The sequence below is a fragment of the Magallana gigas genome, chromosome 6, assembly GCF_963853765.1.
Source record: "Magallana gigas chromosome 6, xbMagGiga1.1, whole genome shotgun sequence".
NCBI classification, from domain to species: Eukaryota; Metazoa; Mollusca; class Bivalvia; order Ostreida; family Ostreidae; genus Magallana; species Magallana gigas.
In genome coordinates this window covers 21,902,313-22,007,628 of record NC_088858.1, presented here as the reverse complement: position 1 = coordinate 22,007,628, position 105,316 = coordinate 21,902,313, and the positions used below count along the sequence as shown (strand labels likewise).

Below are 105,316 nucleotides of genomic sequence, written 5' to 3'. Positions count from 1 at the left end.
GAAACTCCACCAGGAATTAGACGACATGCAAAAAGAACACAAGACTGTACTACAGAAAGAAGAGAAAGAGTTTGAAGAAATGATTGGGAAGATCGATATAATGAATGAGATATCAAATGAATTACAAAAATCAAAGAACGTCAAAGAGTTACAGAGTTTTGTTAAAGTAATTCAGAAGCTAAAAAATCTTAGCGATGTTTCACAGTATTCTTTTCCGAAAGCCTACGAATGCAAAATAGATAAACATATGGAAAAAAAAAATTAAGAGAAGGGACGCTATCGGGTAATATAATTATCGAGGTACCAAGACTTACTTCTGTTATAGACACTGGGTTTCCTGCTAATTTAGAGAATAAAAACCGTCTGTACGGCATGGCCGTTACCGACGATAACAAAGTGTGGATGGGAGGAGAAAGCAGAGATCTGAAGTTGTTTGATTTCAATGGATACATTCACCACACCGTAAGCATTACTACCGAAGGTATGTACTTATGTATGTACAACAAACAAGTAGTGTACGTTGAAACATTAAATAGAGCAGTGAAAATGATATCTGAAAACGACACTGTGGTGACGATGTTCACTACCGGGGACTGGCAACCACGTGGCGTCGCAAGCGCGGCGTCCGGTGATCTACTGGTCTGTCTCCGTAAAGGCGACCAGAACAAAGTCGTCCGATACAGCAGTACCGGTATCGTGCTCCAGGAAATCCAGTACGACTCGCAGTGTCAACCTCTGTACAAAAAGACGAACTACATCGCTGAGAATGTCAACGAGGACATCATTGTAACTGATTGGAAGTTAAAAGCAGTCATTGCTGTCGATAGATTGGGTATATTTCGGTACTCTCACTCGGGGAAGGACAAGAACTTTAAAGCTTTGTCAGTTGTTACTGATTCTAATGGTCATGTCATCATAACAGATCGTCCTGGAAACAAGATTCACATGCTTGACAGAGACGGGCGATTCTTGGGGTACATCATTCCTGAAGGAGGAATAGAAGATCCACGCTCCGTGTGTATCCTTGGTCACGGTGAGATGATGGTGGGAGAGTGTAGGACCGGGATCGTTAAAAGAATCAAATACTTAAAAAATGATAATATATCAGTTTATTTAACAATTGTTTAATCATGTTTGTTTGATATATTTTTCATTGAAAATTTGGATTATTTTCATGCAATTGCAATTTTCTAATTTAGACTTCATTACGATGAGTTTGCAAACCTTATTTCTGAATATGATAGTTTAAGTTTCACAGAAACCAAAACAGATGATACTGATTCTATACAAATACCCGGCTTTGTAACCTATATGAAAAATAGACACAAACTCTCAAACATTAGATCAGGCGGGATAATCGTAGCTATCAAAGACAATATTGCGAAACATATAACTGTAATAGATACTGACTGTAAATTTATTATGTGGCTAAAGTTAAGCAAGGTTTTATTCAACACTGATAAAGATGTAATCCGTGTAGTTGTTTACATACCTCCAGAGGCTAGCAAATATTCATCTAATGACAGTTTTATGGAAATAGAACAAGAGCTTTTTAATTTCTCTAAAGACTCGAATTATTTTTGTTTCATGGGAGATTTTAACTCCCGAGTTGGTCGTCTTGGTGATTTTGTTGAACCTGATGATTTTTTAACAAATGTAAAACAACATAATGTTGTTACTGAAAACATTGATTGCGCTTCTTTTTTTTAATCTTTAGGAATCCCTATTTCTAGAGCTGCCATAGATACTGTATGTAATAATTTTGGTTATAAGATGTTAGACTTCTGTAAAAATAACAACTTTTTATTGCAAATGGTCGAGTTGGTAATGATATTGGTGTTGGTGCACTCACGTGCAAAAACAGTAGTACCGTATATTATGTTTTATGTAGTCTAGAGCTGTTTCAGTATCTATGTAATTTTAAAGTTCTAGTTTTGTAATTTATTTTCTGATGTACATAAGCCTATATCTTTTTCTATCAAGACAAATGTCACCGCTTCTATTGTTAATCCTTTACCTGCGAGAAACCAACCAACTGTGAAACTTTGGTCAGCAAACAAAGCAGACGTTTTCCGTGAAAAGTTAGATCACTCCACCGTCGAAAGGATCACTGACGAACTATTACATTTAAAGTCATCAAATACTGTGAATGAGGAAAATATTAAAACGGTGATGACAAAATTGTGTAAATTATTCATTAAAACGGCAGAACAATCTTTTGGGAAAAAACAAGAATAAACCATGGTTTAACTCCAAATGTAAGACAGCAAGGAAGAAATTTCATTTAGCGAAGCGTATGCACAGCCGCAATCAATCTACAGAAAATAAGGCCACCTTAAAGTTAACAAGTAAACATTATAAAACAGTTATGGACGAATCCTTAAAGAAATACAGAAAGGACTTATCAAATAAATTGCAGAATCTGTGCGTCGAATACTAGAGAATACTTGAACAATCTTAACAATTCAAATAAGACAAAAAAATGTTCTGCGGATATTGATACATTGTATAATTATTTTAAAGTATTGAATGAAAATGAAGGCGCTGAAACATGTGATAATATTATTGATCAATCGGATACGGTGAATGAATTACTTAATAGCCCTATCACTAGGGAGGAGATTGTGAATTCAATTAATAGTTTAAAAAACAACAAAGCTCCTGGCTATGACAATGTTATGAACGAACACATTAAAACTACAATGTCTAATTTTTTACCACTGTATGAAAACTTGTTCAACATTATTCTTGATACTGGTATTGTCCCAGAGGAATGGTTAATAGGCATTATTAGACCAATATATAAAAATAAGGGTGACCCATCCAATCCAGAAAATTATAGACCAATCACGTTATTAAGTTGCTTAGGGAAAGTATTTACTAATATTTTAGGAACACGCATTGAACATTTTACAGATGATATTTCACTTATTAAGGAAAGTCAGGCGGGATTTAGGAAAGGATTTTCCACACTTGACAATATTCTAGTTCTGCAGTTTTTAACACACACACTGATCAACAGTAAAAAGAAATTATTCTGTGCTTTTGTAGATTTCAAACAAGCTTTCGATACAGTATGGAGGGATGGGCTCTGGTACAAACTTCTTAAAAGTGGAATAAATGGTAAATGTTTTACATACATAAAAAACATGTACAAAGATATAAAATCAAAAATATGTATTAATGGTTTTTCATCTAATCTTTTTACTTGTAATGTCGGTGTACGACAAGGAGAAAGTTTATCTCCATTCTTGTTTTCTTTGTATATAAATGATCTAGAAGATCATTTGTTAGATAAAAACGTAACTGGACTGTCTACAATTACTGAGGGAATTGAAAAGGAACTTTTTTATATTTAAAAATGTTTATCCTGTTTTATGCAGACGAAACTGTTATTTTAGCTGAGTCTGCAAACAATTTACAGTTTGCCCTTAATAAATTCTATAGATACTGTGATACGTGGAAACTTACTGTTAATATTTGTAAAACAAAAATTGTTGTATTTTCTAAAGGTCGTCAACCCAAATATGTCTTTTCATATAATGGTTTACCTATTGAAATAGTTAAGGAATTCAATTATCTCGGTGTATTTTTTCAAGAACAGGTTCATTTTTCAAAGCAAAAAAAACGGCTATGTGAGCAAGCACAGAAATCCATGTACGGAGTTATAAGGAAGATAAGAACTTTTAATTTACCTATTGATTGTCAATTAGATTTATTTGATAAAATTGGTGTACCAGTTTTATTGTATGCATGCGAAGTTTGGGGTTATGATAATATTGAGATTATTGAACGTGTCCATTTCAAATATTTGAAACATATACTTAATCTGAAAAGTTGTACACCTAGTTACATGGTATATGGTGAAACTGGACGATTTCCTCTGTATATAACCATTTTTACTAAAATGATTACATTCTTGGCCAACATTATCAATGGCAGTGAAAACAAGTTAAGCAAAATCATATATATGTATGTACGTATTCTTTTTGATAAGGGAAAAATATCAAATCCATGGCTATGCTCTTTAAAAAATGTTTTAGATAATATAAATGCGGGCTTTCAAATTTATGGTGTGATCATGAATCGTACCATTATAACCCCAGTTGGATTAAGACAACTATTAACCAAAGGTTAAGAGATCAATTTTTACAAAAATGGCATAACGATATTCATGAATCGACTAAGGGTGTTATATATAGAATTTATAAAACAAATTTTGAATGTGAACGCTACTTACTCTTGTTACCCAGTAAATTATGAAAAATATTAGTTAAGTTTAGAACTACAAATCATCATCTTCCTGTTGAAATAGGAAGGTGGGGTATTGCTGAAAGAAGTAAACGTTATTGTAATTTGTGTTATTGTAACAAAATTGGTGATGAATTTCATGTTATATTAGAATGCAAGGGATTCAGTAAATTACGAAGTCAGTTTTTAGATACATATTTTTGTTCTTCTCCTAACACTAAAAAGTTCTATGAAATCATGTCTTCAGTCGATTATATCACATTAAGAAAATTGTGTTTCTTTATTTCAGAAATTAATCATACTGTTCGTTCACCCCACTTACTTTCATGAACTTTACAACTATATTGTATATATGTAAATATGTTTGTTCTTCTTATGTACCTCTTGTACCATTATATGGTGTTGAGTGAAATAAACTGAAACTGAACTGAAAAAAGTGCATTGGATTAAACAAAGACAATTGTTAAACCTAAATTTTGTAAAAGGTTGATGACTCTATTAAACAATTAGTACACCGATTTTTGAAATATTCACTAAATGAGTCAAATTGCATGTGTGACACTGCAATATAATGATATCTAAATTTCATATACAGATCTAGAGATCTTATACAAATGATTTTGAACTTTTGGTGTCTTCAGAAATCAAATGAGCAAAAGAAAAGAAGGTACAATGGAAAATTAAATGTGTCGAGTTTGCTGCAATTAGCATTTAATTAAGCAATTCCCTGTAACAAAAATTAGTTATTAAAACAAGCTGAAAAATGGCAGCAATGGGACTCTAGATTTAGGTGCTGATTTTTTATAATAGATAAATATGAACACATCAAGATTGCAGCAATTATTGATTTTATAGTACTGGTACTTGCTAAATTTGCATACTATAAGAAAACCAGCATTTGTGTTGCAAGGTACGTATGTTCGAGTTTATAATTGAACAATATTTGATTTCCAACGACTTTTGAGTTTAATTCTTCTTCAGGTGTAGCATATAGAAACACGTGTGTAGCGCTACCGGTTCGAAATGAATGGGATTTGTAATATCAAACTTTCTCCTTGAAGAAAAAAGCTTACTGTTGTGCATGAACGATTGTGTAGATTATTAATCAGGATGGATAGCTGTAGAGTGCATAAAAAAAGATCAATAGAAGTAACTGAGAGTTATCTTTCTTGAATAAGCTATTAATCTATTCGTCTCAATAACTAAACATAACCCATGTCGAGTTGAGTCTGATTCTGATTATGCAAGTTTTAATGTAATATGACCAATGGTGACTTATATATCGAATGGCTTCAAGACTCTTATCCAATGTGGCCCTAAACTGCATCTGTACAGGTATAGTCGAGAACAATCTACACATCTGATTATATCAGTTCGGTATCCTATACATAGTCACATTGAACTTGAATGTTAAATATATAAGGATCATGCAGTAGTTACATTGTAGCTTAAATTCTGATCTGCTTTAAAGGAAAGAAAATTTGTTCAAATGACTTACTACATCTTCAAATAGGTCAAAATAAGCAGAAAATTGCATGATTTTGACAAATAGAGTGATACATAAATGTACATATGTCAAAAAGGTTAAATTTCTATCAAAGCTGCATGATGATGCACCATCTATCTAATTTTGATAAAGATTGGACCAACGATATCGAAGATTTAGAAATAACATGTCCTCATATCGATGGAAATTCTTAGGGAATCTTTAAAGATGAAAATTTGAAAAATAGATGAACAGAAATAAAATTATCGGGCAATAGAATATTAGATGTACCATCGGCTACTTCCGTTATAGAAACTGGGTTCCCAGCTGATAAAAAGTTTAAAAACCGTCTTTATGACATGTCCGTTACCGACGATAACAAATTGTGGATGGGAGGATACAGCACAGAACTGAAGTTAATTGATCTCCTGGGACATCTCCACCACACCGTCAGCATTTCTTGTATAGGTATGTACTTACGTATGTACAACCCACAAGTAGTGTACAGTGATATTAAAGCCGTGAGAATGCTATCTGACACCAACACTGTGGTGACGATGTTCACTACCGGGGACTGGCAGCCATGTGTCGTTACAAACACCGCTTCCGGTGATCTACTGGTCCGTCTCCGTAAAGACAATCAGAACTCCTACACGGGGGAGGACATTAAAGCTTTGTCAGTCGCCATTGATTTTAATGGTCATGATTTCATAACAGATCGTCCCAGAAACAAGATTCACATGAGACGGGTGATTCCTGAGCTTCATCATTCCTGAGGGAGGGATAAAAGAACCACACTCCGTGTGTATAATTGGTTTCGTCGAGGTGATGATGGGAGAGTGCATGACCGGATTTGTTAAAAGAATCGAATACTTAAGAATTCATCAGTTTATTTATCAATTGTTTTTAAGGTATTTGGACATTAATTAACGAAAAAAACATAAACTACGATATATTAAAGCCTGTGATTTGTAACAAACAATGTTAAACCTGAATTGTTTAAAAGGTTGATAACTCTGTAAAAAATTGCTACACTGATTTTCTTAATATCTGCCTAATGAATTAAATCCCATGTATGACACAGCAACAGACACCTGGATTTATCCTTCTCACTATTTATATAGTGCCTTTTAAGAATGAGAGTACCAGCGCAACGGATGTTGACATCGGAGAAGTGTTAATATTGAGCCGGGCAGTAAAGTTATGGCTAAGACGATTGGCTAAATTAATTGCTGAAATAATGTTTATTTCAAAGTTATTACTGTTTAAATTCAATCTTGGATTGAAGAAGTACAGCAGAAAGTAAAGAAATAAGAATGGTTGAGATAAGGAGCGGTATTCTCTTTTGGGAAGTGGACAGGCATAGCCTACATCCATTTCTCTTCGAAAACCCTCATATTCTGATTTAGGCTATGCCTGTCCACTTCTCAAAAGAGAATAAGGGGACGGGTGTCATTTTTGAGACTTGGATTTATTTGCTGCGGATCGCTGTAAGTTGTAAACAAGCTGCATTTTAAACTATAAACGCCGTAAGATCCTATATATTTCTAGTGATATTTGTTAGTGCTTGGAATGAACTTTCAAATGTGACAAAGGATATGTCTCTAAGTAAAATAGCAAACTAGCTAGGTGTGTTTAGGTTAACATTGAGTTTTTCTACACATAGTTAATGAAATTGAAAAAGTAAATAATAATATCTTCAATTGTAATCTTTTCAAATGAACTTTGCATATGCAGAATGTTGGCTGGTGCTTGGAAAAAAATTATCTAGCAAGTTTACGAAATTTATCGTTAAATTAATTAATTAATTGAATTAAACAAAAATTGTTGTCGACCTGTCAGATAAAAATTTGACAATGGCTCATCTATTTTATAGTATCCTGACTTCTTAGAATTATGCACAGGCAGCTGACGTTATGTATTTTTTCTCATACTAATAGAGAGAGAGAGAGAGAGAGAGAGAGAGAGAGAGAGAGAAAGAGAGAGTGATATATCCTCTTACATGGTAGAGGGTATATATTTTTCATTATGAGAAAAACGTACAACGTCAGAATCTATGTCGATCAGCCTGAAAAGTAATGTTAACGGCTAGTATTTGATGGACATATAGAATTTATGATAAGTTTATATTATTAAGGGACACCCATTTTATCCCAATAAAGGGTACAGTGGAGGTTGATGTTAGTTTTCGAAAATAGAGAATTTAATTTGTATTCTGTTCCAGTTCACTCAAGAACAAATGCCATATTTTCTTTATGCTACAAAAAGTTCTGACAGTAAAGACTAGTAAATAATCTGCCCTTGGTGACCTTTAAATTCAGTCCCAAAAGGGAATGAAAATCAATTTTATTCCAACAATGTCCAAACAAATCATTCTAGCCCTTTTCAATTCAAGCTGATAAAAAATGACCCGGAATATATAATTCATGACGTTTGGTCTCAATTTCAACGTTGAAAAATGATCCCCGGGTCAATTTTCAATTCGAGTCAATCTTCTTCGTTACCCCAGAGATATATATGTTTGAATACTAATGTTAACATTGCCGCCTATAGGAAATGCGTAAGTGGACTTTTTCCTAACGGACGTTATATATTGAAACGTATACCCCTACCCAGTAATACACAAATTAATTACACATCGCCGCCATCTTGAATTAAGAGCTGTCACAGTGTCCTGACTTTACGATTAACACTCTCAGTATCAAAATTATTTTTCGATCTTCTCCGCTTTGTGGTCGAAGCTCAACATCTTAGTTTACGATTCTTTCTATGTTTGTAATGTTGCTTCTTATCATAACAAAAAGTCAATATTTGTTTAACCTTTATTGCTATATCACTGACAGTAATCTCCCCTTTGTTGGAAAAATCACCACAATAACAACTTATCAAATTATATAATTAGTATGAATGATAATAATATTCAAATTAAAACCATTAGAAATATATTATATTAACAAATATGCAACATTTATACTATCTGAGATTCTGGTTGATGCAAATTCAAAATGCAGTCTCAATGAGAAATGAGAAAATGACCCAAAATAATGATATCGAAAATTCAAATGCCGAGAATATGTCAAAATGTGTTTTGACTTTAGGTACACAAGATCATTTCTTATATTTGCTATCGAGTGAGCTCGGGAAAAGGGGGAATCAAACCAAACTCAAATGAGTCGAGTTAGCTTCATCTAGCATCAACAAGAAACAATTTCCTGAAACAAAGTAAATTATTGTGACAAGCAACAACTGTTAGGGGACTTTCAAAATGTTTCTGAATGGCATCAAGGGGAGACAATCAATGACACACATAGGCAAGCCCTGAAACAATTCTTTCAAGACATGAATAACAATACCCCTTCTTAATATCGTTGCAAAATGTACACATTACACACATATATAATCACATTCAACTGTTCTAGTAATACTTATATACAAGTAAGGATATATACAAACAAACAGTTATTAATGATATGGTAAAGATATTTTACACAAATATAAGACTAAAAACGGGCAAATTGGATGTTGTGCAACGTATGAAATGTATTTATGACAGTGACCTTAGAGTTTACACTCAATTTATTTTAGGCATTACTTCTTGATTTCAAACAAGAATCAAATGAATGCCTTACTTAAAATATGTAACAAATCGTGTTTAGGAATGGACTACACAGAAATTAGCACCAACTAATCAACACACAGAGGCAATCAATCGTACTTTCCTACTTTTGCTTACTAAAATACTGCAGAAAAATATCTTTACTTTAGTATGCTCTTAATATAAAGTATGTATTGCCTTGCACTTCCAATACTCTTTCTATCAAAATCTGAATAATGTGGCGAAGTTTTCAGAGAAAAAAAATGGACAACGTGCAATGTTTGAGTAAAGAACCATTATTTTCCGGCCTTACACATTCCAAAGTCATCTGAAATTTAAAAGATTGTTTTCATCCCATGTTCTAACATGTTGAAGAAACATATATTAAACTATAAAAAAAAAAATCAGCATAAATCACAAATCATGCTAAAAAAGTGACGTCAAAATCACTTTTACTTCTGTTGGTCCCTTTGAAAATAGATGGTAAGTAGTTAGCTGGGCAATAAGAATGCACAGGAACAATGCATGATTATTCATTTTCGTTGTCTGGATCTTTCAGTAACTCTAGGACACAACATGCACTTCTTCAATTTTTTTTTATCCAAGAGACTGCCTTCGAGCAAATGCTTTTTTCTGTAATGGCAGCAATTTTTGAGTTAGTTTAAGGAACATTAACACTGATAAACAACCGACTACTGATCTGATAAATGTATTAGTATTTCCAAAAGGTACTTGCAAACCATATGACGATACCATTACTGCCATGGATTTGAAAAGTTAAATTAAAAGAAGCAAAAGTATATATGGCTACAGTTAAACTCAAAGTAAGGTCAGATTACTTAAATATTTTGCTATCAAGTTATATTTGTAGTTCCAAATTGCTAGTATATTTTTAAGACGTCTACATTAGAGATGAAAATAAGAATCTGGTAATTTTTTTCATTTGGCGACGACGGCACCAAAGCTAAAAACAAACCATATTCTAAAAAGAAAATCAATGAAAACAAGCAAAAATCTGTAGGATTATGTACTAAAAATCATCACTTAGAAGGCATTTTTTCTCATATAATTAAGTCAACATAATATTTTCAAACTGAAGTAAATAAGGTTTATCTAATTTATCAAAGTATTGAAGACCGCTCCAACATACGAAGTGGTATTTAATACTAGGGTATTATTTTTTCTCTTTAAAAAAAAATACAGAATGAGGATGCATTGACTATGTGTTTCCAACATAGACATTTACTAATCAATTTGTTTCATAAAATAACGTTCAGTTCAAAGTATCGGTCTGTAGCTGTGAATCGGTATTCATACTTTACAATGAGAGCAACATGGTTTTTGTATCAGCTTATCACAGTCACTTTCCTATCACTTACGCTAACAAACACAGCGATAAAATAAAGAGTACCATAATATAAGTTCCCAAACGGGTGTGAACCCAACTAATCAAGAAATACTGTGGATTCACAATACCCTTTTACTTCCGCAGTTAAAGGAAATGATAAAATGGCGAAAGATGGCTCGTGTTTCTTTGTGGGTATTTTGTACACAAATCATGTGAGGTACGTGCAACACCATGAAATTTGTGTCATCCAAAACGGAACATAAGATTTAAACCAAATCCGGAGCTTTTTCCGGTCAATAATTGGAAGCCAATTTAGTCAATCACACAGTTAGTCACCTTAGAAATCACAATCTGTTCAAACGGCTACTTTTCGGATCTCCAAACGTTTACGACTCTGCAAATGAGCAAATAAGTACTATATGAGAAAGTAAATGAGATACTGAAAATTACTCCATCTTTACTCTGAAAAGTAAAATAGTTTAAAAGTACTTTTTATGAAACTTAAATGGATAGAAACCAATAAAAACACATGAGCAAGAAAAAGAGTTGTTAAAAATACACAACGTACAATACTCATTATTGGTTAATCACAAAGCTTGTTTTAAAGATAAAAGTCCAGCTTATATTCAGCAGTTAAGTCTGGTTTACGTCCCTAAAATGCACGAAGTAGCATATGGGTTACAACGACAGACACAAAACAGGTGTGCAAAGCATAACAGCCGGGAGAAAAGTTCTTGGAAAAGGGGAAGCCATTTTGAGTGCTGTGTGATGGGATGTCGGATTGTGCTAGAACAAGTTCCATGCAAGATCACTGTCCACCCAGGTTTAAACTCGGTAACTTTGGTATAATGGATCGGGTCTGTCAGAAACAAAAGGATAATTAACAATACATATTGTTAGTAAAAGAACAGTTAGTATTTTGAAGAAGATGGACGAAGAAGATAGCATGATGTTATGTTTAATAATTTACCATCACTATATATATATATATATATATATATATATATATATATATATATATATATATATATATATATATATATATATATATATATATATATATATATTGTTTGTAGTGATATGTACATATGTACATTGAAAAACATTATTCATCCGTCCATCTCCAACCGCAATGTTAGTAAGATAGAAATTGGTTAATCATTCCATATAAAGTTTTCTTAATGAACAATAAAAAAAAGTTTGCATTCTGACTTATAATTATATTTCAAAATACACAGTTCATGCATAATGAAACATGCAAGTTACTATTCGTGATAGATAAATATTGCACAAAAATAACAAGACCAAGCAAACGTGACCTCGGTAGTAAATAAATACTTTACAATATATTTACCGGTATATAGACAATCAATTCAAAGAAAACAGTCGAGTGTCAACTTGATTTGAAACTGGTACCCAGTGTAATTCTACCCATCTTCAATGAGAATTCAATGAGAACACATTGCAGAAGAAGCAATAGAAGCAATAGAAGTGAACTGCCACAAATAAAAAACTGAAAGGGGAATAGAATTCCATGCAAATTGTATGTAACTTTACTGCTGAATATCACGGCCAATTAAGAAAATTGCGATTTTGAAAATATATGGTTCCTCCTGCATATTTACTACTTAAAATTCAAACTTTATTAAGTTTATGTAGATACCAATATTAATAGATAGAATTATCTCAAATCTATTGATTTAATACTTTTTATCGATGATGAGGAATGATTTTAATTTTCCTCACATTAACTTATATGCTCGTACATGTATTCTTCAACTTTCTTTTTTTTAAATACTTGTGTACATGTTGCAACGTATAATTATAATTCAATTGTGCAAACGTAAAGGAATTTATGATTATTTCTTACTGCAAACTTGTATTCATTCAGAAGACAAAATTAGTTTATTTTCTTTGACATTTCCAAAAGATTTTACATTCGATCTTTCTGAACTTATACGCATCTTTTTTTTAAGATTTGTAGAAAAAAAATGTGTAACAGTTTTTAACCTAATCCAAATGTTAAAGCTTATAAGCTTTGATGTGTTTCTTTGTCTTTATTCAGAGTTCTTCTCATGGAGTTTAATAGAGTCTAAGAATGGGCATTACAATCTAGCAATCATTACTACAAACCGAGTTTTACAATGACAATTCTTTTCTTGCCATGCTTAAAAGCTTGTAAATTCTGATTTGAATTTTTAACATTATCTGAATAACGACATTTTAGATAACGAAACTCCAGAAAAGAGAAAAAATAACACCTTGTTCAAAATGAAATGTTTAGAACTTGGAACATTCAGTACAAATAGAGATTAACCTAAATCTCTTACAGTAAGTTCGATAAATACCATTTACAAACTGTCCAATTCTGAATACAAACGACAGCAATGACTTAAAATGTCAGAAAGACAAAGAGAACAAGATGTATACATTTGATAAACTATTAAGTCCAGAATGCATTTCACACGAAAATAGATAAATAGTAAGGAGTAAAAAAAAACTTGTATACAATAAGGATTAAAATATGGCAAGATTTAATAAAAAGTGTATCTTATTTTCTTCTGAAAGCTATGAGTGTAGTTTTTGACAACATTGGGTATATGCTTTTAAAAAAAAGAGAGACTGTTGGCTATTGGCACATCTAGAACTTAAATAATAACCGACCTTCATACGAACAAGCTGCAGAAAAAAATAAATCAGACACATTTAACCCAAATTACAATAAAGTTAATATCTATGCATCTAGAATCTACACACTGCTTTCTATTTCCTAAATACATCTGTCACTATAGCATTGGAAAACAAAATACTACTAATTAACGGGGAAACACAAGTGTTACTCATTTTCAGCATAGACAAAAACCTACTGAATTATTTGTAAATTTTCATATATATATATATATATATATATATATATATATATATATATATATATATATATATATATATATATATATATATATTTTACACTGACGCTCTGAAATATATTGTGTTATTTTTATATGACATTATTTCAACTGAGAAAATTATCCAAAATTAAACAGTTTTTTTTTAAGAATTAATGATCGTATATTTACAATTCATGTACATGTTACAAGGGGTCAGACATTTTTGCATTTGGCATCATATAGTCAATTGCGCTATAAATCTATGCACAAGTTATGTGCTTCTGATAAATGAACGAGCAATCAAAAAACTTAATTAGTAAAAATGAAATAAGAAAATGAATCAATAAAAATAAATACGTTCTTCGGGAAAGAGTTGTTCATGTTTAGAAAAGCAATGTAATACAGAATGCATATGGAGAAAAGAGCCATGTTAAACTTTATACTTTTTTATTTATTATGTCTAATGAAACATACTAGTATAACACGTGTTTGCTACTTTCGCTCATAGTTCCAATCTTTCAAGTACATTTATGAAATATATAATTATTCTGATTTTTATTACTAAAAACTTCATACATAAAACTGATGATTGGTGATGTTGCAGGTTATCGATAGAGATAATTTTTAAAAAATACAAGTATATAGGAAAAAAACAACAGAGGCAGTATTCATGTATGCAACAAATAAACAATGAAATTCATTTAAAATGAGTAAGCCAAAATCGAAATCAACAAAAATGAAATTAAAGACATAAAAATAAATGCATAGTATCGCACAATTTTATATCATTTCCAAACTATTATCTAATTGAATTGATTTAAAGGGACTGGTGACGAGCTGAGGTGAACATTTTCAAATATTATATTTCTTTTTTTACTCATGTCCCTACACTCTAATGTATTTTTGATGACCTGTCAAAATTTCAATATCAGTTGTCAAGTTACTACCAAGAAATGAGTTCATGTTTTCTTTTTGTAAACAAGGCCCATGCCATATGCTTTTGTTTAACTATTTCAACACACATGTACTTTAAAAATGTCTGTTTCAAGCAGATTTTTATCCACACTGCGAGCTTCTCAAGAACACAAATAACAGATACTAGTTTGTCAAATCTAATTTTGTTTTAAACCTGGTACATGTAGTTTTTTTTTATCAGCATTCAATAGGTGAACAAAAACCAAGGCCTGGGCTTATATATATATATATATATATATATATATATATATATATATATATATATATATATATATATATATATATATATAGTAAGCTCTCTATCACGCCTTTACTTGACACTGAAATTTTGGTTGATCACTTTGCATGCCTTATTAAAGCTAAAATTTAATTTAAAAATTTTCATATCAAATGGTGGATATGTCCCTTTAAAGAATAAATAAACATTTCTCTGAACAAAAAAGTACAAAAATGTTAAAAAATAAAACATAATCCGTAATAATACTTTTATAAGAAATCGTAAAAATACAACATATGTGTTACAACAAAAGGCAACCAATTAAAAAACAACACTGGGTAATTTCTTTGTCCAAATGTTAAATTGTTATCACAAAGACAATTTATTTCAATAAAATGTTAAATATGCATTTATCCTCTCTGAAAAAAAAACCTTAATTCATACATACAGGTAACACTCGATAGCTCGAAGTCCCTGGGACCAAGGAAAAACTTCGAGGTTTCAAGAGTTCGAGTGTTCAAGAGTTCGGAATTTTCCGGGTTGACCGACGGGTTTTAAAATTATTTTTACCGGATGTTATGATTAAGCCATTTATTTAGTGCTAACCTTACGCACGTGCTTATACAACGTTTTCTTTCCAGTAAAATATACAGAATTTGATGTTAATAAAACTCAATACAAACAACTATCGAATAAATTCATAATAATTTTTAATTTTATGCATTATATCAAGACCAGATTGCTCAGCACTACTGGACTGCATGCGAGACGATCGATATGTCATAAATGTGATAACTGAGTATCACCCATTGTTCCCACGGGTCCTTCGCAAGCTGCAAGAACTTTTTCGGCAATAATCATTATAATGACAATGATGCTGATAAGCATAATTTTTACAGTTTTATAATTCTAAAATTTGACCATTGCTAAATATTATCGTTTCGTCTCAAATAATTTTTCATTTTCATTACGTCTCCCAATTATCGTAAAACGGTTGGTATTAATGGTTCAGGTATCGGTATGGTCAATCATTAAACAATTACCACCTTGCATGACGAGTGTCGCCTGAATAAACAACCTGTGACACGGGTCCCGCATCTAACGCCTGGAGCCATTTAAATGACCAGGTAGGTGTTAATTAGGTATAGCGCTTCGAGATACACAGCGACTTCGAGGTATCGAGAGTAAAATACTATAGATTATGAACAACGGGACTGCAGTTTGACTTCGAGGAATCAAGGGTTTCGAGAGATCAAGAGTTCGAGAAATCAAGAGTAAATTTGCTTAGTTATATAGGGGAAAAAATCGGGACCCTAGGCTCACTTCGAGCGATCAAGAACTTCGAGCGATCGAAGTTCGAGCCATCGAGAGTTACCTGTATCTCTTTTTGTATATTTTCGTTATGTCGTAATATCCGATATTTATGATTGATGGTTCACTTAAATTTAGAATTCGTGTTACATTTTCTTGTAGCGAAAGTTATAAACGTCTCATATGTCCGTTTTTGCACCCAAATGCTATCAACCTTATTTTAATCATATGCGATGCAGTTACATTTTATAATAGCTCTTAATTTTATAAGCATATCTGGGTGAAAAGACGAATGCTCAAAATCAAAATTTCTTGAAAGATATGTAACTACAATTGATTAAAATTCCTTAAAAAGAGAGTAGATCTATTTTCATGAATAATAAACTTGTATGGTTTAATATTATGCCTCGTTTTACTTTGAAACATGTGTGAATAATGCTAAGACGTAAATATAATTGCATTGTAGATTCGCTTTTTGTGTTGCTTATAAAATCATCAAAACTCTTTCCACCACTATAGAGTGTTACGTTGTTACTCCTATAGGCCAAGTCCGCTCAAAATAAGAACTAAACAACAAATACAATGCATATTTACCCACAACATGACATTTTTTATGTCTTCAAATTAAAATGCTGTTATGCCTGTCGCATTCAAATTAAACACAATACTGAACAACGAATTTTGCCACATTGGCAAGAAATTAAGGCACATCTGTACCACAGCGCTACAGACGATTCAGCAGGCACAGGGTAGGACAAAGAAACACTGATTCACGAGTGTTTGAATGCCGAAAAGTTGCTTGCTATGGCAGGCAATAGTCTTACTTTTTTCCGTGTGCCACTGAGGAATTCCTTATATTGGTCAGATCGTAGATAGCGACTGTAACTATCACTTTTCATTAATTTAAATATATGGTCCTGAAAAAGGATAGAAGAATTCATTTACAAATCATATATCTTAGCATTTAAAAACGAAAATATTTTTAAAAAGACTTCTATAAGAAATTGTGTGTATTAAGATATAATTGTACAATCAAAATGTACTATTTCTAAGAGATAGAAATATTTGTTTCAGCATTTTTACAATTATTTGTTCTCAAACTTGGTTTATTTTTCTTAGAAGATCAATAAAGAAATAGCATCACGTGTAAAAATAAAAACATTTTGCAAGGCATGTTTCTCCTTTAATGTCATTAAAGAAATGGCAAATAATGGTCCTTAAACTCAATTAAGAAGTTAATTCACAAATAAAAGCTGCCAGTTCTACCTGAGCTTCGTCAAAAACGTATCTCGTTGGGTTAACTTCCATTCGGTTCCTGACAAGTTCTGTGATAGTTCCGTCAACGTTAACCGGATTATGCGCACCAGGTGCCAGAAATTCCCTAAAATTACCCACACTCATTACAGTCTAATCACACTTCCTGGTCAATTATGTAAATGTAATTATCTGATAATGCGTTATGCTCTCCACCATGTGAGTACAGCATTGGTGTAATTGCTACACTGGACATTTATTTTGGTGTATAACGCAAACGTAATGTTACTTCTCTAATTTTCTTCGTAGTTTTATACCATTTCTGTGATAATACATTGATAGTTGTGGCAAACAGCTGCTTTTATGTTTTTTCTCTTACTTTCTTTCACCATTTTGACTAAATTTTTTTCGAAGAAACGAAACAATTAATGTTGCCCTTACTAACCAACTCTTTTTATGATTTTCTCACATTAAATGCAGGCGTTTCCTACTAAACCTCGTAAGTTATGCTTTAAAATGTATTGACAAAGAATCAAGAATGAGTCTTTATGTCACAATCAACAAATCTTTTGAGAACAAGTTAGAATATTCTTCAACTGAATGGTAGCTACCACTATTAACAATATGCAGCACAAAAAAATAAGACCTGTGTTTACGATGATTTTCGAAGCAATTAACGTCGAAGCAATTAACGTACATAATATTTGAGGAAAAAATAAGATAGAAAGAATTTACTAAACAAATGAAATGACTGTTTTTAACCATTGATATTTAGATGACATCTCTTAAGCTCGATAACTTTTAAATATTCTCAATTAATTGGGTCATATCTATTTATTGAAAAATGTTTAGTCTATTGCTGTGTTTAATGCTTTCAATTCACAGAAAGATTCAACAATCCGATGCACCAGTCAAATTTTTAAACAGATACAACTTTTTATAGTTTTTTTAAAATTACAATTCTGTTGGACAAATATGCTGAAGCTTTGAAAAATGCATAGATAAAATAGTGAAATTTCATTTCAATTCATACATAACGTTGGAGAAACATATTAAACATCTTTACAATGACTTTAAGGATACTTTTAAACTCAGGGGACTAAGGATCCATGAACATTAAAAAATATGAATTAAAAAAGAAAAAAGACCTTTCTACTAAGAGCACTTTTTGCCATGAAATACAAAAATGAATAAGGTACAAATAAGAACAAATATCAAACATTTTACTTACGTAAATATTTCATGTACTTTACGGTGAACTTCTCTTATAGGTAACCCTTTCAATTCTTTACAAGCCAACCAAAATCTACATAAAACAATAAATTATTTCATATCTAATATAATATCCAGTATTAACATCTGTAATTGTTGTAAAAAACTGTAAAACAAATTCTCACATTTACGACAGTATGCCACAGATTGCAAAAAATATCTAAAAATCTTTACAGCATTCTTTAATGAAGATATTACATGTAACTACTTTAAAAGTTTTACAATGTACTACATTCTTTTGATTGCCTTAATCCATAAAACTGTATTAACTTACTTAAGATTTTCTCCACTAAATTCCTTGTCTAAAAATTTACTAAACTGATCCTTCCCAGCCGGATCTTGGAGTAACTCCTCTATATTAAATGCCCAACGCTTCACCCTTCGCTGTGGTATATCTCGTGGATTTCTAAATATTTTACATTGAAAATCATGTATAGGATCATATTACATTGCCATTCTTTTTCATACAACCATAATTACATGTACATGTAAATTAATCATAAAATCATATTCATGAACCTTATATACAATATTCTTTCCAGAATTTTTTTCTTCTTTCAAATTTATCAAACAGAAACACATTTTACTGCATTCAATGGTTGCAAATTGCAGTAAAGATAACATAATTGTAAGAATGCATTAGAAATGATATCAGCTAGTCTATTTTGTAATTGATTTACAGTGTGGAGGCTCACTTACAGAGTTTTCTCCTGTTCCCAGAAGTCTGTGCTATCAGATATCCAGGGATTGGAGGGGTCTGGAGCGGTTATAAAAGCGTCATACTCCGCATATTGCTCATAATACGCTAGATAACTGTTGAGAGCAAATTACAGGTATCATACATAATTTACTTTTATGATGACATACCTATCTGATCTTATTTCTGCAATATAGCTTAACGTTAAATATGAGTTAGATTTGCAAATGATAAAGCAAAACTAATTAGAAGACACAAAAATCTTTGTAGATCATTTTTATTTGCCATTTTAATAGATGAACTTTTTAGACACATTTTCTTTATCACAGGAAATGGTCGTCTTATGGAACAACAAAATGTATTTCAAATGAAATGAATACAAAATGAAGAGACAATTTGTATTGAAATATGTCCGTTTCAAGATAATTTATGAATACATGTATATCTGTAAACTCCAAGAATTAAAACCTATGAATTAATACCCAACTTAAATACATGAATTTCAGAACTGATTTACATTGACAAATTTTGAAGTCCTTTTGGGAAGAAAATACTTTCCCTACTTGTCTGAGCACTTTATATGATCAAGTACATGCATTAAGTAATACAAGTCTGAAGGCTAATGATCAATAAAAAAAATGCAAGAGAAAAGCATATAATAATTTTTGAAATTCGCCAGTCTTTTCCAAATTTAAACTCGGTAAACCATCCAGTGGCAATAAATTTGATGTGTCCATATCACTTTACTGACAAGTATCATTGACAGCATGAAACACATTGACAACCTTGTATCAATGTTTCCACAACAATTAAATCTAGACCCAATAATTTTCTGTGGTTTAGGATATGGAAAAAAAAATTGTCCAAAAAGCTAATTCATAAATTGTTTGATCCATCATCATTTCAAAAAAACAAAAACTTAAAAATAAAAATTTCAAAACCATTGCAAATAGAGAAGACTGCAAAATCTGAATGCACTATACAAATCTTTTCAACTGACCAAATCAATTCACACTTGATAACTTTGATTGATTGAAACAAAAAAGTCTGCATTTTGACAAGATAAGTGATAAAGGTGTATAGGTCTAACTAAAACTACTACTTGCAATTTTTTTTTACTACAGAACTCTATTGATTTGTTATATGTGGTGTTTGCACCTTTTACTAAGCTGAAAAATTGATACTGATCTCGCTTATGGAACATACCATATATCCGGTAATTTTCACGATGATTTAATTTTCACTTTTTTCGCAACCCCTTTTAAATCGCAAATATTGGAATACGCAGAAATTATATCCTGTATCATTTTCTATAAGAAAACTTTTTATATCACAAAAAATGACTGCCGCAAATTAAAATTGTTACAGATTTTCCCAATTTTCGCATATTTTGTGACACGCCAAAAAAAACCCCGGATATACAGTAGTCAAGTGGTTTCTCATTTTAATGTAAATGAACTTGTGAAAGCCAATTTAATTCCTTCTACAATGTATATAACAACATAAGACAATCACAATACAATGTATTCAATTCTTTATATACTATTTACTTAAATCAGCTTTACTTCAATCAGCTTAATGCAATACCATACCTTTCTGAGACCTTGGATATTTTAACTCTTCTTTTTTCTAGTTTCTTTCTTAATAAACTTATCTGAAAGTTCAAAAAAATTAAATACTTAATGTGCATTTAGTGTCAATCAAATATATCTCTTTGTGATACATGTATATGAAAAAACTTTGATTTTTTATACATATAAATCTTTTATATTCATAACAATCACTTCAAAAATAAAAGTAAATTAATGCACTTTATTTATCACTTTTAAGATATATTTATTTAGCTTATGAATCAACATAACTTTTTCTCCTTTCATTTCAATGCAATTTCAATTCAATTTACATGATTCATAATCAGTACAATCAATTCAAAATTGGCTCAAAACCATATCTACTTTTATTGTATTTGAAGACAAAAATAAAATTTTATTCTCCTTTCAATAAATGGTACTGTTTTTACTGAAATGAACTCACATCATGTCGTATATTGTCACACGGATTAAATAAATCAGACTCAGATATGCTAGGACTGAGTCTGCCCCCTGGAACAGCGTAATTTGGCTGAAAAAAAAGACATTCACATTTATCTATCAATTTACATAGAACGTACACTGTGATACTGTGATATCAATATAATTCCTGTTGGCCATATTTTCAGAAAACTTTGCGAGTAACCCTCAACCATGAACTTTAAATCCTCAAGGAATTATAAAATTATATCAATATATTTATTATTCATACAAATGAACTTATGATATTATCTCCACAAACTTGTAAAAAAAAACCCAAAGGCAATCCTAGAAAATTGGCCATCCTTGAATCTAAATGGTTCCACAGTAATACATTTCATATAAAAGCTGTTTGAGATTAAATCGTTAGTATCATACTTCAAACCTTTCAAAATTAAAAAAATTCAGAATAAGAAGGTTTTATTCAATTTACCTTTAAACATGCATATAGACTTGCAGCATAAAAAACTATAATGGTCGAAACAAGAAAATTGTAGACAGAGGAGAATTTTGAACAATATTCATTAACCAATTCCACTGGGAAAAAATGAAAGGATCGAAACATAAAGCTCTCATTTTTTGAAAGAAAAAGTGCGTGACAAATTAAACAAGAATGCTCAAGCTTTATCTCAAATTCAACATTCCAGAAAACAGCAAGAGAATTAAGATTGGCAAAATAATTAATCAACAAAAAAAAAGTGATCATGAAAATTACAAATCAACATCAAGTAAAATAATAAAGAAAAAAAAGTCCTTTCAAAATAAAATATATGAGGAAAAAGAGTTTCAAAATGTCAGATATTATTGAAATAACAGCAACATTTAAGATTTTCTCAGCAAAAAATATTTCTAAGTTTGCATTTCAACATGTTTTGATGATCTGTGCTAATATGCTGTCTTGTACATATATTTTGAATACATGTTCTTGCATCTAGCAAAATTTTGACTACATGTTCTTAAGTTCCTAAATAATAAATACCGTCATTTAAGAAATACTGTAGCAATTAAGAAAAATCAAAAAAATCAAATTGAATTTTTTTTTAACAATTTCCTCTAAAAGTGTGTTAATCTTAAAATAGTACACCTAAATATGGCACCTTTCCATGAAAAAAAGTTACAGAACTTTGCGCTTTGTAAGAGTGACCATTATGACATGTAGAAATGCTACAAATAAATGTTTATCTATACCAGAACTACTGAAGTAGTCATGCCTCAGTCTGCAGTCAGGACAGCTCGGCCGAACCATGCACTTACCATGCTACTTACGCGAGTCATCTTGGGGTGTCGATTCATTCGACACGCCTTCTTAATGTCTACCTCTGTGGTATTAACACATCCTGGCTAAAAACACAAAAAGAGGCGTAAATTTTTTTTTTATCAAATAATATCAACAAAACGCAATCATCCATTTCATTTATTTTACTAAAGCCTTGATTATACACACATTATTGCATTAGCTAGTAAATTATATGCATTTATTACACCCTCTATTAATTAACAACACCAATGGGATGTTAAAATTAAATAATAAGGTTAAAAGAAATCTGTTTGACAAAATAGAGATTTTATAAATTATAATTGTACACCCTTGAGATCATATAATCTAATTTGTTTTTTACAATTTCTATTCTTATCATGAAACTGCTTTGGTGCATTGTGCTCTTTAGTCTAAAAGCATTTTCAATTTTTTTGGAGGGGGTGGGTCTTGATTTATTGTATAAAAACCATTTCTATGTAAATTCCTGTAATGAATATACCAGCTGTATAGACCTACCACAGGCCTGTGGACATCCCAAAAAGCCCGCTCCTGGCTGTCCAACACTTTCCTTTCTAGCTTGTCTCGCTTTTTATCCACCCTGTGTGAACAAAAAAAAAATCATATTCTTTAGAAACACATACTTAATTTTTTTTGGGGTTGATCTAAAATGGTTGCGTGAAGAGTAATTCAATTTCATTGTTGAAAAAAATGGCCATATTAATCAAACATGTTTAAATAGACCATAAAATGATTTCATTCGAAATTAATTGTTGATTGTTGATAGTTGATTAATAATTGGATAAATGAACCACTATGCCGGTATCTAGCTCATAAGGACTTAATACTTTATAATCCATTTTCTGACTTCAAAATCATAGTTATAAACAGAAATTTCACAATAAACTGTATGCTAGTAACAATACAATTACCTTGGTGAGGTTATAAAAGAGAAGTATGATTGTCACAAAAATGTTTTTGAGCAAATCTTAGGGTATTTACATGTACGTACCATGTTTCTTCACAAGAAGAATGCGTTTTCGAAGTAGTTTTCCATAGCATAATGTGTATAATTATAGAATGAATTTGCTTGTTTATTTTTTTTTTCATGCAAAAATTCTAAAGAAATCAGTTGTACTAGTAATATTTGATAGACAATGTTGAGAAAGACAATTCAGCAGAAAACTGGATGATTGCAATGAACAATATATTGCAAGGTTTCTAAAAGAAAATCTTTTTTTTTTTGCAAACTGTGAAAGATTGTATACTCAGACAGTACAAATAATTTAAGTAAAAATGTCAACAAGATTTGTGAACTTCTATACCTTTGAAAAAATATAGTTTAAGGATAAGAGAGAGATCAATGCACTCTCAAAAAGCAGGCAGTAAAATAGTTTGTCTTATATCTGTAAGAATAAATCAGCACTTGGTCATTTATTTGTCTGCTGTAAATCAAACAAGATTACATTCTCCAACATGTAGTCCTATGTAAAAATAAAGATCATTTGATGAAAGGCATCCCCTTTTGCAACCCCATGATATGACAATACTATTGGGGCCCAAAGGTAATCATTCTAGGCTATTTACAACCCCTTCATATATCAGGTATCACACTTAATATTTATGGTTTAATTATTGGTTTAAAGCCCTCTTGTTTTGTTTTTCCAATAATTAAAAACAGGTCTTAGTTCTTTCATTTTTAGTTTTATTATGCATGATAAGCACTCCCAGCAAGAACTGTAAGCTAATTACAAGCTGTAGAAGGAACACAAATAGAAGTCGTGACTCAATTAAAGTCAACAAGTATACATAATATGACTAGTGAATCAAACAACATTTATGGCACTAATTTTCAAACTAATATTATTTATAAAGCAACAATGCTTCAAATAAAATATTCATAAATCCTATTCTTGGTTGCATTGTTCCCAGAAGAGTGCAAATTTGTTAAAATATACATTTGTTAACCTGTTTACTAAGTCTTCAACAGTCAAACTAATCAACTATACTGAACCATGACAGAAAGAACAGAAGACACATTCACAATTGTGCAAGACCAATTTGGCTCCATCAACCATAGACATCGGCTATCAAAATCTAAGCGTAGAGTACAAAAGACTCTCTGACCAATTGCCACCTTCATTTACTAAAACACCCACGCAAGCTTTGAGATTGCTTACTTAGCCTGTGCCTCTGCTTGCATATATATGAACTCCCATTTTCTAGAGAACATCTTCTGAAGTCTTGCCAAGTTCTCGGCCTCATAGTCTGCAAGTTCCAGTCTCTGTTTGTTTTGCATTGTTCTCTTGCATAAGTATACGGCTGCAAAAGAATCAAAAGTTAATGGAGCAGCTATTCCAACATGTCTGTCACAATTCCCAAGCATTGATTTACTTACAAAGTACATAGGCAATCAACCTAAATTTTTATTTTTCAGTCTGTACAGCTTACAGCCCTACATAGTTTCCCACATAACCAAATCACACTCAGAAGTTTATGATGGACAGAGAGGATTTAAGTGATGTTATAAAAACTTGGCATATTTCTTAAATTCATTCAAACTATTTCAATCAATGATTTACTAATATTTATATTGAAAAAGATATGTCAGCAGCTTTCAATGTCAATTTTCATTATTTATGTTTTATTGAAAAAGTAGAAATGCTTTTTCATCAAAATGTTAAGGAGAAAACTCATATATGAAATATAATGGCAGCAGCAACACTGACTATTACGACGTTATAGTCAATAGAAAAAGGTTCTCTACTTAAACATATTATATTCATAAAAACTATAATGGAAATACCCTTTATCTGACCAAAAAAACAAAACATCCTAGGCTATTCGTATGATGAAAAGAGACACAAACCATAATCTGTGTTCTCTGGTTCTCCACACCTCGATGGCCAAAAACATGGCGTCTGCAATATATAATGAAACATCATCATTCCCTTGTTTAAGGTGGCTCGATGGCAGCAGCCACTTTTAAAGCATTTTAATCTTTTTAAAAGAAGAGCTCTGTAGAAAGATACACAGTATTACCAAGAAAATTAATTTTAAAGGGGCATGGTCACGATTTTGGTCAAATTTTATTTTTCTGTATTTATTATTTACAATGCTTTAGGAATGCATTTCTAATGATCAAATGAAATTTGGATGCCAGTCGAGGAGTTTTAAGCAAGGTACAGGGCTCACAATTCTTCGTCATGTAAACAATTAATTATATTAGGTTTGTGCCCTGTTTTTACATAGGTTGAATATACCAGTAAAAAAAAATTTCAAGCTGATTTGTCTATCTTTTTATTCATTTAAAGCATAAATAAACAGTTACTAACGATTAACACATTCATTTGAGGTCTAAAACTGGAATTTTCACTTCAACATTCAAAATGTAAACAAAAGCTTTGTTTACATAGCGAAGAACTGTAAGCTCTGTAACTCGCTTATAACTCAACAAATGACAATCAAATTTTGGTTGCCTATTAAAAATGCCTTAATGAAGCATTGTAAACATTAAAATCGAAAAAATAATTTTTCGCTAAAATTGTGACCATGCCCCTTTAAAGTGAAAATATTTGGATTTTTTCTTTCCTAGATTGTAGTTTATGGCCAAATTAACATATGTCGAAGTTTGAGACAATTCTGATGGTTAATTTGTTGACCACCCAGCCTTCTTAACCTAAGAAAATCTTAAAAACTCATGAAATCATCTCCAAAACACAAAAATACAACACTCTCCCCCTTCCGGTCCCCACATTTCATCCTTTAATGGGTGTAGAAGGTCTTAGTCTAGTGCAAGAAGCAAAAGTATTCAGTTGGAAAAAATGTACAATGTGATGAGTTATTCTGCATGGTTAGCATAACATTTGGCATTAATTTTTGCAATTTGAAATTCTGATGACTGTAATTTTGACAATTTCAAAATTTTCCACATGTAGGTAAATATTAGCTAGTTTTTGATTACTTTAATTTCTGTGATTTTTTTTCCCATTAACTACCAAATACGGCCAAAATGATCACTGATCCTTAATTCCTCCAAATCATGGGTAAAGATCTGATGGTCCATATAGGTTTAGGAGTTTAAATGAGATGGGGCTATCAAAATTATTCATAGAGGCAGAAGAGACTTAGGCTTTCGGTTGATCTTGATTAGTAACTATGGACGGACAGCCATTTCTCCAGTAGTCAGAGAGACAATGTGCATGTAACAAAACTATCAATGTCTAACATTTACATGACAGGCGAGTGTAAATCAAACCCATTACTTAGGCCTGCATGAGCATGCAGACTTCATGTCGAAAGCTTTCTCTCTATTTGGTGTAATAAGCAAATAATATCCCTTTAAAGTGGCAGAGCAGATAGCCAGAGCACATAATGAGCAGGCATTGTCTTCAAAATTTGGCAACCTAGTGTGTAAGTTCAGTGTTGCATTTGATATCATTAGAGCTTTTTTTTGCACTGTGAGAGAAAGGGTTGGATACAGTCAAAAAAGTGTAATAAACTAGAGCAGAGCTCGTGGCAAAGCCACGAGTAGGTCTTCCGTTGTTGCTGCGAGTTGAAAATATATGTGATGTGGTGTCAAACGATTATAATTACTAAACTTTCAGTTCTGCTTTTGTTATAAAAACGTGTTGTGATTGAAAGCCTGCATATAAAACGTGTATTGAAAAAGAAAATAAGAAAATATTTTAGGAAAACTATTTGTCGCACACAGTTTATGTAATCGTAACAAACATTATTTAAAAAATGAGATATTTAATGGCGAGTTAAATTTTCAGAGGGTAGCAAGCATTGTTGTAAACAGTATGTACTCATGGGTCATGTCAGGAATTGTGGTTTGTTTTTTTTAAACCGAACCCGTTTACAAAACACGTAACCTTTTCTCTAAGATAATTTCTTTATTTAAATATTTCTAAATTTTTAAAAACAATGTACAATTTAGAATTGTTGCGTGCTGACAAATTTACAGACCCTGAAACGTACTACTATACCAAAAAAGCGTGCGACTTACGTGCAAGAAACGTTTCGTGTTAACCGTTTAGCGTTTCGTGTGAATCGTGAAGCGTTTCGTGTAAACCGTTTAGCGTTTCGGACAAAGCGTGCAGAGTTTCGGACAAAGCGTGTAAATCGTTTCGACCAAAGCGTGCGAGAACCATGTGAAACGTTCATCAGATTTCATTCGGAACTCTCTGACAATTTGTTTCAAAATGGCGCCCGTGTTTTACATTACATGTACTGTTTGTAATTGGCAAAACTCTTTTGTAGGTATTTACATGAAAAAAAATCTAGAGGAAATGATATACTTATCTTTTTACAAAATTGAATTTATTTTTAACAAACAAAAGAAAGGTATATGTATTAAAAGACGACTAGTTACAGAGTACATGTATATATAACGTTTTTATACGATGTTTCAGTACTGGTCCAGTCGTTTTACCGGTAACGAATATTTGCCAGTATCGAATAATTTTTAGAAAAATTACTAGTGGAAGACGAAGTTGAGGTTTTAAAAAATCCTAGCTAGGTAATTATAAAACAAAAATAAATATTCTATCAGTGCGTGAAGTTGTTTGCCACTTTGTATTTTGGAGAGGATTTATATAGGCTTTGCCTGTTGCCTAATCCATTTGATTACTCAATAAAATATGTTTAAATTAAGTTGTTTGCCATTTGCACGATTATTTACCGAATTGTTTACAAATTAAAAATGTGACCCAGATATGAGCTGCCGGAAGATCAAAGCAGAAAAAACGAAAGTGTGAAAACAGTTAAACCTAACTATGAAAATAAGTTTGTTATTGATCCCTATTTAGTGGATAATTAGTAAATATAATTCATTTAAAAAGATAATGCATCATATCAAATAATAATGGAGCTTTGAATGAAATTACGACTTCAAATAGAACCACGTGTAGTTTTCCTAGTTTCGGTTCATTGCGACAGAAGTATTATTTGGCTGAATATATTGATAGATATACGGGAAAAACAAAGGAAAATGGCAACTACTTATCATCAATTACTATTATAAAGTGTTTTTATGAAAATTCAATAGTATAAAGTAACGCAAATGAAAACTGTTCAAGTCCAGTTTTAATTTGACGGGAAAACGGTATGATAAAAATAACGATCATATTTTTTGTTTAAAAGACATATTCCCACAATTGTTTTTCCTTCTTCATTTATAAGTCCATTAACATGTACCTCTAGTATATTTTTGAAATTAATTCGCCTCAAAATATTCGGTCAGAAGTGATAAAGGGCGCTTAATTCGATACTGGGAAACGAATTCGAAACTAGGAAAATGGAGGGGGTGTTGAAATTACTTCCTTTATATTTTCGGAAGTTTGATACTACAGTTTAGAAGGACAAAGAAACGCGATTTAAACATAAAATAAAAACATTTGGAATTCCGATAATAATAGTTGCATGCACGACGAAACCGCATACTGATTCGTTACCGGTAAAATGACTGTACAATATTAAAATTCGCTATACATAAAAAATATTAAATACAATTAGCAAAACATGATTTCTGTTGGAACAAGCCTTAATCAACTTGCTAAACTTACACGAGCATGTTTTGATAAGCTTGTATTTTTTTTTATATTTAATTACATCGATAACTCTTACTAAGACCATTCGGCTTTGTATAAGCGGCACACATAACCTCGGACATCGGGTGAGACCTGCACCTGGCTGAACCTGTCAATCAAACTCTGTGTATTTGTTTTCATTGGATGGTCAAGCGTCTCTTTTTTTGTCAATAGCCAATGGAAAAATTAATGACTTCAAGGTAATCGGAATCAGTATTTGTTGAAGCACACAATTTAAATGATAGAAAATTTATTAATTATTTATGTGACAGATAGAATCTAATCTAAAGTTGTTTAAAACTCATGTGAATATTCTTTTTAAATAATCATCGAATGCCTCAACTCAGGACATTGTTTTATCGTGCTAGCACCTACCGCAAACATGTAACATGGAACTTTGATTATAATTTGATTTGATTTTTAAACTACCTTGTACGCTATCGTATACATCAATGCTTAATCAACTGTACAAGTAAAATAAATCTATCTTTTCACCTTAAACCAATGTAATAGTTGAAAACATAATAAAATATAGTTGTGTCCGTGCAAAATATGAAACATGAACGCGTGATAAGGTACATGTAGAAGATCACGCACCGACCGCGGATCACTTGTCCACTCGCGCCGGATCTCCTCAGCCATGTGCGATGGGTGATCATCATTTAAATGTTTAATATTTAGGGGTTGTTGTTGTTGTTGATTTAAAGCATTATTAGTACAGTTTATAAAATATTTTTCATTTACAAACCAACCATTAATTTATGTCTGACGATGTTTCCGATTTGGAGTAATATCGTTCATTAATATTCATTTACACTCAAATTTAATTAAATAAATACAAAATGGACAAACTTTGGTAACATAAAATTAAAACAGTTCTTGTATTTACGGCTATATTAACTCAAACACGTTCATGTGCATGGAAGTGTGCGTCTTGGTGTGCGAATCTTGTGTATTAAATAACCGCTATGTAGTGCAGCCATGGCTGAGATCCTCGGCCGTGGGCAAACGATAGATTACGTAAAGGTACAACGCAAAGACTCGCACAGCTCAGAACCCAGGAAGCTTTGAAAAGATTGCAGTATAATGACCTTACTCTATCAAATAGAAGTTCTTTATTTTAAACTTAAAACCCACAATTGATCTATGTTTATTATTGCTATAGATTGAAAATGACATTCCTTTATTAATTAACTGAACGATTTCTTAATTGACACCCAATCGTTTAATCCATAAAAAATATGTGTAATCAAAACGAAAACAATTCTTGAGTTTGCGGATAAATAAACTCATTTATGAGAGACGCAACTCTCGTGTATTAGATAACCGCTGACCGCTAGGTAGTCCAGCCGCGACAATGGTGACCGATTTTCTCGGCCGCGGGCGAGGGAGAGCTTACGTAATGGCACACACACACAGCTCTGATTCAAGGTAGATTTTAAATGCATGGAGTTAATAACTAAAATGTAATGCATAGATTTTTTTTAATTCCATATTTTGTGGCTTACTAGAAAAGAAAAACAATGATTTGTTTTCCAAATCCCGTTTTTAAGGATTGTGCATAATAAGAACTTAACAACAATGACTAAAACTCCTAAAATAAAGCACGTATTCTATAAAAAAGAATTCTTATGAATTAATGCCGTTTGTATAAACCAGCATACTTTCGGCGGTAACTTTATGCCAGTTGTACGCGCAAAGACTTTCGTTAACTTGTCAAATGAAAACATGTACATGTTAACATGTAAAGCTTTTTACACTCATATTACACAAATCTCATACAAAATAACATTGTAACGACCTTTATGAGATCCCAACAAACAACTTTTCCAGCGACAGCCATATCGAAATCCTAACCGTTTTTGAGTTATTAAGCAAACACTTTTAGGGGCCATTGGCCCTTAATTTAAGGGGTCAGCCCTTTTTTTTTGGTGTCAAATGAAAGCCCTTGATATTTTGCACAACTTTTATTCTACATGTTTTAACAAAATATTTTTCGTTTAAAAGATATAAAGGAAAACATATCTAAATTTTTGCACTTTTTTGAATCCTGTTTTTTGACCCCTACCCTCTCCTAAATAAAAAAACGTAATCTAAAAACAAAAACAGATGTGCACAACTACAATGTGTCTGTTATTCAAATTCGTTGGATTCCCATTCCCTGCTATCATAGTCTCGGAGCCTTTGTCTGGAAACAAAAGGCCCTAAAAAAATTTAAAAGGGGAATAACTCTTTAACGGAAAGGGAATTCTAAATTTTATGAATTGCTTAAGATAGTGTTTTTTAAAGTACATTGGCCCTGAAAATTTGAGCAAAAACCGTTCAGAAATGAGCAAAATATGAAGCCTCAAAGTTCGCGTCTAGGAAACAAAAAAAAAAAAGAAAAATAAGAAAAATCTTAACCCGCACAATAATAGAAAGGTCTTCCGTTGGAAACGGAAGACCTTAATAATGGGTTATATTCGGAGTATGAATTGGAATCAATGTGCAATCTGGGAAAACTGGCAAAAATCAATGGCACAACAGCTAGAATATACAATGCTCTAAGCCTTACAACAGAGGTGACCTATAAAATTGCTATACAAGATTGACAGCGAGTTATTTTTGCCATGCTTTGATCCCTAGACACGGAAGCCGCTAAATGAGGGATGTATAATAAGATGATATTGATATATTGAATAGAGGTAACGTGGATATAAATGCAGGTCCTTTACACCATAAAATGCAATCAATAGCAGGCATATAATAAAATGGCTTCCTTGTCCTTGGAGTAGGAATTCTTTATACAATAAAAGCCATTTCTTATTCTTCAACAGTGATATTGCAGGATTAGTAAGATTTCATTAAGTTTGCTTGGTAAAAAAGTTTAAACTTAAAAAAGAAATACGAAAAAAAACTTGATGCCTTGCTCCCTCACTTAAACGGCCATGGCCCATTCAGCCAATGAAAAGAGAACAGTCTATCAGGTTTTTTATACCCGCACTTTCTAAAGAAAGTTCGGGTATATTGTTGTTACCCTGTTCCGTCCGTCCGTCCGTCTGTCCGTCCGTCCGTCCGTCTGTCACGTTTTACTTTCTCAAACTGCTCTTACATCTTATAAACCAGCAAACTGAACTCTTGGAGTTTGATTTGGGGTATCATGTTGTTTTGTAAAAAGGTTTCAAAAATTCTCTGTCAGTCCTGGGGGTCAAATAATTGGTAAAAAATGACGTTTTTTCACAAAAAACCTTCTTCCTCGAACTCCTCCTACATTTTCAAAAGTTTTGGAATATGTTTTAGGGTATGCTATAGATGCGCAATAAGGTTTCGGAATTTTCAATTTTGTCCTGGGGGTCATTTAATGGCTAAAAAATGACGATTTTTTACAAAAAAACTGGTTTAAAAAACGTCATTTTTTTTAAGCAGTAGCCAAATGATCTTCTAGAATATGATTGGGGGTGTCATATTGAGGCATGATCAGGTTCCAGAATTTTTTTTTTTAATTAAGGGGATCAGTGGGCAACAAAAAATGACGTTTTTTGGCAAAAAAAATATGGTTCCCAGAACTCCTCTTACAACTTTTGGAGTAGCTACGTCATCTCTTGGGATATAATTGGGGCTGTCCTATAAATGTGCAATAAGGTTTTAAAAATTTTAATTTCATCCTGGGAGTCAAATAGTAGCAGAAAATTGACGTTTATCACTAAAAAAACAAACATTGATCCAAGAGCTCCTCTTATGATTTAATGGATAGACAATCATATCTTGGGATATGATAGGGACTGTTCTATAGATGTGCAGTAAGGTTTTCAAAATTTAAATTTCATCCAGGGAGTCAAAATGTAGCAGAATATTGACGTTTATCACTTTAAAAAAAACCATAGATCCTAGAACTCCTTTTATGATTTAATGGATAGACACATCATATCTTGGGATATGAAAGGAACTGTTCCATATAGATGTGCATTACGGTTTTGAAAAATTAAATTTAACCCTGAGGCCCATTACCTACCGGTACATACCTTTTGATGCCCTTTAAGGATCAAGAATATATATGGTTAAGGGGTGGGGATCTCAACCGTTTTCGAGATATTCGTGCACTTCCTGTTCAAGGGGGGTCATGACCACCCCCGGGGCCCATGACCTACATACCATTTGATGCCCCTTGACACAAGGAACAAGAATATATATGGTTTAAGGGTGGGGATTTCAACTGTTTTGAAGATATTAAGGGACTTGCTGTTTGAGGGCATCAGGACCACCCACAGGGCCCATGACCTACATAACATTTGATGCCCCTTGACATCAGAAACATGAATATATATGGTTTAGGGGTCATGATTATAACAGTTTCTGAGATATATGGTAATTTCAAATTCCTGGGGGGTGGGGATGACCCCAGGGGTCAGATCTAATAAACCCTATATATTGCCAGTAACAGCCAATATATGATTTATGAAAACCCTATATTATTATCTTTGTCCGTTTTCAAGTTACCATTTACAATAGAGTCTATGATTCTTCCTACAAGGTTCAATGTTAGACCCCACACCCTTTTGACACCCCCCCCCCCCTCCCCCGAAAAGTGGCTGTCTAACCCAAAATGAGAAAAATCAAACCAGGGTGCACAACTAGATTTGCAGGCCTATCGATATCATATCCTAGAGTTTTGTACAATTATGTTCAGCCATCTCTGAGAAACAAGTTCAGAGCGGGAAAGAAGAAAAAGAAGATGAAGAATATATACATGTATTAAGAACCGTACAAAAACAATAAGTCTCCAAACTTCATTCAGGAGACTTAATAATTAATAAAGATTAAATAGAGATAGGATCATCAAACATCAATAATTTAAAGATAATTGACAATTTCTGATTCTAAGGGGGTCAGGATGACCCCTTAGGGTCATGACTTACATGCCATAATGATCTGATGCGCCTGCATGACCTAAGGAGGAATAATATCTTTGGATTAAGGTGGGGATCTCAATGGTTTTTATGATATTTGATAATTTCAGGAAGAGCACTTGGGATCATGACCTACATACCATCTTAAATGCCTTGAACAAAGAAACAATAATATAATATGTACATGATATATGATTCAATTTAAGAACCCAGATATAGATCAATCATCTGTTTTGTAATACTTCCTATGTATATATACATGTACATGTATTAGTTTGTGTTTTGTTCTATACTATTCATGTTCATGACTGTAGTATGGCTTAGTCTTATTTTAAATTACATTAAAAAATTGTCAAATATATGACTTGGAACCCCCACTCCCAAACAAACTCAAATATAAACTGTTCTCTCTCCCCCCCCCCCCTTTCCTTGTCGAATAATCTATTAAAATCAAAATATAATTTGGGTGTCTAAAAACTTTTATAAACTGGTAAAAAATGTTATTCTTAAAAAAAATTACATTACACCTTGCATAATTGACAAATGATCTATTGAGATACGATCAGAGGTCATATTTCTACCTTGGGATCAATAAGTAGTATTCATTGACAAGTTAAAATTAATTAATAACAATAAATGATTCAAATTATAAATGTTTATACTCCACATTCATCCCCCCCCCCCCCCCAATCTAACCTGCTTATAAAGATTCAGTCTTCTTAATACATTCTTACATGTGTACAGTAGCAAATTTTAAATCATTTCTTGATTGCTTTTTCTCTCGTGATTCACATTAACATTTTGGAAATTGCTTAATTCAATTTTTAAGATTTATAAACAAAATGTTATATGCATCACTGCCATGTGTATTCACCTATTTGGGGCAATTGTAAAGTCTCCTAAACAAAGCAGTGACATCATTAGGCTAGGAATTACCCACATGGATCAAACACTACTGTATAACATATGAATAAGATAAAATACATTATTATTTCTAGTTCTAAAATGTCAGGGTGTTTCCAAGGGGGCATAATCTTACAATACAATTTTACGCGCAATGACACAAAGAGCAAAAATAAATTAAACGGTTTAGGGATGAGGATCTCAGATCTCAGATTAAGTTAACAAAATATACAGTGTATCATATCATTTCCTATTTCATAAAGGCGGGGGGGGATTGAGGGGGGGGGGGGGTTTAAAGACAACACCTGGGGGACATTAATTTACTTTACACCAGTTGATGCATCATAATGACTTTAGAAGATATTTTGTATTTTCCTGTTTCGTGGGGTCAGAGCAGTCCCATAAGGTCATGACCTACATAGTATTTGATGCATTATAATACATTAAGAAAGAAATACTCCTTCCTTCCTATTATTACTCATATAAAAAATATAAGTGTCTACACTTACTTACATATGTAATACACAAATTTAATAAGAAATTGTTTATACAGGGTCAATATGGGGTCAACTCAACAGTGCATGCAGTCTGACAAATGAAAAAATTAACTTTTGCAACTAAAATGACAGAAACTTTACAAATGCGATAGGATAGGTAACGATGATAAGCTTATTTAAATAATAAAAGATGATGATACATTATGCTGTCAAAGGGAGATGACATTTAGAAAGTGAAAGTAGAACTTATATACATGTGTATGTATGCTGGCAGGAATCCCATGCTGGCATCTTATTATATTGTGCTACTGCTACTACATATATTATGCTTACCTAAATTGGTCAACATCATAATGATAATCCAATTAAAACACAATAATGAATTCCTTTAGCTGATCTTAACTACCGTAATCCTTTTCTGCATACGGAAAACACAGACATGTATGTATGGGTGTTGCTAAAACGCGGAACGGAAAACGGAACGGAATGGAAAATATCATCACGTTTATCGCTTAAAAAGGGTATAGACTGGCCAGAAACGATTTACTTTGTATCTTTTATTTATATCTAATGAATGATTATCAACATGTTGCTATCTTATTAATATTCATATGAATGTCTATCAATTATAGCATTGTATTCATTCGGCTTTAGTTGAGTACGAATCGGAAAAATCAAATGTATACGAATTGTGAAACATTAACATGATTAAACGAGCAAATTAGCTATAACTTTTTACTTATTTCTCTTATATGGTATTGCTGGCATATTAGCGTAACGTACGCAGTTAGTGAAAGCGTTTTATGCGTGTTTTGAGTATTTTTATATTATTTTCAAATACGATGTACATGTATATACTTACATCAAAATTGAATTTTCGGTGTTCTAGACGATCTTTTATCATACAGACGATACAGTATCATTGAGATGGAAGAAAAAACTGTAGGACTGACGACATTAAAAAATTAAAATACAGTAAACATTAAAATACCCGGTAATTTGTGAAACTAGTAATTTGTGAAACTAGTATTTTTAGCAATGCAATTTTGTTTACGTGTGCATTACAAAGCATGCAGTTGTTTATTCCAGCAGCTATATACATATGATCCGAATAGAGAGCTCTAGACGTTGCCTGGTTTGATTTTCCGATTATATTTGGGACTATAGTCTGTCGATCCCAAAATATTCATGCAGCACATTTGGACGATTTATAATGGAAAATGTTGACATCTTTTCTCCATTTGGAAGTCACTCAGAAGACCTTGCACAATTTTTCAACACTATCATACGGGTCTGTTAAAATGCAAAACCCCGTAGACTTCTTTATTTTTAGCCGTGTATTTATACCAGCTGATAAGCTAGAGAAGACGTTTTAAAGAAAGAATAATGAGAATGTTTAATGCTTCTAAAAGAGAATCGCTTGAACCCTGAGGTATATATAAATATACAGCAAAAAGTGAATCGAGGATATTTTGGGACAGAATATAGTGGTCAATGCATGTACTGTTAATTTTGAGGAAATAAATATTCTTGAATAAATAATCTAATATTGCTAATCTTTCAAAAAAAAAAATAAAAAGGTACATAAAGTATATCGTTTTAGCATACTTAACAATCTATGAGGTAAATAACATTAGAAAAGATTTTCCGTTTTCCTTCCGTTCCGTTTTCCGTTCCGCGTTTTAGCAACACCCATGTATGTATACACGTGAACCCATCTAATGGAAGAGCTGGGTAAAACTAGTACCCGCTAATGAGACATGCAAACCTGTGTTGTGTACGTAACTTCAGACAAAGATCAGTCATTTGTAACATGCATGTATTTTTATGACCTATTCTTCAAATCCACTTGCACTATTTTATTAGGTAAATAACAGCTTTAAGGTGGTGCAGGACACCTGCATATTGTGATGTACATGTATACTTCCTATTGAGATAAACAATAAAGTATGTTGAATATTGATTAAATATTTACCCCCCAAATAATGTTACCTAACATTGAAGCGCAATGGGTTAGAGCGTTTACATGTCTGGAAGAGCATTGGGGTCCAAGGTGTATTTTTGGTAATTTACGAATTTTCATGGGGAGGGGGGGTCTGGACCCCTCACTCCCACCCCTTCTCTAAATCTGTGCACACGATGATGTTCATGTAGGCACACAGAAGCAAATCTAAAACCGGCAACCGCCACGGGGAGGGGCATAATTTAATTTTTAATTTTGTTTGTAATAATTATATAGACCATTATACTTCCTATGACATAAAATGTTAAGATTATTGATTAACTGAAAATTCACTGCAAACAGTTCTACCTCAAATTGCACATAAAGTGCTGCTCATGTCACGATGTGTATTATCATATGGGCAGGGATCTCATCCTTCAGTTATGAAAATTATAATTTTTAAATGTATTACCGGAGTTTGCATGTAGCCTTCATTTTTAATTAAACTGGTACAAAACAGTGTTATCTAGGGGCAAACACATGGTGCGGGTATTACTGTCTAATGACAGCATCTAGTTCTTCTTGCTTTATTTATTGGGTACACTGGCACTTCCTTATTTTAACTTACATCTTTGATAATAACATTTAATCAAAAGTGCTTAATTGGTAAAAATGTTTAAACTTAAAAATGAAAAAACATTGTCATTGATATTGCTTTCTGCAGGCAGCCACCTGCAAATATTTGCATTTTGATTCCAAAAAAGTCATTTTTTTTGGTGATATTAGTTTATGCAATTTGTGCACACAAAAAAACTCATTTGGTATTAATTCAATATAGTTGTTTGCAATGATTTTTTTTTTGGTGTTTGAGATCAAATGTAAAATTTTGCAAAATATGCTATCAAGTGGGAAATTCAAAGTATATGGGCATATAGATGTAAAAAGTTTATCTTTTCTGTGTATATATATATATATCAATAAACATAAATGATTGTATTAACTTTAAAAGAATTTTTCATGATTAAAATAGGAATCACTCTAAAGCAATAACAAAATAAAACTAAATAAATCATTTCTTTATCATTTTTTATTTATTTTTTTTTACCATTTTCTATCTCTGCTTTTTTATTTGTCTTACTGGAAACAATAAATATCGATCACTCTAAGATTAAATTTGGATATAAGCACTAGCTAGTATTAATCGTAAGAAAAATCATTTTGATATGCAGCATGTGAATCAGAGATTTCAGCATTTTAAAGGCAATAACACCAATTTATTGATTGAGAAATGAGAATGACAGAACAATTACAGCTTTGATGTTTGAATATAAGAAGGACAAGGCTGCTATATATATATATGCATGTCAAATGCTTTCAGGGAAATTATATAATTTTCCCCTTCATTTACGTGTATGGTTAAGAGCATGCATATGCAGCATAATATTGCATTGCTAAAATGTTGTTCTTTAATTTCTACAAAGAAAAAGCATTGGACTTTGCCGGGAATATATCAAAGCAAAACAAATATATCACTTTGCATGGTGATAGCACTTCAAGCATAAAATTTGCTTTCCAATGCAATTTAGGTTAGTCACATCAACATTCCCCCATTATCAATTTGTTCAAATGATTCCTTAGCATGAAAGAAGTTAGCTATAAATGACCAAGAGAGGAATTTTTTGTCTATTTTCCTCCCACTTTGTTGCAACGTTCCATGCATTGAATATTTTCCACTTTTCCTTCGAGACAAAATTAATTTTCAAGAAAAGAAAAACCCCTGTCGGAAAATATACTGCATAACTAAATGCGTGCAAATCTTACTGCAGTATGATACATTGAGTACAGATAATAGTATTATACAGAGATAATAAAGCTTAGAAAGCAATGATTCAGAGAGGTCATATGCAGAGTTAGGAGGTTTTTATGCATTTAGTCATGGTTACACTTACGACACTTATATAGATCGATATTAAATCTTTAAAAAAACTCAGATTTTTTTAATCTACTTTGTAAAGAATTGTGCAGATGAGCAATAACAAATAAAGCAAACTTAATCATGTTCATAAAAAAGCATTTTGTATATGGCATAATTCATATATAATTTTCTCATTTCACAGCCTTCAAGTTAACCTACAATGATGTCGTGTACTGTTTTACTGTTTGAGCAATCATTCTGCATGGAGCAGTGATTTGGAGTGGGGGGGGGGGGGGGGGGGGGGTTATAGATATAACAATTTTTTTTCTTTCACTTTCTTGCACTATATATATCCACTCAATAACAACTCAATTGAAATGTTTGACTAATATTGTAGAAATGTGAAATAAAATAATTTACTTTTACAAAGCTTTAAAATATCTTTTTCAAAGCGGATTTTTAGGTGCCTTGTAAATGCTAAGGTATATAATACGCTTTTCTTACCTGGAATCTGTAGTATGTATTATCATTCTTGACAATCAGGTAGTGGTCATCTATTGGAAAGAAGTAGCCATGGGAAGCCATTAGAGTGGCAACATGGACTGCCTCCACTGGAACCACAAAACAATAAAACAAGAATTAAGTTGAAAAGCATCAAATAATGTTAATGTACCATGTAAAAATTTCTTTTTATAAAAGCAATTCGTTGTTGGATTCAAGAGAAAATTTATTCCTTGTTCGATACATGATAGATGTTTTTCTATTTACTGTGGTTTCATTAATATTCAAGGGTCACAATTTTCGAGGATAAAGTGAAATTCACAGTTTCAAGGATACGTAAATTCGTGGCCAATGTCACCCTATCAATACAAAATATTAATAGAAATTGCACTCCAATGAACATTAAATTTCGTGGATCAACTTAACAATGAAATCCACGAAAATTGGTATTCAACGAATATTTATAAATCCACAGTATCTGGACCACTATATTGTAATCAATAAAAAGGTTTTAAGCCAGGAGTACATGGATCTAAATAAATTTCTGTGTAATATTCAAACAAATATCATTATCTGCAGTTGACATATTCTTTTAAAAGTTCTGTAATATCTAGATTCTTGGGCTGCCCCAATGAAAGATTAAATGTATATGTATGTCCTGTGTAAAAAAAACTCACAAAAAATCAAGTATTTGGAGGGAAAAAATTGGGCATGCTTAACAAGTTGAGGACATTCCTAGTAAATCTTTAAATCAATGGGCCAAATCACACAAGATTTTACACTTTAAAATTCCTTGGTTGCCTGGCTATATTAAGGAATATGAAACGTTTAATTACTACAGATTCCGACACAAACCTTGGTCATCCACATCAATGTTCTTCATAATCCATGTGATTAGATCAGCACCTGTCAATAAAGTAAACAAACTGAGTGGTCAATCGATAGGCGACTCCAATCTAATAAATCATCTCCCAGCTATCTCAGCTTCTTCTTGGTCGCCATCTGATAATGCATGAACATGTCTCAATCTGCATGCACCCAAAGGGCAAACATTGCAGAGATCATGAAAAAAACCTAATATCAGCTATGAACTGATTATATATTTATAGAATTTACGGGACAATTTTTTTTTTTTCTAATTTCAGCAACATTAGTGTATGTATAGCTACTTATTAATTTAATTTACAATCCCTGATTTCTCCCCCCCCCCCCCCCCCCTCCTGGACTTTCCAGGGTTTTCCCAACAGCTACAATTCCAAAAACCTTTTCTTGTTGATAAAAATCTACAGCTGTTTTTTTTTTCTTTTTGCAAAATGAATGCGATTGACTTCTGTAGGGTTCTAGCAGGTTCTGACTGCACCTGCACTAAGGCTACAGTTTAAACTTAAAGCATGCTACTGAGCATATATAATCCAGCTTTGTACATCACCACAATCCCGAATCCTCATGTCAAAATATGACCTTGATGACTTATGCCTTAACAAGTGCATTTTTTTGTAGAAGAAGACATCTGCTTCCTGGTAATATAGAAAACATCTTTGTGAGGGATTTTTTTTCCTCCTTCCACTATACATGTTTTTTCCCCCCTAACTTTTCATATTCTTGGTATGAATAAAAAAATACTTGGCAAGGGATCATACAACTTTCTGCTATATCATAGTGTACTCTTGCGACAGTTATCTTATATTCGAGATCAAATCAAAACAAAATCAGAGGAAAAAAATATCCTAACCACAGCACCATGAAAAATACTGCAAAACATACTTATCAGAACTTCCTGCTCCTAAATGTTTGTATTGGGAGAGGGTAGGCCTTTTTACAAGTTGGGATTTGACTTCATTATTTTTCTTCGTGCCCCTCAATTAGTTACATGTACTTAATTTAGCTTTTGATCCAATTGAAATTAGGAATGATATATTTCTTGTAGTTTTTATGAAATCTCATGTACACGCACGCAAAGCAATACATATAGTAATTCAAAACTGCAAAAGACTATATATTCTATGAATGATTTAATTAATATGTTAACTGTATAAAGATTTTATTTCTTTCTCATCAATATGTTACCCAATGTTTGTATGCGTTTATTTATTTGGTGATTTTGCAATATAGATAGCTAGAAACAAGATCAACTGCAGTTCAAAGTCTGACAAAAAATCAAATATCAAATAAATTAATATTCATCAAATACCTTGTTCCCACCCTGCAATACCTAGTAATGTACTTTGTATAGTTCTATAGACAATGAGAGAAAGTCATGAAGAGCTTCATCAAAGGAGCATAAAATTGGGAAAAGCTAGCATTCGATCATTCCATATTCAAATTTATCAAGTCTATCATACAAATCTAGAGAGAATGTATGTTTTGTAAATGTAATGATTGAAATAGATTTGCTATATCAAATAAAAGCTGCAATTAATTTTGTACAAATATTTATGTGCAAAAATATATTTTAAAAAATGAGTTTTCCTTTATACGGCTATGAAAAAACATTACTTTTTAATATTCAAACAATTCAAGGTGGTGTGAGAAACTATAATTCATGTTTTAATTTTGAAATAAAAATGAGATTACTGGTAACTATACACTGGGTATTCCTCTCTTTAAATTTATTGTCTTCAACACGGGGTATTTCTATTCAAATTTATTTTCTTCAACAATTTTCATTTTAAATTAACATCCTCTTGCAATTGGATGTAAATAAGATAAATAATGTGGTTTTATTATTAAAAATTTCTATCTTTTAGAAAAATTTTAAAACTTACATTTTAATGTTGAATATAAATTTTCACTCTATGAAATAATAAAAAGAATAAACCTTGAATATCTGTTATCTTGAAGGACATGAAAAAAACAGTTCTGCATTTGCCATCTTGTAAATATTTACAAACAGCAGAAATCTTTACACTATTAGCTATATACCCTCAACGGCCCACCTATACTGCTCGCTTGTTTCTAAAAATAGTAAGGGCAATGTGTCAAGAAATGTATAAAAAAAAATATAATGATCATGTTAAGACAAAGTACATGCAAAAGTACAACTATTTAATCACCCATTTTCATGCTAATAGGAGACTTGTGTTGATCGCGCTGATTGCTGCAATTACTGATACAGGTAGTAAACGGTGATCTGGGTCGCGCCTGCAACAGGAGAATGTTTATAGATCGGATGAGGCTGCATGACGCTAGCTACTACAGGTCTCGATTGTCTCAAGAACACAGAAAGGAAGACAGGCTGTGGAGTTTTTTTTTTCACCACAGCAACCCACGTTAATAATAATGCAGCTGCCGTTCAGAGCCAATCATGATGATCATTTCATCGATAGGGGAAGATGATTTCTATCTATGAGATAATGGTCTATTATATACAATCATGCAAGATCTAGACTCATAGAATTCAGAATATATATAATATACATGAATGTATAGTTTGATTTGTATCTCATGTACCATTAAATATGTGGTTTGTGAGAAATATACATTCATTCATTCATCTATATATCTGGTACTTTAATTATCGATAGTATATGCAGTGAATTAATTCGAAAAGAATGCTCGATCTCAATTAATATGCTCTTCTCATTAAAATCTAAGAATTAACAACTTATATTCATTTACCTTTTTTCTGATACAAGACATACATGTACTCACCTTTTTCTGAAAAAACACATGAATCTACTTATTATTTAAAATTGGCAATAAAACAGATGTTCGTAAAATTTTTGAATATTAAATTTTCTTAGTTTGCTTATGTTATTAATTGAAACGAAACAAGTTCAGTCACTGTGTTAATCATCATTGCAAGATTAGATGGTTCTTTCATTAATTATAATTGAGATCATTTAAAATACATTATCCCTTTCAATTTTCTGGCTTCATGCATTATTTGATGACAAGACACCATATGCATTAGCATATAGCCAAGGGTTATATGGCCATCATTCATTTTTTTTTAATTCATAAACTTTTAGTTAAATCAGTAATTAGGGATATTGCATTCTTGATCAAATTGCCACACCAAAACCATGCATGGCCATTAGCTGATAGCATAGTATTATACATGAATGTACCTTATACTCAATTATTCAACAATGCAATATAGTTAATTAAATAGTTCAATAATGCATTTGAATCTCTGAAATATAATGAAACTAGTACATGTATTTCAAATTAGTTTCACTGAATTATTTCTGAATTGCCACTCCATATGTATTGATTTCAGTCATCCAATGTTGATAACCATTTAATCAACATGAAAAAAAATTCTTTACTAATTTTCTTCAAATGACATATAGGAAAAATTAGTCAAATATACCAAAAGAGCACATGAAAAACACAGCTTCAATTGTACTGATTAATTAATGGGTATTCAAATTTAATTGGACAGATATTAACTAGAGGTACTGTGAGCAAGCTCACAATTGATACCCTCCCGCTAAGAAAAAAATCATAACGCCTGAATATTTGCTAGTAAAGAAAATATTGGATGAATCTATTTTCACTGTCCATTTTCTACAAATAACAACTGCTCTATTTTTAAAACTGTTAATGATAATATGAGTAAACAAACCAATTTCTATCCTATAATTCCATTTTATTTTAAGTTAACTGTTAATGCATGAGGACATTTGCATCCTTACGCTAACAACCATGACTCGAATCAAACGAAATCCATATGTCAAGCAGCCATTTATTTAAATATTTTGAATTATTGGTATACTGAGCCCGATTTTATCCGAAATTTTTTTTCCACACATTTTTTTTTAAGAAAAAAATTTCATCGGGGCAGGCCATTTTCTATGGTGGTATATCTCTGCCCCTTGTGTGCAAGTTATTTTTTCTACTAATTATGTCGACATGCAAGATAAATATGTTGAAATGCAAGATAGTTATGTCAACATGCAACATAACCATGTTGACATGCAAGAAAACTGCAATCAAATAAAAGTTATAAAAAATCTCATATATCGCCAACATGTGACATCCAAGATGCTAGAAACGAACGCTACCTATTGATGTCAACATGCAACTTATTTATATTAACACGCAATTTCTTTATGTTAACATGCAACTTCTTTATATCGACATGCAACTTATTTATGTCGACATGCAACTTAGTTATGTTAACATGCAAGATGAATATGTTGACATGCAACATATTTGTGTCGACATGCAACTAAGTCATGTTGACATACAACTTATAAGTTGCATGTCAACATATTTATCTTGCATATAACATAACTAAGTTGCATGTCAACATATTTATGTCGCATGTCTACATAAGTAAGTTGCATGATGGCATAAATAAGTTGCATGTCAACATAAATAAGTTGCATGTTGACATAAATAAGTTGCATGTCAGCATATTTATCTTGCATGTTAACATAAATAAGTTACATGTTGACATAAAAAGGTAGCATCTAGCATCTTGGATGTCACAGGTGAGCGATATTTGAGATTTTGTATAATTCTTATCTAATTGCAATTTTTTTGCATGTCAACATAATTATGTTGCATGTCAACATAATTATGTTGCATGTCAACATATTTATCTTGCATGTCAACATATTTGATAGAAAAATAACTTGCACACAAGGGGCAGAGATATGCCACCATAATTTTCAAAGAGATGGGGATGAGAATCTAAAAATAATTTTATGTTGCCTGAGACAAGCAAGCTTTGTGTCAAATTTTATCTTCTTATATTTCCATTAATACAAGACATGACACAGATAGGAATTCAGCATTTTTGAAACAATGACCTTGAACTTCCTCAATTGACCTTGGGTCAAGGTCATGACAAACCCCCAGGTTATAAGCAATCTTTATGTGAATTAAGAACTTCAATATTTGTCTATAAGAAAGATACGGACTGGACATGAATTTTGCATTTTCTGCCAGTGACATTGACCTTGCCCGAATAACCTTGGGTCAAGGTCATGACACACCATTAGGTCATGAGCAATCTTTGTGTTAAGTAAGAACTTCCAATGTTCCTCCATAAGAAAGATATGGATCGGACATGAATTCAGCATTTTTTCTGCTAGTGACCTTGACCTTGCCTGAATGACCTTGGGTTAAGGTCATGACACACCCTCAGGTCATAAGCAATCTTTGTGTGAAGTAAGAACCAATGTTTCTCCATAAGAAAAATATGGACCCGACACGATTGCACACACAGACGGACGGACGGACGGACAGACATACGGACAGACAAGGTGATTCTTATATACCCCCCCAAACTTCGTTTGCGGGGGGTATAATTACCAACATGACCAATGACAATGTTATATTATATACTTTATACTATATTTAAAATGCTTTCTAAATGAAGTTCAGAAGATAAAAGAGCTATTTTTTACAGTTGAAGCTTTATTCACATAGCAAAACTATACCCCAGCGTATAAAATATCCACCCATTGGAATGATACTGCTCAAATTTTGACAGCAATTTTTGTTTCCTGTAATTTGATTGGTCGACTTTCACTAAGTAACACTAAGGAAATCCACAATAATGATGTTAGCAGTAAATTCCTATACAATTAGTTACTACATTGATCAATTTAACATTAATTTAAAACTTAATACACTGTATTGAAAATGTTGATTTTCCCCTGTAAATTACAACTCAGTAGAATATATACATCATATAAAAACAGTTACCCCGTAGCTGTTAATGCGATGATATACTACAGTTAATTAATGCAATGATATACTGCATTTGATACTAAGACAGTAAATTATTTTTACATCGATATCAGTTTAATAAAACACTTATCTAATGGCTTTGAGCAAGATAGCTCTTAAATTAAACCCTTGACAAGAACTATGGGTATTCCCCCTTGGGTTTAATAAAAGAGTTATGCAACTCAAAGCGATTGCATATTAAAATGTATATCATTTCATGATGTTCAATGTAAATATTTATTCATTCAAAAAGAGAAAGATGATTGGGGGGGGGGGGGGGGGGTACCTACCCAGCAATAGGTAGATGTGGAAATGTATCATCAGAATACAGTCAATCTTTAGCTTGTTTTAATGGATTAAAAAACATTTTTTTTTTAAATGTAATTTGCTCTCTTAAAATATTCAAATCAATAAAATAATCAAAATGTCTATATCCCTCGTTGATTTTTAAGAGCATCAAAAGCAAATTGTAGACTGACAGATTTCAAGGAATCATTGGTGCATGAATTAATAGCTTGAATTGATCACTTTTGCATGATCATGCAAATATGCCAGGTTTTGTTTCTGTTTCTGGCCTGTGGCTGGAGCCTACACAGCTTACCTGTAAATACACTTGGCACTTTGGACATAAAACTTTTGACTGTTCTTACAGGTACCCCTGTACTCTCATCCTGCATCATCTCCACAATACGCTCCATCTGTCAAAAATTCAAGTTTTAAAAAAATTACTGAATTACTCTAAACTCATATGCAATGAAATTCATAACAATTTGGTTGATAAGAATTTGCTGACATACATCATCAAATGTATATATTTCATATTTTAAAAGTGAAGTAGCATGCTCAGATCCTTCATACGTACAGTAGTCATTGCATGTAACTATATACACCGTATCAGAAAATGTTAATATTGAGTAAAAGAATTATTGTTTTCATTAAATTTTTCATCCTATAAGATTCCCCAGGAAAAACTTATTAATGCATGTAATTTGTACCAAAACAAATTTACGCTCAAATTACGGGCCTCTATGGATCGTACCATTGGCTAAGCTGTCATTATCATCCCCACAACAAAACGAAGCATATTGATTGAGGAAGAGACATTAACACTTATTAAGATTGGAGTGTGCAGTAGCTTGTCAATCAGACCGACATTGGAGAGCTACCACAAAATCTGAAACCACAGCTTAGGAATACACATCATACTCTTTAATCCACACATTTTTTACAAGTTATTCTGAAATATTGCCCAAAGCAAAGGATATAATTTACTCTTTTTATATATAAAGTCAGTATAAACAGATTTCACAATGAAGATTTTACTTACTGTGCATACTGAATGTCAAACCTTTGGTATTTAAAATCGGGGGACATGAAAATATGTTCACAGCTAAAATTTGCTGTCTTTCAATAATCAGGTCTGACACTTGAAGTTAATTTCCTTTTCGAAATCGAGAACATTGATTAATAAGTCCAAACACAAGGATGACCTTGAACTAGATAATACTGTGGAATCATTAGATTTCGTGGTGGCTCAATTTTCGTGGAATTCGTGGGTACCTCTCATCCACGAAATAACATCCTCCACGAATTGATAAATTAGGGTAATAAAGTCATATGTACTTTTGTAGATATATTAGAATACACAAATTTACACCCACACGAACCTGTAAAATTTAAGCCATCCTCGAAAATTGGCCCCCACAAAATTTGATGATTTCACAGTATTAAAAAATAAATAAATGTATATAAGTAAACTGCTTTATGCAATTGGGGGTCATGAAAATATGTTCACAGCTAAAATGCGTTAGCTGTCTTTCAATTATCAGGTCTGACACTTGAAGTTAATTTCCTTTTCGAAATCAAGAACATTGATTAATAAGTCCAAACACAAGGATGACCTTTAACTAGCTAATATCAAAAGATAAATAAATGTATATAAGTAAAATGCTATATGCCAGTTATTTTTAATTCTGCAGCGTAGACAACATACTGCCCTGTATTATAATGAGATAAAGGATTTATCACTCGATAACTCGGAACTCTTACATACAGCAGATTTCATTCAACTGTACTTGTAGACAACATTATATCAAACTCATATCTAGAAATCCTGATAGTATATCAATCTTTCTAGTTTGATTGGAATAACCTACAACACCTAAGTTTCCGCTCCCCCTACCCACCTTCTTCCAAAACAAAAGTAAGCCATATTGCACATTTCTTATTCCCTAACTGTTTTGTCTACAGTGTAGTACCAGTGAACATGTAAATAGGTGTGTGTAGTTTGTCTATAATGAGTGGACTGTATTCGAAACATCACAGAGCCATATAATGTGAGGACAGCAATATCGTTTGCACATAAAACATTCATTGTTATTTGATTTGGGCAATTGATCATCAAGGTATTATAAAACAGTTGAAAAATGTTGATAATTCCTTATTATCTCCCTTTGTAAAGGGTGTTGTCCTTAATTTTCACAACTTTCAATCCCCTATGCCTAAGGCTGCTTTGTGTTAAGTTTGGTTGACATTGGCGCAGTAGTTCTGGAGAAAATGTCAAAAATCTGAACAGTTTACAGACAGACAGATGGACAGACAAAATGTGACCAGAAAAGCTCACTTGAGCTTTCAGCTCAGGTGAGCTAAAATCTACAAGGAATTCATTTTTTTTTCTTTTGAGACTTAATTGACTAGTATAAAAATCAACTCAAATAAACTTAAGTTCTTGAAATCTACTGAGTAAGATTGGAATGCACAGTGGTTCAGATAATTCAGGTGTCAAAGTGAACAGGTTCCACTATACAGGATAGCCATCTACTGTGGGATCATTAAAATTTGTGGGGGCCAATTTCGTGAATTGCTGAAATTTTAATTTATAGGTTTGTGGGGATGTAATTTCGTGTATTTTCTTATATCTAAAATAGGAAATATGATTTAATAACCCTAAATTATTAATTCATGGAGGATATGTTAATTTGTGGCTGAGAGGTACAAAGGTAATTCCCAATAAATTCCACAAAAAATTGAGCCACAACAAAATCTAATGATTCCACAGTAAGTCTCTGCAAGCTCATTTACTTAATATGTCAGGTTGTTTCAAACCTTTAAGCAGTATCAATATATATTTCATAAACTACAACAAAACAATCATAGGAATTTTAATTTCTTAAAATCATTCACCAAGAGAGATTAACTTTCACATGCTAAATCAGCTAAACCGCTTTGTTAAATCATTTGTCCTTGAACTTGAACCACAATATAAAAAACATTTTTTTTTAATGATATTTAGCAATATGCCAGAGCCGAGTATAAGAAAAAAACAGCTCAGCACCTTTGAGCTTTGCAACTTTGAGTCAGGTGGGAAACATTTCAACACAAAATCTATCTAAATCATTTCCAGTTTCACTATGTTCCTATCAATTACGTGTGAAATATGGAAAACATATTCTCAGGAATGCTGCTTTGGTATTCCAAGCTTCCGGCACTGGGGTTCATTACTTGTTATTTTGGTGTGTGTAACATATTTATAATCTTGATGCTATTTAATCTTACTAAAGCACAGATACATTCATGCACACACATACTTTGTTCAAATCCCAGAACAGATGATAACAGTAAGCTCACACATTGACTATAGAATATTTCAAAAGGAACATTGCTTGCATTTCCCTTGTGCCCAACCTATTGTAAAAAAGATTCCATCAAAGTTAAAAGACATTACTTCCCTATAACCCACTGTTCGGCAAACGTTTCATCAATTATCAATTGATAATTCTTATAGCATAAGGCATTAATTGGTTTTTTTTTTTAACTGCCCATAATCACATAATCATATAAAACAAATCCTTCACATGCGCCCACGAGTTTTTCCTTTTTATCTCCCCCCTCAACCATTCCATAATGGTTTTCTTTCACTGTAATCCTGAACATAATAGAAACATTATGGATTTACTTGCTAAATATAAGATATTGACGTCCAAATAATAACACATTGGACTTAGACGTACAATGTATTCGCAAACTTCTTGCACATGTACATACACTTAAGGTCAAGATCTAGCTGTTAAATGAGATGTGCCTACAGGTTTATAAAATTTAATTTCATATATAAATTCTTTCAATGATGCTTCATAACAATAGCTTTGTTTGATAGTGTGCACTGGGGCTAAAAATTTTGGAAAACACAATAAAAAATAATGTTCTAAACTGTCATTTTTAATGAAATATGAAGAAAACAAGGAACAAATTTCGGAGTTTTGTCCATTTTTGACAATGGTAATAAAAGATATCTAGAATGCCAGCAGTCTCAAAAAATGGAATTAAATTAGCTCTTGACCTCCTCTTTGAAATGATTTCATATTGAATACACGTATCAGGGTTACTTTTCCCATGATTTAACATGGAATGTAAAGAAAATGTTTAATTTTCTACATAATTTCTTTTCAGCCGTAAAGTACAGGAAAAAGATTTTCTCAATCAACTATGACGTCATAATGGATCTAGCACCAAAAAGACACTCTGGAATCATTTACTAGATCTTGACCTTAAGACTTAAGTGTACTGGTACATGCCCTTGCCAAAAGCTTGCCAATTACTGACTGCAGTTATAATCACCACTTCTCCAAATGATTTCCAGAGTCTTAAAAGGACACAAAAGTCAATATTGAACAGTAATTAAATTTATATCAGATGTAAAATGCATCATGAAAAATTGGGTTATATTCTACATTAAAAAAACCCATTATTTTATTCATTTTCACACAAACAATCCATTTCAGTAATTTCAGGAATTTGTTGGTCCAGATAGCAGTGTCCATATACCAGCTATATCTGCTAAGCCCCAAATCTCAACCAAAAAAAAAAAACAACCTATAGCACTGCCTCCACTTTCCTAACAAAGAATTTCCTTTTTCTGCATTTCCATAGTACCTAAACACAAAGACATTGTTAAATTTGGTAACTTTCTTAAATAAAAAAAGATCATTAAAGACCTAAATGAATTCAGAGTGACAGCTTCTTTTTTGGTTTACAGATGTATCTCATTTTCCATTATTACATCATAATTGATTTGTTATATCTTTCACCCACATTCTATGGTCTAATTTAAAAGAATTATGTATAAAATGAAACATTTTCTTGACATTCGTACCATTTTTAAAATATCCTGATACCTTATTATATATAAATATAAAGAAGCGGGTCACAGAATTTCTTTAAAAACTGCAAATTCACAAAAATCAGCCCCAACCAATGTTAATGATTCCATGCACAGTTACTTAATGTGGGGGTTTTCACAATGTTAAACGTCTCTGTAGCTCGATCAACTAGTCATATAGTCAAATTTATTTTTTCGTTTAAAATTGACTATATATTTGTATATCTGGTTCAATTTATCTAATGGTCACTTTTCCAAGTCTTTCAGACCTAATACTAACAGTCAGAATTCACTTCCATAATTCACAGCTGAAACTTGCTGTAAAATCCCTAGTTGTCATTCCATCCCTCCAACTAATAAATGAATTGACGAATTAACCATTCTAGATTTCTCATCTCTTTTTCATATAATAATCAATTTTTGGAAACATGTTTAGCAGGTAATCAAATCTATTGACAAGACTGATATCAACAATAGCATGCAGCCTCCATTACACCAAAATCGTTATTAACATTTTTGACCTCCAGAAAGTAGGTCAAATCTAGTTGCAATATAACTATATAAACCAAGGATTTCTTCAGCTGATAGTAATTAAGTGGTAGGAATTACCATTGGGTTGATGGCAATTTTACACATCACTGATCTATTGAGCCCAAGATAGTGGTTTAATTTGAATTTAAGCTGTGGACTATATAGATTCAGTGAATAATTGTAGGAGGAAAATGTCATATGCTGCATATTGGAATGACAATTACTCTGTGCTTTGTCTAAAATCAATGCAAGCTCGTCATTTCTCTGTGGTGACTTTTCTCTTATTTAGTCAGAGTTCACCATGCAAATTACACATATACATGTATTGAATGAGTTAAATATTAAAACAGTCAAAAATTTCTTTTTGCTAAAAAAAACCTACGAGCTATCAAAAAAACCACACATGCATCAATTTGATCATTTTACTTAAAAATTACCTACTTACTACAGTAAAACACGGTTATTGCAAACACGCTTAAAATGAATTGACGCTTACAGCGAAGTGATTTTCATTCCCCAAGACTTTATAACATGTTATAAACTTGACGGATATAACGAATTACGCTTATAATGAAGTAAAATTGCCCGTTTCTGGCACTTCGCTATTAGCGTGTTTTACTGTATTTACTGAAAATAATAAAACCGAAAACAAAATGCCATACATATACATAACTGATGGTTTAATCATAAAGGTGCAATTTTTTTCTCATTCATTCCAAGTCAATGCATTACCCCTTGATAACATGCATGTTTAAATTATTTTTTGCTATTTATTTCATGTGAATTTTATAAGCCCATTGTGCTAACAGTAATAAAAGTTGTTTTTGATAGGATTGAATTTTCACGCTTTGAGAAAAAACTATTAAAAAATCAAAAATGGCCCACTCGCAGAAAAAAACCAGTAATCAACCAATACAAAAAACAACAGGCCTGTGGGCCACATCACTCACCTAACAACAGTTCCTTGTATCATTCTATATGTTTTTAAACATTTTCCTATATATTTTTAACCCCATTTTCATTGTTTTACAATAATCTCTCTTTTTCAGAAAATTGTTGCCTTTATCTTAACAATTTAGAATCCCCTTTCAATAAGGCTGCTATTAAATTATTCCAGAGAAGAAGAAAAAAGTGTGAAAAGTTTACAAACGGATGAATGAAAGGACAACAGACAACAGGCGATCAGAAAAGCTCACATAAACCTTCGGTTCAGGTGAGCTAAAAATGTGATTTGAACAATTAAACCCTAAAACCATGTTTAAAATTTTGCCCCACTGATATTATCCCAAACCTGGATATATTGTCATAATACATGTAATAATTTTAACCATAATATAACTCAAAAGTTTGTTTCGCTCTCATAGGAAGAAAAATATAGCTTGTTCTACACCTGTTCTATTGATTTTTCTGTGAAATTTTGTCAAAAAGATTACATACTTTATTTTTTCTTCATTACATTGTATTATTATACTGCACTGTGCATGCATATAGCTTCTGGAGTGAATGGTAATGAGTTCTTCATGGTAATCTGTACCACTTCAAATATCTATCACCGATTATCAATACACCTGTAAATAAGCTTCTGTATGGAGCAGAAGTATTGTCAGGATGAAATGGCCGTGGCTTTCTGTTCAAACACTGTTAGGAGCACTTAGGGCATTATGGGATTTTTAATGGCATTCGTTCAACAAATTCAATACAATGATCAATTTATTTCAGATCTTAAAATAGATCTTTTTAAGATTACAATTCAAATTTTCTGATCAAAATAGCATGATTGAATTATAAATCATTAAAATTTATGAAATAAAATCAATAGTGCATAATCCTTTTCTAAACTGCATGGGAATATTAATAGACAAATTGAGTCATTTTGAGAATCATATTAAATGTCAGGAATATGGGCCATTCTATATACATGTATTAAAAATTATCCCTGTCTATTGCAGGTCGTACTGGATTAATTAAAGATGGTGGTTTGAGGGAAGGGGGGGGGTAATTAATATGGTATAGTATAATTAATATTAACCTTAGATTGTTTTTTCAAGTTTTGACTCGATCTCCTCCTTTTCCCTACAACAATGACTTTATAGCCATTCAAAGAAAACAAATGTTAATTGAAACAATGCCCCTGTACACATACATTTAACGTACATTCCAAAGTTTATTTTTTTACCATAACAAGTGCAGCTGTAACCTTGAACATTTAGATTGATTCTGATAGATTATATTTTTTTAGTCATTGATTAGCACTCACTGACATGAACTTGATCTTGATTTATAAAATCCCATCACCTTTTATCAATGGTATATAGAGATTTTATGTACACTTGTCAGGGGTCACATCCATATCATATCATGCATAAGATTATCTTTATAATCTTTAAGATTTTCAAAAACCATGAATTTATATAAAAGTTATAAAACATCGAGATATCTGTTGTATGAACCAATTGCATGCATGATCCCCTGAAATTATATACTTCGAAATTTGATTTTATCTAATTTGTCCAAATTCATTATTTTGTACTGGAATGCAACTGGCAAAATAAAGACCCATCTAAATCAAAAATGACAGCATCAGTCTAAATTTGAAGCTCCTTTTCAGTATATATTGAAACATCATCTATGAGAGACAGCTAGATGCCAAAGAAGGGTGAAAATACATTAATACTCTAAATCTATTTCATTTTGCAAAACATGTCCAGCATTTGCAACCAAGATTATGTTGATCAGATACTATTTTTAAAATAAACACGTACAGCAAAAGACAAGTTTGCGGCAAGAAATATAGAAACTATATACACATATGTGGTATGCTCTTCTGCAAAATATTTTTGCACATAAAAAATGGTGAAGAGAATCAACAAATTGCAACACTACAAGTAATAGATATCTATAAAGTTACTGGTATAACGTTAATACAATTATCCTCGACATAAGAGAGATTGCCTTAATTTATCATTATATGATTAACTTTTCTAAATGAAGATTGACAAGAAAAAATGCATCTGGCCAGTACCATAGATAACTGCATACATGACTGTTAAATTAATGTCCTTTGGTAGTTGTAAACAGATATTATGTAAATTAAACATATCGGGTGAAAACAATTTAAATTGGATCACAGAACCCTTGCATGTGTAAAATCCAAACAACATATTGACTTATGGTAAAATCAAAGTACTGAAATAAACAAAAATGTCTCTCACAAATTAGACACCGAGGCTGTGCAATATAAGTTAAAACATGTATCAGCATGATAAACAGTCTATGAAAAAAATATTTTTCAAAAAGCATGTTTATGTTTAGTATGAAATGTTATTTCGGGTTACCTCTCTAAATAATGTTAGTTACATATATGTCACAGAAAATACCTACATTTAATACTAGTCATGTTATATTTTTGAGTTAATTTGTAATCAGGGTCTACCAGTAAACTAATAGGTCACAGAGAGTTTATTAAAATACCACAAGTACATGCAAGGCAATTGCTAATTAGTACATGTAAGATAACCTGTAGGACATGAACTATTAATACCGTGCATACGATTTATTAAAAGTCATATGAACATTGAATGTCAGATCTAGATCATTCCTAGTTCATAGTAACATTTAACATTATATAACACCATATTTTAATTATGTTATATGTGGACATCTTTTTTCCTATAGAGAAAAGGATTGATAGTCAATATTATTTATCAATATTAATTGCATTTAAGGGAAATAAATGGTTTACACTTAAGTCCTAATATTTACAATCTATGAAGAAAATAAAATGACAATGTGTTCTCCAAAATTTGGAATAGGTCTGCCTCCCCCCCCCCCCTTCCCCTTCAAAAACAAGTCTATGTGCAGAATGAATTGAAGCTGAAGTGTATAATACTATACATGTATGATATTATAATTATGGGAATAAACTACATGTACATGTATGTAGCTTGCATTCAATAGCTTGCAAAAAACACTAAAACTGAAATAAGCATCTGATAATATCCAACTGGTTTTATTTCCTAGTTATAGCGAGGAAAGGCAACAAGCTATTCTGCCAGTAACTGGGCTGTCTTCCCAACATGGCCGAGAAGAATCAGATTTCCCATTAAATTCCCAATCAATAAACTGTCGTCTTCAATAAAAGCTCACAAACATCACATAACTATCACAGAAACTAACTGCTTCACGAAAGAAGAAATGTCAGCTCCACAGATATAATTATCCCAAGCCCTAAATGGCTTGAAAATTGTAGTACATTTATTAATACACTTGTGAAATTTTTCTGATTTGAATATTTCAGTTGCCATTCTGTGCATTCTGTGCTAAATGCATACACATGCAAGTCATTATGCATTAATTTTTTCTGATAATTCTTTATTTGCATGCAATATTCCTTCAGACTTGCATGAATCAAACAATCAACTGTATAGTCAATGTTATGTAAGTCATGCATTTAGAATAAACTGCTTCTTGATTTTGTTCTTTTTTAACCAGATTTTTGATACATATGTAGTTAAGGCACCTTTCCAAGTTTCCTTTTAAACCATATTTAGCTATATAGTAACGGTAGTTTACAAAAACCCAAAAATGAACAACAATTGGTTTCCTAAGAAATAATTATAAGCAGATATTACCGTAATACTCATTAGATGTAAGTAATATTACAGAATGATTAATACAAAATAAAATATTTCTATAAATCTCTTAATTTAGAACAAAATAGATTTCTGTAGCTTTTATGAATAGCAATAAGGTAAAGTAAGCAACTGCTTGTCAACTTAAAAATCTTAATTCAATCACCTGTCTAACAAATACCTAGCTAGATTATATATATGATTTCCAAAAAAAAATATTATCATACAAACCATTACCATGATAACTATGCACAAACATAATACTGAACTCAGTCCCTCATATATCACAGTAATGTCAGATCAATATCAGAAGTCATGCAGACAAAAAAATCTTGGGAAACAGATTATATGTAAGCAGATGGGGGAAAGTCTGGCCAAAATAGATAAAATGTAAGTATACTGCTATATGTTTGTAAGTTGTTGTGATGTGAAAACCAACAACAATCAACCCCCCACCCCCCCAACCAATTTTTGTTTAATCATATGATAGTACTGAAATCTTGTTTATACAGGACCCCATATTACCTAATTAAATGAGTTTTAATTCAACAGGACAAGTCAACTACTGCAAAGAGCACTTATATTTATATATTGATTACGTTAAGTCAAAAATACTACAGCAATGCCGCATGACATAATTATGTAAGGTAATTACTTGTGACTTACTGATTAGTTATTTTGCCCTTCCAAACACAGTTATATTCAAGCCCTTTCCAATAAAAGTTTCAATATCATTGTACAATTTCTTTACATATTAACTACCGGTAAGTATGTCGACTGGTTCAACATTACAAAATATCAATGGCTTGGAAAAGAGCATCATTGCTAGCCAATTGGCTATTCCAAGACTTAAGTCATGAAGTGTCCGAAGCCAAGTGTCCGATTCGTGAATCGGACACTTGTCTAGAAGATGGGAAAAGAGAGGGGTCTAACGCCATTTTCAGTGTGAAATATTATGATATAAAACCATTCGTGATGGGGGGGGGGGGGGGGGGGGACGTGTCATCAAAAGACATATGGATAAGCCTATCATATTTATGATATTATGAGAAAGATTTAATTTAAAAGAAAGAATTCTAAATAAATTTCATTTTGCTGCTAAATAAACGAAATCAGTCATTTTTTTTATTGTGGAATCTAGAGGTTCATAGGATATGATGCAATTTCATCAATAAAACTGAGGATTACCTGGTACATACCCATAAAAAATGAAAATGTAATTCCACATTTATAATCACAAAAGTGCCATTAAAAATTCATTTCTTCAATGGTTTTGCACACTTTAGTGTATGATCATAAGCATGATTATATGACATAAAGTAGAGATTTGCATGCATGAAGAAGTGTGTAGTGGTTTTAATTGCCAAAAATGACACGATATTGGAGAACACAAAAGCATTGTTTTAAAAATATGTGAAAACAATCAATCAAAACTCATTGATCTATATAGCCTCTGTTGAATTTGAGTTTAATGCACAGTTAAGATTAATAATTGATAAAAATGTTACTAAATTTAATATCACGCTGACAACTACATCTAAAAAAGAAGAAAGAGTAAACAAACTTCATGTCCTTCTCACTGATGTTCAATCTCATAAAACATCCAAAAGTGTAAAAAATTGTTTCACACAATCTGTGTGCAAATATAAACTTTCTAATTAAACTTTTATATCCATATAACACATGAGAATTATCCCTTGTGAATTTAGATTTCTGACATTTGATTATAATATTAACTACATGTACCGTATATGAAATTACAACAGTTACAAAAGTTTGGCACTCAAGATTTCAAATTTTTGCAATTTGATTACCAGTAAATTTCTCTTACTTTATTTAAAGAATTCAGTTTTTGTCTATAATGCACTGTTTGACTGGCTTAGGGAATTATTAGTATTTAATTCTATATAGCTAGCTTGCATAGACGTTTTCCTTGCATAAGTCACGACGAGATGCACAACATGCAGCATTATTTTGCATGATGTTTTAGTTCATTTTTTTTAATATCATTTTTCACTGGACAATAGAAAATCGAGCTATAAGGAATGGATTTGACAGCTACAAACTTATTAAAAGATTGTTAATAAATATATTTGGTTAAATTGATAATGAATATATATTTGGTTCAATTTACCCTTTTTCATCAACAACTTTGCTGTTAATAAAAAGAAAATTGTCCATGGCAAACTCAGCTAGTTACCAATTAACATATCCAAGCTCATAAATTCAGTAGCTATATTGATCAAATTCATTTCATGATTAAAACCAGATGATTTTTAATGTAATTATGTATGAAATGAATGTGACGTATGTTTTAATAATCATCAATAAATAGTAGAATTCTTTTGAAAAAGGCATGCATTCAAAGAATGCTCATGATATTATTTATATAAGTAACCAATCATCCTAATTATATGTGTCTTCGGCCAACAGTGAAATGCATTGTTACCCCCACTACCCTGACCCACAAACCCCCCCCCAAAAAAAAAAATGTTTATATAAGTTCATCTGATAAATTAAGCCTGCATGATCTTAATCAAGAGCAAGCAATCTGTCATGAAGCAGCATTGATTTTTTTTTCATCAGTTTCATTATTTGGCATTATGAGGTAATCGGTTGCATCATATAAAAGTTAATTTCAAGTTAATTTTTGTGTTTCAGCCAAGTAAGAAAATATATATGTTAACATTAACATGCATGTCAAATCAAAATTACATGTACTAATAAACTGAATTGACTAATGAGGGGCAGATAAAATAACTTATTGACTTGCTTCCAAAGTTCCTAAATATAAAACACCACTGTCCAAATTACGGCCTTAAGTGTGGTGAATTCAGAATACCATAAAGATAAATATCAAGGATAAATTGATGTCATTGGGTAATTCCATTACACTAATGTACAGATAAAGGATATTTACTTTATGAGATATTTAACTTACCTGTAATTTGTTTATATAGTGTTGAAAGAAACTAGCATATACCCGATACATGCATCTTGTACACATTCTTCCAGATGTACAGGTATATCATTCATATCAGGCAGATATATAGGAATTCAAAGTTGAAATGTCACAAATGATATGTTCTTTAAAATTATATTTATATGTCTGAAATTTGCAGCAGAACCATGTCCAGTACTTGTGAGCTGATACTTCATTCCGAAAAAAAAACAATGGTTTTGGGGGTTTCTTTTAATATGTAAAATGACTTGCATTGTTAAGATATGATACCAAACAGAACAAAAAAATCAAGGCCACCAAAACAAGGTTGGCTGAGGTTGCAGTTGCCTTCCCAATAATTTTGTAAAAAAAAATGTGGGGGGGAGGGGGGTAATTGTACAAAATTTGTTAGATATACATGTTCTATAAGGAGCTGTGATTATAGTGATCTCTGCATTCAGAGGTTATTGGAAAAGGTACATTACAAAATTTATAAACTAATGGAAATACATGTATGTGTTCATAGGAGCTGAAATTAAAACGGGTCTCTGCAGTGGAAAGGGGAAGGGTGAATTATATTGTTTACAAAGACCCGTAGTGGAATATGGATACATGTGTGAGGCCCATATAGTTAACAAGGCAATAGCTAGATTAATAATTTTATAGTAACTGCATGAACAAGAATTTTTCTCTGCCTGCATGATTATGCAAAACTAGTATTGAAGAATGAACTTATTCAGCTTTGATGATTATTGGAAAATTGATGACATTTATTTTGTAACCCATCTTATTTTGTAAGAGATACATGTTACAGATTTACTATTGCTATAAAATCCTTAAAATGCACCTTGTAAAAAAAATATAATTCTTATGAATTAAAAGGCGATTTCAATTGTTCAGGTCTTAAAGATAATACTGAATGAATTCAGAAACATTTTTATTTAATAGACATGCTGCATTGCAAATATATACCCTGCCATTCATTGTCTACAAAGTCATGTACCTTTTCCGAAAGGAAAACATACCCCCTCTCTTCTCTTTTGCTTCTACAGCATTCAATCTAACCCCCATTCCCCAATGCACCCTGTAAACTTAAGGATCAAGCAGTGATTTGTCTATATAGCCCTTAGCGCCTCAATGTTGAATTCCTTCCTGAGCCTGTAAGGATAGATGAAATAATTTTCATCTGCCATATTATATATCATGTATGCGATATATGCATGAAGTATCAGCTGAACATAGTGAGTGACAAACGAGTACTATTTTAACCATAAAGACAGTCCGATCCGCCGACTACGTACACCAGATATGTTTGAATGGTACAGAGTTTTCAAGAGAAAAAAATCAACTGTACTTTTGAAACATATACATATTTCATGCTGCACTTTAATCTATATGTTTAGTGCAGTGGCAGAGAACTTACCATTCTCACAAAAGCACCACAGCACCATGGCCAGTATCACACCGACTCTTGTTTTGATTTCACTGTAGATTTCACTGTCAATCACTTTAAATCGGCTACGAAAAGAGCAGTGTTATTAAGTTTATATACTGCCCGTAATGTAATATAGTAATGTCCATAAAATGCTATTGACATTTTATGGCTAAATTGCCTTTAGCTGGGTCATTTGGGAATATAGATTTCATACTGAATTCACATGGGATGTTCGCATCAGCAACTACGTCATAAAACCAAACACTGACCAACTTATTTCCGGATAATATTTTTATCACGATAAAAATTATCATGTAGTTGTCTTTTCTTGAGCATTTTTATTCAGTAATACACACATTGAAATCGAAGTCAATTGCTCCCAAATAATAACGAATGTTTTTAGAAATAATCATGAGAAATTTTCTTTTAAAAATAAAGCCGCTAAATTCCAAAGCTGAACAAAAAATTGATTGATGTTTAAATGGCATGTGCAGCATTTGTATTCACACATGTTCAAATGATAGGGTTTTATTTCCCCCGCAATGATTAGCTTAGTTCTGCAGAATCAGTCACCCAGCCTCTCTCTCTCTCTCTCTCTCTCTCTCTCTCTCCAGATAAAATAAGAAAGAATAGTTCTAGAACGACACACCGTCTTGCCTTCAACTTACGCAGTGATAAGCGCACTATGTATGAAAGAAGGAGGAAACCCTATGCTTTATAGAATAGCCCTGTAATATATATACATCATCGCTCCAGCTATGTATTCTTTTATATTGATGATATATCAGTCAGTTGATATGAATCTGTCGGAGGATTGCAGATTATTAGGAAAAACTGAAGAGAAGAAGTAAAGCAATGTAACAAAAGACTTTGTTTTCCAACCCATCACAAATTGAAAGATTCAAGGAAAACGTTCGTCTGTGGGATTTGGCAGTAGTTAAGCAACAAGACAGAACCTTGGGATGATAAATATCTTTTCATTTTAACAGTTCTGAGTCATGTTTGTGTGCAAGCAGTTCGCTTGTTTGAAACAAAAACGGGGTTTTGTATACACAAAGCACAGGGTAAGACTGAAAATCTTTCGAGTATACGTGTGTGCGTACACAGTACATGTACTAGATAAGGTGAGAGAGAGAGAGAGAGAGAGAGAGAGAGAGAGAGAGAGAGAGAGAGATTGCCATATTTTATCAACAGGGAATTCAGAATCAGTATCCGAAACTTCACTGATCATGATGTTTCTAACGGACTGTGATCTGTATTTTGCAAAGACCAAATTCGATGATTTCCGTGGATATGGTATATGCACTGTTCATAAAAATGATAGTACATATATATATATCGCAGGTTGATGGATCCTTCGTTTAGTATCGATCAATCAGATACCACTTTTATAATTAGAAACTCTGTGAACAAGAAAGCAGTGACTATGCCGCAGTGCCAGTTACACTTCCTGACGTCAGTCTTCTACGGTTGACGTCTTGAATTTGAACATAAAGGTTACAAGCACACGTACATAGTAAAAGTTAAAAAAAATCTCTGAATCAGACCTTACGTGGTACATTGCCACATAGATATACCTATTAATAATGTAGTTCAAAACTAGCAGTAAAAATCCGTAAAAGCGTATTGGGGTTAAAAAGATATTTTTTGGTTTCTCTCGTTATTTTTGCAGTTGATAATTGATTGGTATTTCAAGACGGTTTTGCAACGACTGCGAAAATGATCAGCAATACTATGGAAAACTAATTTCTAATCCTTGCCTTGGATTTATATTAGATGTCCTCGATCCTGTGTCAAGTCATCTACCCTTCACTTAATCGTTAATACTTTACGACGGCTAGACAAGAAGAACGCCTTCTTGACAGACAACGAAAGGATAAATAAGTTATTAACCATCCGTTGGTACACTCGTACTTGATAATCACTTGTGTTTTTCCCGTACAAATCGTATTATGTAAGATATATAAATCTTAACATAAATGTCACAATGGCTAATTGAAAACCTCTTTAGGAACTTATTTTGACTCTGATATACACGTACATGAGTACCTGATATATATACGTACGCAAAATAATATTCCAGTCATGTAAATCAGGGACTGGGTGCTGGTGGGTTGGACACGTACCTCATACCTATTTGGGCTATGTCCAGTATGCCCAAATATACACGTATTCACGCTAAAACATTAGCTCTGTAACTACATGTGTATTACCATGCAGAAGTACATCCTAACCAGTCGTTGGACTTATGCAGTACCTTGAAGAACAATACACAGACCAGTGGCTGACCATTCGGAAGTGTCCACAGGTACTCGTCTGACCACCATGCAAAATATTACAGCCCCACACCGAACACTTGTATAGTTTGTTCAATATCTACATCATATTATTGCTCCAAAGACAAGTAAAGTAAGCTATACATAGTGTTTAGCCCTTGTAGGTGGTCTTTTATTCTCTCTATATGGTTGACTGGTGGAAACCCTTACCTTGTCTTGATTTTTGTCTTTGATTTTAGGACCATTCGAACACGTACCTTTTTATAGACCAGGTAGTTGGGGTTATCCTCGGGATTGATCTGACCGTTTCCAAACATAACCGAGGTCAGGGTGTTTGGCAGGGACTCAGTCCGCTGTTTGTAGAGAGGTCTGCTTGAAGTCAACGCCATTGTCGATTTTTTTGATGGACCCACAGGGCGCTTCAAATTGGACACTACTACACGCTCTCTCTAAAAAGAGAGACTCTAATTTCACATGTATATCAACAAAGAACAGCCTCTCTGAATTGCACTTGCTTGAAAAATCATTTTTCCCGATTCATCTTCAACACAGTGCTTTTTTTCCTCCGTTTGCGTATTGAGCACTCTCTCGTTTTGGACATTCACTTTATTCGATCAATAAGCTGGATGTGTTGGCTTACATATCAAGTGTACACTAACTGTAATAATACCGTAGATATTGCCAATATGATCCACACTTTGAAATCTTTTTCTGACGTCCGTGGGATATAAACCCGGGTTGATTTTTCTTCTCTTTTACAATTTTCACCAATGTGCAAATTATCAACCTGAAAAGTGGATGCCGTTTAACGCATTTCCTTCCGATTTTGTATTGAACTCACAGGATGGGAAAAATATAATGCCTATCTGTTTAAACACCATGCGATATTCCACGATCATTCAGAATACAGATATAGCTTGAATTCGCAATTTCACACTACTGACAGAGTGTTTTTTACCAATTCATTTTCTTTATAGCGTTCATCTTTTCAGATTTTTTCTTCTTGTTTCTTTATCTCTGTTTTCTTCCTCTTCTTCTCTTTTAATTGATTGATCTGGAAACAAGATATTTCAAATAGAATTCCTTGCAATTAAACTCGATTTCCATCTCCACAGAAACATAAGGCATCTTGTTCGATGCTTTATTCTAGGCTGTGTTTAAAAGTTACCATCGAACTTTTTAAATCATTTTCTCCACACCGATTCACTTCAGCAGCAGCAACTTGAAGTTCAACAAAGGCTTATCGGTCGGTAAATACATTTTCTGTTTTCAGCATTTTAAAAAACAGACACCTTTATGTACACAAGAATTTTAATTACCAGTTTTCCCGATTAAAAAAATGATTTGAATCAATTATTTCAAGCCTTGAGCAAATACATTCCGCACTCAGTGGCTGCATTGTCACATAAACTTCAGCACGGTCTTGAGGTTTCATATAGGACCACAATCAATAGGCGAGTAAAGCAATATGGTCGCATTCGATTTATTCAGACTAGAATCAGAAGAAAGTAAAAAAAAAAAGTACAAATCTTCTGTTTATCACTAGCGCGCGAGCGAGCGAGAGACCCCCTTCTATAACGTTCTGCTCCAGAGCCAGGCTTTATAGATTGACTGCTACAAGCCTTCGCGTACTAATCAAATCCTGTTTCAACAAAACAAAATACACACACGAATAAGCCTGGGCACCATATCACTGTAGACTGTATCAAAATATTTCATCACACAGTGGTCAACGAATTCATCAAGCTGCAGGCTTGAGTCGGGGTCTCGATCCACCGCATGCTCAAGTTCCTCGTACGCGCCATTTTGAATATCATAAACATATTGAATGGTTTTGCCGAGTCGATCGATACGCAGACGAGAACAACCAGGAAAACAGCGCGTAAACAGACAAGAGGAGAAGTGATGCTGCCTAGGCGAGAGAATATCATGTGGCGGCAAGTTGTTTAGATTTAATTTACAGAACAGAGGCTGCATGTGTACAAAGAGGTTGTCAGGTAATAAAAAGGATTCTACACTACAAATGACCAAACACGATCTTTATCTCGCAGACGAAGCGAGTTCACCAGTTGCTGATGTACATATCATACCTATGAACAGTCTGATGAATACCAAGTTGTTGGGTTTTTGTTTTTTTTTTTACATTTTTTTAAAAATTTGTTTAATTAATGATAATCTACCACAATGCCTCGCATCGCATCTAAAGCTTTGGTCACCCACAATACAAATATTTATGATACATATGTGTAGAAGTAAACTTGGCCAAAAGGGCGAGGAAGCTTTTATTATCATTGCATATAAATGATCAACCTTGGGCGTTCCGGATTACAATAATCCGATCCAGAGCTACTTAGTGTTGATCTTCTGTATGTAATGAAAAGATAAAACAATGATTTATCGTTTGAAAACATTGCCAATTTTGAAGGAGAAATGGATGAATATGATGCACTGGTAACAAGCGAAAGGATTAAAAACATTTCTAGAATATTTATTTTCTAAAGATAAATTGAACACTATAAATGTAACAAAGCACAGGACAGAGACTAGTAGCATATGTACATGAACTATTCTTGATATAGTTGTAATGGTACCCCCTAATCTATGCAAAAATCAAGACATCGTATTTTCCGACTCTAAAGAAACAGCGCGTATAATAAAAGTACACAGTTTTCACAATTAAATATTTAAAAGTTCTTAGTGCGAAAGATGCTTTGCATAAATTTTAAAGTTTGTCGATTTAATTTTTAATCAGTAGTCAGTTTCACTTTTCTTTTAAATCCATATCTCTATTCTTTTTTTTGCAAAATATTTTATGATTTAGATATTTTAAGTGCATGCAAAATCGGCAAATTAGACAATATCTTTCTATATTTCGTCACGCACTAAACATGATGAAATGACTGGAATCTACCAATCGTTTTATATACAACGATTTTTCATCTAATATATACAATTTTTTTATTATCTGATGAGTGCAAGAAGTTCATATATCTGGGATTCGTGCGATTATTTTAATTGAGGAGAAAAGATACAGCGATTTTTTTTTTTGGCATTTATTAGGTAAATTTTATCACTGATCATTTGCAAAATTGACATAATATAATGTGTAAACATTTACTATTCATTAATCAATCTTTCAACGAACGTGTTTATTCTTTTCAGTACAGATTGAAAAACTTTGAGTAATTTGTAAGGCTTCAAAATCAAATACATGATTGGCACTTAAGCCGTCATTGTGTAACTAATGCATGTACTCAGTAAGACTACAGCTTGTTGAATATTCTTAAGATCTGTTATGTACTAATTTACAACATGAAACAAATCATTTCCCGCAGTAAATTCTCTAGCTGTTGTAAACCTATTTGAAATTGAAGCTTCGGATGTGAAAGCTACATATACACTTGTCAAAAATGTTTTGTACCATGGAGCAATTAATTTTAATGAAATTGTGTCATGCTGCCTATAAGCTTGGAAAAATCTGGCCAGATTTTAGGAGATTTGATGCGTAGTGTCTACACCCCCACCCACTTTCAAGAATAAATTTGAGATCAGGCAAAATTTTAATGACTCGATTTAAAATTACTTGCGGACGATCTCAACAGTACTACTGCTGATATTACAAATACAGTATCGATGGGGGGAAAGTCTAATATCTACACTAATCAATCCCAGTGCTTGGTCTGGCAACCAAAGCTGGCAAGCTGCGGTCCCTCGTCGGCGCTTAGCACTGTATCATATACACGGGTTTGATTTTTTTGCATCCTCGGACTCGATTGGAATAACGATTGTGAGCTGTTTCTTGCTTTGCATGGTCATCCAGAGATTCCAAGAACATCCGGGCTCTCAGGAAGTTACATCCTGGAGAATGGTTCTACATTTAGTTACACAATGAAGTATGAAAATTTCTCAAAATTTAGGCGGGGGGGGGGGGGGGGGGGGTTGTTGGTATTGTGTAAAGAATAAACTGTAAAACAAGACTAGTATGATATTAAATTGAGTATCGCTTTTAAAGACATCGGTGAAATTAAATATATCTCTACATGACAGGTATACTTTTCGCAGAAGTCCTAAACTCGTGATGAACATCTAAATTGTCACGTACTCAAAGCGAAAAGGTTTATCTTTTTTATGTGATATAAGATATCTATATATGATGATTAATATCTGATTTATTAGTTTACTTGCAAAGGTTGACTTTTTTCATTGATGAATTCATATTTTATTTTAGAAAACCTGTATGGTACTATTATTTATTCCCATTATGTATTTAAAATAGAATATTTTGAGTAACGCATCAAAGAGAAATAAGCCAACTCGGATTGAGGCTAATATAAGAATTACTGCGCTTGTGTTATACGAGAATACTATGTGGCTATAACGTAAGTTAACAATTTCTCAATTAAAGCTTGATTTAAACTGATTTAGCACATGTTTTTGAGGTAATGTTTCGTCATAGTAGAGTAGTAATTTGACTTTTGAAACGTTTTTAAAGTAAAATAATGATTTCTTTCGGCAATATTTCAATACCAAAGATTTATGAAACAATGGATCACAAAACAAAAGATATACGAAGTTTGCATTGTCAAGTATTATCAAAAACATCAGAATTAACATGACAAATAACCATTGGATAAAGTTACAAATCTGCTTTCATTTATTTACATGAAAGAGCAAAAAGATCGTTACCCCTTTTTACAAAAATTATTTTCTTTTCAAATTTGAAAACAATTATTGTTAAATGTTATGCATTGTAGCAACCTCTAATGATACAACGTCCACTAATGATATACAGACGATACATGTAATTAAGTCAACAGAATAGTCAAACAATTTCAAACTTGCAGTGTTCATGTACCTGTAAGGTTTGAGTTTTATTGGAAACTAAAATAGACCAACTACTTGTACGTATCGATTTGAATATAAGCACTTGCACACACACACACCGGCAGACAAATTGAAGGAAATGAAAAGCGTTATTTACATTAGTTTTTAATAAGAAATAAAAAAAAAAAAACTTTTATAATATTTATGCTATAATATTTACTGTAATACGTGTCTATAATCAATTCGATCATGTGATCGTCTGCATTAGAATATACGAAGAATTTTTTTTAAAGTGTAAAGTATTTTTATCATATCGAATTAGAAAATAAAACGAAAAATTCGAGTAAAAGAATATCAATAGATATTCATGCGTTGCATTAAAACGCACAATTGATGAAAAAAATAAGCTTCTGTGCTTTCTGGTTCATGATTTTGCATGAAGATTTCAAGCACTGCAGAAAAAAACCACATAACCCCAATTAGAGTCAACCGAGCAAACATTTTTACTGTTTATATTTTATCTCTCTATAAATAACTTATCATTTGTCTTTACGAAATAAGTAAAATTGCTTAAATTATCGTTGTCGATGGGTAAAAGACAATTCTTTCATATTGATTCGTTTGACGTCAGTCCACGTGGTCAGTGCCCTCGATGATAACACGTCTCGATCTCTCAAGAGATAACTCAATTATTGCTTATCACAAAACTATAAAAAGAAGAAATTATATAATATAAACTTTATTAATAATAGGCAATTTTAAAGAACGCATAAATAAACTGCCAGATGAATTTAACACTGATCTAAAATGTCTTAAAATTTTCAAGTAAAACGTATTTTCATTGACGCAGTCTGATGACATTATACATGTATTGTTCAACACACGAATTTGAAAAAAAAACTACCCTAAAATTAGAGATATATCCTCTATTCGCCAGGAATATCCTTAACATAAAAAATCAAAGTACTGAAGAACTGACGGGAGTTGATTTTGTCGATGTTTTTCTATTTTAAAAATCAATGATATGTTATTTTGCATGACAAGTACATGTAGTTTCTAATTTGAATTACGCACATTTTTATAAATGAATTTTTGTACTTTTTCGACAAGAATGTCGAGAAACCCCCATATGAATCATGTTAAATAATATTTCAAGATAAAATTAATTCAATCAAACTATGTATCAGTAATTATAGAAATATTTCTCGAAAATTGTATGGATCCAAGCAATATTGAACTCTAGTCTCGTTCAACCAAACGCTCGGCTGACACCGTAAATCTCCGACAAGGATTTACGGAGACAGCCGAGCGTCGAGTTGAACGAGACTATATTGAACTCTGGCGCAGGAATACATACGACTACAAAAAATATTGAAATTGTTCGTACCATTTAAAATCTGACTATTTTCAAGGTATTTATAAATAAGTTTCCTTGAAAAACAATGCTTTAGCATACATTACATCGAATTTATCAATTATTTCCAAGAACTAAGGCTTGTCAGCAGCAATGATTTGTGCTGAGGTCCAAACACTGTTTCACTTTCGGTTTGTCTGAGTACTGCATAGGAGAGTTGATTAAAATCAACTCCCAAAAACCACGGTCAGTATCACTTCTTTTATCTGTCATGTCCTCAACTTTCATGAAATGTCAGCTTGTGCTGCATTTTTGCAAAAAGAGTGCCCGTTGCTATTACATATCTAACAATTAAAACTTTCGTAAGTCCAAATATTTCCTTCGCAACAACAGCTTCTGCTTGAATGAATTTGATATAAAAGTTAAGCCTGTTTTTAGCAAAACGCAACAAAGAATAGTTCCTACAGTTGTATAGTACATGCAGTTGCTTTTCAAAATCATTGTAAGCAGTTGTTGTACCCAATTTCAACCTTGTTATCAACTGCTTTAAAAGGAGCATCTATGATATAAAAAATAAAAAAATAATCTTTCGAAAATTATCACTGGTTTCAATAGAAACACTCTTTTTATTTCTTTAGTTTTTGCCCCCCTCCCCCACCAGTGTTTTTCCTTTATAATTTGTAAATTGACAATTTAGTTAATTTGATATTTAAGATGACAAACTATTAGTTACACTGATTTCCTATATAACTTTAAAGATTGCTAAGATTTATCATTTTTCTATCTTTAGTCTCTGTTACCTAGCAACAGTTGCCCTTAGCAACCAATTATACCTTCTTGCTTCTTATTACAACAATGTGTTTCACTGAATGCGGAATTTAAAAATAGAAAAGGGCCTATGTGTGCCGGTACCCTTTATACAATTTTTTTTCCTTAGAATTTATCTTGGGTTGTCTTTTCGTGTTAATTCTACTGCAGAGGTCCCCTGTTTCCCATATAGAATAAGCAAATAATGAGACATTATATAAATAGTGCCTGTTTGGGAGGGTAACAGTTGAAATTGAAACCCCGAGAAAACCATTGTCAACCGACGCGAAGCGGAGGTTGACAATGGTTTTCTCGGGGTGTCAATTTCAACTGTTATCCTCCCAAACAGGCACTATTTATTTTGTTATACTGAATGTCTTAATTTAAGAAATTTTACTGCTTTTATATAGGAATAACGTGAATTCTACAGCGAACCGTACGCGCATAATTTTCGCGCATGTAACATTTTTTAATGTTACCCGTTGCTAAGTGCGTTGCTAACGCTGAGGGTAATAGAAAATATTATTAACTGCGTCTTAACCAATCAGATTTCAATATTTAACATGAAAGTATAACAAACACAATTTTAAGTGCTAAAAGTCGGGTCGAATGCCATCGCTATTTTTATTTTACATAATTTATATTAAGAAAAAAATCAAGAATCACAATACTTATACGGAAGCGTATGTGTGCCACATTGTATTTTTTTTCTTTAAAATTTACACTTTTAAAAAGAGGAAATCGGAGTGCCCGGAGAAAACCCACGTGTCCATGCGGGCGACCACACAACCACTGTTGATCACGTGGATCGAACTCGGGTCGCAGCAGTGATAAGCGAGTGTATATTGTCCACTACGCTAGTTGGACACATAAACTTAGTGTTGTATATGTCTGAACTAGAATTTTTCATTTAAATACATGTATATAAGGTTGTAACGTTTCAATGCATTCAGTATCAAATATCAAATATCTAAAAAAAAATTAATCAAATACATGAATATAAATATAACAGTATACATTATATTACAGGCAAACTGTGCATAAACCCATACATGAAGTTGTATATGTCTGAACGAGAAATTTTCATGTAAATATATAAGATTAAAACTTTTCAATGTATACAGTATCAGATATCAAATATCAACATAATTTTGAATCAAATAAATGTTATCTTAATATGAAAAACAAGAGGGTGTCGTTTATTAACGGTGTCGTAAATGCAGGATTAGAAAGAGACAATTAAGATAAAAACAAAGCCTTGGAATTTGTATCTATACGGCGTTCATAAAAATCACTAATCAAAAGAAATTCGTCTGAAATTGAAAGTTTTATCGTAATAACAACAGAATATTAAAGTTAGAAATTCCAAGATTAAAGTTGGGAAAATCAACTTTAATTCCATCTCTAAAGTTTAAATCCAACTTTAAAGTTGAAAAAATCAACTTTAAAGTTGGAAATTCCAAGATTAAAGTTGGAAATTCCAACTTTAAAGTTTGAAATATCAACTTTAAAGTTGGAATTTTTAAATAAAAATAAATTTACAATGTGGCACTATTACGCTTCCGTAAATACTACATATATCATATATCATCATATTGCTGTTCATGTGTTCAAGCATAGCGACTTCATATTTTCGAAATTCTTATCACGGTTTTACACGGTGATCCAGAAGTTCTGTCACCATTTTTAAAAACATTGTATGCATTGTATTTAATTGAGGCATCAAAACTAAATTTTAAAAACAGTTTCGTGCACTGTAGGCATGTGACATATGCAAGCCTTACGCTGCAGATTATTCCTCATTAAATACTATATCTAAAAACTTAACAAGTTTATGACTGTTATAATAAAGATTTCGTGAATCGGCCCGTAACATATATATGTAAATGTATATAAAAACTTATATAGTACTAGCGTGCTTTCAAGGTGATTAGTTGTTCTTCAGAGAGTATTTGCAGCTGACCGGCAATGATAACGAGTCACTTGACGTGAATACCAGGGCGACCCAGACATTGCTTCACATTTGTTGACAACGAGATAGTATTTACCTGAGTCCTCGTGAACCTAGAAGTTTTAAAATTCTGAAGACAATTTGTTTACATCGTCACTTCTAGACATTTTAACCTTTTCTTTTAAGCTCCAGTTGCAGTATTTAAACTATTATAACATATCTATAAACCCGTAACAGGACCTCTGATGTAAAATCCCCTGTTGTACTACTTACGTTTGTGTAAGGGAAATAATATTAAACAAATAAAAACAAATGTAAAGTAAAATCTTTTTAAAGAAAATAATACGCCGTATTTATGGATCCATTTCTTAATACCAAAATATAATAATTGATACCAAAAAAAACACCAAATTACAAATAAATCTCCATAATTACTATTTTTATCTTTTATCGATTGGTTCGGAAACAATTGCCAAGTTAACTGGTTTTTGTTTTACATTGTAAATAAATGATAAAATTAGTAACGCGTGTTTGAACTTTACAATATGTTGACCTGTATACTGCATATATATTGCTCTCGTCCCAACCAAGTCTTCATAACAACGGAACGATTTTGGCTTACAAAGTTGAACAACTTTGTTATCTCGTCTTTGATACTGTCTTTAGGACGGTCCACACGTCCCAGATTTCAACAGTAGGTAAGCTGCACGCCATCGACGATGTACGGACTTGTTGCTCTCTTGGTTGTGATCGGTGCTGCTGTTGCACAGGTGCCTCAGCCTTGCCGTAAGTTATATAAGTAAAAGATTGTACTTACCCCATGTTGCATCTAGCTCAAAAAAGATATAAACTGCAACTTTGTCATCTTCTTGTTTCCCAAAATATTTCCGATTTTCCTTAAAATTTAGAGCATATGTCATTCTTCAATTTCGAAAATATGTTAAAGTGAGCATTCTATTTGATTTCTTTTACCAGTTACTGTCAATTTTTAATGAAAGTCTTATTATAATAAAAGGCTTGCTCTACCCTAGTTTCGATTTTTTTCTTTTGTCATCATGTCAGTGTGTTGAAGGAAACTGACACGATAAACAATGAATTTATTGTTGTATATTTTTCAGATTCCCCTCCTCAATGGGAATGTAGAGAAATAAAGGTAATTTTTTTAGCATTTTCTTTAACGTCAAAAGTCTTGAAGTACATGTTGACTAGTAATTTCTATTTTCATAGATATAACAATAATTGCTTTAATGACCCAAAATTCAATTGACAATTTTATTTAAAAAGAAAACCACAAAAAGTACTAAAACAGGAGAGAAAATTTGTAATATTCTTGTTTAACTTTTCTGTACTACCTTCTGTGTGTCATTACAGGTTGACCCTCAGCAGAAATTCTTGGAGCGCCGTCGTCTTGTCTACGATGCTACAAACAGACGTGAAAGAAGGTTAGAAGAAATCGAAATTGGATCTGACAAGAGCTATTATGATCAACTTATTCTATGGAACGAGGTACATTTATACATTTTAAGCCGAATTTATTTAAGAAATCAATATATTTGCTGTTTTGTTTATTTTGATACTTTTCAGAACTAATTCAAGAATTAAAACGTTTTATGAAATCTGACTTATTTAAAGAAAAAAAAGAAAATCGTTGACAACAATGTAAAGAAAAGATAAATGTACAATGTTAAAAAGTCTGCATTCAACCCCTTTGTTACTCTCTGCATTTATAGAACAAAATGTATCAAGTGGACCTCAAGACAAGGAAATGTAACGTAACTGTTCCATACCGACCATTTTTTCAACGTGGAACTTTCCCGGGAGAGAAGTTTGATTACGAGGGTGTAATTGGAGGAGCTGGCCTTCCTAACGAACACGTGACCATTCAGCAGTTTTCAATGAATACCACCGGTGGTAGGTTAAAAGACCACTAGTATTATATGGTAGAGCCAAGCTAAAAAAATTATAAGTCATCTTTTATTTGAATTTTAAAATACTTGGAATTGAATGAAAATTACAACTACCATAAGTTCAAAGACAAATATGGTATATGTTGTGAAAGTACACAGTTTCTATAAATATATTGGTTACTAGTATATGAAGAAGCCAATTTATTATATCGTATCATTTTATATGTACCACATGGTAAATGTACATTGTATATTATCTTTTCAGTAAAACATTCAGCGTAGTCAATTTTTTTCAACTTCAGCTAAATCACATACACTGGGTATTCACTTTTCAATGCATAAAAATTTCGTTAACACAGATAATCAGATTAAGCAAGACCTCAGTATCTCAGAGCATATTTTGTACTTGATGCTATCAAGCCACCAACTTTACCTTAATACATGTACGCCTTTCTGTTTCAGAATACCGTGCTTCTATCGTGTCGTCTCCTGACTGTGTTCCTATCACAAACATCCACATCACTACCAAATATGGGTTTGAGCAATCTAAGTAAGAAAACTCAGATTACTATTGTCATCTTTTTTTTATACCACCACCCCAAATATGACAACCTTCATCGAACTCGGTTGTTGTTTAATTTCCCCCCCCCCTTTTTGGAATTTTTTTCTCTTTATTTTGTTTGATTTTTTTACTTTGTCGTTTGGGTATTGTTGTCATTTTTTTCATTTATTTTACACGTCTCAAAGTGTTGCTAAGATTTTTCTGTACTCAATAATTATATAAACACAAATTCTAGATCAAGTTTTGAGTGTCATATAGAAAACGCATTAGCATACAGTGATTGAAAATAATTTACATGTTATAAAAACAGTTAAATGGTTTATGATTAAGGTATACATGTATTAATCATTTCTTTATTTTTATTTTTTTCAGTTATTATGACATAAGTGTCGGAATAACCGATCCAATGGCGTTTATACCACCCAAAGAGTGCAACAGCTCGTAAAGACATACACAGTTTTATACTTTTTACAATAAAATTTCATAAAACTTCTGTTAATGTTTGTTGGGGGGTTTTTTTCAGTGAAAGATTTTACTAAGAAGTTATTAATTTACTTCAAAAAAATCTGCTACTAGAAAGAAAGAGCAATGATCCACATGTACATGTATAACATGCAAAACGTATGGTATCTATTAATATGTAGAGTGACATCAAGTACCTTAAGTAAATACATGTATATCCCTTTACGTACAATGATTGTTATTACATTATACTATTGTGTCTTATAACTGAAGAATTTGTAAGAGAAACTGATTGATCGTAATTTACATTGTCTTCCAAATAAGACTAGTAAGAGCCATATATTGAAAAAAAAATCGCTGTTCTTTATTTGTAACATACTACAACGTCTTCAGAAGTGCTTGCCACAATATACTTTTAGATAATGTAGGAAATGTTGAAATGTTACTTTTTACACATGACGTAAAGCTTACAAGTTAGAACAGTATACCGTGCACTTAATTAATCAAACACAACACTGGCTGGGGATGGGATACCGGAAGTTCTGTTATCAAAACCCCGAAAGGATGCATCCATTTTTGTTCAGGAATTATCCTGAGGGAAAGCTTTCCGACAAGAATTTATGGAAAAGAGAACACACAATAGTTATAGTTGCTTAAGAGAAATCAATCTACAGAAAAATAAATGCCTAAATTTTTTTGATAGTGCATCTGATATTTTTTGGTTTTGTTTAAACCAAAATTGGTCCAACCCTGAACATGTCAAATATATGTGTTTCCTGTTTTTTATATATATATATATATATATATATATATATATATATATATATATATATATATATATATATATATATATATATATATATATATATAAAACATAGGATTGGCAAGCTTGTAACTGTAGTAAATCTGCAGTCGTCAGATACATGAACATTAGCTCATAACCATATTGGTTTTTTTCATCGAATATTTGAAACAGAATTTCAGGACTTTTTATACGTTTACTCCGGTATTTTTTTTATACCTTTTTTTAAATACTGAATCAAGTTGCAAAAATCCACTCTTAAACAGAATTCCTTATTTGACCTTTTTAAAATAAAGATACTGGTATGTATTTCTAACTGTTATTTTCCTGCTTTAGCACTTTGCTCGACGATGATCTTTTATTTTAAACATGTACCTATATATGAAATACACATTATCAGAGATAATCTTGAATACTAGCATATATCTATCTCTCTCTGAAACGTTCGGATTAAATACCATACACTGATAAATATTCCCCGATCTACCACAATGTTTCTTCCATTCACAATCAGCCTTTTGGTCGGCCAAATTATCTGCCAGGATCCTAAACCATGCAGTAAGTACGGAAGGTCATCACAATTTGAGATTTGATATAACCCGTTGTTTAATTTTCTCGATATCTTTTATTTTTTTCGATATTAAGTTTTAGTTTGTAAATTTTTTCAGCATCGCCTGTCACGTGGGAATGCAATGAGATTAAAGTAAGTAGACGACCTGAACAATATCTTGTTTTCGTGCGACTGAACACTTAGACTACACGTAGTTTATTGATAGTGATGATAGTATCAAAGCCATGCATATACAGCTGTATAAGGTTTAAATAAATCTAATACGTAATCACTTTCTATCTTTCATCTCCCCATTATCCAAAAAACAACCCAAAAAAGGAATAAGCTGCATTGCAATAAAAATGGGTCACACTTGGATTGTACTTATCTCTTAACAAACATCTTATCTTCAATAAGAGAGAATCCTGCAAAATGATCTGTACATGTATTTATTTGAAGATCGACCCTGCTCGGAATTACGTACAGCGTCGCCGGTTATCTTACGATGCAAGGAACAGAAGAGAAAGAAGGGTCGAAACTGTCGAGAAGGGTAGCAACAAAACTTTCTACGATGAACTTATTCTATGGAACGAGGTATACTTTTGGGGTTAATTAGTACGTGCAAAGTACCAGTTTTCATATTTTTATTTTCCGAATAATCGATGCATATATTATAGAATATCAATGCATGTATACCAGTAAAAATATTTAACTTTTTTGCAAAATTTACCGCTTTTTAGAATAAGATGTACAAACTCGACCTGAAAACCAGGATTTGCAATACCACAGTTCCACATCGAGGCTGGATTCCACGTGGTACACATCCGGGTGACAAATTCCTGAGCACAAATTTAGTTGGGGCATCTGGATATCCGAAAGAAAAACTTACTGTTTTACAATTTGTTTCGAACAAAACAGACGGTAAATTTATCAATGAATTCATTATCCGTCCATTAATAATGTACATGTATATTTCTTTTGGTAGTGACACGGTAACGTACAAAACACCGATTTACCAAATGTAGTATTTATGCAAAATATCCCCACTTATATATTATAATTAAAAGATCCACTCTTACTTATTGCATTTTTTTTTTCATTATAATATCAAATTCAATTTTATTTTCTTGCGGTATTATGCTCAATGGTACATTTAGTAATCAATGAATGACACAATAATGTAAAACCTATATACGTCGTTAACTTATGATTCCGATTGAACTTTCAACTTTTTCGGGGTTTTATGTCTTTTATAAAACCGTTTTCATTTCATTTCAGGGATGAAACATACAATTGTATCATCTCCAGACTGCATTCCCATAAGAACTACAATTTTCAGGGAACAAGAAATTGAAATTTCTACGTAAATATTTAATTAAACTGTTTATTACTTTGAAAATTGTTCAAAAGCCGAGATGCTTTAATAGGGTGGACCCAAGTGCACTACCAGTTGTCTCCAAGTTCAATAAAAAAGCTGGGATGACTTCCCACATCATGGAAGAGTGGTTAAAGTCTGTCAACAGAAAAAAAGGTCCGCCAGAAAAGGAAAATTTTACTTTTTCTTGACGATGCACCATCACACCTGAAAATAAACCTGTCTAACATTAAACTTCAGTTTGTTTTTCCCAACAAACACTACAACACAATTACAGCAAATGGACCAAGGAATAATTCAAACCCTCAAACTGAAATTTAGAAACTTAAGAAAATGGTTCGTGAAATGGATCACAGCTCCAAATGTGGATCAGAAATCCTGAAAAATATTTCTCTGCTGGATGCAATCTACTGGATTGACAGACGTTGGAAAGAAGTTGAAACGTCAACTATAGTGAAGTGTTATAAAAAATGCGGTTTTGTTGATTTGCAAAATGACAACCTTCCAACAACTGAAGTGGATGTGAATGATGGTGGTGATGATGATGATGATGATGATGATGATGATAATGATGATGATGTCCCACTTGCTGTCCTACAGCTGTCAAGGGAACTTTTCGGTTGTGAATTCCTAGAGTTAGTCAAGATGGACGCGAACATGTGACAATCAAGAAAGGGACTGGGACAAGCCAACTTCAGAGATAATAGAGGAAATGAATGAGAAGGAGATGAGGATTATGAGGAAGAAGAGAGTGAGGAGTGTGAATCTGTTATTTGTCGGGAAAAGTTCTGCAAGAATTTGGCAGAAATGAAAGTTTATGCAAAAGTTCATGGCCATGCTCAAATTTTAAATAAACTTAGTTATTGATGATATGATAACAGAAGTGCAAGTCAAGAGTGCAGACAAAACTAAGTGACTTTTTCAAAAATTAAAAAAAAAATTAAAAATTGCCTGCACAATTCTTTGTTTTGTAATTGCACTGAATGTAATTTGTAAATGCATGTATAATAAATGCTATTAAAATCCAAACAGTTACTTTATTCATTATTTTGATCAGTATGCTAAATTGCGAGTATATTAAAACTCTAATATTTGTTTACATAAGGTAATTGCTGATGGACAAATTCCAAAGTCTCTATTCAAAGGTCACCTCTGTTAAGAGGTCACTTTGTGTGCCTCCGAAAGGTGACTACTTAATAAAAGTTTGACTGTATCGAGACTTATATCCAATGGCATGTTTTGTTTATTTGAGGAAAATATAAAATGACAAAGATGACTTGTTGTGAAATAGATGAAACTCTGACTATTTTTTTTTCATTTTCGTTTCCTCCCGCTAAAAATGTTTTGCAGAACTGTAATTTTAAAAGTGTATTACTTATTAGGTTTGTTATTGGCTGTTTACAGAAATTTGTGGGATTATGGACTTTACCGACCCCACAAATTTCTGTAAACAGTCAGTAACAAACCTAATAAGTGTTTTGTTTTGTCGAGGACCTAAAGTTTGATATGTAAACAAACGTTTGTTTAAAAATAAGTTCAAATAACGTTACGTTCGCCATGCTGTCGTACAAATTTTGAGGCTCGCCTTTTAAAGAAATTTGTAAGGCAATCACGTGACGCCGAGACATTTTAGTCCGAGGCAAAACGAAAAAGTAAATATTATGCATTCATAAAATTCAAAACCAGCAAAATACCGACAATAGACATGGATTATCATTAAAAGTTTAGAGCTCCTATTCAGTTTTAGTTTGTTTTGTATTTGTATTGATTTGTGGGGTTTTTTTTAAATGTTTTTGTTATAATTTGGTAAAACTTAGAAAATGGAGAGAGGAAAATTAGGAATAAATTCAATCTAAAACTATATAGTAAGTAAGCTATTCATTTTCCACTATTTTATTATTTGTTATCATTTCACAACAAAGAAAACTGTGGTGTGTACAATTTCGATGGATTTTTCGATAAACACTCAGAGGACACTTGGAAGAAAATGAGGTCATTGACCTACTTATTTGAAAAAGAATATTAGTGCTACCATACAGTAGATTTTCATTCATATCATTGGAATTTATTGTTATCCTTTAACAGTTTAAAGAAAATGAAAATGTACTAGGATTACATGTTCATGTATTTTCTTTCGTAATTTTGCATTAACATACTCGTACATGTACATTCCAACAGAGTAATTTTAGTTCGTCACATCATGCTCACTGAAAATAAGTTGGTTATTTATTCAATACAATTATATTTTGAACATTTGTAAAGTGTTTTCAGCTCAAGACAGTTTTCAGAGACTGTATATAAAGTCGAGTTCCGCGTGTTGCGGTTCACATACCGGTATTGCATTTCACACATCATTGATGTGTGTTTGAACCGTCTTCCAAAATATCCTAGTTAGCAGACGTGTACAAGTTGGTAGTAGATATAGTTTCAAGACAACGATCGGTCTTATCAGACGACATCTAGAACAAAAGCCAGGGCCCTCACCTGTGTGGTTCCACTATTGGTCGTTACCATTCGCCCGAAGGATGTTTCTCGCCGTGCTCTGTCTGTCCGTAGCAGCTGTGTCTGCTCAGGCCCCTGTACCGTGTAGTAAGTATATGTAATTGATGGAAATAAGTCATATGAAGTCATTTTGATTTTTCGTTTCTTTTAAAAGCTCAACAGAATTGAATTTAGCTTTTAGGTTTTGGAGATACAATTTGTTTAAAACCCACAGTTTCGTCATTCATATAAACATCAAATGTTTCGCCAGACATCACAACCGGGTGCTAGGTGTTTGGAATTTTGAAATTAGTATTTCATAAGACACTAGGACGTGTCTAAATGATTTTGATTCTTTGAAAATCTTTGCAAACCAATGGGTTTATTTTTTTTTCTTCATAAAATCTGTTTAAGAAAAATATTTGCTTGTACGTTCAAAAACCATATCTTCAAATAGTTTGATTTTAAATGCATAGTTATATACATGTACTAGTTACCAAAAAACCGACTTTTGAAACTTACGAATAGTCATTTAAAAAAAAAAAACAACTTTGTTTATATTTATTTTGCAGGCTCTCCGCCACAATGGGAAGCAAGAGAGATAAGGGTAACTTTAGTTATTTCATGATTCTTCAAACCTATGTAACACACATGTACAGTCTTTATAAAGCTTCGTATTATTCGATTACTACGTCACCTACTATGCAATTGACAAAATGATAATTTAATTCATACAACAACAATATAAGAATTTCAGAGCGCTTAGTTATCATGGATAAAGTTTGATTTTGCAATACTTCTCATTTTTTTTATTTTCAAAAAATGGCGTTTCGCTGCTATAGGTCTCATATACTTCCTCCATAGAATAAAGATATACTTTCAGGTAGACCCCTCACAAAAGTACGAAGAGAAACGTTTCTTGGTCTACGATGAGACCATGCAGAGGGAACGAATTATGACCGAGATTGAGATTGGGTCAGAAAAAGAAATCTATGACATCCTTATCTTACACCGGGAGGTGAGTTCTCACAAAGGTTAAAGTCACATGATCGACAGAAAAAATTGATGTCCTAAATAAGCCCCCATACATGGTACAGTTTATTTCACATGGTCGAAGCTCACAAAGGTTAAAGTCACCTGATCCACAGAAAAAACTGATGTCCTAAATAAGTCCCCATACATGGTAAAGTTTATTTCACATAGTCGAAGTTTAATGGTACGTCGTCCTACATAAGAAGACGTTCTCATTTTGATTAAGGAATAAGAAATTATTCTCTTAGTGTTATGGGGTGATAATTTTGCTCGGGGGGTGAGATCAAATCAAATAAAGTCCGAAGGGCTTAACGATAGATTTGATCACGCCCCGACCGAAATTATCACTTCATGATATTCAAGGAATGATTCTTTATTATTAATATTTATATAATTTTCAGCAATTGTACGATTAAATATGAATATTAAGCAAACCCCACTCGCGCCCCAATTATACGTCATTTGAATTTATTGGACTGTATAAATTCAAAATCGATACGTAGTGTTATCACATTCAAAGACACTGTAAAATGTAAATATAAAGACTATAAAAGCGCTAAAGAAACCAAAATAAATAACTTGCATTACGAATTAGCGAACAGAAATTATTTATAGTACCTTTATCATTATGCAATACATGAAAAACCTTTGAAGATTAAATGAACAGTTCTTTTTATATCTATCTATGAAAAAATGGCCCAGCCTTTAAAAGGTTTTGAAAAGGTTACATGTATTATTTTTATAGAATAAAATGTACATCGTTGACTTTAAAACGAAGAAGTGTAATATCACTGCAATCAGTCGTCCATTCCGTCCTAGAGGGGTCATTCCAGGGTCAAAGTTCGATGGAGAGGTCGTTATCGGGGCCGCTGCGATCCCCAATGAGCACGTGAATGTCTTGGCCTTCTCTGGAAACTTTACAGGAGGTATTTTGTAACAAATTCAACTTGACTTTCACATGAGTGTACGTAACTCCAAAATATATCATCAGGTTGATTAATCTTATTTGGAATTATTAATTCTGATGAAGAAAGGTATAAAGTCGGATATTAATTCAATGCATATGGTCAGCCAGTATTAGGAACCATAGAGTGTGGCTATGCCATATACTTACCTCAAGTAAATCAGCTTGTTAGATGTTATGAATGCCAATATTTTTATAGAATTGTAAATCGCACAGTTAGCACATCTGCATGTACGCCTGCCATCGATGTTTGCCGAGATTCATACTGTACATGTATCACTTGACGTGTATTTACAGAGGCCTACACTGGTATAGTCTCGTCCCCCGATTGCTTCCCAATTCAGAACATCCACTTCTCCAAGAAATATGGATTTGAACAGTCCACGTAAGTCATTTCTTCATTTTATTTGGTACAGTATAGAGTCTGAAGACCGGTGATGTATAGTACCCTCTCCCCAAAGCCATCTTTCCCCTTGCAAAAAATTGCTATGCAAAAATGATTTTATGAGAGAAGAGGTGGATTATAAATGTATTTCCGCATTTTCCTATTTCAAGAGTGATTTTGTCTGATGGAGGAAAATATTGTCTCTTTTATATAGTTAGGTATCTTATGGAATTATACTGGTTTGTTAGAACTTTGTGCGAGAGTTAGTGTCCTTTTGTAGCGTAGGAAACTTGCATTATAAATAACATAAAACTATGTAAATGATATGATAATTAAACCGACCACAAACTCAGAAAACATAAAAACATAATTTGATTGAAAAAAGAATGTACTAATTGATTATCGTAGACACTTTAGATTAAAATGGCAAGTCATGAACGATCATTGTATAACGTAGATATTTCCAATGATTCTCCAGAGCAGATTCATAGCCCAGACAAGAATGCACGAACAGACGGACAGACAGACGGACGACTTGATTTGTTGATTTTTAAAAAGTTCATTTTGAATTCTAGAGACATTTTTAATTCACAAATTCAGAACATATTTAATCATGTGAATGCAAATCATGCCATACCTTAAAGATTTAACAAACATCGCGTCAGTTAAGTTCTCTGTTTTCCATATAAACCAAGTTGATATTGTCTACATAAAATAATTAGTCGACAAAACGTGTACATGTATATTTATGCCGGTTAAGCAACCTTGGTATGTACAAAACAATGTTTTGTGATATCACTGATTCTGTGATATTGTAATAATATATAAAAGAACAAGATTCGGTATACTTAGCCGTATTTGGCCGCTAACATAACGATATCTAAAACGTCCTAGTTTTGTTTATTGATGGAGTGCATTGTATTTAGTTAAATACTGGCTACATGTATATTCAACAGGCACCAAAATGACCTAATATATTTGTAAAATTGAAAAGTTGAATAAACTGACTTCATAGGGGGAATTAAAGATTATACAAATCTCGAATTCAATAAGTATTTTTTGTTTGTTTAAGCAATAGAAAATAATTCAGCTGATTAAACTTTTTTAATTGAACAAAAAACTTCTTAAAACGTCATGAATATGAATATTTAACAAATTTTAGAAGAATTTTTCTATATTCAAGCAATTTTTAAAACTTTGTTTCAGTTATTACGACCTTAAAGTTGGAATAAGTGACCCAGAGCTGTTCATTCCACCCAGAGAGTGCGCCCCACCCGGTTATTAGAGGCAACAAAATAATATCTGATATTACACAATGAAATTCCTCTCTATCATTTTTTTTCCATCATAGTGTCAAGCATTACATTGTATTCTGTATTTTAGTACATATCATGATAGAACTATATTAAAGAATTTGTATAAACAATCGTTCTTTGTTGTTTTGTCCAGAACGTCCTTACTCTAAAACCCCGTCCGCGATGAATTTTCACGTAATCAATCACCTTAAATAAGCTCTAACTTTCCATTTTTTTTTTTAAATGTTAAAAAATAACCGTACGTGAATAAAGATATTTTAATATTGTAAAATAACCATGTTCATTGTCATATTACAGGGCGTAAGAATATTAATGCATTAATCTTAAAGATATTTTGTGTTTGTCCCACTTATATTTGAGATAAGGTTCATTTCTTCCAAATGGTTTATCCTAAAAATTAATTTCTGGGATGAAATTTTCATGAAACGTAGATTGTTTTAGGTTGCTGTTTCCATCACCTTTTGTTGATTTTCTTAATAAATACAAATACCTTTCAGTAAAGAACAATTGAACTCGATATTTGGCAAAAATCATAAGATTTCTTCTTTCACATGCTTTTTTTTATACCCGAAATCGACCTAAAATACATTTCATACGGGGATTTGCATTGGGAAAATCTTTTTCCCAATCGAAAGTTCTCGGAACACTTTGCATATGAAAAGACGTAGTTTGGTCACAAAGATATTTATTTGTATTGAATTACTTAGCAAAAAGTTTTGGAAATGGTAACTGGGGACAATCTATTCTACGTGAGTACATCAAGTATTCCATTTTGAGCATCTTCATATTCATGGATAGGGCGGTGCTCCGTTTGACAGATTACCAAAAAAGGCTGCATTGTTTAAGGAATTAAAATGATCAATTAATAAGCTAATAAATGACAACAATTTATTATGCAATTCTTATTCTTATACAATGGTAGGGTAAGCAACATCTGCGGTTTTAAAATGCGCCCATGTTCATATTTGTATTTAATGATCTTAATATGCATGTGCTCATACAATACATATATCTATCGATTTGCTCATTGCTTCTAATTTTGGGTCGTAAACTATATATAGCTTAAACTCAAACTCGAGCACACTGCACATAAACGAACAAAAAACTCTATTCAAAATACAGTTAAGAAATAATTTCACATATTTATCTTTATTTACGATGTGAATTATTGTTGCATCTAATTTTCGAAGTTACTTGATTTGGTTTGACACGAGGTTATTTGAGTGCGACAAATGCACTATAAATGTCAAGAAGATAAAGTAGAAATTGTAAACGTACCCAAATTACACAACATGCAGCGCTGGATAACGAAATTAAGTTCAACGAATGAAAACATTATTCGTCTCTTAAAGGTAACACGTATAACAATTTACAATTCAAAACAACCGCTTAAACAACATCACATAAATATTGCACATACGGTGAAAAATCGAAGTTAGAAAGAAAAAAATGTTTAAAAAAACAAACCCATGTCGGTCAATAGAGGAATTCTAACAAAACTAGTCAGTCTGGTGTTAAAGCTTTCATATTTTCTTTGGAAATACAAACCACAGTCGTGATTGCGTCATCATGACCTTTCTCAGTGACTCCACTGGTCAATGACCCAATGGATCCGACTTTGGTAACCGGGTTGTGTTTTGGTCCTTCTGTTTCTTCAGGGCTATGCCGGTTTCCATTTTTCTTCATTTCACCATTTGAACCTACAGATGCTTCTCGAAAAGTTTCCTCGCTTTGAGCGCGACTGTAGCATAGGATTATGGCCTTAAATGCCGCTTTGAAATCCTTTCTCATCCAGCAATAAAGAATTGGGTTGACGCCAGAGTTGCTCATTGCAATGAAGAGAGTTATGCTTTTGATGGCCTCACTAAGATTTTTGTCAAGATTCAGGTATTTGAGAGGCCCTGTTACCATAAACGGTATCCAAAAAGCGTAGAACAAAAACAAAATGATGGCCATTGTTTTTGCTGATTTTGTTTCTCGTTCAAATTTCTTATCCGAGCTGGATTTTAAAGTCTTTTTGTATTTGTTTACTCTTTTCTTGTGTTTTTGTGCAACTCTGAAAATTCGGATGTACATGTAAAGGGTGGCCGTCAAACATATAAAAATGGCGCCGAAAGTTGAGCTCAAAGAATACGCTTGTGGTAGAACTTGAAAGAAATCGCATTCTTTACTATCGCTTCTGTAGTTGTTGACCATGAAAGGAAAGGCAAATAAAAATGAGTTGTACATCCACAAGAAAAATATAATTGCAAAAGCTCTCCTTCTCGTCATGATCATGGGGTACTTTAGGGGATGTATGATGGCGATGTAGCGGTCCACAGCAATGGCGACTAGGCTGGTCAACGATGCGCTCATGGAACAGACGCAGGAAGAGAACTTGCACAAACATAGAAATTTCATGGATGCTAATCTCTCCCCATCTAAATAAAACGAAGCGTAGATTGGTAAAGTCAGAACTCCGAGGAGACAGTCCGCCACCGACAAGGAGCCGATAAAGAGATTGGTCACATTCCGGAAACGAAATTTGAATTTGATCAGTGAAATGATTACGAGTAAATTCCCAATCAGAACAACTGGGACCATTGTGAAAGAAAGAATGGCCAACACAAAATCGGTTTGTGCTCGAAGATTTATGTATAGCTCCGACATCTTGTTTTCACAACAACGTTCTGTTTTCGTTTTTTTTCTATCATCAACAAATGAAAATGGGTTGCAAGTTTTCACCCCTAACAAATACCTTGAAGTTCTATCTTCTCTTCATGAAAATCAGCAATTGGCAAATGGTGATTGCTTTTACGAATATCCTCACCTGTTCAGTTAATTTTCCGAAGCAATTAATTTCTATTAACAGATTAATGGGTTACTGTTGGCTGGCATCCCATTGCATTGTTGTTATCTTTTACAGTTAGAGCATGCATACGAGAAGCGCATTGAACATGAGGAGGAGAGTCCGCGGTTTTTAAACTCTCCCTCGATCTCAAAATTGATTGATGACGAGGCCGCCATCGTAAGAGAAAACCATTATTTACATACAGCCTTTAATCGGATGGAATTTACTACTTTTAACCCTGGCTTTATGCCTTATTATAAAATTTTATTGATGATCTTGATGTCAACAGAATAATTTCATTAAAACTTTAATATTATCAAAGAGAAATATAATTCGTCGTCAATAACCTTTAATATTAGGGAAAAAACTTGAAAAACTGATCAACAAAAGTTAAATAAGCCATAGAATTACATGTGGTATTCAGAATATCGCAAATAAAATCAAATTTGTGTAATGGTAATGAAGAATAACTTGGACACATCTGGTATATGCTGAAAACGCTTTTGATGTTTATATTTAAAATGTCACTTTGTTGATTCCCGCCGCATTTTCTGAATGAAAAATTGAATCGTTCTGGGCTACACATTACATTTTCTCTACACAACGAAACATCAAAATAGCAAATATGAGTTATAAACATTACAAACTGGATAAAACCATTTAGAAAAGGGGATGGTGTGTTGAATTCTTTTCATAACTATCCAAGCTATGGTTAAATAATGGATGGAAAGTACTCACCAAATGACAAATGTAATGCAGTCGTGCAAAAGAAACATAAATATCTATAATGTGTTTAATTATTTCAACAAACGCAAATGAGATAAAAAAAATGCCTTACATGCAAGTTTTGGTAGCTTTGAACTTTAAACCTAAAAAGCCGAAATCTTTGTATTAAAGAATTTGGACGGGAGTTTACAGCCTCCCCCCCCCCCCCATTTCAATTCCTGTGATACAAAATGTTATTTTTAATGTATGGGAGGTCATTATTTCAAGGTTACATATTGTATTTTAATTGAAAGTTGGTTCTTTTTCCATTACACCTTTTAAATAAGTCTTGGACAAAAATATGGAGCAGAGATCCACTCTATAAAGTAAAAGGCATTGAATATCTATACAATAACACTGTTTGACGAGTTTGGCAGGCCATTCTTATCTACAAATTTTACCTGCCTTACTTGCCCATCTTCTTTAAATCATTAGAAAAGTTTTTAAATGACCCTTTACTTACATTTCTCTTACTTTATAATTCTGAAATTTCTGTCCAAAAGATTGTTTCCCATTTTTCATAAAAACACACTGCAACTAGATACATTTTAGCCCTTTTAAAATTGGTTTCCAGTCCTTTAATGCATCACTTCCATGTAGTTTTAATGATCCGTAGAGATAACAACCTTATCACAAACAGCAACCAGATTTAAGCAAACTTCAGAGGTGAATATTTCAATGACATACACAGTTAAAACAATTGAAAGAAAAAAAAAACCCGCTTTGTACAAATTCATCAGATGAAAAAAACATTAACAATTAACAAAGAAAGCCCTACTGCACTGATAAGACAACTTCTAGTGAAACCAATATTAGAGAACTGTAAAACATTTTCACCTGATCTTTAACAATTTTTAGAGTAAACTGCATCATAATGAAATCAAAGGAAATCCAATCACCTGCAAAAGGTGTACAGAAGATATGAAAGAAGCGAGCAAGCTCACATACCCCCCCCCCCCCCCCCCATTCCCCAATTACTTGACAATGCTGTGTGTAATTAATGAATTGCAGGATACACATTTTTATACAAAATATATATAAACAGGGGCATAACCCCCCCACCCACCCCCTTCCAAAAAACACATCACATGAAAACTTCCAGCATAAATGCATTTCTATACTTTTTGTCCTTAACAACAACAGAAAAATAACAGAATCAGAATTTCCTGGTAATATGAACATCTACATGTGTCCTAAATAACTACAAAGTTTCTTGAAATTCTGTGAAGTGGTTTAAGAGGTGTTGCGCTGACAAACAGTTCATCACTTTATTTGATAAAAGGCCCAAATTCTAAGTTCAATAAGGCCAAACTTCCCAGAAAAATAAAGGAATATGAATTTCCTGGTAACATGCACATCTCGAATTGTGTCCTAAATACTAAATAAGAAAATTCTATGCAGCGGTTTCGGAGGAGTTGCACTTAGGACTGACAGACTGATTAACACTTCAAAGAAATTTGGTGGTTCCCCTAGTTCACGTACACGTACCCGTACACGTTTGAAATCTCAACCTCTCTAATATATCTGTCGCAACTTGAACTACATCAATGCAGTAAAATCCAAAACCACTTCCTAAGCAAGATTTTTTTCAAGCACAGATTATCTACACATATAATTGTTTGAAAATGCAAAGATGAAGGAAATTCTATTTTTTTCCTTTTAAATAAAACTTTATTATGCAAAACAATGGTCTACATTGACTAAACAGTACATTAAGGCAATAAACAAAAATAATAATATTTACATGAAAAATACTACAAAAAGACTAGATTTAGTCCTGCCAAAATTCACATTCCTTTCCAAACTGATAACGAGCAAAAATATCATCAAATAGTTTTTTACAGTTGACTTTGCCATTAAGCTTGGTACAAATGAGGAAAGATCCGGACATTTTGCGATGAAGTGAATATGTTTCGTGGGGAGGGGGAGTAAGTCTGTGTTTAGCCATCACAGGAATGAGGTTAAAGATACGCATGGTTGCACTTTGTGCTCCGAAATCGAAATTGTCATCAAAGGCCATGGCCTCTCCAAGAATCATAACAGCATCCACGTGGGCATTCTCCATCGTCTACAAATGTAACATTATTCATGTATACATATACTTTTTTTGTATACAATTTGAATATATATAATGTTTTGATCTTTTATACAACCATGCTTATTTTTAACAGATTTATTTTATACAGTTTATACCATTCTTGATTTTTTTCTGGTTTAGATTCAGGAATTATACAATTAAACAGATGAACACCAGGGATGTACTGTGGAATGATCATTTATCGTGGGGGACCATTGTTCTTGACTTTCATGGGTAACCCTTGCACTTGAATTTACATTCCAACGAACCTATGTTCAAGCATTTGTTTAGTATTTACTTACAAAATAAAACTTGCTACCGACAAAATTAGGTCCCCAAAAAACCAGGAAAATTTTGGCTCTCCATGAATATTGACCCCCTTGAATAAAAATGATTCCACACTGATACATACCTTAGTTTCGTATCCAGTAAGGAAGCCGCTTTCAACGGACCAGTGTTTGATTCCCTCGCGGTCCCCTTCAGAAGCGGACTTGATGATACGAATATAGTCATCAACGAACTTGGCAGAAAAACTCCGACTGGCACCAAAATCCAACAGAATCAGCTGCAAGAGTCAGAAATCATGGATTTGTATACAATGTGTAGCAAGGTGTCTTTGTAAACCAAGACAAGTTAGATTTACCACACTCTCTCACTGTAAAGGCATAAAGAAAAGACCCATATGCTACATGGCTCACCTGAGTAACAATGTTTTAATCAATGTTTAATTATAACCAAAGCATTTATCAAACTAAATAGCATTATAAATAGAACAAACCAATCAATTCTTTCATGGGGAACTTCCCCCCCCCCCTCCAATAGCACCCTGAAACATCAAGAAAGTCTTATCTTTCATGTTCTGAAGATTTTTCTAATATTTACATTGCTTTTTACTGTATTTCAAATTTTCCTGGAAGCAATCTAAGAGTCAAGATTTGAAAAATTATTCAACTGGTAGAAGGAAAGAAGAAGAAAACTAAGCTGCCTCCAAAAACAATTGAGCTTGTCAAACAGTTGAGAGGGAAGGTGCAAAATGTTTATAACAACAGTAAAGACACACAATAGACTATTATTAATGGAAAGAGTACCTTGGCTCATGTGAGCTACATGTAAAATTGGATTAATGAGCAACTTTGATCAGTCAAGGTGAAATGAAATTGAACATGACACACAATATCTATTTGATAGCACTGGAGACTACAAAAACAGAGAAATGCCCATTATCGTCTCCCCTGCCGTCGGAAGTTTTGTCAAGGTCATAGCAAATTGATCCAGGAAATATTCTTACAATCCTGGCCAGACATTAACAATAACGAGACTGAAATGTCCTCCGTTGTGTGTCTCTCATTGATTTATATGAAATGCAGTGAACAAATAGCCATAATTGTTCCTGCATGAAAACAAAACTCTGTTGGGATCAAGTTTTGGTGCTAAGTGTTTTCATGAAAATAATTACATAATTGTGAGATAGCATTGTGCATACATTTTTCTGAAAGTGGTTTTAAAATGTATTTTCTGTTTGCACAGTATATATGACAGGGTAGTAAAGTATATTGCATAACTTAGATTAAATCAACAAGAACCTTTACATGATTTGTGAATAGGGTTTACGGTAAGTATAGTTTAGTCACAAAGGAGTAGTATCTAAAATAATCTTTGCCATATATTAAATACAGTTGAACTTCGATATTTTGAACACTGATATCTTGAATACAATGGATATGTCAAAGTTTGATCAATATCTTTTTTCTCAAAGTCTAACAAAAATTCAGACTTCATGAATTAGATTAGATGTACATGCCTGAGGCCAAGTGACCCAAAGTGTGAATGTTCTGTTTGTTTTTTTTTTAAATTACGGTAAGTCAAGAGTTGTCTCCAATGATTGCAATAAACAGCAAAAAAATCCCCAGAATATCCCATGAAAATAATTAAGATATACACAATACATTTCTGAATCATATTTTATAATATACAATATAAATTCAAAAGAGGGACTAACCTTTCCTGTGTCTGGATTGTAGAAAAAGTTGGCCCAGTTTGGATCGGTCTGCATGAACTTCCAGTCAAAGAGCTCCGTTAGACAGAGACTTAATATTTCTGTGCAGATCTAAGAGAAACACAAATTGGAAAATATTTTAAAGTTTTCTATTAATGGTCACCTTTGATCTCTGGGAAATTCTTCAAATTTTCTATTAAGTTAAAAATATTTTTATTTTAAGGGGGGGGGGGGGGGGTTTCAAAGATATATTCCACACAAATTTTCATCTTTATTACATAAACACTTTTTTAAAGTTCATACTAGATTACACAATTCTGAAGTTCAATAATCTTTTTCTTATCAGATAACACAAAATTCAACTGTAAAAAAGTTTTTTTCTCAAGAAAACTTGACTTAATCATCAGATGGTGAAGCATTGTAACTGTAACACACCTGGTCCCTGGTTTCCTGATCTAGTTCTGTACACCTGTCCAGGGGAATCCCCTCTATGAACTCTGTGGTGAGGACCTGTCTAGAACTCAGCTCTGGTACGACAGCCGGCACCTCTAACATGGAGTGGTCCTGTAGTAGTTCTCTGTCAACAACGATGTTATATAAGTCGCACTTTAGATGAAAGCATTAATTCCCCATCATTAACATACTTTACCAATTCTTACCAACCAAGAATCTCCCCCCCCCCCCCCAAATCTGATATACCATTTTCTTGCAAATTTTAGCTTTTAATACAATTCTACCTCCTCATCAAGTCTTAATTTCTACCTACTGTGATTATTTACACTGATGGTAAAGTACACATTTTCTTTTTCAAACAATACGCTTGGGTATTCAATACGCTATTGGTTGATTTAGCACTTTAAATTTTGTATTGTTGTAAATATATGCATGGGGGTATTTTACATGGTTTTACGCTTACCAAGTAACTAGTGTAAATTTTCCCCCACGCGTAAATAATCACTTTTACAGTATACATGTATTATCTAGTACTATTACTTTATTAATTCTGTATGTATACAGGAAATTTGTAAAATAAACAATATGTAGGTAATGGCAAAGTTAAGAAGAATAATAAGGTGAATGTTTTAAGTGTTAAAAATATATACCTATGCTGAAATAAACCCTATTCAAACACTTTAACCTTAAATCATAAAATTTTACCCACCTTAAAAGGATTGATCTTTCCCTAAATTTTCATACAATTTAAGATTCTCTCTCTATACTTTTTCATCACTGTGACATCACTTTTTCATCTATGTGTAAGTGTGAACACTTACTTGAATTTTGTACTGCATTTGGCTTCTCGTTCATAATCAACCTCCCAATTCAGTTCTTTTTTGGTGACTCTCATCAAATCATCAATGTAAACACCTTGTAAAGAGTCAAATTGACATACAGTTATTAAAAAGATGATACAGCTGGCTACAGGAAATATCAATTTATAAAATATGTTCTGTTTACCTTTAGGAAACAAATCCCATATTTTCAAGACTGTCATCAAATTGTTGATGTCACTTTCAATGCTGGTAGCAACCCCTGGGTACTGAAATTTAAAAAATTCATTTATATGAGAATTATTTGAATTCTATCCAAAACTGGAGATGTTCTGGAGAAGCAATAAGGTTGAGCCTGTTAGTTTCTAAACTTCATGTATAAATATATGAATGAATAATGAATAAATAAATTCATTTTTAAAATCAATGACACTAAAAAAGCTCATCACTAGACAGTTATGAAAATGAGTTAACCATCTTAAGTAAATCAAAATTAAAATACATTAACTCTCTCTCTCTCTCCTCTCTCTCTCTCTCTCTCTCTCTCTCTGGTCATGACTCCTCAGGCCAAAATAAAATTATTGTGTTTTTTTTTAGAATTGCCACTTGCCTAATTGAAATACATGTACCCCCTGCTATTAAAATTTTATTAGCAAAAAATAAAGAACATTTTTTTTTTACCAGGAAAATTTAAATTTTTTACCTATTTTAAATTCCAAGTTTGAAAAAAAAAACCCCCTCCCATCCTATCGGGTCTAGAAACCTCCAAGTGGCAATTAAAAAAACCCTCCATTTTTTATTTAAAAAATGACCTCACCTGGATTTTCATGGCTACTTCTCTGCCGTCCTTCAGTTTTCCTTTATGTACCTGTCCAATGGAAGCAGCAGCAAATGGTTTGTCATCAAACTGTTCAAACTTGTCCTGCCAGTCTTCTCCTAACTCACTCACAAGGACTTTCTGAAAAGCACCACATTGACAGCATTTACCTATTAACTGTACTAAGTGTTCTCTATAAATAATGGTTTTCTCACCTTCTTGTGTGCCATCCATGTAAATAATATTTCACATTGTGCATTACTTTGCCTTAAGGTGTGGTAGACTCTTGGAAATGTTCATCTGAACAATGGAGGAAATTTTTATCAGAATTTAAGAGGAGATTCCTGTTTGCATTACCCACCTTCATCTGCCAGGACGGCATGAAGTCTGCACTCTGTCTGACTCTATCAAAGATCTTCTGGATCTTAGGATCAATGAAGGAGTTGTCTGAAATCACACAAAAAATATCCATTAATAATCATTTATACATACATACATAACCCTTAAAGAACAAAAAAACAAAATGTAGAGGTTAGAACATGGTTATTTCAAGCAATGCATATTCTAGGGTATATAATAGAATACTGAATATCAGGTTTTTTTCTGCATGTACCGGTATCCAATTTCCCCTTTGACAGCAAAAATTTCAAAATTGCAGAAAATAAATCAGCATAAATTTGATTCATAGTTTTGTTCTTGTAATACAGTTATCTTATCTTTGCTTATAAAGAAAACAGGTATGTAAATGTACAGTAAACCATGTTCAGTTAGATTTTTTGGAGGGTAGAAATAGCAGGATTAGCCGACAAGCACCAGATAGCAGGTATGTAAGCCTCGTTGTTTATTTAATAATCTACTCACAAGTTACAAGCTAATTAAATTGGTGATGTTCCTTGCATAAACCGATGTCTAGTTACACTGAACTCCTAGTACATGTACCAGTACAGTACTTGATCTACTGATCTATGATTATTTGCATCTCTGAAAATAATTCTGATATTTATTTTACATTACAGAAATCATTAAAAATGTTTCACTGTCTGAATTGTTCATTAGAAATTAAGACTTACAATCTAGTTGGGTTGTTTCCCCTTCAATTACTTTACAACAGTTTTAATAAAACAATCGTGAATTATACTTTCACTATGACTTTGAATAAGTGAAAATTTGATTCACGTAAATTTTATTTACTGTTCAAGGTTCTGATTTGCAGAAAAAAAATATTCTCAGAGCTAGGACCTATTTAAGTGTACTAGGTGAATTAAGACAGGTTGCCTGATAGATCATCAATGGAATTACAGACTTTGGATTACAAATTGTGGTGAGAGTGGTCAGTGAAGCAGACAACTCAGGTTTCACTGCCCATCCAATCAGAAAGAGAAGCTTAATACGTCGATCAATCTATAAGCTGCATTTCCGTGGACTCCCTTAATTGATTTAAGACAATTATGATATTTTTCACAAATTGTAATGAGAATGGTCAGTAAAGCATGATACATTTCACTGCTCAAGCAAAAAGATCAATCTGCACATGTAATCTGCATTTCTGCTGATACCTTCAACTAAATAGAGAAAAAATTTTGATATTGACCTTGTATGCTGATCATCTGTCCCAGCTTTAAGGCGGCCCCCCTAGCTCTACAAAGTCTGTCCACGATGCGCTCAGCGTTCTCTTCCGTCAGAAAGGGGTTCTCTCCGATTAAACTGGGGTTGTTGTCATCTGTGCAACAAAACAGTCTAATTAATACAATAAATGAAAAAGTGAAATTAAAATCATTATTGTTTTGAAATTGAATATCATTTAACAAACCTTTAATTTCTACTTCACATGAATCTAATTTTAGTATAATTCACCTTGGTTCAAGAGCAACAAATGAAATATCAAATGAAAAAGAATTTTCAAACTGATAACCAAGTACAACAAAGTTCAACTAATGTCATACATACATTATTAAATCTATACATGCATAACTGAATCTTATCTCTTGAAGAGCAATTATAATTATGCATGTACCATAATGGTAGCTGAAATTAATATCTGAAGTCAAACATAATGTAAACATGCTAAACTACTTACTTAATATGTAAATCTTTCTGATCAGCTGATTTTTAATTTTTACCTGATTTTTTCTTGAGCCCCAGTCCTCGCTTTGTCACCTCCGAAAGTGCTCCTACTCCAAGTCCCACAAACAAACCTACAATGTCGAGTTAGGCTCAGCCTGGTAAAAAGCCATACTACACATAAATATTTGTAAACACTTTCCTAAAGATCTGTTTCAAAAACCCTACAAATCGATCTTGCAGATCAGATTCGACTAACCTCCAAAGTTGGCCACTCTGCTGAATCTTGAGGACGGCACCTTTCTTTCTTTAGCAGTGTCACTTAACTGGGAAAATGAATATTCTAGCATGAGTAGATGATTATAGTTCTACATGTTATAAAGAGCAATTAATCTTTTCAGTGGTTTAATATAAATAAAGTACTAGTCCACATGTTAATTCTTTCAAAAATTGTAGAGAACATAAATAATTTTTAATAAATTGGCCAAAAATTTGATCTTGGTTCTATTATTTTTATTTTTGTCTCTAATAGAAATTTTTTTCAGTTAATAAGATACATTAAACAGATATATTAGCTACCTTGGGAGCTGCTTTGAATGCTGACAATGGTGGTCTAATCGTTTTCTTGGCCGATTTCTTCACAGGTTCCTGGCTAACAAACTTCTCCACTGGTTCAGGTTTAACAACAGGGTCAGCCGATTTGTTTGTTTTAGTATTCTCTAAAATGTCTTTCAATATAGTGTCTGATGGTGGCTTTTTACCCTGTAGGACAGTTTTTGGTGGTACTGTCCCATTCTCTTCTTCAAACATTTCTTCAAACTGTTCCTCATTCACCCCCAAGGCTTTGCTGAAGTCACTGGAGAGGTTCAAGTCAGCTGCATTGCTATTTGTGAAGGGTGTGGACATTGAAGGGACAGAGGTTCTCAGAGTGCCGACCACAGTAGATGCTTGTTTAGCCATCATCACAGTTTTATCCATGACTGCTTTCTGAAATATTGTTTAATTTTATTGTACAAGTTAGTGTGAACAATCAAAAAATCAACATGCTGTCATAACCAGTTTCAGACCTATTGATTAATATTTAATAAATATTGAGAATGTATTTTCCCAATATAAGAAGTATATTTAAGATAAAGAGTTTGAATAAAAGAAATTAAATTAGAGTAACTAATGCCCAGAGTAATTGTCCCCCGAAGTCAAGGAATTCTGACCCATTCCATTAGCAGAGAAGATAAAAAAACTTTAGACTTTGGGATATCTTATCCATCTCTAGTCAGCAAAATATTTGCAATTCATAAATCAGTTACATTAAAATGCAAATTTTATAACATTTAAGTTATAGATCATTATTCATGTTTAATCCATCAATTCAACATACTGGTAAGTTGCTTTGGTTTGAGGCTACGTCCTGGACCACAGTCTGGGATTTCTCCAGGACTTTCCCTGCCGCTGTTTTTAAACTGCTGTTCCTCCATACTTGTTTGACCTCTGACCCCTGTGTCTCCACTAGAGCCTTAGTGATGTACTCTAACCCTCTCAAGAAACCTGCCAAGTCGGATCTGCGAGCCATGTCTGCAAGTCTGGATAGATACAGCATTTATAGTAAATACATGTAACAACATGGGCTATACTTCTAAGCAAGAAAGGAGTAGAATGCAATGCTTGACTATGAAATAAAAAAGTTATATTACAGAAAACTACATTTACATGTATATACAGATATCACTTGGGGGTAAAATTTAATTCCAAAAAAATTCCAAAACAGGATTATTTGGCATTAGTCCTCTCAACATATATGTGAAACTCTTTGTTAGCAAGACAAAGTATAATTTAACAGAGTGTTAGCAAGCTGATCGTGATAATAAGATAATAAGTGTACATTATTAGGTTGGGACCATTACTGCCCAAAGGACTATGTGCGGTATTATGCATTTTTTGCCCCCAAAATCAAAGTTTTATAAAAAGCTTTGAAAATAAGGTGAAAGATCATATTGAAAATAAGGGCGTAAAATGTTATCACCAAAGTGACGTCATAATGTAGAAATGACCTCATGAAGATTGCCTTATTTTGAAAAATTGATGTTATGTAGCAAAATATGGGTGTTTTCCGATGGTTTTTTGACTGGGAAACATCGAGCGCAGGCTTGCTCAAGTACTGTTTTTCAGTATTATAACGTGTATAACTATCTGAAGAAAAACATATGTTAAAATCGTACTTGAGCAGACCTGCGCTCCATACTTCCGAATGCAAAATATAAAGCAGAAATGAGAATATTTTCATTTGTTTGCAAATTTGTGGGAATTAGGTCATTTAGCTGACGTCATAGATGAACAGCGAATGAGCTATTATGATAAAAATCAAAATTAAACTGATAGGCATCCTCTGTATAATGATTAATGAAGATTTGATTTGTATACGATACTATTTTAAAAATTGGTTGAAATTGGGGGCATTTATTTGACCATACCGCACATAGTCCTTTTAAGTGCAAAAATTAACAAAATTTAATTGGGTATTTTTTTTATATAAATCAGTATAAATTTACATCAAATGCAACAACTTTTGGTTAGCAAGTTTTCCTATGAGCCAATAGTTTGTAAGATTGATCCCCAACTCGGCCAAGGAGTTTTGGATATACATGTACTAATGAATCAATCTCAGTAACAGTGGGGTTACAGAAAAAGTTGTTTACCAAAAGTTGTTACATTTCATCCATGCTAATGTGGATTTAACCTATTGTTTTCTTGTTGTTTTTTTTACACTTTAAATCTATCTCCCATTTGGGATATTATATCCCTATCGGGCCATTATAAATATATGTCTCAAATCTAGTACAGTTTCCCAGTGCTGCAATCTTGCCATAAAGTATATCTTGTCATATATGCTATTATAATATCCGATTTGGGCGAAGTTCCAAACTTAATAGCTAAATTTTGTTTTTAACAATGTGTTTGTATTTAACTTAATTTGGACTTAACTAGTATTCTGATTGTGAATTCTGTCTACAAATTACATTGTAGCTGCCATAATGTCATAACTGCATCAAGATTTTCAAGTAGTGTTTGTCGGTATATTTATAATGCACGGAAAAACTTCTATCAACAAAAGCGTTTAAGCATTCATAATGAAATAAGTACAACTATAGTTGTACTCAGTGTGCAAAGTTCTCTAAATTGGTATTTCTCTCCTTGTCAAAATTCAGCAGCCGCAACAGCTGATGAATCGTCAAAGGCAAACAAGGGCATCGAATGATTAATCAGCTGTTTTTCAAAAGTCATTTAAGCTGTTTTTTCATTGTTGTTAAACAGAATATATGAATATCTTACCTATAAATTATTCATTCATGGCGAGAGGCTGCAAAACAAAGAATGGCCGTTTGTTTTATAATTGTTATGCCTCACGTTTATCTACTTCGTGTTTCGTCTTAGTTTCGATTTCGGGTTTCGTAAGCACATGCTTCCGGTTTTGAGAGGCGTGCGTATTGCGAGCCCGACTTCAAATGTTTTCGGTGTGTAATTAACATTTACGAATTAATACATTTAGGAATAATAATATAATTTTAATTGTCTGTAAACAACCGTTAACAATGTATTTTGCTAATGAATATATATTTATGACTGTAACCTTTAGTTTACGTTCATTTACTATTGTTTAGGAGTGTTTAAAAGAAGAAGACTGTCAGAAGAAAGTCTTTATATTCAGAGATGCCAAGAACTGTAAAATTAGTTTATCTGTTGATCAAATAATGTCAAATGTCCTGTGAAGCGACTGATTTATTAAGGAAAGAAAATAAAATATCACGAGAACCGGACTAATCACGTAAGCTTAAAGGGACTTGGACACGATTTGACATAAAATTTTCGAATTTTATTTTTCCATTTTCAATGTTTATACTGATAAATATAGAAGTTTATAATGCTATGTCAAAATTTGAAAGTCAAATATCAAGTTATAAGCAAGATACAGAGTTCATAATTCTTTGTTTTGTAAACAAAATTCGAATAGTGTCATTTTTACATATGTGTTGTATTGGTGTAAGTTTCAATCAAATGTATCTTTCTTTTGTTGATAATAGTATTTATGAAGATATTGAATTAGTTTAAATTGTTTTATACGTGTAATTTTGTCTAGGAAATGGTAATTCTCTACATTACATTTTCTGTAAACAACTATGAGACTCGAGCTTTGTTTACATAACAATCAATTCATACCTCTGTATCTCGCTTGTAACTTGACTTTAACATTCAATATTTTGGTCAATCATTTAAAATGCGCCAGCAAACCATTTTAGACATAAAAAATAAAAATAAAAATTTCTGATCTCAAATTGTATCCAAGTCCCTTTAAACAGTTAAATTAACAATAAGGTCGTAAAGATATTTAATCAAAATTTACCAAGTATATAATCCCCCCCATCCCCCCCCCCCCCCCCCCCCCCCCGCTTTTCTTCTTTTAAACATTTATCTAAAAATATATAAAAGTTGTTTTAAACAATTGAATAAGAAATGAATAAGATAATTTATTTGAATTGTTTAAGGTATGTGCATGTACCAAATAAATTAGAAAATTGAAGCATTAATTCTTACACGTATAACATACATGTATAATTTGTCGTATGTCCGATACATGTAGGCAGAATTAAACTTAAAAGAGGAATTATATGCCTTTTGAGTCAATTAATTCTCACCTTAGTTAATTGTGGTTTCATCGTTGTTCATTGCGGTTCTGTTAACTGCGGTTTTTTTTTTTTGTTTTTTTTTTTTTAAATATTATGATGACTTAATTTTCACAAAAAATATTACTGAGTTTCACGGAAAAATGTGAATCGCCGATGCAAAAATCAGATACTATTTAGTAGTCTCTAAACTGTGTTTTTCAAGTGTAATACATTGCTTGTCACATCTTGTCATAGTAGGCGCATTAAATAAACCCTAGATTTTAATTAGCATTCGTTAGTTGTAGTTCAGAGTTGTGAACCGTAGTGTAAAAAATACAATTAAGTTTACATTTTATTTATAGCTAGGCACAAAGATATAGCAAAGGAAGTTGCTCCTATCACATCTCCCCGATTTTTCACATTAATATAATGTATTTTACAAAAGAACTTACGACTTACGACCAAATTAATGAATGCTAATTAATCACAAACTAATCAATGTTTCGTTTTCATGGCTGTAAAATATCATTATGGACATCTGATCTAGAGTTGTTGTATAAATATGGTTCTGTCTAAGTTTTGTTCTTTAAATATCATAAAACAAGTGAAAAGCTGTCAATGTGATATCAAACCGGGTTTCTGGGTTTTTCTTTTATGTAAAATGTATTCATAATCTATTTGTCAGCCCTGAATTGATAAACACCACCTATCCAGAGTATATGCAATATTCTGCGAGAAAATGACTAAGTTCAACAGCTGGTATTTAATTTTTTCATAAATTAGCTATAGCAAAAATTAAAATCCAAGAAATATGAACATCTCTGATATATGTACCATTGATATGCAAAACAATAACTCCGATTCCTCTCTTGAAAACAGTAGGAGGAGTTACTGAGTATTCGTACAATAGGGGTACCCTTTTGGCAATTTTGGGAATTTGATGCGCTTAATTTGTACAATTTTTACGGAGAAAAATAATATTGGCAACCGATTAAACATCATTTTCATTGTATTTTATTTACGTTTGTAGTAGGACTGGCAATAGTTTACAGATTTGCTAACAGGTTTATCGCGATTCGTTCCAACCGTTTATCATATCAAATTTGTCATACATTTATTTAGCAAACTTTTACTTATATAAACAAACTTATTGTCTTAAAATGACTATAAAAAGTACATGAGCTTTCTGTTAATATTAGATGATATTATCATTCGAGAAAAATATACAGGAAGTGGACATGACATAATCTATATTCATGACAAGTCCAATTCTCAAGCAGTTTGCATTCAACTTTTACAGAATATTTTCTAAAATAAACTGTATTCACCATAGGCCGAATAAAACTGGCCTTTGACAAGATCAAGCTCCCCATTTTGAACTTAAAAAATTAAAGATTTTGTTTCAATTAAATTTTCAGTTTGTTTTCAATATAGGCTTCTTGTATGAAATGCAATATTTATCTTAAAGTTTCGCGTTTATTCGCGTAACTAACGCGTTTATTCACGTAACTAACGCGTTTATTCGCAAAAGTTACGCGTTAAATCCCGAAAGTAACGCATTATATAGCGAAACTTTTCGTTTTAGTTAGCGTACGTTACGCGTTTATTCGCGATTTTTTTTTTTACGTACGAAAATGAGCTCAATGGGTTACCGTTTTTATCTGCCCTCAAATTGGATGTAAACGCAAGGTTAAATTCCGAGTATATTGCATAAACTCGCACGATATCCCGATACTTATTCAAGTACTAGTGCAGCAACACGAAAGTCAATCAATACGAATGAGGCAGAGGCTTTGTGGACGCACCCCTCCCCATCCGTGTTCACAAAAGTCGCTTGAATGTCTTATCAATAAAAATACTTTAAAATACAATGTAGTTTCAACAAAAAATATCCAGCTTTTAAATAAAAAAATGTTTTTGACATCTCATCATTTCTGCACTTATAATGAAATATTTAGCACAATATGATGTAGCAGTGTTCTTTTATTTATAATTTTATGTTAATAAGCTCCTATAATGAACAGCAATTTCGTGATTGATTGGAAAATTGGCTACTATAGCTTTGAAAACAAAGAATGACGTCAGATTACCAAAAAGTAGTACTACAAACTTTAACTTCTATATATGAAAGCATTGGTTCTTCCTTGCACAAAACGCCGTCATTGACAATAACGATATTTTTCTTTGATTTGCTTTCTTTGGCAGTTCATGCGCGTATGAGGAAGCAAGTGTTGGATTCCCCTGTCAAAGAGGGTGAACCTCAAAGAGGAGCGTGCAGGTTTAATTATCATTGGATCGATAATGCATCGCCTTTGAGGAGAATAATGCATCGTATACAGCTATCAACTTGGTCTAAGCAGCTTCTTCATGTATGTTCCAGTAATCCATAAATGCCACGAATATGCTGGATAGGACTTAAAGCATTTATTAAAAATTTTTAGGAGGCGACTCCTATAACGTGAACATTTAAATTACGAATCGATCGAAGGTGCGGTGAAAATATTTTTTTATCATTCTGGCATCCACCTTTTGAAGTTAATAAAGAATGAATGAAAAAGTCTGCATATATTTTCAGCCCATACTTTATTCTGCAATAAGTTGTTTTTGTTTACTCTGTTTAAGATGATTATAATGCATTTGCTATAATACCTCGATCCACTGAACTTCACAAATCACACCATTCCATTAGCTATACTAAATTAAAAAAAATCTCTCCTATGTTTTTGGCCAACTCATTCTATTGAAACATTTCACAATATCTATATATTCATTTTCACATGTTCAGATTTCTAGAACATAGCAAGAAATTTTTGAAATCTTAATTAGCACAAGACTCAGAAATAAAATCCTACAACAATAGACTTCCCCTTTCAAACAAATAAATTGCACCTCAAGTTATCACAGCATGTCTGTACATTTCATAAATGGAAGATTTCAGAGTAGGCATCCCTTGCTTTCATTATATATAGACAACAAACAGTTTCTTTCACACAGGCTTTCAATTCAAATTAGAGCATTTTCTCCAATTCTCTGGGCCACGTATCTTTCCCCTTTCCTTATCCAAAACTGATTAGAAGCCCTGTTATGTTTCAGTCAAATCAGTGTAGTAAAAACCAAACTTCATATTTGTTCACTTTCAGCCAGAATTTCCTCTGATTAGTAAATTCATATTTTCTCAGGAAATAATTATTTTTCCAAAATTTTCTACAGGGTAAAGACAGCACATACTTCAACTTGAAGATAATTAAAAAATTATAAATCAAATTCTGATTCTGTAAATAATTAAGAAACACTTCATTCATATGTATAGAAAAAACCCCCGGGATATGATATTGAGAGTAAATGCACTTCAGTAACTCATCTTTGATTTAAGCAACAAGTAAAAAAAAATTCAGAAGTTTGGTTTTAGATTTTTTTTATTTGGCACATGCATATTGATGCCACTAAATAATTTAGACAATTGGTTGTTCTTAAAAACGACTTCTAATCAGTAATCAGTGCATATCTCAGGGAGAAAAAGAGAAAAAAAAACTACAATAAATTATATATCTTTAACTGAAAGCCATTAACAAACCATACATACTAAAGTGACAACAATTTGCTTTACAGTAGAAATAAAATATTTAACAAAACATAACACGCTTTTTCCTGGAGTTTTGCTCTATTTTCCACCTTATAATGGTAATATTCTCTCTCATCTTGAAGTAGTTTTTCCTTACATGAGGTATATTTAACCAAACAAACAATATCTATACACAACAATCAGGATTGTAGGCCAACAAACAAAAATAGTCAAAATAAAAACTCTGTCCCTTCATTCACCAGCAACAAAAATAATCATTCAGTTAGTTGAAGTCATTAAATTAAAAAAAAAAGTTTTAAAATTCATACAGAGTTAATTCAGTGCACCATACAGGATATATTTGACAATTGATATTCCTGTTCTTATCCAAGTGTGTTGTTTCTTTAGCTTTGAGGTCAATTTTGTTGTAAGACTAAGCGATTTAATTCCCTTTTGTTGTTGTTGTTTTTTTAATCCTGTTAGGACTGATAGCTAATCAACTGTTTTCTGCTTGTTTTGAATATATATATTTATATATTTATATATTAAAACAAAATGTTACACACCTCACCAAAAAAAACCATTACAGCAATACCATCTGACTTAATTCATTAACATATACATGATATAATAATAATTCTATATGTCAATTTACAATGTATATCTATGTACAAACAGGAATTTCCGTAGTGGTAGCAATACAAGCACTATACAATGTACATATTCTTACACATGTTCTTCCCCAATCACACAAGGTGTAAATATTTTACCTGTGACCAGAATTTACCTTTCCAAGAGTTCTCTGCAGAACTGAAGTCATTCACGCAAGAACATTTGCGATTCTGGGTTACGGTTCTGCAGGAGAAGGTTGGTATTTCCTGCATCGAGGTAAAATAAATCACCCTACCCCTCATTCAAATATACTTCAATTCCCTGCACAGCATTGAAAAAAAAAATAATGACATTGCAAAATAAACCTAACTAATATTTTCT

The 105,316-nt window shown here is 32.4% G+C and overlaps 7 protein-coding genes and 1 pseudogene across 22 annotated transcripts in view; 4 read left to right on the top strand and 4 right to left on the bottom strand.

The window, feature by feature from the left end:
* Window positions 1-8,545: 8,545 nt before the first annotated feature.
* LOC105318013 (regulator of G-protein signaling 7) lies at window positions 8,546-65,388 on the bottom strand. Of its 9 annotated transcripts, none has more exons than XM_034470112.2 (17): window positions 63,772-65,383; window positions 47,144-47,240; window positions 40,711-40,761; window positions 39,859-39,965; window positions 25,488-25,539; window positions 24,799-24,940; window positions 23,138-23,219; window positions 22,618-22,704; window positions 21,329-21,415; window positions 20,887-20,948; window positions 19,297-19,410; window positions 18,872-19,003; window positions 18,557-18,631; window positions 17,338-17,452; window positions 16,896-16,988; window positions 13,345-13,359; window positions 8,546-11,539 (listed from the first exon to the last, which is right to left on the bottom strand). In XM_034470112.2, the coding sequence occupies exons 1-17, from the start codon at window positions 63,901-63,903 to the stop codon at window positions 11,489-11,491; spliced, it is 1,494 nt and encodes a 497-aa protein (XP_034326003.2). In that variant the 5' UTR covers window positions 63,904-65,383; the 3' UTR covers window positions 8,546-11,488. The 9 variants fall into 9 exon arrangements, with proteins under 9 accessions (XP_034326003.2, XP_034326004.2, XP_034326005.2 ...); XM_034470113.2 differs by having other exon boundaries at window positions 8,546-11,074; window positions 63,772-65,382; XM_034470117.2 differs by lacking the exons at window positions 8,546-11,539; window positions 63,772-65,383 and adding exons at window positions 60,829-60,961; window positions 61,227-61,487 and having other exon boundaries at window positions 11,778-13,359.
* A 7,693-nt stretch (window positions 65,389-73,081) lies between these two features.
* LOC105318456 (mammalian ependymin-related protein 1) lies at window positions 73,082-75,412 on the top strand. The gene is made up of 6 exons (XM_011415597.4): window positions 73,082-73,236; window positions 73,569-73,603; window positions 73,822-73,956; window positions 74,181-74,361; window positions 74,820-74,907; window positions 75,292-75,412. Exons 1-6 carry the CDS (start codon window positions 73,170-73,172, stop codon window positions 75,362-75,364), a joined length of 579 nt encoding a protein of 192 aa, XP_011413899.3. The 5' UTR covers window positions 73,082-73,169; the 3' UTR covers window positions 75,365-75,412.
* Window positions 75,413-76,612: 1,200 nt separating this feature from the next.
* Window positions 76,613-78,142, top strand: LOC105318457 (uncharacterized). Its single transcript, XM_066088174.1, has 5 exons — window positions 76,613-76,741; window positions 76,852-76,886; window positions 77,193-77,327; window positions 77,474-77,654; window positions 78,012-78,142. Exons 1-5 carry the CDS (start codon window positions 76,675-76,677, stop codon window positions 78,098-78,100), a joined length of 507 nt encoding a protein of 168 aa, XP_065944246.1. The 5' UTR covers window positions 76,613-76,674; the 3' UTR covers window positions 78,101-78,142.
* Window positions 78,143-78,771, top strand: LOC136276344 (tigger transposable element-derived protein 4-like; annotated as a pseudogene).
* A 1,793-nt stretch (window positions 78,772-80,564) lies between these two features.
* On the top strand, window positions 80,565-84,396 carry LOC105318458 (mammalian ependymin-related protein 1). Its single transcript, XM_011415599.4, has 6 exons — window positions 80,565-80,697; window positions 81,162-81,196; window positions 81,473-81,607; window positions 82,367-82,547; window positions 82,883-82,970; window positions 84,177-84,396. The coding sequence occupies exons 1-6, from the start codon at window positions 80,634-80,636 to the stop codon at window positions 84,253-84,255; spliced, it is 582 nt and encodes a 193-aa protein (XP_011413901.3). The 5' UTR covers window positions 80,565-80,633; the 3' UTR covers window positions 84,256-84,396.
* A 1,342-nt stretch (window positions 84,397-85,738) lies between these two features.
* Window positions 85,739-87,079, bottom strand: LOC105318459 (beta-2 adrenergic receptor). Its single transcript, XM_011415600.4, has one exon. It carries the CDS (start codon window positions 86,933-86,935, stop codon window positions 85,790-85,792), a length of 1,146 nt encoding a protein of 381 aa, XP_011413902.3. The 5' UTR covers window positions 86,936-87,079; the 3' UTR covers window positions 85,739-85,789.
* A 2,455-nt stretch (window positions 87,080-89,534) lies between these two features.
* LOC105318460 (atypical kinase COQ8B, mitochondrial) lies at window positions 89,535-99,586 on the bottom strand. Its single transcript, XM_034470120.2, has 14 exons — window positions 99,431-99,586; window positions 97,482-97,683; window positions 96,683-97,090; window positions 96,363-96,429; window positions 96,163-96,237; window positions 95,634-95,762; window positions 94,404-94,489; window positions 94,043-94,183; window positions 93,413-93,494; window positions 93,229-93,322; window positions 92,390-92,531; window positions 91,958-92,065; window positions 90,371-90,523; window positions 89,535-89,949 (listed from the first exon to the last, which is right to left on the bottom strand). The coding sequence occupies exons 2-14, from the start codon at window positions 97,671-97,673 to the stop codon at window positions 89,653-89,655; spliced, it is 1,974 nt and encodes a 657-aa protein (XP_034326011.2). The 5' UTR covers window positions 97,674-97,683; window positions 99,431-99,586; the 3' UTR covers window positions 89,535-89,652.
* A 3,741-nt stretch (window positions 99,587-103,327) lies between these two features.
* The window catches only part of LOC105318461 (RNA-binding protein Nova-1), a 26,072-nt gene continuing 24,083 nt past the window's right edge, over window positions 103,328-105,316 (bottom strand). For all 8 annotated transcript variants that reach the window (XM_034470121.2, XM_011415606.4, XM_011415609.4 and 5 more), the window contains one exon: window positions 103,328-105,316. This exon is cut by the window's right edge. The gene's annotated coding sequence lies outside the window, so the exon portion shown is untranslated.

What these genes read in the sequence shown, in the direction of transcription:
- LOC105318457 (XM_066088174.1), top strand. Translation starts at nt 76,675, where the DNA reads ATGTTTCTTCCATTCACAATCAGCCTTTTGGTCGGCCAAATTATCTGC. An exon ending in GGGAATGCAATGAGATTAAA is followed by an intron (nt 76,887 to 77,192) that starts GTAAGTAGACGA and finishes ATTTATTTGAAG; the next exon opens with ATCGACCCTGCTCGGAATTA. An exon ending in AACTTATTCTATGGAACGAG is followed by an intron (nt 77,328 to 77,473) that starts GTATACTTTTGG and finishes ACCGCTTTTTAG; the next exon opens with AATAAGATGTACAAACTCGA.
- LOC105318458 (XM_011415599.4), top strand. Translation starts at nt 80,634, where the DNA reads ATGTTTCTCGCCGTGCTCTGTCTGTCCGTAGCAGCTGTGTCTGCTCAG. An exon ending in TCAGGCCCCTGTACCGTGTA is followed by an intron (nt 80,698 to 81,161) that starts GTAAGTATATGT and finishes TTTATTTTGCAG; the next exon opens with GCTCTCCGCCACAATGGGAA. An exon ending in TATGGATTTGAACAGTCCAC is followed by an intron (nt 82,971 to 84,176) that starts GTAAGTCATTTC and finishes ACTTTGTTTCAG; the next exon opens with TTATTACGACCTTAAAGTTG.
- LOC105318456 (XM_011415597.4), top strand. Translation starts at nt 73,170, where the DNA reads ATGTACGGACTTGTTGCTCTCTTGGTTGTGATCGGTGCTGCTGTTGCA. An exon ending in GGGAATGTAGAGAAATAAAG is followed by an intron (nt 73,604 to 73,821) that starts GTAATTTTTTTA and finishes GTGTCATTACAG; the next exon opens with GTTGACCCTCAGCAGAAATT. An exon ending in AACTTATTCTATGGAACGAG is followed by an intron (nt 73,957 to 74,180) that starts GTACATTTATAC and finishes CTGCATTTATAG; the next exon opens with AACAAAATGTATCAAGTGGA.
- LOC105318459 (XM_011415600.4), bottom strand. Translation starts at nt 86,935, where the DNA reads ATGTCGGAGCTATACATAAATCTTCGAGCACAAACCGATTTTGTGTTG.
- LOC105318013 (XM_034470110.2), bottom strand. Translation starts at nt 63,903, where the DNA reads ATGGCGTTGACTTCAAGCAGACCTCTCTACAAACAGCGGACTGAGTCC. An exon ending in GGGATGTCCACAGGCCTGTG is followed by an intron (nt 22,705 to 23,137) that starts GTAGGTCTATAC and finishes TTGTGTTTTTAG; the next exon opens with CCAGGATGTGTTAATACCAC. An exon ending in ACGTTTTTGACGAAGCTCAG is followed by an intron (nt 16,989 to 17,337) that starts GTAGAACTGGCA and finishes ATCCTTTTTCAG; the next exon opens with GACCATATATTTAAATTAAT.
- LOC105318460 (XM_034470120.2), bottom strand. Translation starts at nt 97,673, where the DNA reads ATGGCTCGCAGATCCGACTTGGCAGGTTTCTTGAGAGGGTTAGAGTAC. An exon ending in ACAGATGATCAGCATACAAG is followed by an intron (nt 94,490 to 95,633) that starts GTCAATATCAAA and finishes GTGTGATTTCAG; the next exon opens with ACAACTCCTTCATTGATCCT. An exon ending in ATGGGATTTGTTTCCTAAAG is followed by an intron (nt 93,323 to 93,412) that starts GTAAACAGAACA and finishes ACTCTTTACAAG; the next exon opens with GTGTTTACATTGATGATTTG.